General features: G+C 38.1%; 2 protein-coding genes across 3 annotated transcripts; both read right to left on the bottom strand.

The window, feature by feature from the left end:
* Nucleotides 1-24500: 24500 nt before the first annotated feature.
* Nucleotides 24501-117145, bottom strand: SEL1L2 (SEL1L2 adaptor subunit of ERAD E3 ligase). 2 transcript variants are annotated; one of them, XM_036009553.1, is made up of 17 exons: nucleotides 117049-117145; nucleotides 113515-113677; nucleotides 88741-88794; nucleotides 88243-88302; nucleotides 88071-88152; nucleotides 86651-86805; nucleotides 85961-86017; nucleotides 74967-75035; nucleotides 73794-73871; nucleotides 51090-51152; nucleotides 50545-50632; nucleotides 48162-48310; nucleotides 46859-47024; nucleotides 46686-46760; nucleotides 42083-42255; nucleotides 26499-26627; nucleotides 24501-26356 (listed from the first exon to the last, which is right to left on the bottom strand). In XM_036009553.1, exons 1-17 carry the CDS (start codon nucleotides 117096-117098, stop codon nucleotides 26237-26239), a joined length of 1731 nt encoding a protein of 576 aa, XP_035865446.1. In that variant the 5' UTR covers nucleotides 117099-117145; the 3' UTR covers nucleotides 24501-26236. The 2 variants fall into 2 exon arrangements, with proteins under 2 accessions (XP_035865446.1, XP_035865447.1); XM_036009554.1 differs by lacking the exons at nucleotides 42083-42255; nucleotides 46859-47024; nucleotides 85961-86017.
* On the bottom strand, nucleotides 72682-73483 carry LOC114506370 (40S ribosomal protein S6-like). The gene has a single exon (XM_036009552.1). The coding sequence runs from the start codon at nucleotides 73436-73438 to the stop codon at nucleotides 72689-72691; it is 750 nt and encodes a 249-aa protein (XP_035865445.1). The 5' UTR covers nucleotides 73439-73483; the 3' UTR covers nucleotides 72682-72688.
* Nucleotides 117146-144179: the final 27034 nt, after the last annotated feature.

Below are 144179 nucleotides of genomic sequence, written 5' to 3'. Positions count from 1 at the left end.
TCACTTGGGGAAAGCCAGCTGCCATCTTGTGAGGGCACCCAAGCAGCACAGTGGAGAGCACCTAGAGGCGAGGCCGGCCACTCCTGTGGGAGTGAGCCATCTGGGGGCAGGTCTTCTAACTCGTCTATCAGATGACTGTGACTCCTGCTGACACCTTGATGGCAACCTCATGAGAGACTCTGAGCCAGAACCACCCAGACAGGCACCCCCAAATTTCTCATCTACAGAAACTGTGAGATAATAAATGTTTGTATTTAAGCCACTGTGTTTGGAGTAATTTGTTAACATGCAATAGATAATTAATTTGCTCTTTTGGAAAAAGTTGGGTGTGAGGGTATACCAAGCTAGTAATTTAGGTATAAAGCAGCTTGCTTATTTGAAATTATGTAGAGTCAATATAAATTGCTATATAGCTATAGCAATATTGCTATATTATTTAGCTATAGTGCTAAATTACTATATTGTTTTCAAGGAAAACTGGACCTTGAGTTGACTCCACAGTATCTCAAAATAGAACTAGCCTCCCAAGGCGCATTCAGTAAGCCTCAAATTTCACTTCCTATAAGAACATCAGATCAGTTTTCTGGAAGTTTGACTGGGGCTAGTCCAGAATGAAACCAGAGAATTTGAGAGCACTCTCACCTTGAGAATTCAGTGAGCCGAACAACTGCATGGTTTCCTCAGTCTCCTCCTGCCTTAGCTGTTGAGGGGCTGACAGCTCGTCATCAGGATGGACTGGTTACCAGACTCTCAGATGTGCTACATGCTGTGGAATAGTTGAGGGCTTTTTATATTTTTAATTTTTATGTATTTCTATATTTATTTATTTTTAGTTGAGGGCTTTTTAAAAGCCAGAGTTGATCCTGTCTTGCTAGCCACAGCTGAAACAAGGCAAAGGTAAAAAGCCTGAACTTTCAAAGTGGCAAATGTAGTTCGTCCAATCTCCACACACCTTGTATAAGAATCTCATGCTTGTGCTCAGGATGCCTGTTCTGGTTCTGTCAGAACCAACCCTGCAGAAGAATAATCAGGACAGTTCCAGTCTAAACTGCTCTCTGCTCAGGTCGAGAACAGGAAATGGGGAAGGAAAATTCCACAGGGTTGCCAGCTTTTGCCTAAACAAACATGAAATAGATGGAAGGGCAGGGACTGTGAGCTGGGTAGTCTGGGTTTATTTAGTCCTGGTGCTGCTGGTCCCTGAGGCCGAGGCAGACTCCCTCTGTCTGACCTCAGCATTTTCATTTGTAAGATTACAGGTTTGCTGCTCGGTCTCAAAGGAGGCCACAGGCCTGCCTTCCAAGTTCCTAAGGGGCTTTTCAAATAAAACGTTTCCACCTTCCTCCTTTTGGTTAAGAATTGTGGCCATAGGGAGCCCCCGTCACTGAGGGAAGCATGGGACATCCATCATGTTATGGTGGGAAAATGGCTGTGGGCCACTGGGCAGGGTAACCTCAGGAGCAGTCAGTCTGATCCCAGGACCTGGATCTCAAGACAGAAGGGATAGGACTCCTCTCCTATCTTACCATGTTTTGAGATTCCACATTGATGTTTTGGGCACTTCTTTTCTGTTCAGAGTTAACTTGAATTTCACCTGAGGATAAGGTTTGAGAAGGTGAACACTGTGTTTTACCTTCGGTCCCCTAATAAAAGTGATCCAGAGGGCATTGTTGCTCTAAGCTTCTGGGCCACAATGAAGGGCTCCAGACCCCACAACATGCAGCATGTACTGCTTCTACATTTTCCATGGAAGGCATTCTCTCACAGGTACCAAGCATTTAGCATTTGGTAAGTGTTCCTCAACTTTCCAGAAAGCTCCCAGTTGGTTGTCTAGGTGACAAGGTCCCAAGTACAAGTCACCTGAAAAGGAAATGCTCAGGCTTCAAGTGGCTGGAGGACCAAGTGAAGAAATATATATGAAGGCACCTTGGGATCTCTGAATCAGGTTGTCTGCATCATGTGTTGAAAGCCAGCTGAACATTCATCCTCCAAGGCAGCTTTGTTCACTCTGTCCCAAGGTGTCATGACAAGAGTTGGCAAACTCTTCCTTAAAAGCTTAATGTGTACTATACTCTTGCCAGGCAGTGTGCTAAGCCTTTGTTATGCACTTTTGTTTCATTCTCACAGCTCCCTCTAAAGTAGATAGATATTAGTACTATTATCCCCATTTTTCATGAGGAAACAGGCTTAAAGAGGTAAGTTCTCCAGGGTCACGTAATGGCAGTTAGCAAGTGATTTCAGTCTTATATGCGACAAAGCTAGTGCAATTGACAATTTTATTATGCTGCCTTCTTTTAGAGGTCAAAGGCTTCTGTGAGCTACCAGTCTAGCCCTCTGTGTTCTCCCTCCTGCCATTGCCTTTGTATACCCCACCCAGTATATGGGAACCAGCCAGATGATTCCATCCCCTGTCTCCTACACAAAGTCAGCCCTGTGCTTGAATCTGTCCCTGTGGAACTGCCCACCCTCTAAATTTGGCTTGGCCTCTCTTACTGTAAGCTCAGTCATTCTTTATATCCAGCTCAAGTTCATCTTGCTTTCTTGTCCCGGACCATCTTGAACTTTTGTTAGTTCCATCTCCTTTAGCACTTTTTGCATTGTTTTTTATCCATGAGTTCTCTTCAGCTAAGTGTTCAGCTCCTTGGGAACTGGCACTGCTGTAACCAGGGTTCCATCAGCAGCAGAAAGGCCCAGGTTGAGTCACTGCCAGGCAGACAGTGGGAGGATCCCCTGCATAGCAAACAGCAGGAGATTGGCCAGACAGGCAAGGCTGTTGGCTTTAGGCACATTCAGCTGCAAATTTCTAGGACAGCCACTGGGTTTGGATTCAAGACTACATTCTTATTTCAGTGAATCTGGGTATCATGCAAAACAGTTGGACCTGGATAACGGACAGGAATACAACTGCTGGTACTGGGAGACAGGAAAGGGCTCGTCCTAGAGAATGAGGATAGAATCTCCATGTGAAGTCAAAGCAGGGCCTGCAGCAGAGCTGACTGGGTGTTACACTGGAATGGTAGGTCTTGAGTCCAGGGTAGATGTCCAGCTGTCATTAGATACCAGGGAGGCCCAGTAGAGTGATTAGTAAAATCAGATTTTCCCATTGAACCCTCTTTCTACCACTGACCAGCTTACCTTGCATAAATTAACTGCTATGCAACAAGTCATTCTTAGAAGCATTAGTACAATGCCTAGCAGAGAATAAGTGTCATACTTATTTTCTTGGCTTAGCCAAAGTCATAAGATGCCTTGCATGCCTGGTGCACTATCTTTTAAAAAAATCCTTAAAAAATATTTTATTTATTTATTTTTAGACAGAGGGGAATGGAGGGAGAAAGAGAGGTAGAGAAACATCAATGTGTGGTTGCTTCTCTCATGCGCTCTACTGGGGACCTGACCCACAACCCAAGCATGTGCCCTGACTGGGGATCTCGAACCAGCAATCCTTTGGTTCACAGGCTGGCAATCAATCCACTGAGCCACACCAGCCAGGGATCTTTAACCAAATATTAATAGGTGTTAAAAGAAGGTAGGGGTTGGAGGAAGGGGACAAGAAGAGTTTCCAGAGGTAAATATGGTTGGAAAAGCTGGGTTAGATAGAATGAAATGTATCTTTCCTTTAAGGTTTCTCAGACCTTTGTTATACTCATGTTGTGTGAATCTGCCACAGGAGCCTGTATTTTATGGCACCTTCCAGACCTAATGACCCAGTATGCTATCAGGATGTACCTTGCAAGACTTAGAACCAGTCTTGGGAAACATTAGCTTTGTACAATGCTAGGCATTGTAGAGATGTTAAATAATTTGAATAGTTTCAGGAAAACTTACATTCAGTTATCAGAATCCATTCACCTGCAAAATTGTTTATGAACTTTCTCAAAGCAGTCCAGTGCAGCAGTTAAGAGAATAGACTCTGGCCCAGGCTGGTGTTGCTCAGTGGATTGAGTGCTGGCCTGATAACTGAGAAGTCACTGGCTCAATTACCAGTCATGGCACCTGCCTGGGTTGTGGGCCAGGTCCCTGGTTGGGTGAATGGGAGAGGCAACTGATCAATGTATCTCTCCTTCTTCCTCCCTCTCTTCCTCCTCTTTCTAAGAAATAAATAAAATCTTTTAAAAAAGAGAGAATGGACTCTGAACCAGGTTGTCCTGGCTGTGTGTCCTTGGAATAGTTAGTTGACCCCAGTTGCCTCTTCTGTTAAAAAGGGAAGATGATATAATATCCTCCTGGGAAGGTAGTTGTGAAGATCAAGTGAATTAATAATCCATTTGGTTAGAACAGTACCTGACACATAATAAGCATGATATGTTAGCTATTCTAGACAGAATGAATTTTGGAGAAGCTGTCAAGAATTATTGACTGCTGTTGTGATGCTAGCTTACCATTTGTCCTATGTAAATTTTGCTCTGCTCACACAAGAAGATTAATTAATCAACATACAGCTTAAAGTCACTGTCCCTTTTTATTTTTTATTGATTTGAGAGTGAGAGATTGATTTGTTGTTCCAGTTATTTATGCATTCATTTGTTGATAATTGTATGTGCCCTGACTGTGGATCAAACCTAGAACTTTGGTGTATTGGGATGATGCTCTAACCAACTGAGCTATCTGGCAAGGGCCTTGTCCTCCCTTTATTAAAAAGAATAAATCAGAAGACCTCATCCAGCTGTTTTACCTCTATGCCAAAATCCAAATCTCAAATATAAGAGATTTATTCTAATGCCTTATTAGGTGAAGGGTGTATAGTCCCCCTTTTTTAAGGCACTTGACCTAGACATTATTTTCTTATTAATAAAATACAAGTTAGGCTAACTCATTTCATATAAGTATACCACAAAAAAAAATTTCCATACCAAAACAGGCACAAATACTAGATGAAATTAATTGGGTGGAAGAAAAAAAAAAGCTAAGAATTAAATGTGAGCCAAAATTATTCTTGCCACACATGAAAAGATTTAGGAAATTTTTTTTTGTTATAGATCTTAATTTTTCACCCGAAAGACTAGATTGGAATTATGAAACTTTTGAGCTATAGAGTAATCTTGTTTTGAGTAATCAGTCCCACAGAGGGACTGATTTGCCTGAGGTCAGTAGCTGGTGATGAAGAGACAGGTCTGGAAGTAGTTCCAAAGACCTGTCCAGAGGCCTGTGGTAGGCTTGATGCCATTAACACAAACCCTGCAGAGCTGGGCCCAGCTGCCCTGCCTCCCCTATGCAGTAAGTAGAGTCCTGAAAGTTACTGCAAATGAAATTAGTTGAGGTCCCTAGGGCAGCTCTGCATTCCAAGGGCCTTTGGCATTGAGTCCTTTGCAAAACCCAGAATCACCCCTTCCACTGAACTTATTTGGAACAAATTTTTGTGTTGCAGATATGGTAGAGCTCAACCTGGGCTGCATGTTGAGAACTGGAAACAAATAGTGCTTCCTGGCTCCCACTCCCAGAAATTCTGGTTTAATTTGGCGTCTGGAGTTTTTTTTTTTTTAATCATTGTTCAAGTACAGTTTTCTCCCCCCTACTCCCATTCCAGCCCACCCACCCAACCCTCCCCCCTTCCCCCCATTACCCCCCACCCCTAGTTTTTGTCCATGTGTCCTCCAAATTTGTTCCTGTAATCCCTACCCATTCCCCCCTGGAATTCCCTCTTCTCTCCCCTCTGGCCACTGTCAGGCTATCCCCTATTTCAGTGTCTTTGGTTATATTTTGCTAGTTTTTGTTTTGTTTTGTTTTGTTGTTTAGATTCCTGTTAAAGGTGATATCATGTGGTATTTGTCTTTCACTGCCTGGCTTGTTTCACTTAGCATAATGCTTTCCAGCTCCATCCATGCTGTTGCAAAGGGTAGGAGCTCCTTCTTTCTTTCTGCTGCATAGAATTCCATTATGTAAATGTACCATAGTTTTTTGATCCATTCATTTACTGATGGGCATCTAGGTTGCTTCCAGCACCTAGCTATTGTAAATTGTGCTGCTATGAACATCGGGGTGCAAAGGTTCTTTTGTATTGGTGTTTTAGTGTTCTTAGGATAGAGTCCCAGCAATGGAATTACTGGGTCATAAGGCAGATCCATTTTTAGTTTTCTGAGGAAGTTCCAAACTGCTTTTCATAGTGGTTGTACCAGTCTGCAGTCCCACCAACAGTGCACTAGGGACCCCCTTTCTCCACATCCTCTCCAACACTTGTTGTTTGTTGCTTTGTTTATGATGGCCATTCTGACTGGTGTGAAGTGGTATCTCATTGTGGTTTTAATCTGCATCTCTCTGATGGCTAGCGATATTGAGCATCGCTTCATGTGTCTTTGGATTTCCTGTATGTCCTCCTTGGAGAAGTGTCTGTTCAAGTCCTTTGCCCATTTTTTAATTGGGTTACTTGTCTTCTTAGAGTAGAGTCGTGTAAATTCTTTATATAATTTGGAGATTAAACCCTTGTCTGAGGTATTCTTGGCAAATATGTTTTCCCATACAGTTGGTTCTCTTTTTATTTTGATACTGTTTTCCTTAGCTGTGCAAAAGCTTTTAATTTTGATGAGGTCCCATTTGTTTATTCTTTCCTTTATGTCCCTTGCTCTAGGAGACAAGTCAGTGAGAAAGTTTCTGCGTAAAATATCTGAGATTTTCCTACCTACGTTCTCTTCTAGGACTTTAATGGTGTCACGTTTTATATTTAAGTCTTTTATCCACCTTGAATCTATTTTTGTATAAGGTGTAAATTGGTGCTCGAGTTTCATTTTTTTTGCACGTAGCTGTCCAGTTCTCCCAACACCATTTGTTGAAGAGGCTATTTTTATTCCATTTTATGTTGCTGCTTCCTTTGTCAAATATTAATTGACCGTAGAGGCTTGGGTTTATTTCTGGGCTCTCTGTTCTGTTCCATTGGTCTATGTGCCTGTTTTTATGCCAGTACCAGGCTGTTTTGATTACAGTGGCCTTGTAGTATAGTTTAGTGTCAGGTATTGTGATTCCTCCTACTTTACTCTTCTTTCTCAAAATTGCAGCAGCTATTCGGGGTCGTTTATGGTTCCATATAAATTGTTGAAGTGTTTGTTCTATGTCTGTGAAATATGCCATTGGTACTTTAATAGGTATTGCATTGAATGTGTAAATTGCTTTTGGTAGTATGGACATTTTAATGATATTAACTCTTCCAATCCATGAACACGGTATACGTTTCCATTTGTTTGTGTCTTCCTTGATTTCTCTCCTCAGTGTTATGTAGTTTTCTGAATACAGGTATTTTACCTCTTTGGTTAGGTTTATTCCTAGGTATTTTATTTTTCTTTTTGCTATTTCAAATGGAATTTTTTTCTTGATTTCTGCTTCTGCTGTTTCATTGTTGGTGTACAGAAATGCCTTTGATTTCTGGATATTGACTTTGTATCCCGCTGTTTTACCAAATTCATTTATTAGGTCAAGCAGTTTTTTGGTGGAGTCTATAGGATTTTCTATGTACACTATCATGTCATCTGCGAACAGTGACAGTTTTGTTTCCTCCTTTCCGATTTGGATTCCTTTTATTTCTTTTTCTTGTCTGATTGCTGTGGCTAGAACTTCCAGTACTATATTGAATAGAAGTGGTGAAAGTGGACATCCTTGTCTTGTTCCTGTTCTTAGTGGAAAAGATTTTAATTTTTGCCCATTGAGTATAATGTTGGCTGTAGGTTTCTCATATATGGCCTTTATTATGTTGAGGAATGCTCCCTCTATTCCCACTTTGCTGAGTGTTTTTATCATAAATGGGTGCGGTACTTTATCAAATGCTTTTTCTGCATCTATTGATATGGTCATGTGGTTTTTGTCTTTGCTTTTGTTTATGTGATGTATTACATTTACTGATTTGCGAATATTGTACCATCCTTGCATCCCTGGAATGAATCCCACTTGGTCATGGTGTATGATCTTCTTAATGTACTGTTGGATGCGGTTTGCCAGTATCTTGTTGAGGATTTTAGCGTCAATGTTCATCAGCGATATTGGCCTGTAGTTTTCTTTCTTTGTTGTGTCTTTATCTGGTTTTGGAATTAAGATGATGTTGGCCTCATAAAAAGCGTTTGGGAGTCTTCCATCTTTTTGGATTTTTTGAAATAGTTTGTGAAGGATAGGTGTTAGTTCTTCCTTAAATGCTTTGTAGAATTCTCCTGTGAAACCATCTGGTCCAGGGCTTTTGTGTGTTGGGAGTTTTTTGATTACTGCTTCAATTTCTTTTGCTGTTATTGGATTGTTCAGGCTTTCTGCTTCCATTTTGTTGAGTTTTGGGAGGTTATATTTTTCTAGAAATTTGTCCATTTCATCTAGGTTTTCAAATTTCTTGGCATACAGCTCTTTGTAGTAATTTCTTACAATCCTTTGTATTTCTGTGGTATCTGTTGTAATCTCTCCTCTTTCATTTCTGATTGTGTTTATTTGGGATTTCTCTCTTTTTTTCTTGATGAGTCTGCTTAAAGGCTTGTCGATTTTGTTTTTCTTTTCAAAGAACCAACTCTTGGATTCATTGATCTTTAGAATTGTGCTTTTAGTCTCTATGTCATTTAATTCTGCTGTGATCTTGGTTATTTCCTTCCTTCTGCTTGCTCTGGGCTGTCTTTGTTGTTGTTCCTCGAGTTCTTGTAGACGTAGGGTTAGGTTGTTTGTTTGAAATGTTTCTAACTTTTTTAGGTGGGCCTGTATCGCTATGATCTTCCCTCTCAGGACTGCCTTGGCTGTGTCCCATAAGTTTTGGGTTGTTGTGAGTTCGTTTTCATTTGTTTCCAAAAACCGTTTGATTTCTTCCCTAATATCATTCTTGACCCATTCATTGTTTAATAGCATGCTGTTTAATCTCCATGAATTTGAGTGTTTTGGGTTTTTTCCTTGGGGTTGGTTTCTAGTTTCAGTCCCTTGTGATCCGAGAAATTGCTTGGTATGATTTCAATTTTTTTGAAATTGTTGAGGCTTGTTTTGTGTCCTATCATGTGGTCAATCTTTGAAAATGTTCCATGTACATTTGAAAAAAATGTGTATTTAGCTTCTTTGGGATGGAGGGTTCTGTAAATATCGGTAAAGCCCAGTTCGTTTAGTGTATTGTTCAATGCCTCAATATCTTTGTTGATATTTTGTTTGGAAGATCTGTCCATTTTTGATAGAGGGGTGTTAAAATCCCCCACAATAATTGTGTTGCTGTCCATATCTTTCTTGAAGTCCTCTAAGATTTTCTTTATGTATTTGGGTGTTCCTATGTTGGGTGCATATATATTTACAATATTTATGTCTTCTTGGTGAATTCTTCCCTTGAGTATTATGAAATGACCTTCTGGGTCTCTCTTTATGGACCTTCTTTGGAAGTCTATTTTGTCAGATATGAGTATTGCTACCCTGGCTTTTTTTTCCTGTCCATTTGCTTGGAAAATTTGTTTCCAGCCCTTCACTTTCAACCTGTGCAGATCTTTTATCCTGAGGTGGGTCTCTTGTAGACAGCATATGTGTGGGTCATGTTTTCTTATCCAATCAGCTATTCTATGTCTTTTGATTGGAGCGTTTAATCCATTTACGTTTAAGGTTATTATTGATAGGTACTTATTCATTGCCCTTTATGTACATGTGATCCTCTCTCACTCTCTCTTTTCCTTTCTTTCCTTAAAGCAGTCCCTTCAGCATCTCTTGCAGAGCTGATTTAGTGGAGGTGTGTTCTTTTAGACTTCTTTTGTCTGAGAAGCTTCTTATTTGGCCTTCTATCTTAATTGAGAGCCTTGCTGGGTAAAGTAGTCGTGGTTGCAGGCCTCTGGTTCTCATTACTTGGATTACTTCTTGCCATTCTCTTCTGGCTTGGAGTGTTTCCATTGAGAAGTCAGCTGTTAGCCTTATTGGGGCCCCCTTGTATGTTACTTCCTTCTTCTCCCTTGCTGCCTTTAAGATTCTCTCTTTGTCCTGAAATTTTGCCATTTTAATTATGATGTGTCTTGAGGTGGGCCTCTTTGGGTTCCTCCTGATTGGGACTCTCTGTGTTTCCTGTATTTGTGTGACTTTTTGTCTCATCAAATTAGGGAAGTTTTCCATCATCACTTGTTCAACTAGGTTTTCTATCCCTTGTTCTTCTTCTTCTCCTTCTGGTATCCCTATTATGCGGATATTATTACGTTTCATATTGTCTTGCATTTCTCTTAATCCCTCTTCATTTTTTCTGAGCCTCTTTTCCTTTTCTTGCTCTTTCTGGGTGTTTTCTTCTATTTTGTCCTCTAGCTCGCTGATCCGATCTTCTGCTTCATCGATCCTGCTTTTCATTCCTTCTACTGTGTTCTTCAGTTCAGAAATTGTATTCTTCATTTCCTCTTGGCCCTTGTTGATTGTTTTTATTTCCTTTTTTATGCTGATGTAGTTTTCGTTGAGTTCATTGTAACTTCCCTGTAGACTCTCGTAGCTCATGTGAGCTCATTGAGCTTCCTGACAATCACTGCTTTGAATTCAATATCTGATAGTTGAATTGCCTCTGTTTCATTCAGCATTCTTTTTGAGGCTTCCTCCTTTCCTTTCATTTGGGGATTATTTCTTTGTCTTCCCATTGTTTGTGGGACTCTTCTTGTTCGCCTCAGCTTCTTATATTGATCTGTTCTGGCTCCCTGGGTTTATGATGTGAACTTCTTTAGTAGAGTAGCAGTGAGTTTCAGTGGTGCTGTTTCCTTGACCCCCCAAGCTCGCTGGTCTTGGGCTGTCGTTTAAGTTGGCTTTGTGTTTGCCTTTGGGTTTTGATTGTTGTTGAGTCTTTCTTTGGTGGTTCCTTCCCGCCAGCTGGTTAAATGTGGGTCACTCTGTCCACCACCTTCTGTATTTTGCTGTGCTGGTGAGGGCAGGTTGTGTTGAAGCTGGATCTTTTGTGTGTACAAGGTTTAAAGAAATCTTGTTCAGTGGTTTGTATTGGGTACTGTCTCTACTGTTTAGTTGTATTTCCAGATAAGTCCTGGATTGAGGTTTGTGTGGTTACTACTCCCTCCTTCACCTTCTTCTGCTGCTATCTGTTAGTGGTTCCTTTGTTGTTGGGTTTCCTATTCCAGTGGGTATCCTGGTGTTCACCTCTTCCACCTATTCTTTTTTGTCATCAGTTGGAGGGGGAAGGCAAAATGGTTTAAGACAGCAACAGAGAATTCTATGCTATTTACAATAGTAGCAAGTACGGAAAATATAGGAGATCCTTTCACTATGTATAGTGTTAACCGTGGTCTTCCACCCAGCTAGCTGATTTTTAGAAAGGATGGAAAGAAGATAAGACTCTTGTTGGGGGAGGAAGGATTGTGAGTTAGATCTATAAAGCAGAGAGGTTGTGGGCGGTTAGATTCTGGGGTAAGGTGAGAGTAAAGGATAGTAAATAGGTGTAGTGTGTGAGAGAATAGAGTTAACCACTACAGTAATAGCGTTCAGGAAACTTTGAAATGGGCTAAGATCTGGGGGGAGGGTGTTGTGAAGTAATTACAATTGTATGGAACAGCAGTTATTTACAATAATATTATGGCAACATTCATATGGCAGAGTCTATGAGATCTAGATAACATGGATAGGGAGTATAGTACATCTAGTAGTGTGCTGATGGGCCACAGGTGAGTTAATGGACAGTAGATTAGTAATACAGTATAGAAAGAGATATCAGCGGAAAGCTGTCAGGTCATACAATAAAACCAGCCTGGCAAAGCAGGCTATACAAAAATAAGAGGGATATACAAATACTGTTAAAAAAAAAAAAGAAAAAGAAAAAAAAAGATGTAGGAACACTGGAAAAATAATAATAATACAAATATGCAATAACTTGCAGGTTCTCTGTAATAGCAGAGTGACATTTATCTCACTGTCCCAGCTGTTGTGATGCCCCTTCTTTGGGTTCAACTTTGGTCTTTTCACCGATCCAGAATTTTGTCACACTTGTAGGTATTTAGGAAAAAATTTAAGAAAGTAAAAAGTAGAAAAGGCAGACGAAGGCAGGAAGAAGAGATAAAATTGGAGGACAGGAAGGAGGAAGGAATAAAACAAGAAATCAGGTAAGAGAGGAAAAAGAAATCAAAAGAGAATAAAAACAATAAAACTTAAAAAATTAAAAATTGTTAAAAAAAATAGAATCAAATTAAAAAGTCTCTTGGTTTCAAAGTGGCCAAACCTGTTTTTCTGCTCTTGCTGGACAAGGCAGACTGAAGGATGATTTGTTTGGCTTTTCTTCCTTGGCCCGTGGAGTTCGCACTGGCTCCTCAGCTTTGGGCCCTGGGTGTGGGAATCAGGTCTTTCCCCAGGGTTACTGCTGTGGGTTGCTGTGTGGGGATGCTCTCCTTGCAGGCACCTCCCCTTTGCCGGTGCTTCCGCGAGCGGGCGCAGCCCGTTGGCCGTGGGCGCGGCTGTCCGCTGTGGGGCCAGAGCCGTCCGCCGCCGGCCGGTGCGACCCGCGCTCTCACAGCTGGGAAGCAGACAGGCTAGAGCCACTAATCACTTTAGGAGAATTCCCCAAACAGTGTCTGTATCTATTCACTCCTTCCTCTTGAGAAATTCCTCCCGATCGAGCCTGCCACTCCCCACAGTGGCCTGGCTTCTCTCACCGCCAAAGCTCCAGTCAGACTGGTGACCGCGGGAGTCCGGGTCCACTGCGAGACTCAGCTCTGGTGTCCACCACCTCTAGGGCGCCGTCTCTGCTGCTCCCCACCCCGGTGTGTTTGCCAGCACCTGGATTCCTCCCAGAGCCGCTCAGACCTTGCTCGGCTGGGGACGGAGCAGTTGATCTGGCTCTCTCCCACTAACCCTATGGTAAACCCAGCCGCGGCCCCCGGGCCTGGGGCTGCAGCCCCTTGGAGCACACGCTTGTCCTGGGACCTTACCTTGTTGTAGCACTCCCCTTAGGATCTGTTCTTTGTTCTTTCAGTTCTGCCACAATCCTTGGTCCTCTGTTTTCAAAAATGCTGAAATATGTTGGTTGCTTGCCTTTCTACTCCATAGATTGGTCAGGATTTTGTCCCCTGAGAAGAGGAAAGCCAAATCTGCTCCTTCCTACTCCCACGCCATCTTAGATCCCCCGCATCTGGAGTTTTAAAAGTTATAGACCCTGCTCCAGAGCACAGCTTTCCTGAGGAGAGAAAACTGTATGAATCACAGACCCCATTTGAATCTTCTGTTGTAGTTGTGAATTGTGAAGGATTTCCGCTGCTGTGTTGGTTATAAAACATAATTTGTGAATTTTTGTGATGGGCTTGTGCTGGAGACGAAAGCTGTGTAAGACTGGGATGTGGTGAAGGAAGGACAAGTTCATTGATCTGTACTCACTGAGCACCTTCTATATACGAGGCTCTGGACACCTAGAGGTGAGAAGGACCTAACTGCTGCCATCAAAGTACTCACAGCGGGGCTGACTGGGGACCACAATGAAGCTGACATTGTACATTTTCTTGCAACTAAAAGTATTTTTCTTAGTGCAGGCACTGTGTGAACTAGGGCATGCCGATCCTCAGATAAATAGGGCAGGGCACCAGCCTTTATTTCAGTGGTATAGGCTAACACAGGCCCTCAACTGCAGTTCAAGGTACAATATGAGAGATGTCAGAAAAGAGGTCTGGCCAGAGCATCTCAGGAGTTCAGAGGAGAAAGATGGCATGCAGTCTTTGCGTGGTGGGGTGAGTGCCCTTGGGGAAGGCTTTTTTCCTTTTTGCAATCATTCCACCAATTCACTGGGCACCTACGAGGGCTCAACCATGGTGCCAGGGGCTGGGGTGTAGAAATGAAAGAGCCTCTGCCATCCAGGGGCCTCCCATCAAGTGGAACAGAACAAATAATGGAACAGGATTTCTTCATATCTAAGTGCTATTCATTTTCAGTGCTATTCATATCCTAATTTTAGAAATGTTAAAATTTGGAAAGAAATTTTAGAATTAATGAATTAAGGTAGTAACAGATAAACCAGCATGCTACTATGGACCAGACACTGTCCTGAGTGCTTACACATAGCAAGTTTTGCTTAATAAAAGACAATTATATGAGTGACTAGGGCCTTGCACTGGTTAGGGTTGTGAATGAATGAATGAATGAACGAATAGTAGAAAGATAAATTCTCTGTCCCTCACCCTTCGATCATCTGGTGAAGAGAGTGCTTTATCTAAGAACACAGATCTTTACAAATGTTTATTTTAAAACTTTAGTGTTATCAAGGAAATAGCCACTAAGAGATAAATGTCTCAGCAATGATCCCATTTCTTATTTCCTTTTCCGGAATTATCCTTGCTGTATTTTTATGAACTTTGGAAGTAACTTGACTATTTTAAACAGCATTCTGTTGGTATTTATATTTAATATTAAGAATGTATTATACTTAAAGATTCATTTAGGGAAAATTAACATCTCTATATTTGGCATCTTTCTATTTAAACACAAGATATATTTTTGCATTTATTCAAATCTTATATATGATCATTTAAGTCATTACATTATTTCACATTTCTTTTTTATAATTCCAGTCCTTTCTTTGGCATTAATTAGGATAACTTGTCATCTTAAAATTTGAAGAACCTTAGGGGAGAGATCTAGGTCCTCATGAATTAATTAATTCACCCATTTCAAAAATATTTGAGGCCAATTATGTGCAGGGACAGTGATAGTTGTTACAGATACAATGTTGAATAAAAAATGATCCCTGCTCCCAGAGTGTATAATCTATAAATAGGTATATATTTTATTCCCAGCTTGTTTATTATGCATCTCTGTATCTTTTGGTGTATTTAATGTGATTTTTTCTTTAGACTCTTTCCTGGTTTAGATTTTTCCAAAAGCACACCCTGAGACAAGAATTTGAGTACAGGTAGTTTGTTTGGAGAGGGAGTGGGAAGGTGAAGGTAAAGGAGTGGGAAAGTAGAAAGGAGGAAAGCCAATGAAGAAAACATGCTAATGAACAGGTCCCTACAGTGGACAACTGGGGCTCAATCCTGCTGGGCACCTTTTGAGAGACTCTACAGAAAGTCCTCTGAATCAGCCCACCAAGGGGCAAGGAAACTGGGGAATTCCTGTTTCTTATGGGGACATTAACTTCCAGGCACAACTGGCCTGCTCTATGTGGCCAAGACTGGTCTTGCAGCCAGAGATTCTCCTCAGCCAGAGGAATGCAGGTGCTTGAGGTAGGAAGCCATAAATAGCAGGGGACTGTTCGTGGAAGTTGCAGGTGGTCTCAGAACAGGGCTGAGGGGACATTGGTGGGGCACTGATGGTGTCCACTACACACACTGTCCATCTGGAACTGGGAGCAATCTTTGGGAAGTGTATTTACACAGAGTGGGAGAGGGGCGATAATGGGAGAGAAAATCAGATGGTGTGGAAAGTTGGTGTAGCTCAGAACAATCATAATAGTGTTGACCAATATTATTGATTTCTCACAATCAATATTTCACATTCCATTTTGAGTCGTCAGTGAATCACATGGCAAGGTTAGTGATGCCCTTTGGATTTCTGTGAGTTGGCAAGGTTTCCTCTGCAATGCTTTTGCAACATAATAGAAAAAGGATTTTTCCAAAAAAGCTTACATAAATGTTTAACTTTGATCTACTTTAATATTTTAAGTGGGAAAATAAAAAATAATAATGGATATGACTTTGAAAGCTCTATTTGACAATAAGTGAACATGAGGAGGGGGACAGAATGGAAGAAAGAACACTGGCTTCAGGGCTGGCTCTGAGTTTGATCCTAAATCTTTCCACTAACTGGTGGTGTGACCTTGGGCAGGATGCTGATCTGCTCTGGGAGCCAGGAAGTCCTTATCTGTAAAATGTGACAATACTTTCTATACAATGTCTCATTTGGGTTTTCCCCGAAGCAGACCCTGAGGACAGAAGCTTTTGGAGTTGAGGAGATGGGGGAATTTGTAAGCTTTAGCTATATTGTGCCTCTGGAAATGCATGATCAGTACATGGCTATTTTCACTCATTAGTTCCAGTGGAATGCTATTTTTAGTTTTATGATTTTTTTCTTGTTAACAAGCTATTGTTAGAGTTGCACATTTATTGTTGCTATGGGTTGTTACCTTTTCTTATCAATAGGATGAGTCTTAGGGAAGGTGAATAGTTTTTATTTGTTAAGCATATACAATCAAAATACTTGATGGGAAAAAAGAATTTGTTCTGGCAGAATAAGGAACGAGGGAAGGACAGGAGTGGTGGGGAAACCTGTAGCCTCACATGATGGAAAGTTTAATGTGAAACCCAAGGCTCATGTCTCTACCCTGCCCTACTTTTCTTTCATTCCTGTTTTTATTTTTTATTTTTTGGTAATGGCTCTAAATAAAAAAAAAATAAATGCTTTTCCTGATGTCTCAGGTGTTTTTGATGTCTCTGTGGCTGTGGTAGAGAGTTGGCAAACATTATTTTTGTGAATCTGTTACAAACTTACACTGTAGACCTTTAGCTAGGGCACAAACATCAGTTCATGGCTGAAGGAGCCATTTCTCTCTAACCTACCACAGGTAGAGGCCCCTGTCCGAGATCCAAAGTTGTACCTGTGCACACCACTGACTGTTTTGTGACTTTGGAATTCTACTAGTTTCCAACTCTCTCATTTTCCTGAGAAGGACACTGATGAAGCCAGAGATGAAGTGACCTGATTAAGGCCATGGCACTAGTTCTTGTCACATCTAGGGCTGGAATCGTTCATGTCTTCCCAGCCTGGAGCACACTGCTCCATAATGAGATTGTCAGGGCTTTGTGGGTGATGAAACAAGACTCTGTGCCTTGACTTGTGTAGATGCCAAAGGTTGAGAATTAACAGAAGGAGCCAGTTTTCTAAACTGAGGGGCTGGATGTCCTGAGTTAACTAGCAAAGGGGTGGAGGGTGGAGCCTGGGATCATTATGGGTTGAAGTAGAACAGTGGAGGCAAAATTTTTTTACAGGGCATTTTCTGATTGCTGTTGCATTTCCTATGGAGGAGGGAAAGAGGGAGCGCTCCCCTCAACTTAAACCAGAGAAGGGCTCTAAGGTATCTAATTGGAGAACTTGATCTGTGGCCCCTTGAGTTTGGGATATGTAGAGGAGGGAGAGAGAGAGAGAGAGTGAGAGTGAGAGCAAGAGACAGTGGAACTGGCTTCACGTCCACCAAGAGAGGCAAGAATGTGTTTTTTTCAAGGACAAGATAAAGAACACAAGGGAAGGCACCTGCTTAGAGCTGCTGACAGAGAGGGCACTATATCAATTTTCTAGGACTACTGTTCAAAATTACCACCAAACTGATGGCTTAAAACCACAGGTATTTATTCCCTCAGAGTTCTTGAGGCCACATGTGTGAAATCAAGGTGGCCAATGCCAGATCACACTCAGTTTGTAGGCCCTTGAGGAGAATCCATTCCTTGCCTCTTCCAGTTTCTGGTGGTTGCTGGCATTCCTTGGCTTGTGTCCGAATCACTTCAGTGTCTGTCTCCATGATCACATTGCTGCCTCTTCTTCTGTGTCATATCTCCCTCTGCCTTTCTCTTAACATTTATGATTGCATTTAAGGCCCACCTGGCTAATCCGAGATAATCTCCCCATCTCAAGATCCTTAATCACTTCTGCAAAGTCCTGTGTTGATATATAAAGTTAATATTCACATGTTTCAGGGATTAGGACATGGATCTCTTTTAGGCAGCATTATTCAGCCTACTAGAGATAGCGTGTTCCATCAGAGAGAGTGTGGTAGATGGACTGATGATGACAAGGGCCTTGGGACTCAGGAGGCCTTGCTCATGTAGCAAATACTCTCATGCTCACCTGATTTCAGCTGCAGCTGTGGAGGGCCCTTCTCTACTACCTCAGACTCCTGCTAACTGTGCCCAACATTAAGGGAAGACACGAGTGTTTTTTCCTGCCTCAGAGACTTCCCCAAAGCCTCTGAAATACAGCCTAGAAAGGGTTGGGGGGTAGTAGTTTATGTACTCTGATGGATAAGGGAGCTTGTGGGTTGGTGTCTAGCCTCAAGTCTTTCAGACAGACAATTCTGGAAGGTATTTTATAAATTTTTCAGAGTTTGGTAAAACAGAATCCCCCTTGCCTACAAAAGTGACCTCCATAATGCACTTTATTTTGGCTTTTCATTCTTCCCCACTCCTTCACTTCTGAGTCCTGGGATCACCTCTCAAATAAACTACATATACCCAAATTCTTATCTCTGGCTTTGCTTTCAGCAGACTCCAAACAAAGACAGAAGGTTCCCCGCCAGGGAATCCCTAAGAAATTACAAAAATGCTCCAGGGGAGTCAACATTGTGAACTTCTGTGCTCAGCAGGCACCTTTGCTGGATTACTGTGCTGGTTTAATGCAATCTTTTCTATTCCCTGAACTACACATTTTGCCACCCACTCCTCCCTTCAACCATGGAGGAGCCAAAGGCAGGTAGGGTCGGGAAAGGGTGGAAACTAGAAAGTGACCATTTTGCACACTCCCTCCCCTCTTCATCCCCGCCAGGGTCCCCTGGCTGAATCAGACCAGTTACAGCTTATTTACTGCATTCAGTTCTTTCAACATCCTGCTTGCTTTTGTCAATCCACTTACTCTGCTAGCATCTGCATTTCTTTTAGAGACAAACTGTTTATCAGCTAGAAGTATAACACTATGATTCTGCTTTTAAATATCCTCTGTTAACAGTTATATGATTCTGAAGAAGTAATCATATCATTGCAAAGCATATCTATAAAATGGAAGGAAAATTCCAACTCACAGAGTGCTTGGGAGGATAGAGTGAGCTAACTCTAGGAAAACACCTGCACGTGGGGTCTTCTCTCTGCTACACTACTTGTTGCAAGTATCCCAAGAGCAGGGACCATGTAGGACTCCTTTTTATAAGCCAGGTTCTTGGCAGAGTGCTTGGGACTCTAAGTTCTCAGTACCTTGCTGAATGGAAGGGTAGGAGGTTTTCCTAAAAGCAGCACTTAATCATTGCAGCAGGTGCTATTGGTCCTCTGCCCACTTCCCCACAGCCCTACCAGTGTTGTTGGCAGGCAAGGCTGCTAACTGCCAGCACCTGCATCTGTCTGCCCAGGGCTTCCTCTGCTGGCTCCACCTGCCTCTGTGGTGGGTTGGAAGTATAGAGAGTTAACACCCCTCCTCCACCTTGAAGCACCCCTCAACCAATAACTTCTTGGAGTTGTGGATAAATACCTCAGCTCCCTTGTCTCTTGGGTGAGAGAACTATGAAGTGTACACAAGAGCTCCCCAGTGGGAATGAATTCCGGGTGCTTGATACACAACCTGCACTGGCTTCCCTAACTTCCTTGTCTCACTTCCTCACTTCTCCACTTATGTTTCCTGAAATTCCTTACCAAATAAACTACTCCCATTCAAATTCTTGTCTCATTGGCAGTTTATGGGGGAACCTAAACTGGAACAGTCAATCACTTATATTTGATTGAGCTAATCAGCTATGTATGTGGGGCTTTGTGAAGCTAGGCCCTTTCAATCCCATAACATCCAGCCCCTTTCTTGCTTGGTTTCAGACCTTTGGATAATGTGTAAATTACTTGGCCCAACTCGAACTCATCCTGTGGCCTGTGTGCTTGCCAAGTCAGAGCTGCCTCTAGGCTGGCTGGGGCAGTCAACTAAATCAGTTGGCTGGTTTGCTGGGGCCTGGCCCCATGGTGGCCCCACAGCTGTTTCAAGAACACAGATCTTCCTGTTTTCTTAATGTGAAAAAGAACTCAGATTGCTCAGGAGGCATTGTCATGGTCTAACTTGTCTTTCATTGTGAAGAAGTGGATATAATATTGTCACACCTCTGTTTTCCCTTACGTTTCTCTCTGGTCCTGTTAGGAGTTAATCTCTTAGGAGGGTCTCAGTGCATTTGCTGTAGGTCAATGTGTTCTCTGTGCTAAGTGATGTATGGAAGCAGTCCAAGGTGATGGGAGAACCTGGAAGAACTTGGAAGACTTTTCAGGTAAAGCTCATTGAGGTTATGGAGCATGGAACAAAGACAGTATTCACGTCCAGATAACTTGTGAATATTTATGGTAAAATAGGACCTCTCGGTTTTCTAATTATATACTTTAAAGTAAGATAGAGGAATGTAATATAACATTAAAAAAATGTAAAGCCATTAATCTAGACTATAAGTCTCCAATTTTTAACTCTTGGAGCCTTCCCTGAATGGTAGAATGGTTTCGAAGAGTTTTCCCACACTTAATTACCAGGGCCTAGTACCTCCCAATGCTTAAGTATTAGGAGGGTGACTCTGATATTAGGTCTAGGAAGGAGCAGATATTCTTTTTTAATAATTAGGTTTAGGAGGTATCGTAATAGGACACTAACTGTCTCACTGCAAAAGAGATGTCTGATTTTTTTTCATACATCCCAGTCTAGAGGCTAGTCTACCATGAAGGCAGCTTTCCTCACTCCCCAATTCAAAGGTGTGACGTTTCCTGTTTTCCCCAGAACTAGAGGTCAGATGATTCTGATAACCACCCATGCTGAAGACCACATCTCAACAGCAGGACTTTGTTCTGGATGAGGCAGAGGAGATGGGTTTATAGGGACTTGAATTTGGGGAGGGAAGATGCCTGAGGATGGGTAGGAGTGGAGAGGGTCAGGGGTAGGTCTCCTACCAGCTGAGTGCATGTGAGGTGTGAGTCCTGAGGCACAGGGTGGAGCCTGCATTTAGGGTACTCCAGAGAGAGTCCCTATCATCCAGGGACACTGCATGTCTTAGCACATGTCACTTGAACTCAGAGCAGAGAAAGAATTGAGCATTTTTCAGCTGTGCATGTGTATACACACATGTGTGTGTGTGTCTTCCAGGCTGAGGAAGAGTGGAGGAGGACTTCTTTTCCTCCCTCCAGACAGACATCTAAAAGTTTCTTCAATCTGAAAGATGGGAAGATAAAGAGAGCCAGGCATGAATCCAACTAGTCTGTCCAAACCTTGTCTTCCAAGATAAGCAGCTCAATATCTGATCTGCATCTTTTCTTCTGCCAATTTTTGTATGGAAATTTATATAACATTTGGTAGAGTATTTTTAAAAATTTCTATTATTGATTAGAGAGAGAGATCAATTTGTTGTTCTACTTATTTATGCATTTGTTTGTTGATTCTTGTGTGTGTCCCAATCAGGGATTGAACCTGCAACCTTGGCATATTGGGATGACTCTCTAACTAACTGAACTATGCAGGCAGGGGCCCTTAAGCAGTATATTTCTAGTTGGTTAAATATGGCTGCGAATTCTTTGCTGTTCCTCCCACTGAGAGGTAGAAACTAATGCTTGACCAATAGAATGTGCCAGAAGCAGTGTTTAGAATTTCTGAGGCTAAGTCTTAGGAAGCCTTTGCCTTTGCCTGGGTCTCTGTGAGCACTGTCTTGGAGTGAATCTTGAGTGGTAAAAATTACCACTATTCTATCTACTCGTTGAAGAGGTCACATGTGACATCTAGGTATTCTGGTCAACACTCACAGCTGAGCCTGGCCTGCCAGCTAAGGTGCCAGGGGCATAAATAAAACTGTTTTTGCACTCTCTAGAACACCCCGCCTACCAGGTGAACACCTCTGTTGATGTCCTGTGGGACAGAAGAATTACACAGCCATGCCATGCCCAAATTCCTGAGATATAATAAAATGATTATTGTTTTAAGCCACTAAGTTTTGGAGTAGTTGGTTAGTTGATTAGGCAGCAAGAGATAATTGGAATAGTAATATAGAGAAAAGAACATATTTTGGAGTCAGTTCTGGACTCAAATTCTAGCTTCATTGTTTATTATTATGTAATCACATTAGTATGTGATATTAACAAGTTATATAGTTTCCTCCTGTGTGCAAGAGGTAGTTATATCTACCTCCCAGCCTTGTCATGAAGATGGAAGGAGAGAACTGAGTCTGGCACATGGCCGGTGTTTCTTAGTGTTCCTTTCTCCTCTTTTGAGCCTCATCATACCCTCCTTTGGTTGCTTTTTGGGATTCCCAGAAAGGGGACTGCAGCTCTCGCCACCCTCTACCCCAGCTTCTCTCAGGGCTTTATTCTCTTTAATCTCTTCCCCAGCCACCCATGGCCATACCTGTTAAAAACCACGATAGGAGTAAAGGACAGAAAACTGTACTCGAACAATGATTAAAATAAACATTAAACAACAACAACACCACCCTACCATTTAAGACACAGGGTAAAAGCACAGAATTCCAAAAGTGTGTCCTCATAAAATGACCATGGATTCTTGTTCTAGAAAAAAGATTATTTACTTGACTTTTTAATACTGTACTTGAATAGCTTCTCTACTTTTAATAAAGAATGAGGGGACTTCTGGCTAAGATGGAGGCATAGGTGGACGCACCGTACCTCCACCCACAACCAAGATTGGAACAACAACAATTTAGATGCAGAATAACACCCAGAACTGACAAAGAATTTATCTGAATGGAAGTCGGACAGCCAAGAAGTTGAAGTAGCCCTGTTCATCCACACTGGTAAGAGGGACGAAGACCAGCAGCAAGGTGCGGGTCGCGGCGAGGAGAACAGGGAGAATTGGGCGCATAAGGCAACTGGAGGTACGTAAGGTATCTGGGGCATGCAAGATCGTGGCAGGTGGACCCTGACTATGAAAGCAGCAGCTGGCAGACCCAGTGAGGTGGTGATTGTGGGGCAGGGCAGAGTGCACAACCCAGGATCCCAGGGAAAGGACTGAGGTCTCACGAGAATGGAGCTACCGCCATTGTTCCCTCTTGACTCCGAGCTCACATACAATGTCACACTCTAGCGACTGGGGTGCCCAGCCCTGGTGAACACCTAAGGCTCTGCCCCTCACCATAACAGCAGCGACCAGACCAAAAAAAAAAAAAAAAGGAGAGAGACAGAGAGAAAGAGAGAGATGGCTCAAACAGAAGAACAAATCAGGGCCCCAGAACTCATCCTTTTGAATGACCAAGAGATAGCTAACCTATCAGATGCACAGTTCAAAACGCTGGTGATCAGGAAGCTCACAGAATTGGTTGATTTTGGTTGCAAATTAGATGAACCAATGCAGGTTACCATAAAAGAAATGAAGGAAAATACACAGGGAACCAATGGTGATGGGAAGGAAAGTGGGGCTCAAAACAATAGAGTGGACCAGAAGGAAGAAAGAAACAACCAAACAGGAAAGAATGCAGAAATAAGAATCCAAAAAAAAACGAGAAGCTTAGGAACCTCCAGGACATCTTTAAATGTTCCAACATCCGAATTTTGGGGGTACCAGAAGAGGAAGAGGTAGAGCAACAGATTGAAAACGTATTTGAACAAATAATAAAGGAGAACTTCCCCATTCTGGCAAAGGGAATAGACTTCCAGGAAGTCCAGGAAGCTCAGAGAGTCCCAGAGAAGTTGGACCCAAGAAGAAACACACCAAGGCACATCATAATTACATTAGCCGAGGTAAAAATGAAGGAGAGAATCCTAGAAGCAGCAAGAGGTAAGGGGACAGTCACCTACAAAGGAGTTCCCATGAAACTGTCAGCTGATTTCTCAGAAGAGATCTTACAGGCAAGAAGGGGCTGGAAAGAAGTATTCCAAGTCCTGAAAGACAAGGACCTATATCCCAGATTACTCTATCCAGCAAAGCTATCATTTAGAATGGAAGGGCAGATAAAGTGCTTCTCAGATAAGGTCAAGTTCAAGGAGTTCATTATCACTAAGCCCTTATTTTATGAAATGTTAAAGGGACTTATCTAAGAAACGAAGATTGAAAAAAAGCATGCATAGTAAAAGGACAGCAAACTCACAATTATTAACAACCACATTTAAAGCCAAACCAAAAGAAACTAAGCAAACAACTAGAACAGGAACAGAACCACAGAAAGGGAGATCACATGGAGGGTTAGCAACAGGGGAGTGGGATGAGGAGAGGGGGGAAAAAGGTACAGAGAATAAGTAGCATAGATGATAGGCAGAAAATAGACAGGGGTAGGGTAAGAACAGTATGGGAAATGTAGAAGCTAAAGAACTTATAAGTATGACACATGGACATGAACTAAAGGGGGGGAAGTGGGTGGGAGAGGGTATATGGGTGGAGGGGAGTGAAGGGGGGAAATGGGACAACCGTAATAGCATAGTCTATAAAATATATATTAAAAAAGAATGAGGGAAGGAAATATAGAGGAAATAAGTAGTTACAAAGAGAATTAGGTTTTTTTGTTTTTTTTGTTTTTTTTTTGAGAAGCTTCCTTGTAGTTCACAGGCTACCTGTTTTTTATTTGAATCTAACAGAAGCAGGAAAGAGAATAGGGGGTGGGACTAGCAAAACCAGGATGTGGGAGTGGCTTACAGGTGGAGGCTTTCTCCCTCTGTCAGTCATCATGAAGCTGCCCAGGTGTCAGGACGTACCCATTCAGGCTCTGTGGTAATGGGAGCTATCACATCAGTGGCTCCAGAGAACAGGCCCAGAATGGATATCTGAATGATTCAAATGCTGTAAACCGCTGTGTTTTCAAAGCCTTTTTTCCTATTTATTTGGAACAATGAGCTGAAATAAAAAATCTGTGAGTCACACTGCTCTTGCTCCTACGTTCCAGGCAGTGTTCTGCCCTATGCAACAAGCCACAAAAAGGTCCTCCCTTTCACCCCTGCCCACAGGTGTTTTCACATATTTTACCTGCAAGAAGCCTATTTATTATCCAGGCTTGGAGCCAGGTCTCACCCACTCTGCCTTCCACACTCTCCTCTTTGCTCTTATTCTTAACTATGTCCTGCTCACATTCCAGACACCCGTGAAATATTTTGTAATGGCATGGCTGGCCCGCAATTGGGCCCTGACTGAGGTTTGGGTACCTGCTCATTCCTTGTACATTTGTATAAATTAGTGTAGGCCCTTTGAAACTTACTGGTAACTTGGGTAGTGTTCAGAAAATCCTAAATACCTGGACCTCAGATAGGCCAGGATTAGTTCATAGCAAATAAATGCATTTTTAATGTTTATAAAGAATTTTTGTAGTTAGGGTTATTTAAGCTTTACAATTCTCCAGTGAAGTAGAAATTCATCCATTTTATGGAGGAAAAAACTGAGGTTTGTAGAAATTATGCCCAGAATTCATAGAGCTCCTAAGGGACAAAACCAGACCTTAGGTCCATGTTGCTTTGTTCCAAACCCAGGGCCAACCCACTATTTCGTTCTCCTTCCTCATTTTGATCAGCATAAGTAATGACACCTTTCTTATTTCTAGGTTGGATTTTCAAGTAGGCAAGCAGGATCTTTTCCTGCCAAAACAACTGGCATTTTGGCTGCAAAATTGACTGTATGGCCCCAAAACCATCCAGATTGGTATCAAATCATCTGACACCATATTCCAACCAATTTGCCTTGAGCTTTTAAAGAGCATTAAAAGTCACAGTTTATGGAGCTCATTCAAAATGCCCTAGGATAGTCCCTTTACATATCTTATCTCATTTAATCTCATACCAGCCCTTTAAGATAGGTATTATTCTTCCCATTTTGCAGATCAGGAAACTGAGGCTCAAAGAGGTCAAATAGCTAAAGAATTATGGAGCTGAGATTCAAGCCTGACTTTTGACATGAATCATGTGCCTTTTGCACTCTCCGTGTCCACCCTGCCCTCAGCCCTGGGACCTTGCTTTGCCTGTCATGGAGAGAACTGGAGCATTTAGCTTCCATCCCAGGAGGCTGATACCTTCTCTCTCTCTGTGTTCTTCAAAGGTGATGCCACCAAATAGAACAGGGTTCCAAAGGAAGATGGAAGAGAGGCATGCAATGCTGGATAGACCCCAAATGATGATGTTTACTACACAGTTACTAATGGTGCTTTGATAGGAGGCCCTTGGTGAGGAGCCTGAGTCACAGCATGCCACAAGGAGCTTTTGCACATTAGGTTTATGATATAGTTCACAAGATCAGTTCCACAAGATCAAGGGTCTATGTGTAATTTTTGTATGTATCAGATGCTGAAGGATCTGTGTTCCTGCCCTCCCAGAACTTGCCCTTCTCCCAGCCTCAGTAGTCTGTAGGAGCCAAGGCACCCATTTGTCCTCTTGAAAGGTTGCTATAAGAACATAAAAAAATTGGTAGTCTTTATTCCTGATTCAGAACTAAATCACTAAGATGACAAGTTTGCAATCAGGTCTTGGGTGACTAGTCCCTAGTACCCCTCAAGTGGTCACTTCAACTAAGCAGGAAGTGAAATATTTTCTCAGAGAACAGGTCCCAAGTTTTGTCCATTTTTCATCCCAGGCCTGTGTAGGAAATCTGCAGTAGACTCTTGAGTTTGACGAGGAAATTCTTTATTTAGTGAAGATAACATGGCATGAACCAGTTCCCACAAGCAGGTTTTCCTAGGATCCAGATCCTATCTGTACCGATTTCTAAGCAAGAACATCAGTGCAGCAACAATTAGGCCAATCACGAATAAATCCCAGTATGATCCAAGGTTATTGTCCAATTGTATCCATTTCCATCTCATTGTAAACTGCTGGGAAGAGATATTCTGTTAAAAAAAATCCAAGCCTCCCACTTTATTCAGAACCATCATCTCCCTTCATCCCACTACCTAAGAATTGCTTACTGGACTTTTTTTTCATAAATTTGAGACCTGTTCAAGACAAACTTACATTAAAAAACCAGATATCTTGGAGCAAATGCACAGTTTCCAGTTTCATGAGGGCAAGGAATACAGGTATCTGAGCGTCAGGACTTGTTTCAGCAGCCATGTCATATAATCTCCTGGCCAAGTGAATGTCCTAGAAGTAGAAGAATAGGCCCATGCTCATTAGGTACAGATTCTTTAGGGGTAAATAACCAGAAGCCATTGTAATTTATCTTTGGTAAGCAAATGTTTATGTCCTATTCCTCGGAGCCTGTGAATATGTTATGTTACATGGCAAAGGGGACATTGCAAATATAATAAAAATTATAGAACTTAAGACAGAGAGATCCTGGGTTATCCAGGTGGACTCATTATAATCACATGGGCCCTGAACCACAGAGTTTTCTCAGGGCTGAGGACAGAACAAAAAGTCAGACAAATGTAGTGGAAGGAGACATCAGGAGTTCTAGGCATGTGAAGGAGTGAAGGATTCATCCCTCCATTGCTGGATGGCCACATGGAAAGAATGAGAAGGAATGTGGACAGCCAGCAAGGAAATGGGGAGCTCAGTCCTACAAATGCAACAAATTGAATTTGGCCAACAACCTGAATGAGCTGGGAAGTGGATGCTTCCCCAGTGTGGAGAGCAGGACCAATAAAATGGCATTGTTCCAATCAAGATAGCATCAAGTATATAAAACAAAGTGGAGTCACTCATGTTAACCAAAATGGCTGGCAGTCAGCCATGACACTTTGGTTCAAGAGGGAAACTACTTAAGTCAGAGCAGAGACATCTGGCAGGAAAACACACCTAAGATATCTGCAGATATGATCAGAATAGCCATGTTTGCAGAGCAGGACCACCCATAGATAGGCTCCTGGGAAAATTCCCCACTTGTCATCAGGGGTGCCAAGATTTATTAAAATACCCAGAAGGGTGGAGTACTCCACTTTCGAGGTATAACTGGGGCAGGCTCCAGACCACTGCCGAGACAGTGAGCTCCACACACCAGAGTGCTGCTCCATGCCACACTGATCTCCCTTGGCATCAGCCACAGGAGGCTCTGCCCTGTGGGACTGAGGACTTTGCCTGCCCTGCTGCCCACCTGGCTCTGGAGATCCTTCCTTGCAAGATGCTGACAACTCCCTTGCCCACCATGCTGTTTCCTGGACCTGCAGATTGAGACTCTGGGACTCGGGTTCATTATCTCCCATTGATTGCTGTGTGTGTGTGTGTGTGTGTGTGTGTGTGTGTGATATTTCTCTTAGATTGTTAGAGTGTGAGTAGGATGTTAATGTATGTTGATGTTCTACTTTGAGTGAACTTGCATTCAATAAAAGCTGAGTGAACAGTATAGTTACCATGTGTGACTCTTGTCCTGTCCTTGGTGCCAGGCTGCTCAGCAGGCAGCTAGCTACCAGTTGCCTGGCTGGGCTGACTTATTGGAAAGACTATCATGAACATATGCTCGTGACACCCAGAGGCCCCTGGAAGGAACAAGACCTATGCAGAGAATGCAGTTAAGCTCACCCAGACTTCTGATCTATAGAAACCATGAGATAATAAATGTGTGTTGCTTTCAGCTGCTAAATTTGTGGTAACTTGTTACAGAAGCCATAGGAAACTAACACAATCTTCAAAAACATTTTTGGATACCCCTGGACCTGATACTAGGTATGATTCCAAAGAGAATGCTTGATATTAACAGTGCAGTTCCCTAAAATAAATCACAATACAAATAATAAGTATTTAAAATCCTAGTTTCCTTCATAGTACTTATCATAGCTGAAGTTACAGAATTTGTTTATTCATTTGTTGAAGACAAGGAGTTGGACTACCTGTTTACCTCTGAATTCCCAGTGCTTTATGAAGTGCTGAGTACATAAAAAACTTTGATATTACAGTACTTGTGGAATGAATAAATAAACTATTTTTGTTCTCAGGCTGGAATTTGATTCCTCAGAGGACATACTATAATTTTAGGGAGTTTTTTTTAAAAACCATAACATATACCATGGCACATAAACATTTTTTTTCTTTAACTTTCACCTACTATGACTTGTTCTTATTTGCTTTATTTTTGCTTTGTTTTCCAAAATGAAGTAATGAAAAGGCTAAGCAGAGTTGCTTTTAAAGATTGAAGTGCCCTGGGCCAGTCCCAGAATTTTGCTTGGGTGCCTGTGGATTATTTTCAAAGAAGAGGAAGAAGAGAGATTTTTGCCCCCCACAAATTGTGGTCATTCAGTATCTCTGTTGTTCCTCTCCATTTCCCAGAACTTTATTATACAGAGTTCAGTAGTTATGAATCCTTGAGACCTCTGCTAAACCATTTTTTGGGTTGTGTCCTCTTTCAGCTATGTTTTGCTTGCTATTTTTTAAGTTTTCCCAAAGCTTTGTGTCTAGTAAATTGATTTGTTGGAGAAAGAGGAATGATTTTGATTAAAATACTTAAAATTAAGGAGACTGAGCAAGTCTTCCTGGGAACAGAGAAAGTGGATGTTGGGGGGGAGCCACAAAAATAAAAACACCCCCCACTCTAATTTGTGTCTCTAATTCCAACAAATTGAGTGTTCATTTGAAAGCACCCTGCAGATGAGAATGGCTGTGTCACCACCCTTTCCCTGCCCTTCCTCACACCCCCCCCTCCTCCACACACGTTAAAGGCATATTGACTTGAATAGCTGAGGGAAAGGGGGCCTTTGTCATTATCTTAGGTATTCATTCATATTGGAGGCAGGCAATAGTTATTACTTCTTCAGACACAAACATCACAATTCAATCACTAGGTTTATAATGAAAAGTAGTGAGAAGTACCTTTAATGCCCAATCAGTCTCACAATTTGCATTGGGGGTGGGGTGGTATAGAAATCTTTTCTTTAAAATTCCCAGAGAAAGAAATTCCTGAACACCTGTGGTTATTTTGGGTAATCCATACAAAAGAAATAGTATTACTAGACTCTAGAACAGAGTCCTGTTCTTTATCCTGTTTAGTAAAAAATCCAAAGAGTTCAAATAAAAAATTTCCTCGCAGTAGTTTTGATGATGACCAGAGTTCATTAAATAAGTTCATTATATACCTAATCAACTTACATTTAACTTTTCTGTGGTACAGTGAGTTTATTGGCTTTAACTTGTGATTTAAGAGATTATGTAAAGCAATCTACTGATTCTTCTTTCTTTTTCCCTTTTAAATATTTTGTTGTTTATGCTATTATATTTGTCCCAATTTTTTCCCCTTTGCCCCCTCCACCAGCCCACGCTCTTCTCCAACAGTCATTCCCTACACTGTTGTCCATATCCATGGGTCATGCATATATGTTCTTTGACTAATCCCATCATTTTCCTTCAACCAGTCACCACCTCACCCCTCCCTTCATAGCTGTCAGTCTGTTCCATGTTTCTATGCTTCTTATTCTATTTTGCTCATTAGTTAATTTTGCTCACTAGAATCCACTTGTAAATGAAATCATACAGTATTTGTCTTTTACTGACTGGCTCATTTCACATAGCATAATAGTTTCTAGTACCATCCCTGCTGTCACAAAAGATAAGAATTCCTTCTTTTTTACTGCTGCGTAGCATTCTGCTGTGTAAATGTACCACAGCTTTTTTATCCACTTATCTACTCATAGACACTTATGCTATTTCCAAATCTTGGCTATTGTGAATAACATTGCTATGAACATAGGGGTGCATTATATTATTTTTTAAATATATTTTTTTAAGATTTTATTTATTTATTTTTAGAGACAGGGGGAGGGAGGGAGAAAGAGAGGGAAACATCAGTGTGTGGTTGTCTCTCACACTCCCCTTACTGGAGACCTGGCCTGCAACTCAGACATGTGCCTTAACTGGGAATTGAACCAGCAACCCTTTGGTTCACAGGTCAGCATTCAATTCATTGAACCACACCAGCCTAGCAGGATTCTTAGGATATATTTCCAGAACTGGAATAGCTGGGTCAAAAGGCAGTTCTGTTTTTAATTTTTCTATGGAAACTCCATACTATTTTACAGAGCGGTTGTGCCAGTATGCATTTCCACCAACAGTGCACTAGGGTTCTTTTTTCTCCACATCCTCATCAGCTATTGTTGTATGCTGATTTTTTTATGATAGCCATTTTGGTAGGCGTGAGGTGGTATCTCATCGTGGTCTTAATTTGCATCTCTCTGATGGCTAGTGATGTTGAGCATCTTTCCATATGTCTATGGGCCATCTGTATGTTCTATTTGGAGAAGTATCTATTTAGGTTCTTTGCCCATTTTTTAATTGGATTGTTTACCTTCCTGGTGTGGAGTCATATGAGTTCTTTATATATTTTGGAGATTAAACCTCTGATGTATCATTGGCAAATATGTTCTCCCATTCAGTGGGTTTCCTTTTCATTTTGATGATGGTTTTTTTTTTAGTTGTGCAGCAGCTTTTTAGTTTGATGTCGTCCCATTTGTTTATATTTTCCTTTGTTTCCCTTGGCCTAGGAAATGTATCAGCAAAAATATTGCTACATGAGGTATCTGAAATTTTACCCCCTATGTTTTTTTCTAGGATTTTTATTGTATTGTGACCTTTATTGAAGTTTTATATATCTTTTGTTCTTTTGAGTTTATTCTGGTATATGGTGTAAGCTGGTGGTCTAGCTTCATTTTTTTTGCAATAGGTAGTCCATTTTTCATAATATCATTTATTGAAGATACTGTCTTTACTCCATTGTATGATCTTGCCTTCTTTGTCATGTATTAATTGATCATAAAGATGTGGGTTTATTTTTGAGCTCTTTGTTGTGGTCTATTGATCTATGTGTCTGTTCTTATACCAGTACCAGACTGTCTTCATTACAGTGGCCTTGTAGTATAGTTTAGTACCAGGTATTGTGATCCCTCCAACTTCATTTTTTCTCAAGATTATTGTGGCTATTTGGGGTCTTTTTGGTTCCATATAAATTTTTGGAGTATTTGTTCTAGATCTGTGAAATATGCCATTGGTATTTTAATAGAAATTGTGTTAAATCTACATATTGTTTTGGGTAGTATGGATATTTTAATGATGCTAATTGTTCCAATCCATGAACATAGTATATGCTTCCACTTATTTGTACCTTCCTCAATTTTTTTCTTCAGTGTCCTACAGTTTTCAGAGTACAGGTCTTCTTACCTCCTTGGCTAAATTTATTCCTTGGTACTTAATTTTTTCTGTTGCAATAATAAATGATATTATTTTATTGGTTTCTTTTTCTGATAGTTCATTGTTGGTGTATAAAACTGCCGTCAATTTCTAAGAATCAATTTTGTATCCTGCTACTTTGCCGAATTAATTTATTAGGTCTAGTAGACTTTTGGTGGAATCTATATGGTTTTCAATGTACAATATCATGTTGTCTACATATAACAACAGTTTTACTTCCTCTTTTCTTATTTGGATACTTTTATTTCTTTTTCTTGTATGATTGCTCTGGCTAGAACTTCCAGTACTATGTTAAATAAGAGTGGTGAAAACAGATATCCCTGTCTTGTTCTTGATCTTAAAACTTAACAATTTCAGATTTTTCCTATTGAGTATAATAGCTGTGTATTTTTCATATATGGCCTTTATTAGGTTGAGGTATGATCCTTCCATTCCCACTTTGCTGAGAGTTTTTATCATTAATGGGTGCTGGATTTTATCAAATGCTTTTTCTGCATCTATTGATGTAATCATGTGATTTTTTCTTTCATTTTTGTTTATGTGAGATATCACAATTACAGATTTGTGAATATTGTACCAACCTTGCATTTCCAGGATAAATCATACTTGATTATAGTGTATGATCTTTTTAATGTAGTTTTGGTCTAATTTGCGAATGTTCATCAGGGATATTGGCCTATAGTTTTCTTTCTTTGTTGTGTGTTTACTTGGTTTGGAATTAGGATATTACTGGCCTGATAAAAAGAGTTTGGAAATCTTCCCTCATCTGGAATTTTTTGGAAATAGTTTGAGAAGGATAGATGTTAGTTTTTCTTTGAATGATTGGTGAAATTTGCCTGTGAAGCCATTTGGTCCAGGACTTTTGTTTTTTGGGAGTTTCTGATTACTGCTTCAATTTCATAAGTTGTAATTGGTCTATAGATTCTTCTTAAATAAACTTTTTTCTAATTAAAACATCAGGTGTGCCAATGATCACATGTTCAGAATAGGTTCTTATAATTCAAAGTACAGGATTCTTCAGCAATAAAGTATTTTGTTTATGAAAATTATTCAGTTACATCATGCGGGAATTTTCTATCTCCAAATATTCGAGTGAATATAAAAATAATAATTTTTTTTGTATTGTGACAGGTAGTTTTTTGAATAATTTATTCTTATTTTCTTATACTATATGCTAATTCTAGAAAATTTTGAAAATATGAAAGTGAATAAACTTAAAAATCACCTATGATTTCACTGTACAGAGATAAGTTCTGCACAGTGAATATATCATATTTTACATCATCCTTCCAGCATTCCAGTGTGTGTGTGTGTGTGTGTGTGTGTGTGTGTATTTTTAATTTAGAAATTTTTCACTTTGGGTAATATTATGTCTTCTTCTTTCAATATACTTCAACATATATGTATCCTAAAATATTCCTCTAGTCTACAATATTTTATTTTTAATGGTTGTATAGTGTCTCATAATAGGCTAATACTTATTAAATACTTTTACTGCTTGCCAGTCATTGCTGTCATTTAGTTAAACCTCATGACAGTTATATAGGGTAGATGATATTATTAACTCCATTTTAAAGATGAAGAAACTAAGGCACAGAGAAGCTAAATCACTTACTTAATTTCATGTGACTTGTAAGTAAGTGGCAGAGCTGAGATTCAAATCTGGATAGTATGCTTCTAACCTGCTCACTTAACAACTAGGCCCTAAAATATCTAACGGAATCATAATGTACCACACAAGAGTTTAAACAACATGTTTTTTATTTTGGAGCATTTTGGTTGTTTGTAGGTTTTTTTTCCCCATGATTAATAAAGTTTTACACACTCAATTTTTCTCCCACATTTCTGATTATTTCATTAGGTAGCTGATATTTATTTCAAGAATGGTTGTGACCATTTCTAGGAGCTGTATATTATTTCCTGTCATATTTACAAGAGGGCCATTTTATATATCTAACTTAAGCTTTTTTTTTCAGAAAGTAATTCTATTCTAGTATTTAAAATTATAGTTATAACACTCCATAGGTGTGTTAAGACCAGACAAATGAGAAATTAAAACACTTTGTGCCATAATTACTTTTCTTTTTAACAGGACTATTTATACCTTATTCAGTATATGCAATTTTTGTTTTCCCTGCAGGATCCAAAAATGTGTTATTTACTAGGTTGCAATATTGTGATTTGTAAGAAAATATATATTTGGTCAATCAGATGACCAAAATATATTTCTCATATATTTAGTTTTCATCTACAGGTCCTGGCTCACAGCTCTGAAAACTCTTGGAATTTCCAAGTGCTTAGAATAGTGATTTTCAGCTGGTATGCTGTGGCACACTGGTGTGCTGGAAGAATTTTTAAAACATGTGATACCTGACTATTATTTTTAAAACATGCAATACCTGATTATTTAGTCAGGGGCACTGACTGCTTTTCCCTTAGATAGTCAAAGAAGAAAATGACAACAGCCAACACAATAGCTGTCCTGCGTAATGAATCAAAATTATACCTATTTTTTGTCAGATTGGCAAAAAATATATTTTTGATATGCCACAGGATTTTAGTAGTTAGCTCATGTGTGCCATGAGATAAAAAAAGTTGAAAATTGCTGGTTTAGAGTGATAAACGTGCTTTTGAATGAGGTGAATTTTGGATGCACCTAAGTTTGTGGTTGTTAGGGAGTTGGAACCTTCATTTCCATCCCAGACCTTGCGGGTGGAGAGAAAAGTTGGAGGCTGAATCAATGGCCAATGACCATGGATTTAATCAACCATGCCCTTGTAATTAAGCCTTGTAAAACCCAAAGGGCTCGGAGAGCTTCCAGGTTGGTAAACCCATGGAGATACTGGGAGAGTGATGCACCAGAGAAGGCATGTAAGCTTTGTATCCCTTTCTCATATACCTTGCCCTGTGCATCTCTTCTATTTGTTCCTGAGTTATATCCCTTTATAATCAACCAGTATTCTAGTAATTAAAATGTTTCTCTGATTTGCTGTTCTAGCAAATTAACCATACCTGAGTAGGGAGTTATGGGAATATCTGATTTACAGCTTTGGGTCAGAAGCACAGAACAGCCTGGGCTTATGACTAGTGTCTAAAGTTGAGGGTGGGGGCAGTCTTGTCAGCTTTAACCTGTGGAATCTTATGCTATCTCTGGGTAGATAGTATCAAAATTGAGTTGAATATTTGGACACCCTGCTGGTGTCTGAGAATTATTTGTTGGTATGGGAACACCCCCGACCCATTTTAGAAATTGGGTCTCAGAGCATCTTAATTGATAAATCTAACTATGTATATTTGAAATTCATTTCCAAGGATAATTCCCAAAACACATTTTGTCTTAATTTAGCATAGATTTCCTAGTTATTATCTTAAAATATATACATGCTTTCTTTCATTTAAAAAGATTGTCATTTGTTTCTTATACTCCATGTTACAAAAATATTTTAGAACTGGATCTGACAGTACTTATCCCTCCACCTGAATTAATTGTTCTCCATTCACATATTTATAGTACTTGTGTGAACATGCACTCATACCATTTTGGGCTTTCACTAGAGCTATGGACATGTTTATTTCATAGTAATCTGTGATCTCCTTGAAGGCTGTCTTGTTCCTCTTGTATGCTCAAAACCAAGCTCAGTGCTTCTTGACACAAAACAATTACTTGATAAATATTTGAGTGAATAAAAAAAGAAAAGCAAGGCATAGTGCTACAGTAATTTTGAAGAAGATATCTTTTTAATTTGAGTGTTCATTGCAGGGCTCAGAGAGGGGGTGATATCGAAACTACTCTTTGAAAAATGGATTGGTCTTCAATGGGCAAAACTGTGGGAGAAGGTGAGTCTAGCAAATGGAATGATATGACCAAAGGTCAGGAGGGTTTAGTTCAAACTCTTTTGGTGGGGAGAAAAAGTAGTTTAGAAGATTTACAGGGAATGAACTACCAGGATAGGAAGTTTGGACTTCATTAGGCAATTGAAAGTAAATAAGTTTTCTTTATTTTTATGGTTGCTTGCTTATATTTTTGTTGTGTGTGTGTGCATGTTTGGAGGGGGGTTAAGATAGAAAGATAATAGTGCCAGAGTTATCAAGAATAATCTGATAGTGCTTTGTTAGATGGATTATACATGGATTAACTAAAGTAATGCTATATCTGTTACAAATAACTCCCCTCCCCAAATTGCAGTGGCTTAATACATTCAACATTTCAAGTGGTGTTTGTAGGGGAACTTACTGAGATGCAATATGGCTCCAGCAGCAAAGGCATCTAGGAAATGTTGGACACTTAACTCTCTGTAGCCTCAGTTTTGGCTGACTCCCCAGAAAACAGAAATTTCATGCCCCAGAAAGGTTAATGAATGTGTAGAGTATAATAAATTCCTGATGTTATCTATGACTACCCACCATATGATTTATTACTAACCCTCTATCAAAAAGAGACCCTGTCCTGGCCTGCCGCCACTGGGAGCAGATGCCTTGCTCATATATGTAAGTTTCTTCTGTTAAAGCTCTTTTGAATTTGAATAAGGCTACATGTCCATTCTTCAGAATTGATCCTGAATTTAGACTTTTGGGGCTCTCCCCCAGCAGTGTTCCAGGTTGGTGAAGAATTTTATTCATGTGAAAACTGAGGGGCCCAAGCTCCTTCTAGCATGTGGTTCTGCCATTCCTAAAGCTTCTGTGTCTTCTGCATTCAGTATTAGGCCAGAAACAACACCTTCACTTTTACTTCCATTCCTTTGGTAAGAACTACAAACATGGATGTGAAGGGAACCTGGAAATGCAGGTTCTGACTAGGAGACACATCCCAGCAGCAAGACCTCCCTGTGGATTGGGCATTACAAGTAATTAGTGGACAGAGCTACCCCTGCCTTATATTTAAAAAGGAAAATGTGGATGGGAGACCCCTGAAAGGCCTTTACAATAAACCTATGTGAATATAAATTTGGACCTAAACCAGTATATGGACAGAAGGAATGGGCAGGAAGGCATAGGCAATAGGTTTTGTTCTTGGTCGTATTTCTGAAGTACTTCTCGACTTCTGGCCAAGACAGAGGTGTAGGTAGATACACTTTGCCTCCTTGCACAACCAAAAGAAGGACAACAACAAATTTAAAACAAAAGTAACCAGAACTGCCAGAAAATTAAACTGTATGGAAGTCTGACTGGTAGGAGGGGCAGAGACCAGCAACCAGGGCAGGGAGGATATGCAGCATGGTGGTGGCTAGAAGACCAGGGTGGGTGAGGTGGCAGCTGGTGGACCAAGTAGTCCCACATTTGAATGGAGATAAACTGGAAGGAACAACTGGAGAGTGAGACAGGCCATGCAACCCAGGGTTCCAGCCTGGGAAAAAAAGCCTCAAAACCTCTGACTGTAAAAATCTATGGGGGTTGTAGCAGTGGGAGAAACTCTCAGCCTTGCAAGAGTTTGTTGGAGAGACCCATACGGTCCTAGAAGGTACACAAAACCACCCACCTGGGAATCAGCACCTGAAGGACCCAATTTGCTTGCTGGTAGCATGGGAAGTGACTAAAAGCCTGCTGAGAGCTGAGCAAATGGTATTGTACCCTCTTGGACCCCTCCCACACATAGAGTGCCACAACACAGCAACACAGGTTGCTCCGACCTGGCCAATACATAAGGCTCTGCGCCTTACTACTGAACAGGTGTGCCAAGACAAATAAATATGGTCCAAATGAAAGAACAGATCAAAGATCCAGAAAAAATACAACTAAACGGTGAAGAGATAGCCAACCTATCAGATGCATAGTTCCAAACACTAGTAATCAGGATGCTCACAGAAATGGTTAAGTATGGTTGCAAAATAGAGGAAGTAGTGAAGGCTCTACAAAGTGAAATAAAGGAAAATGTACAGGGAAGCAACAGTGAAGGGAAGGAAACCGGGACTCAAATCAAAGGTTTGGGCCTGAAGGAAGAAATAAACATTCAGCCAGAACAAAATGAAGAAACAAGAATTAAAAAAAAATGAGGAGAGGATTAGGAACCTCTGGGACAACTTAAAACATTCCAACATCTGAATCATAGGGGTGCCTGAAGGAGAAGAGAATGAGCAAGAAGTTGAAAACTTATTTAAAAAAATAATGGAGAACTTCCCTAATCTGGCAAAGGAAATAGACTTCCAGAAAGTCCAGGAAGCTCAGAGAGTCCCAAAGACGTAGGACCCAAGGAATCACACACCAAGGCACACCATAATTCCATTACACAAAATTAAAGATGAGAGAATCTGAAAAGCTGCAAGAGAAAAGGAGAGTTACCTACAAAGGAGTTCCTGTAAGACTGTCAGCTGATTTCTTAAAAGAAATCTTGCGGCCAAGAAGGGGCTGGAAAAAAGTATTCCAAGTCATGAAAGGCAAGGACCTACATCCAAGATTACTCTATCCAGCAAAGCTATCATTTAGAATGGAAGGGCAGATAAAGTGCTTCCCAGATGAGGTCAGGTTAAAGGAGTTCATTATCACCAAGCCCTTAGCATATGAAAAGCTAAAGGAATTTATCTAAGAAATAGAAGAAGATCAAAACTATGAACAGTAAAATGACAACAAAGTCACAGCTATCAACAACTGAACATAAAAAGCAAAAACAAAAGCAAACTAAGCAAACAACTGTAACAGGAACAGAATCACAGAAATTTAGATCGCATGGAGGGTTATCAGAAGGGAGGCAGGGAGAATGGAGAATGGAGGAAAAGGTACAGGGAACAGGAAGAATAAATGGTAGGTACAAAATAGACATGGGGAAGTTAAGAATAGTATGGGAAATGGAGAAGCCAAAGAACTTATATGTATTATGCATGGACATGAACTAAGAGGTGGGGGGGAATGATGGAGGGAGTGGGGGTGGAGGGGAATAAAGGGGGTAAAAAAATAGGACCACTCTGATAACATAATCAATAAAATGTATCTTAAAAAATAAATAGAAAAATATGAAACCTCCAAACCTCTCTCATGCATCCTCTGAAACTCTACTTGATTTCACCTTTCTAGATATGAACACTTCTGACATTTAACATCACAGATTGATTTTGGCTATCTTTTTGCTTTATCTAAATGGAATCATAGTGTGTTCTCAGTTGTGTCTAATTTCTTTCACTTGATATTAACTTTGTGAACTTATTCATGTTGTTAAATAGGTCTTTTTTTTTGCTGTGTTTTCTGGTAAATTCTAATACTGAATTTCTAAGAAGTAAATATTCAAGTGTAAGCATCACCACAGAATCCTCTATTGTGCCCCCTATTAATCTAAAAATAAAAGGCCAAAGTGAAAAAGCATTTTAAAAATATTTCTGAAGTACTTCTGAATCAAGTATTAATTGAGAGTTTCATAACAACTTGTGCAATGAATATAGAATTATTTATAGATATAGAATTCAGAATTTCTAAATTTAGAACTGGGAGGTCATCTCCCAATTTTTTCCCAGGTAGTTATTTTTTGTTCTCAGAACAATGGTAGAGTCAGTTCTGGGTCACAGTTTAAGTCAAAAACTTATTGAGCTTAATCAGAATTCAGAAATTGAGGAGTGACATGTTCTCAGTGAAGCTATAAGGATAACTTTCCTACATCTCCCCAGTCCCAATGTTCTCTCTAAAAGTAGAGCATTAACAATGACCTGTATTTTTACATTGACAATGAGTTGTTTTATATTTCACTTTCTTCTCCTAGACGGCTTAAATACAGAGTTTATAAAACCTGATTCTACTCTATGTACTTTTTGATGCTCAGAGAAATCCTTGTAATAATATTACACTCATCTTTCCCACTGGTTGCACAAGGATCAAGTAATAAAGAGGATTGTGAGGTGCCTTGCTGAAGAAATGCTTAATTGCTGGATGATTTAAGTGCCGGGAAAACCTGTTCTAATTGTTTTTGCTTTCATTAACCATCACTAGGAACAAAGTTTGGGCTTGTTCATTTTAAGATATTCATTTAAAAATATTCATTTAAGAATTAGAAAATGTGGAATCTCCTTGTTAACCTGACTGTGATAACAAAATTAATACACTTGGCACCTGAGTACTTGGTTATTATTTTATAATTGCTAAACAGAACTTAATAAAGATAAAGAGCAATGGCCCCTCATTAACTAAATATAAAATTCCCATATCCAGGTCTGAGGTTAAGTGCAGGCTGTGTGTGTGTGCGCACCTGTGTGCATGCACACATGTGTGTTATTTATTTTTTTTTACATGTGGAGACTTTCTGTAGAAAATATGTATATCTGTGTCTGATTGATCAGAATGAACTAACTACCCATGATAAAACAGAAACCCTGACAGAAAAGAACAGAAATGTGGTAAGAAAGAAACTTCAGAAGTTTTTCTAAAGGTATGAAATGTATGTCTTGACAACTGCTATCAGACATTGTGAAGAAAGTGCCTAGGAGAGCCATCAGCGGTGACTCCAGAGAAGAAAAGCAGACCCTCTGACACAGCTGGCCAGATGGCGCCAGCAGGGAGTGTCCTCTCTGGCATAGCTGAATGTCCTGAGTCCTTCTGGAATCACAGGGGGGTTGGAGGGTTCATTTGATTTTCACCTACAGAGTGGGGTCACTTTTATCTTTTATACAGACAATGATCCTCTTACCCTTGTTATGCTTTGCGTGGAGAATGATGAACAAAAGCTTTAATCTTTTTGAAGCCTTACAGTAGCAGTCAGTCACATTCTCTTCTGATCTAAATACCAGTCATTTCACACACACACTAGCTATAAAGTCCTTTTAAAAAGGCTTATTCATTTTATCCTTAGAGCCTGGGGCAGGACAGGTATCACTATCCTGTTTACAGATGTGATGACAGTTAGAAGGGAACTGGGTGTGGCTAAATTATATCTCAAGAATCATCTAATATAGGTATACATCCAAACCCATTATCTTCTACTTCCGGAATTTTATAAACACAGGAAGCTTGCAGCTGCTAGGAATGGGGAAAACACACTGGATTTGAAGTTGACATTGTTTTCCATTATTTAGGTGCTGGGGCTGATGAAAAGTGATCAGCCAAAAACAGACAAACAGGCCACAGTGGAGTACAGGAAGGCAGGGATCTTCACCACTGGATTTTCAGGACCTGAATAAGACACCCTTGATTGCAATGTGAACCATTAGCAGTTATCAGGTAGGAAATTCCCTACCACTAATTCTCAAATACTAGCACAACTGGAAGAAAAAAGACAGCATTAAAAAAAAGCATAGAAAATTTGATAACCCCTCTTTATTTGGATCTAGAAATGCAGCCCAGAATATAAACACTGAAGTGAAACATGTTCTTTAGCACTAAGAATGACAATGCAAGGCCAACTCTTTTCTCCCAAAACATGGGGTCTGACAGTCTTGGGTTCAAATTCTGACACCGCTACTGGTAAGTTCTGCAAACTTGGCCATGTGACTTAACCTTTCTGTACTTCAGTTTCTTGATGCATACATTGAGGACAATTATAGAGCTTATCTCATTGGTGATTGTGTGATTTAAATGATATAGTATATATAATAAACCAATACCTGACTATTCTCATTATTGATATTTAATACATTTCTCATTCTATCAGATCCAAAGCCATTTTCTACCTTAATTACACTTACTGTCTAAGAGATTTATTTACCCAATAGTTCCTTGTTTTGTGAACTCATTTTCTTTTTTTTTTTTTAAGAGTTTATTTATTTTTAGATAGAGGGAAACACTTCTATCTAAAAATAAGGGAGGGAGGGAGAAAGAGAGGGAGAAAAACATCAATATGTAGTTGCATCTCATGCACCCCCTACTGGGGGCCCTGGCCTGCAACCCTTGTGCCCTGACTAGGAATCAAACTGGTGACCCTTTGGTTCCCAGCCAGTGCTCAGTCCACTGAGCCATAACAATCAGGGCTGTGAACTTGTTTTCTTAATGAATATCGCTCATCTCCTCAAGTTACAGGTAATCTTTGAAGGGAGATCTATTTTGGGGGGCCTTTTTAGAGTGCTCAGCACTCTGTCATGAACACAGTGGGTGTTTCATAAGACATTTCCAGATTAATGTCACTTCAGTATCCATCTCTAACCTCATTCCCACTTTCTCCTTGTTAGTGAGAGCTTTAGAGTCAATGGAAAAGGCCCAGAGGTAGAAGGGAGTTGTGGCAGAGTCCACTAGTATTTCTGGAAAAACCATGAATTTATAAATCAAATTGGCCTAGACTAGATTTATTCTACTCATTAGTTATGTCCTTGGGTATAAGTGGAGAAAATAACTTCTACCTCATAGGGTTCTTATTAGGGTAAGTAATATGTGTTGGCATGTAGGATGGACTTAGCAAGTGTTAAATCTTTTTCTTCTTTCCTCCATATTTTGATGACATCCATGAAATGCAAGACAATTATAAATTTTCCCTTCCAATAGAGCTGCCATTACTAGGTTTGGACTATTACCAACACAATTACCTTTGCGACACCTAATCCGTGTTCATACATGTAAGCCAGATTGAACATGGCTTGTGCGTTGTGGTATTTGTGAGCTGCAATGCTGTAATGTGTGGCTGCTGTTTGATAGTCCTCCTTAGTCCCGTAGCCATAGTAATGGTAATCTCCAACTTTTATTCTAGCAAACGCATTGCCTGATAGAAATATTAGAAAGAGAAGATCTCAAATGATTCATATACATTTCCTAGTAACTTGACCTAATGAATATACTGTATTTTTCAGACTATAAGACACACTCCCCCCGCCCCCCAAATTTGGGAGGAATAATGGTTGTTAATGTTGCTATTGAGTTCTGTTTACATTTACATTGGTGAAATATTATGTTATTTATGTTATTAAATATTTTACCACATTTTTTGCTTCAAAATTTTTTTTCGTATTTCCCTACTCTAAAACCTAGGTGTATCTTATGGTCCGAAGAATACAGTGTGTGTGTGTGTGTGTGTGTGTGTGTGTGTGTGACCATATTCATATATATATATGTGTATATATATACATATATATATATGAAAAAATTTATACTCAGAATCCAAGAATCAGGATTAGATATAATTTATGGAATACAAAACATAATAACACTCACTGCTAGTCATCTTCTCTGTGGGGTAACTCTCTTGGTATGGTATAAATGTTCTTAAAACATAAAAAATGGTGAATCTTACCTTCTAATTTTGTGTTTTGAAGGTAGGTCAACTCTGGGGAAACTGGATCCCACCCCTCCCATTCTCAGATTTCACTTATAATCTTTACTCTCCTGAATCATGTGTTTCTCCTTTTCCTAGATCAATCCAATCAGTCATTCAAACATACTTGGTATTTTCCATGAGGCAAAACCCTTTTATCTATCCCACAGTGTCTTCTAACTACTCCCATTTCCTATTCCTTTTACACTAACCATCTCCAAAGCTTCACTTCGCACAGACTCTTCAACCCACTCCAATTTAGCAACTGCCCCCCTCCTGCGTTAAACTACTACTTTCAAGGTCATCAATAACCTCCATGCAGCCAAATCCATTGGCCACTTCCCTGTCCTTGGCCCACTGGACCTCTAAGCAGCACTGCAGCCATTGGATCTACCTTCCCAAGCACTTTTCTCTCTTTACATCAATGACATTGCTGCTTCTTGATTCCCTCCTGCCTCAGAAGCCTCCCTTTTCTAATCCTTGCCTGACTTCTCCTCTACCCAAGTTCTAAATTATGAAATATCAAAGGCTTGCTATTTGACTCATTTTTTCCCTTTCTTCCCTCCCTTCTTTTATCTCCTCCCCCACCCCCTTCTCTTCCCACTACTCTCCTGTATCTCAACTCTTTCTCTAGGTTATCTCATCTAGTTCTGTGGCTATCTTTATGTTTACTATTACTGAAAGTATACCTGTAGTTCTGTCTCTCCCCAAGCCCCAGACTCTTATAACTGTCATATTGACTTCTCTACTTGGATCTAAATCATAAAACATTCAACAGAGATTCTTAACACCCTGCTATCCCCTCCCCCAAACAAAATCAGTTTCCTCCCTAACTCAGAGCCAGTACCACCAATGTTCAGGGCATAAATCTAGGAAAATTATTTCTAATTCTTTTCCCCAATTTCCATCACCAAATCTATCCAGAAGTTGGTTCTACTTCTAAAACACACCTGTTTCTTGCATTCTCTTCCACATCTAGTCCAAGCTTGGAATACTATAATAGCCTCCAAACTGTTCTTGTATCTTATCAACATTTTTTCTGCACAACAGCCAAGATGATCTTTAAAAATGTAAAATTTAATCATGTTATTCCCATGTCAAATCCTCCATGTGCTTTAGTTTGCACTTGCAATTATATCCAGACTCCTTACCTAACCTAGTCATGCTTCATCTACCTTCTGCCTCCCTGACTAGCTTTATCTCATGTCACTTTCTTGATATGCTCTAGCCTTTTTAACATTTTTTAATATTCCTTCAACACACTTAGCTTATTTTTGCCTTAAGATCTCTGCAGTAAGATTCTTCAAGTCCCTCTGCCTGGCATGTTTGGTATTTCTCTGACTCTTCATGTGGCTGGTTTCTCATAATTCAGGCCTCATCACAAATGTCACTTCCCCCTAGACACCTTCTCTGATTACCTTGTCTCAGGGATCTGTTCAGCTCTCATCACAGTAGTTATCTATATCATCTCCATGTTTTATTTTATTCACAGCCCATATGACAGTTATTTTATTTGTTTACTAGTTTAGTTTCTCTCTTTCTCATGAGGGCAAGAACTTGTAAGCTCTGGATCACTAAGATAGTCCCAGAACTAGAATGGTACTTGGTAAGTATTTGTGAAATGAATGCATAGACATGGTAGGAAAATTTTAGAAAATGCTTTCCCCAGATGTTAAGTATTTTAGAATCTTACTTTCCAATAAGCATGGATAAATTCAAGAGTAGAAAAATTCATATGACATTTTATGTTACAAGACTTCAGTTTTTTTTTGAAGATCTCTTAGGGATGACATCTAAGGGTCTCTTTGGGGTACATGGTTCCATCCACTAGGACAATGCTGATTGGAAAGATGAGGGAATGCTCATCTAGGGCATTCATCTCAGCTGTGGCCAATCCCTCTAGCACAGTCTAGGCTTGCTTGGAAAAGGAAGAACTCTCCTGTGTGGTATGATTTGAGGTATATCATGAAGGGCTATAGGATTCCTTCCAAATTCCATTTGGTCTAGTGCAATGCCTAAAAATTTGTGGAATTGATTATCCTGGGCACTGACATTCTTTTAATCTGCTAGAATCCTCTATTAAAATGTAGTACCATGAGCCATCTTTAGCTCTTTCTGAGCATAAAATCCTTAAGCTGCCAAGATATTATTTATCAGGGTTTGCTTCCCAGGTGCTTCAGATGTACAGGTAGCTGGCAGTATGGTCTTATGGAAATGATGCCCAAGAGAGGGGTCTGCAGGGACCTGGAGAGGCAAGAAGTTCCAGAAGCCCTGAGGAGAAACCCACTCTATCTCTAATTTTGCCAAAGGTACCTTCTTTTGACCCTAAGATTCCTTCTGTGCCATAACCACAAAAGGATAGGGCTTCTGTACGTTTTTGAGCTGTGTGAGCAGTAAGCAGAACCCCTGAAGCCTCTGAGAATGGAAAGCAGTGAACAAGTAGGGTCACCAGAGGATTCAGATCCACCCTAATTAGGGAACTAACTGGGGGCATGTGGGGATCCTGACAGGCTACCAGGAGTCACTTGACAATGATAGGGATTTCCCCTTCAATTATACAGTCATAGGACAGTGACTGAGTCTTGATGGTTCAGCACCCTCCTCACATACAGTAACTGCTGAAAGAAGCACCACCAGTGACTGATTAGAACTTTCATTACTAGATTTTCTAACCTCAAGTGAGCTACATCTTTGGGGACATTCATGCTGACCTCTCTTGTGACATGTAATTATTTTTAGCAGTCTGACATTATTATATTGGTGAATTCTGTTTAATATTAATGTTTCCTCATTATCAATGGCTCTTTTCTTTGGTGAAATTCCCACACCATTTCCTGGCTTGGAATAAACTAGTATTTGCTGCAATTGGGCTAATTTGGCATACATGGGAGGTTGCTGGTATCATTTCTCACTCCAAACAAGGTCTTTATTGCATTTAGAAAGCATAGAATTTTCTTTTTTAGGGAATTCCTCACTAAAATTGCATGGTTGGCTTGCTGCCGTGTTACCAGCTCACCTGGGTATGAGAAGCACTACTGTGACTTCTTCCTCTGCCTCATATTAGTATCAGCTGAGAAATACTTTTTTATCCCACTCACTTATTGTAGAAAGGATGATTTGGCCTCAGCATGGGAAAATTTTAAGAAACTTAATTGGAAGTAAAATTACTCTCTTACTGCAGGAGAGTTCCTCATGTATACAAATGCCAAGTGACAGTTTTGCAGTATCTCTCTGCTCTTAGTAATATAGTTTTAAGGAAAGAATGGAATGAGACATAATAATGCAAAGCTTCCCCACTAAATGCTATGTTAACATTCCTTATCACATGTGATCCCTTCAAGTGGGGCATGAGAACTCCAGGAAAGGAAAGAGGATCTGGCCAGTTAACTCTTTTTTTTTTTGATGGTAGTATGCTAATGGTTATAATAGAGATCTAAAGTTTGTAGTAATCATCAATGTGCTATTTTAAAAGAAATCCAATTAAGTCTTAGAGCCATGTGCATTTTTACCTATAAACTCATTGAGACAAAGACCAATCTCTAATTAAATTCAGAAAAAGCTCAGCAAATGACTGAAGCCAGACCAAGAAAATTGGTTTCTTGAATAAAACTGTCATGTTTCAAACAACTGTTCTGCTTCCATAGAGACAGAGCCACAGAACAATTCATATGGCTTGCTAAAGCGAGGACCTTGAGAATACCAAAGAAAAGAAAGATTTAGAAATGGCATGCAACCAAAGGCTAACCCTAACATCAGTACAATGTGAAATACCACCTACTTGATATTCTGTAACTCTCTGCCTCTGTACCCAAGCACTCAGCAGAAGCAAATGAGATGAATAATAGTGGACAGGGAACAGATAATTTGTCTAGGTTCTATACCTTGAATAGCAGCTCGATTCCACAGGAGAAGTGCCATTGGATACATCTTCTCTTTTTCAATAATTTTAGCCTTTTCTAAAATAAAGGAGACATTCCATTAGGAAGACTTAAAATGCCTCTGTAGTAAAGTCACATATGAATATGTATGATTAAGGAATTTTAGTTTATCTTACTAGATTCCAAAATGAATGCTGAATTGCTTTGAGCTACTTCATAGCCCATTTCTGCAAGTAGTGCATACTGAGCAAGAGAAGAATCTATATCACCATCCTTATAGGCAAAGTATGCTGTCAGGAATTTCTCAGCCCAGTGGCCTAGTTCACAGACACCTTTATAGAGCTGTATATGGGAAGAGAAATCAAATAGATTAGTTAGCCAATATACTTCATTCCAGGTAAAAGATAAATGACATCATTCTTCAGCTCCTGCTGGCCAGTCAGACAAGGATTTCTGGTCTAAAGCATGGCTTTTGCAAATGATTTAGGGTTAAGAGTTAGTACCTTTCATGGAGACAAAGATTATAAGTGGTCTTTTCTTTTTTGTATTGAGCTGAAACTTTCTTAGGCTTATTTTATGTTTTATAATAAACTTTCCTGAGTTGGAGGCTGTTTGGCAGGACAAGACTCTATCGACCTCTGTTTTTAAACAAAAGGCCTTCCTGGGCACTGCTGCTCTGAGAAGGGGAGTTATAAGGCTGAAGCTGATGTGGAAAAGAGAGAATGAAAGGAAGACAGTGCCTGCGGGTGTAGGTGACATAATCATGAGGGAGCTGTGTAGAGTTCTATGGGGACAAACGTCAACTTAGCTGAATAGCCCTTATGTAACCAAAAGAGGTTAGCCATACATAATTCATTAGGAGTTGGCAAAGGAGCAAATCTAAAGATAGATTATTATCTGGCAGCTTTTGAAATGAGTTTCAGACAGGCCAGATAGCAACATGGAGGCATTTATATTGGTGCAGTGGAAGTGTTTAATAAATCAAAGAAAGACATTAAGATCCTAAAAGCATTCTTTTGAAAAGTACATTCCTGGCTCAGGCTGAAATACTTCACTTTTTCAGTTGTCAACCAAATCATAACATACCTAAGGACCCAGCTTTTGGGGAAGAAGTGAACTACATTTTCTAGGCTAGATCAAGCCTTTCATTTCCTAAGCTGCATTGCCCAGTTCCACTGGAAGTGCCAAATTGCCCTGGTGATTCGATTGAAGACTGAAACAGAGCTTCTTAACTGAATTCTGAGGGAGCTCTGAACTGATGAAAAGCCAAATGCAAGAGCAGAGGGATCATTTCTCTTCCTCCGTTTCCCAGCCTGAGTTACTTCAGTGCTTTTCTCCCCTGACAACTGTCAGAGTACACATTGTCAACTGGAAGAACAGAGGTAATATCTATAAAATCAAAGACACCAACAATTTCAGGGCAGTATCACTTCTTCTGAATGATAAATTAAAAGTACTTAAAAACATCTCATCATTTACCTCCACAGCAGTTCTGCATGATCTCAACACTCCTGTTCCTGTTGAGTACATCTCAGCCAGATAATAAATGGCAAGGGGCTGCCCACTCTGAGATGCTGAGTAAAAGTATCTGAAGGCAAGTTTATAATCCTTCCATACTCCAGAGCCAGCTGAAAATGGAAATCATTCTGAGTCACTGCTTATTTCTATTTTTCATATTATAATCTTTGTATAGAATGGTCATAGTGATGCCTACTCTTTTAAATGGATGGAAAAAGCCAACCAAAAATTAAGCTGTTCTAGGGCCACCGTTTTGGGCGTGGGAGGTTGAGTTTGATCATAAGTATGAATATGGAAACTTTTGTTTATGAAAATATTCAGAAAAGTGAAGCACTGTTTAGTCTCATGAAAATATCTTCTCAATATAGTATAATAAAAGTTAATAAATAGGAGAGCAAATGGTGGTCTCTGAGGACCAGAAGCCTCACCGTGATGTGTCTCTCCATCCTTGTCATACCTTTATGCCAGGAAAGCAAATAGCTCCTCCCAGCTATAACTATGGAGTTTGAGGCAGGCAAATCCCAGCTCCTGAAGGCCCTGCTGGTATTCAACTTGGGCTTGGAGCTAGGGACAGTGAATTAACATACACCCAGCAGCTGGGACTCTGATCCTGGCTCTTCTTTGTGAGTTGGGCACCTCCAGGGACTTCATTTGTAAAAGGAGGGACTTTCAGTAGTTGGTCCTTAAATTCCCCTCCAGTACTAATGTTTCATAGCCTTTAGAAGCATGCCATGTAATGGATATGAGCAAATGCTCTAGGGGCAGATTGCTTGGATTTGAATCCCAGCTTCACTGTGATCTTGGCTAAGAAGTTTAACTACAGTAAAGCTCAGTTTGCTTATCTATAAACTATGGAAAACCCCCTAGACATTTTGAGATAACTAAATGAGTTAATACATATAAAGACTAATAAGCATTAGTTATTATTATTACTTTTATTCTAGAAACTTAAAGGATAGATCCTGAGCCTGTGATTTGGAATAAACTAGAGAAATAAGGCCATCTTAGGTAACTCCCCAAGACAGTACAGAACAAGCCCTTTCTTGGGCTACTGTGGAAAATGCCAGCTGACTTTTTGGCCAGCTCTAACCTCTTGGATGATGCAGCCTACTGTTACACTAGCCCAACCTCTGACAGGAAGGACTTAGTTCAGTGACTCAAGTATGTTCAGATTTCCTGATACCTGCCTTGACCATGCCCCATCTCAGTCCCCACAGAGATTATTACAAATCTTCATGGCTTTCTAAGACCTCCTACACCAATCACTCTACCTTTGCTCTTGGAAGCAATTTTTAAACTGATAGCTCACTGAGGAAATCCTTACCTGCCTCTTTACCCTGTCCCTCAGATATACATATGTATTATCTTTTTCCCCCTGCCTTCATCTTTGGGTATGAGAAATCCCTCCTCTATATCAAGCATATAGATCCTAAAGCCACCCAACTTTTTCCAGAACCCCTTTTCATCAATTATTTCATCTCTCCCATGATTCATTAACCACCTTCATTGATTGGTTTTCTTTCCTCTGGAAAAAATTATACTCATATCTCTCATCATCTTAAAATCAACTCCCTCTTGGTTCTTGGTTCCCATCATGCTACCATTACATCTCTTTCCTTCCATTTAAATGTGCAGTACTTCAAAAAATAATTTTTACTCACCTACTTCCTCACTTTCCACTCACATTTCAACATGCTGCATCTGGCTTCTACACCAAGCACTCCAATGACCTCACTAACATCCTCAATATTGACAAGCCCATGAATATTCAACCCTTCCCTCCCTCCCTTCCTTCCTTCCTTCCTTCCTTCCTTCCTTCCTTCCTTCCTTCCTTCCTTCCTTCCTTTGAAAATTGAGAACCAGGGGTGCTCATTCATTTACTCTTTCTTGAAAGTTCTATATTTGAGTTCCTTAAAATCACTTCCCCCTTACTCCTTTGACCATATGCCTTTTCAGCCTTCTTTTGATATCTGCCCATCTTTTTAATATGACACCAAAGATCACCAGATTTCTAATCATGGCTCTCTGCTTCTCCTTCTCACACTCTCCCTTGGAAACCTCAGCTGTTCTTAACAAACACCTACAAGTTTGACCTTTCTTGTGAGTTTCATAACTTGCTTCTGGGTATGTGTATTGGATATCACAAAAGTACCTCAAACTTAACCTTTTCAAAAGTGCACTTCCTGACTCTGTACCTCCTCTCCCAATTGGCATCCTTTCCTTCTGTCTTCTTTACATTCCTTTTCAAATTGCTATCTGAGTGTTCTATCTAAACCACACACACAATCCCTTGATTTTTGGTAAAAAAAAGAGTAGATTTAAAGATCATATTCATAGCACTTACAGTAGTACATGAAGCCTAATTGAAACTGTGCATTGGGCCATCCTTTCTCTGCAGCTTTCTGAAAGTATTTAAGTGCTTCAGCATAATTCTGCAAGATAATTACACTATATTACTCAGAGGTGTATGTATAACTCCATGGTACAATTATCTTCCATTTTTTAAGAGTATAGATAGTACTTTATGTGATTTAGGCTAATTAAAATAGTACTAGAAGTATTATACATTTTAGTTATTAAATTATGCTGGGAAATAATTATCTCATTTTTGATATAAACTGTGTCTTTTCTTACACTGACAGAAAGTTTATTCAGATACTGGGGAAGGTCACTCAAAGACAGAGGTTATGCTAAGAAGATAAATTATCAAAAAAATTCTCAGGGTTAGATGATTTCTAAAGTTACCATTACATTAGGTTATTATTCCTTAGGTAATGATTAGGGTTGCTATTCTTGTCTCAAGGTTGTTCTATGTCTCTTTGGCAAATATTTCACTAGATCATTTTATTCCCTATTATGTTGAAATGATAAAGAAATTATTTAACTTACCACAGGAACACCTTTTCCATAAAAATAAAGGAGACCAAGCCCATGAAGACCAATTGCATTGCCCTAGAACAGTTTTAAAAGTCCAAGTAAAATTCGAGAATAATTAATGGTAAGGACAATTACTGAAAAAATCATTCAAACTACTTGACATTACACAGTAGGTAATTAATCAAGGCAGTTTAATCAGGCAGTTGGCAAGTTATTCTGACCCTCTCTAGTTTCTATTTCATACCTTCATAACTCTTTTCTTAAAGATTTAAAAATATTTTATTTATTTATTTATTTATAGAAGGAGGGGAAGGAAGGGAGAATGAGAGGGAGAGAAACATCAATGTGTGGTGGCCTCTCGTGTGCCCCATACTGGGGACATGGCCTGTAACCCAGGCATGTGCCCTGACTGGAAATCCAACTGGCAACCCTTTGGGCTGCAGGTATGGTGCTGAATCTACTGAGCCACACCAGCCAGGCTCATAACTCCTTCTGACTAAAAAAAAGGTAAATTAAAGTCAAATCTTTCCTCCATTCTTTCATTCAGCTTTTAGTGCTTGCTTTGTGTGTGAGTCCATAAAAGGCATAGGGCAGAGTTAGGAGGTAAAGGTTAGAAGATGAATACAATGATCCTTGCCTAGTGGCATGACTCACTAGGTAGGCCCTCTTAAAGTGATCATGTCAAATGTGGTAAGTCCTATAGTAGAAATAGATCAAGTGCATTGCGGGTACCTAGAAGAGGAACACCCAAAGGCCTGGATGAGACTAGAGTCTGTGGGGATTGAGTAGTCAGAAATAGTTACACTTGACCTAGGTTTTGAAGGGTATATAGGAGTTTTCCAGAAGGGAGAAGTCTATGCAGACACTTGTTACCTGCTTTGGTCAAAGGAAATTACCACAAATGCCCAATAACATTTTAGGGAGTGGGACTTTTAATGAGTCATTATGCATAATTAAGCATTGTTGGAATATGTTTCTTTATTCAAATTTGACCCCTTATAATATCAACAATGTTTTCTTTTCCATTTGATGGTTAATTACAATTTCTTTTTCTGATTTGTATTCTGAATAGTCTAGGGAATGGAGTATTCAGCACTTTAGCATTTAGCACATGTTCAAATATATTCATATTTAGCATATTAATCCTTAAAGAATGTAAACCTTGCAAGTAATTTCCCCATCAGAAAATTGACTTTTTCTTTCTTTAAAAATTGTTTTAAAGATTTTAATTTATTTATTTTTAGAGAGAAGGGAAGGGAGGGAGAAAAAGAGGGAGAGAAACATTGGTGTGAGAGAGAAACATCCATTGGTTGCCTCTCACACACACACTGACTGGAGACTAGGCCCACAACCCAGGCATGTGCACTGACTGGGAATCAACCGGTGACCTTTCTGTTTGTGGAATAACGTCCAGCCAACTGAGCTACATCAGTCAGGGCATCACTTTTTCTTTCTATTTTCCATCATGCATTTCACCCTGTGGTGACTTAGTGATGAGTCACATTTGGCCATTTAGCTTTCATTCAGCAGATCTACAGGTTTGTTTTACTTATTTATAGTATTTCCTTAGGAACTTTAGTTCTAATAGAAAATTCTTGACTTCCGGCCAAGATGGAGGCATAGGTGGATGCACCGTACCTCCACCCACAACCAAGATTGGAACAACAACAATTTAGAGGCAGATTAACACCTAGAACCAACAGAAAATTTACCTGAATGGAAGTCGGACAGCCAAGAAGTTGAAATAGACCCATTCATCCAGACCGGTAGGAGGGGCGGAGATGCGGTGCTGAGAGCAGAGAGAATCGGATGCATAAGGCAACCGGGAGCACGTAAGGCATCTGGGGTGCACAAAATCGCAGTGGGTGTACCCTGAGTATGCAAGTGGCTGCTGGCAGACCCAGTGAGGCGGCAATTGTGGAGCAAGTCAGAGCACACAACCCAGGATCCCAGGGAAGGGACTAAGGTCCCATGAAAAATGGAGCTACTGCCATTGTTCCCTCTTGACTATGCCCTCACATACAATGTCACAATGTAGCGATTGGGGTGCCCAGCCCTGGTGAACACCTAAGGCTCCGCCTCTCACCATAACAGCAGCAACAAGACCAGAGAGAGAGAGAGAGAGAGAGAGAGAGAGAGAGAGAGAGAGAGAGAGATGGCTCAAACAGAAGAACAAATCAGGGCCCCAGAACTCATCCATTTGAGCGACCAAGAGATAGCTAACCTATCAGATGCACAGTTCAAAACACTGGTGTTCAGGAAGCTCACAGAATTGGTTGATTTTGGTCGTAAGTTAGATGAACAAATGCAGGTTACCATAAAAGAAATGAAGGAAAATGCACAGGGAAACAATAGTGATGGGAAGGAAAGTGGGACTCAAAACAATAGAGTGGACCAGAAGGAAGAAAGAAACAACCAAACAGGAAAAAATGCAGAAATAAGAATTCAAAAAAATGAGGAGAAGCTTAGGAATCTCCAGGGCATCTTTAAACGTTCCAACATCCGAATTTTGGGGGTACCAGAAGGGGAAGAGGTAGAGCAACAGATTGAAAATGTATTTGAACAAATAATAAAGGAGAGATTCCCCATTCTGGCAAAGGAAATAGACTTCCAGGAAGTCCTGGAAGCTCAGAGAGTCCCAGAGAAGTTGGACCCAAGAAGAAACACACCAAGGCACATCATAATTACATTAGCCAAGGTAAAAATGAAGGAGAGAATCCTAGAAGCAGCAAGAGGTAAGGGGATAGTCACCTACAAAGGAGTTCCCATCAGACTGTCAGCTGACTTCTCAAAAGAGATCTTACAGGCAAGAAGGGGCTGGAAAGAAGTATTCCAAGTCATGAAAGACAAGGACCTATATCCCAGATTACTCTATCCAGCAAAGCTTTCATTTAGAATGGAAGGGCAGACAAAGTGCTTCTCAGATAAGGTCAAGTTCAAGGAGTTCGTCATCACCAAGCCCTTATTTTATGAAATGTTAAAGGGACTTATCTAAGAAAAGAAGATAAAAAAACATGTATAGTAAAAGGACAGCAAACTCACAATTATTAACAACCATACCTAAAGCAAAACCAAAAGAAACTAGGCAAACAACTAGAACAGGAACAGAACCACAAAAATGGAGATTACATGGAGGGTTAGCAACAGGGGAGTGGGAGGATGAGAGAAGGGGAAAAGGTACAGAGAATAAGTAGCAAAGATTGTAGGTAGAAAATAGACAGGGGGAGGGTAAAAATAGTATGTATGAGAAATGTAGAAACTAAAGAGCTTATAAGTATGACACATGGACATGAATTAAAGGGGGGGAAGTGGTTGGGAGAGGGTATACAGGGTGGAGGGGAGTGAAGGGGGGAAATGGACAACTGTAATAACATAATCAATAAAATATATTAAAAAAAGAAAATTCTCCATATTTCTTGTTACCACCTAAATGTAACTGTGGATGGAGTCAGAGTACCCCTCAGTGACACAGGAATAGCACAAAACTAGAGAAGGTGTAGTTTAAAGACTATTTTAAGACTCCAAACTTTGGGCCTGTTCATATTAAAAGGCCAGCTATTGTAAGAATTCTTAAGGATAGTGCACCTGAATTTAAAGCAGGTGGTATATGTATGTCTGCTCTTTTCTTCCTTCTTCTCCTCAAGAATATCTACTTGTGGTCCTAGGACTATTAGGATAGTATGGTTTAATGATAATAAGTCCTGATGTGATGGATGTGATAAAATCTACTGAATCTGTCTTCTAACTATCCTTATTTAGGGGTTGAGAAAAAAGGAAAGGAAGAGAAATGAGAGGAGGGAAGTAAAAAAGAGAGAAGGAGAAAGGTTAGTATAGTGTGGACAAATTACTTTTCTTCTCTAAGAGAGTCCCTGGGAAACCAGGGGCTTATTTGATGACTGCCCAACTGATTAAGGCCCATAATACCTTTTATAACACTCAGGTAAGTAGTGGCCATGCAGGTAATGTAAGAAGTGCATTAAACCAGTTTATGAAATGGTGGAGCCCAAGGCAAGCCAGAGAGTACCGCCCTGTCTAAAGGTAGTGGCAGGTCCTCATTATCTGCTCTAAGCAGTTACATTTTAAAAATAAATGTATATTTCAAGGGAACCAACCATATGGGAAAATATATTTGCCAATGATACCTTGGGCAAGGGTTTGATCTCCAAAATATATAAAGAACTCACACAACTCCACACTAGGAAGACAAACAATTCAATTAAAAAGTGGCAAAGGAACTGAACAGACACTTCTCCAAGGAGGGCTACAGAAGGCCCAGAGACATATAAAAGGATGCTCAGCATCACTAGCCCTCAGAGAGATGCAAATTAAAACCACAATTAGATACCACCTCACATTGGTCTGAATGGCCAGCATAAACAAATCAACAAAGAAGAAGTGCTGGAGAGGTTGTGGAGAAAAAGGAATCCTAGTACACTGTTGATGGGAATGAAGACTGGTGCAGCTACTGTGGCAAACACTATGGAATTTCCCCCAAAAAACTGAAAATGGAACTGCCTTTTGACCTGGCAATTCCACTTCTGAGATTATACCCTAAGGATCCTGAAACACCAATTCAAAAGAACCTATACACCTCAATGTTCATAGCCATGCAATTTACAATAGCTAAGTGCTGGAAACAGCTTAAATGCCCATCAGTAAAAGAGTGGATCAAAAAACTGTGGTGCATTTACACAATGGAATACTATACAGCAGAAAGAAAGAAGGAACTTTTACCCTTTGAGGCAACATGGATGGAACTGAAGAGTATTAATGCTAAGTGAAGTAGGCCAGGTGGCAAAAGACAGATACCATATGATCTCACCTGTAAGTGGGACCTAATCTATAAAATAAACAAGCAAGCAAAATATAACCAGAGACACTGAAATAAAGAACAAACTGATAATGATAAGAAGGGAGGGGGGAGGGAGATAACAAGTGAAAGAAGGGGAAGGGTCAAGTCAAGGAACACATAAAAGACCCATGGACAAGGACAATGGAAGGGGAAGACTGAATGTGGAAGAGGTGGGGGTAGGCAGAACAGGGGAGAATAATGGGGAAAAAGGGGGACAATTGTAATCAAATAACAATAAAAAATAAAATAAATTGAAAAAATATATTTTATTGGAAAACTCTGGGAAAATATACATCAAATCATTATGATGAAATTATGATAAATTTCACTTTCTAGCTATCTGAATTTTTTTTGTTTTCACCTTATTTTTTAATTAAAATGTTTTTCAGTTACAGTTTACATTCAGTATGTTTATTAGTTTAAAGTGTTCAGGGGGGCTAAGATGGTGTCGGAGTAGGAAGGAGCAGATTTGGCTTCCTCTGCTCAGGGGAGAAAATCCTGACCAATCTATGGAGCAGAGAAGCAAGCAACCAGCATACTTCAGCATATGTGAAAATAGGGGACAAAGGATTGTGGCAGAACCGAAAAACTGGACCCTAAGAAGAGTGCTGCAACAAGAATAGGTGGAGGCAGTGAACACCAGGATACCCACTGGAAGAGTAAACCCAACAACAAAGGAACCACTAACAGATAACAACAGAAGAAGGTGAAGGAGGGACTGGTAACCACACAAACCTCAATCCAGAACCTATTTGGAAATACAACTAAACAGTAGAGACAATACCCCATACAAACAACTGAACAAGAGCAAGAGAGAATTCTTTAAATCTTATACACACAGAAGAACCAGCTTCAACACAACCTGCCCTCACCAGCACAACAAAATACAGGAGGTGGTGGACAGAGTGACCTTCAATTAACCAGCTGGTGGGAAGGAACCACCAAAGAAAGACTCAACAATCAAAACCCAAAGGCAAACACAAAGACAACTTAAATGACAGCCCAAGACCAGTGAGCTTGGGAGATAAAGGAAACAGCACTCACTGCTATTCTACTAAAGAAGTTCACACCACAAACACAGGGAGCCAGAATAGATCAATTTAAGAAGCTGAGGCTAACAAGAACAGTCTCACAAACAATGGGAAGACAAAGAAACAATCCCCAAATGAAAGGAAAGGAGGAAGCCTCAGAAAGAATGCTAAATGAAATAGAGGCAATTCAGCTATCAGATATTGAGTTCAAAGTAATGATTGTCAGGAAGCTCAATGAGCTCACAATGAGCTACCAGAAACTATAGGGAAGCTACAATGAACTCACTGAAAACTACATCAACATGAAAAAGGAAATAGAAACTCTCAACAAGGGCCAAGAGGAAATGAAGAATACAATTTCTGAACTGAAGAACACAGTAGAAGGAATCAAAAGCAGGATCGATGAAGCAGATGATCAGATCAGTGAGCTAGAGGTCAAAGTAGAAGAAAACACCCAGAAAGAGCAAGAGAAGGAAAAGAGGCTCAGAAAGAATGAAGAGGGATTAAGAGAAATGCAAGACAATATGAAATGTAATAATATCCATATAATAGGGATACCAGAAGGAGAAGAAGAACAGCAAGGGATAGAAAACCTATTTGAAAAAGTAATAATGGAAAATTTCCCTAATTTGATGAGAGAAAAAGTCACACAAATCCAGGAAACACAGAGAGTCCCAATCAATAGGAACCCAAAGAGGCCCACCTCAAGACACATCATAATTAAAATGGCAAAATTTCAACATGAAGTGAGAATATTAAAGGCAGTAAGGCAAAAACAGGAAGTAACGTACAAGGGAGCACCAATAAGGCTAGCAGCTGACTTTTCAATGGAAACGCTCTAAGCCAGAAGAGACTGGCAAGAAATATCCCAAGTAATGAGAACCAGAAATCTGCAACCAACACTACTTTACCCAGCAAAGCTCTCAATCAAGATAGAAGGCCAAATAAGAAGCTTCTCAGACAAAAGAAGTCTAAAAGAATACACCTCCAGTAAACCAGCTCTGCAAGAGATGCTAAAGGGACTGCTTTAAGGAAAGAAAGGAAGAGAGAGAGAGAGAGGAACACACATACATAAAAGGCAATGAATAAGTACCTATCAATAATAACCTTAAATGTAAATGGATTAAATGCTCTAATCAAAAGACAGAATAGCTGATTGGATAAGAAAACATGACCCACACATATGCTGTCTACAAGAGACCCACCTCAGGATTAAAGACCTGCACAGGCTGAAAGTGAAGGGTTGGAAACAAATTTTCCAAGCAAATGGACAGGGAAAAAAAACTGGGGTAGCAATACTCATATCTGACAAAATAGGCTTCAAAAAAAGGACCATAAAGAGAGACCCAGAAGGTCATTTCATAATACTCAAAGGAAGAATCCACCAAGAAGACATAAATATTGTAAATATATAGGCACCCAACATAGGAGCACACAAATACATAAAGAAAATCTTAGAGGACTTCAAGAAAGATATGGACAGCAACACAATTATAGTGGGGGATTTTAACACCCCACTATCAAAAATGGACAGATCTTCTAAACAAAATATCAACAAAGATATTATGGCATTGAACAATGCCCTAGATGAAATGGGCTTTACTGATATATACAGAGCCCTCCATCCAAAAGAAGCTAAATACACATTCTTTTCCAATGTACATGGAACATTTTCAAAGATAGACCACATGATAGGACACAAAACAAGCCTCAACAATTTCAAGAAAATTGAAATCATACCAAGCATTTTCTTGGATCACAAGGGACTGAAGCTAGAAACCAACCCCAAGGAAAAAAACCCAAAGCACTCAAAATCATGAAGATTAAATAGCATGCTATTAAACAATGAAGGGGTCAAGAATGATATTAGGGAAGAAATCAAAAGGTTTCTGGAAACAAATGAAAATGAACTCAGAACAACCCAAAACTAATGGGACACAGCCAAGGCAGTCCTGAGAGGGAAGTTCATAATGATACAGGCCCACCTAAAAAAGTTAGAAACATTTCAAACAAACAACCTAACCCTACATCTACAAGAACTCGAGGAACAACAACAAAGGCAGCCAAGAGCAAGCAGAAGGAAGGAAATAACCAAGATCAGAGCAGAATTAAATGACATAGAGAGTAAAAGCACAATTGTAAGAATCAATGAATCTAAGAGCTGGTTCTTTGGAAAGATAAACAAAATCAACAAGCCTTTAAGCAGACTCATCAAGAAAAAAAGAGAGAAGACCCAAATAAACACAATCAGAAATGAAAGAGGAGAGATTACAACAGATACCACAGAAGTACAAAGGATTGTAAGAAATTACTACGAAGAACTGTATGCCAAGAAATTTGAAAACCCAGATGAAATGGACAAATTTCTAGAAAAATATAATCTTCCAAAACTCAATGAAAAAGAAGCAGAAAGCCTGAACAAACCAATAACAGTAAAGAAATTGAAGCAGTAATAAAAAAAACTCCCAACACACAAAAGCCCTGAACCAGATGGTTTCACAGGAGAATTTCTACAAAGCATTTAAGGAAGAGCTAACCCCTATCCTTCACAGACTATTTCAAAAAATCTAAAAAGATGGAAGATCCCCAAACTCTTTTTATGAGGCCAACATCATCCTAATTCCAAAACCAGATAAAGACACAACAAAGAAAGAAAACTTCAGGCCAATATCACTGATGAACATTGACGCTAAAATCCTCAACAAAATACTGGCAAACCACATCCAACAGTACATTAAAAAGGTCATACACCATGACCAAGTGGGATTCATTCCAGGGATGCAAGGATAGTACAATATTCGCAAATCAGTAAATGTAATACATCACATAAACAAAAGCAAAGACAAAAACCACATGACCATATCAATAGATGCAGAAAAAGCATTTGATAAAGTACAGCACCCATTTATGATAAAAACACTCAGCAAAGTGGGAATAGAGGGAGCATTCCTCAATATAATATAGGCCATATATGAGAGACCTACAGCCAACATCATACTCAATGGGCAAAAATTAAAATCTTTTCCACTAAGATCAGGAACAAGACAAGGCTGTCCACTTTCACCACTTCTATTCAATATAGTACTGGAAGTCTTAGCCACAGCAATCAGACAAGAAAAAGAAATCAAAGGCATCCAAATTGGAAAGGAGGAAACAAAACTGTCACTGTTTGCAGATGACATGATAGTGTACATAGAAAATCCTATAGACTCCACCAAAAATCTGCTTGACCTAATAAATGAATTTGGCAAAACAGTGGGATACAAAGTCAATATCCAGAAATCAAAGGCATTTCTGTACACCAACAATGAAACAGCAGAAGCAGAAATCAAGAAAAATATCCCATTTGAAATAGCAAAAAGAAAACTAAAATACCTAGGAATAAACCTAACCAAAGAGATAAAAGACCTCTATTCAGAAAACTACTTAACACTCAGGAAAGAAATGAAGGAAGACACAAACAAATGGAAACATATACCGTGTTCATGGATTGGAAGAATTAATATCATTAAAATGTCCATACTACCCAAAGCAATTTACACATTCAATGCACTACCTATTAAAGTACCAATGGCATATTTCACAGACATAGAACAAACACTTCAAAAATTTATATGGAACCATAAATGATCCTGAATAGCTGCTGCAATTTTGAGAAAGAAGAGTAAAGTAGGAGGGATCACAATACCTGACACTAAACTATACTACAAGTCCACTGTAATCAAAACAGCCTGGTACTGGCATAAAATCAGGGACATGGACCAGTGGAACAGAATAGAGAGCCCAGAAATAAACCTGAGTCACTATGGTCAATTAATATTTGACAAAGGATGCAGCAATATAAAATGGAATAAAAATAGCTTCTTCAACAAATGGTGTTGGGAGAACTGGACAGCTACGTGCAAAAAAAATGAAACTCGAGCACCAACTTACACCATATACAAAAATAAATTCACGGTGGATAAAAGACTTAAATATAAAATGTGACACCATTAAAGTCCTAGAAGAGAACGTAGGTAGCAAAATCTCAGATATTTCACGCAGAAACTTTTACTGACATGTCTCCTAGAGCTAGGGACATAAAGGAAAGAATAAACACATGGGACCTCATCAAAATAAGAAGCTTCTGCACAGCTAAAGAAAACAGTATCAAAATAAAAAGAGGACCAACTGTATGGGAAAACATATTTGCCAATGATACCTCAGACAAGGCTTTTATCTCCAAAATATATAAAGAACTTACATGACTCCACTCTAAGAAATCAAGCAGCCCAATTAAAAAATGGGCAAAGTACTTAAACAGACACTTCTGCAAGGAGGACATATAGAAGATCCAAAGACACATGAAACAATGTTCAATATCACTAGCTATCAGAGAGATGCAAATTAAAACCACAATGAGATACCACTTCACACAAGACAGAATGGCCATCATAAACAAAGCAACAAACAACAAGTGTTGGAGAGGTTGTGGAGAAAAGGGGACCCTAGTGCACTGTTGGTGGGACTGCAGACTGGTACAACCACTATGGAAAGCAGTATGGAACTCTCTCAGAAAACTAAAAATGGATCTGCCTTTTGACCCTGCAATTCCACTGCTGGGACTATATCCTAAGAACACTAAAACACCAATACAGAAGAACCTTTGCACCTCGATGTTCATAGCAGCAGAATTTACAATAGCTAGGTGCTGGAAGCAACCAAGATGTCCATCAGTAAATGAATGGATCAAAAAACTATGGTACATTTACACAATGGAATTCTATGCAGCAGAAAGAAAGAAGGACCTCCTACTCTTTGCAACAGCATGGATGGAGCTGGAAAGCACTATGCTAAGCGAAACAAGCCAGGCAGTGAAAGGCAAATACCATATGATCTCACCTTTAACAGGAACGTAAACAACAAAACAAAGAAACAAGCAAAATATAACCAAAGACACTGAAATAGAGGACAGACTGACAATGACCAGAGGGGAGAGAAGAGGGAATTTCAGGGGAGAATGGGAAGGGTTTACAGGAACAAATTTAAAGGACACATGGACAAAAACTAGGGGGAGGGTGGTAATGGGAGGGAAGTGGGGAGGGTTGGGTGGGTGGGCTAGAATGGGAGTAAAAGGGAGAAAACTGTACTTGAACAATGATTAAAATAAAATAAAAAATATAAAGTGTTCAGCATAGTGTTTAGACAGTCATATATTTTACAAAGTGTTCTTCCCCAATATTTCCATTACCCACCTGGCATCATAGGCAGTTATTGCAGTGTTATAGATTATATTTCTTATGCTGTAATTTACATTCCCATGCTTATTTTGTAACTAAAAATCTGTACTTCTCAGTTCCTTTACTTTTTCTCCCAGTTCCCAAACCCCTCTCCCTTCTGGCAACCATTAGTCTATTTTTTATATCTATGAGTCTGTTTCTGTTTGTTCATTTATACTGTTCCTTACATTCTGCATATAAGTTATATCATATGGCATCTATCTTTGTCTGACTGACTTATTTTACTTAGCATAATACCATCTAGGTCCAACTGTGCTGTCACAAATGGTAAGATTTCATTCATTTTTGTGGCTGAGTAATATTCCATTGTATGTAAGTACTAGCAGTCTTTTATCTACTGTTTATTGATGTGCACGTGGGTTGCTTACATATCTTGGCTATTATTAGTAACTGCTGCAATGAACAAAGGAATGCATATGTTCTTTTGAATTAGTGTTTTGGGTTTCTTTGGGTATATACCCAGAAGTGGAATTGCTGGGTTATATAAAGAGTTTCATTTAAATTTTCTAAGGAAACTCCATACTGTTTTTGATACTGTTTGCACCAATCTTCATCCCCACCAACAACACACAAGCTTTCTTCTCTTCACATCCTTGCCATCACTTGTTTGTTGATTTATTGATGACAGCCATTGACAGGTGTGAGATGATATCTCATTATGGTTTTAATTTGAATTTCTTGATGATTAGTGATGTTGAGCATCTTTTTCATATGCCTATTGGAAATCTGTATGTCATCTGGAAAAGTGTTTATTCAGGTCCTCTGCCTGTTTTTAATTGGTTTGTTTTTGTTTGTGTGTGTGTATGTGTGTGTGTGTGTGTTTTATGAGTTCTTTATAAATTTTGGATATTAACCTTTTATCAAATATATCATTAGCAAATATCTTCTCCCACTCAGTAGGTTGTCTTTTTGTTTTGTTGATGGTTTCTTTTTCTGTGCAAAACCTTTTAGTTTGAAGTAGTTCCATTTGTTTACTTTTTCTTTAGTGTTCTTTGCCCAAGGAGATATATCAGAAAAAAATATTGCTAAGAGAAATGTCAGAGGTTTTGCTGCCTGTGTTTTCTTCTAGGAGTTTTATAGTTTCAAGTATTACATTAGAGTCTTCAATCCATTTTGAATTTTTTCTTATATATGGTGTAAAAAGGTGGTCTAGTATCATTTATTTGCATGCATCTGTCCAATTTTCCTACCACCATTTATTTAATTGACTCTTTTTACCCCATTGTATGTTATTGCCTACTTTTTCATATATTAATTGACCATATAGGTGTGTCATTTCTTAGTTCTCTATTCTTTTGCATTGTCTATATGTTGGTTTTTATGCCAATAACATGCTGTTTTGATTATTATGGCCTTGTAGTATAGTTTGATATCAGGTAGCATGACACCTTCCACTTTACTCTTCTATCTCAAGATAGCTGTGGCTATTTAGGTCTTTTGTGCTTCCACATAATTTTTTGGAATACTTGTTCCAGTTCTGTGAAAAAAAAAATGCCATTTTTATTTTGATAGGGATTGCATTGAATTTATAGGTTGCTTTGGGTAGTGTGGACATTTTAATGATATTAATTCTTCCTATCATTGATAATGGTATATGCTTCCATTTATTTGTATCTTCTTCAATTTCTTTCTTTAATGTCAGAATTTTTTTTAGTACAAATATATACCTCCTTTGTTAAATTTATTCCAAGATATTTTATTTTTGATGTAATTGTAAATGGGATTGTTTTCTTAGTTTCTCTTTTTGATAATCATTACTGTTGTATAAAATTACAATCAATTTCTGAATAATTATGTTGTATCCTTCTTTACTGAATGCATTTATTAGTTTTGTGGGGTTTTGCATACATGTGTGCAATCTTTAGGGTTCTCAATATACAGTATCATGTCACTACAAATATTGACAGTTTTACTTAACTTCTTCCTTTCCAATTTGGATGCCTATTTCTTCTTGTCTAATTGCTGTGGCTAGAAATTCCAGTACTATGTTGAATAAGAGTGGTGAAAGTGGACATCTCTTTTGTGTTCCTGATTTTAAAGAAAACACATTTAGCTTTTCTCCATTATGATATTAGCTCTGGGTTTGTCATATATGGAGTTTATTATGTTGAGATATGTTCCCTTTGTTCCCACTTAGCTGAGATTTTTTTTATCATATAAGGGTGCTGGATTTTGTCAAGTGCTTTTACTAAATCTATTAATATTATCATATAGTTTTTATTTTTTATTTTGTTCGTGTGGTGTATAAATTTAATTGATGTTCGACTATTGTACCAACCTTGCATTCCAGGAATAAATCCCATTTGACCACTGTGTATGATTTTTTAATGTGTTGGTGGATTCAGTTAACTAGTATTTTTTTTCAGGATTTTTGCATCCATGTTCATCAGGGACATTGGCCTATAATTTTTTTCTTTGTACTGTCTTTATCTGTTTTTGGAACTCAAATAATGCTGACCTTGCAAAATGAGATTGAAAGTCTTTCCTCCTCTAGAATTCTTTGAAATAACTTGAGGATAGGTATCAGGTTTTTTTTGAATATATGGTAAAATTCAAATATGAAGCCATCTGTTCCAGAACGATTGTTTTTTGGATGTTTTTGGTTACTGCTTCAATTTCATTAGTTGTAATTAGTCTGTTCAGATTTTCTATTTCTTCTTGATTTTGTTTTGGGAGATTGTATGTTTCTAGGAATTTATCAATTTCTTCCAGATTTTCCAGTTTATTGACATACAGTTGCTTGTAATATTTTGTATAATCCTTTGCATGTGTGTGGTATCAGTTGTTACTTCTCTTTCATTAAAATTCTTTTTAAAAATTTTAATCATCACCCAAGGATATGTTTATTGATTTCAAAGAGAGAGAGAGAAACATTGATGTAAAAGAAAAATTGATTGGTTGCCTCCCATACATGTCATGACTGGGGGTTGAACCCACAACCAAGGTATGTGCCCTGACTGGGAATCAACCAGTGACATTTCTCTTTGTGGATGAATGCCAAACCAACTGAGCTACACTGGTCAAGGCATCACTTTTTCTTTCTATCTTGCATTTGGATCAAATCCTCAACCTTTTGATGTATAGGATGATGCTCCAACCAGCTGAGCCACCCAGGCAGGACTCCTCTTTTATTTTTTATTTGATTTATATAGGATCTCTCTTTCTTTCTTTTTTTTTCTTGATGACTGTGGTTAAGGTTTTATCAGTCTCATTAATTTTTTTCAAAGAAACAGATTTTGGTTTCACTGATCTTTTGTATTGTCTTTTTTAGACTATTTCATTTGTTTCTGCTGTAATCTTTATTATTTCTTTTTTTCTACTCACTCTGGGCTTTGATTTTTATTCTTTTTCTAGTTCCTTTAGGTGTAAGTTTTGATTATTTAAATTTTTCTTGTTTCTTGAGGTAGGCTTGTAATACTATACTATAGTATAGAAATACTATACTAATTTCTCTCTTATTACTGCTTTTCTGTGTCCCATAGATTTTGAGTTATTGTGTTCCCATTTTCATTTATCTCAAGGTATCTTTTGATTTCTTCCTTGATTTCATTGTTAACCCACTCATTGTTTAGTAAGCTATTATTTAGCTTCCTTGTGTTTGTGCATTTTTCAGTTTTTTCTTGTAACTGACTTTTAGTTTCATACCACTGTGGTCAGAGAAGATGCTTGATATAATTTAAATCTTCTTACATTTGTAAAAACTTGTGTCCTAACATGTGGCTTATCCTAGAAAATGTTCTGCACATTAAAAGAATGTATATTTTGCTACTTTGTAATGAAATGCTCTGAAAATATCAATTGAACCCATCTTACCTAGTGTGTCATTTAAGGCCACCATTTTCTGGTTAATTTTCTGTCTGGAAGATCTGTCCATTGATGTCAATGGGGGTGTAAAAATCCCCTGCTATGACTGTATAACTGTCAAACTCTCCTTTTACATCCACCAAAATTTGCTTTATATACTGAAGTGCTCCTATGTTGGGTGTATAGATGTTTACAAGGGTTATACCCTCTTGTTGAATTGTTTCCCTTTTTGTTATGTAGTGTCCTTCCTTGTCTCTTATTATACACTTTGTTTTAAAGTCTATTTTTATCAGTATAAGTATTGCTTATATCAGTAATTAAGTATTACTGATATAATCAGTATTACTTATATTGCTTATATAAGTAATACTTATATCAGTATAAGTATTGCTACCACAGCCTTCTTTTTCATTTCCGTTTTCTTGAAATACTTCTTTCTATCCCTTTATTTCAGTTTGTGTGTGTTTTCCATTCTGAGGTGTGTCTCTTATAGACAGGAAATATATGGGCCTTGTTTTCTTATCCATTCTGCTGCCTTATGTCTTTTGATTGGAGTATTTAGGCATTTATATGTAAAGTGAGTATTAATAGGTACATATTTATTGCTATTTTATTTTTTATAACCATATTTTCTTTTTCTCTCTTTCTCCTTCTTAAGGAAGTCCCTTTAATACTTTTTTTTTTACAATACTGGTTAGGTGGCCATAAACTCCTTTAGCTTTTGTTGTCCAAGAAGCTCTTTATTTCTCATTTAATAACAAATGGTGGCCTTGCTGGGTAGAGTAGTTTTGGTTGCAGGTCCTTGCTTTTTATCACTTTGCATGTTTTGTGCCAATCCTTTCTGGCCTGAAATGTTTCTGATGAAAAATTAGCTGACAGTCTTATGGGAGCTCCCTCGTAGGTAAGTAACTGTCTTCCTCTTGCTGCTTTTAAGATTCTCTTTGTCTTTAACCTTTTCCATGTTAATTGCGAAGAGTCTTAGTATTGGCCTCTTTGGGTTCATCGCATTTGGGACTCTGCATTTTTGGATTTGTGTGGCTTTGTCCTTCACCACAATAGGGAAGTTTTCAGGCACTCTTTTTTCAAATAGGTTTTCAGTCCCTTGCTCTCTCTCTTCTCCTTCTGGTACACCTAGGATGCAGATATTCTTATCCTTCATGTTGTTCCAAAGGTCCCCTAAACTATTCTCATTTAATTTCTTTTTCATTTTGCTGTTCTGATTGGGTGTTTTCTGCTACATTGTCTTCCAAATCACTGATTCTATTCTCTGCTTCATCTACTCTGCTGTTGCTTCCTCCTACTGCAGCAATTTTGAACTGTTGTGCTGTGGCTTATGGGTATGCTGCAAGGCATTTTAAAACATGTAATATCTGACTATTTAATCAGGGCACTGACCTCTTTTCTCTTAGATTGTTCAGTAAAAAAAGTGGCAACAGCCAATACAACAATAGCACCAACACATCCAGTGTGAATGAATCAAAATTGTATCTTTTTTGTCATATCAGCCAAAAATATAACATTATTTGGTGTGCTGCAGAATTTTAGTAGTTTGAGTGTCATGAGATAGAAAAGGTTGAAAATTGCTGATCTAGTGTATTATTCATTTCAGATAGTGTACTCTTTATTTCTGATTGGTACTTTCTTATGGTTTACATGTCCTTTTTTATGTTGGTGAAGATATTCATTCCTAAGTTCCTTGAGCATCTGTATAACCATCATGAGCTCTGTATCTGGTTTATTGCTTGCTTCTGTTTCCTTTAGTTATTTTTCTGAAGATTTTTTATTTTCTTTCTTTTGTGGCATGTTTCTTTGTCTCTCCATTTTGGTTGCCTCTCTGTGTTTGTTTCTGTGTATTATGTAGATCTGCTATGTCTTCCAGTCTTTGCAAGATGGTCTTATATATTAGGTGTCTTATGGGTCCCAGTGGTGCAGTCTCCAGGAATGTACTATGTGTGCATTCTTATTGTAGGTGAGTTTTGATTGCTGTTTGCCCCTCTGTGTGTAGGGCTGGCTGACTCTGAGGACTGACCCCAACTAGTTTATGAGATACTCTGTGGGCGCTGACCACACAAAGTGAAATTATCAACAGCAGGGTCTGGTGCCTGCTGAGATCTCCTATTGGTTGTGCCACTTGTGGAGCTAATTGGGCCCTGCTCTGATATTGTCTGAATTCTGCTACTGGATGTGTTGATTTGGGGGCTTCTTGAGAGGTAATTCAGTGCAGATCAATGTCAGAGACTTCCTGTAACTGCACCTGAGAAAATTGCTCAGATTATAATGTATCCAGAGTTTATGGCTGCCATTTCTGGGCCTGTGTGTGCAGTGGAAGAGCCAAGCTGTGCACCACAGCTGGCTGCTTCCTGCACCAAGTTGGGGGGGCAGATCAGCAAAAGGCCCAAGGCATCCTGAGATCTTCCTCTGACTTCCTCCACTAGCTACCCATTTGGCTCAGTCACTGAAAGAGCCTCTGGCAGCACTTGAGTTGTATGAGGTAGATTCTCAGTAAGTTACCAGCTAGGGGTGAGTGGTGTTCACTAGACTGATACAGACTCAAACTCTGTGCCAGTGCTAGGTCTGAGACCACTCAGAATAAGTCCCAAAGTATACCAGCACCAGCTGCCACCTTCCAGGTGCCTGCAGACCTTTGTGTTGAGGAAGGGTCTTGGGTAGTCATCAGAGTGAGGCATTCAGAGCTTATCAGGCCCAAATAGACCAATTTGGCCATATAAAGGGAGGACTCTACACAGGAGTAGTTTGAGGGAAAAATGGCCCTCACCTTAGTCACAAGACTCAGTCTGTCTTGGATTCTGCTGATACCTACTCAAGAGCCTGAGTCCAGCAGAGTGAGGTGGCAAGGAGTTGGGATGGTGGAGCTAGTTAATCTCTCATGGGGTATCAGCTCCAGTCAGGCTCTCAGGAAGAAGAGGAGTGGCCTGTGTCTCAGAGCCACACAGCTCAGTCTCTGATATGACCTAAGTCTACCTAGACCTCTACACCACAAGTCCAGGAACCTGACTCCTCTGCAGTGTGTGAGCTCAGCAGGGTTGGGTGACAGCAAATCAAGAGGGTGGGGCTATTGCATTCTTCCAGGCTGATGCCCTATGGAGGGGAGTGTTCAACCCAAGAAAGATGGCAGCTGTGGGCAGTGTGGGAGAGGGACTCAGCACAGGGATCCTGGTAGTTTTCCCTTCAGCTCTGTTTCCTGAGCCACACAATCTAGTTTATTCCCACACAACAGTCTGTTATGAGCTGCCCTCCCTCTGCCAGAGCCAAGAGTGGTGGCTACAAACAGGGTATTATATGTTGGCCCTTTAAGAGGGTGCCTGGGTTTCTAGCAGACTCTCATCTCTCCTTGGCAGACAGAATCCCTGCTGATTTTCACATCCAGCTAGTGTGTGGGCTCCTCTTCCTGGCTCTTGTACTCTGGGCTGGGGAGCCTGCCTTGGGGTTGAGACTCCATGCTTCTCAGGGGAAACTTTACAGCCAAGATATACCTCTGGAGTTTTAGCCACTGAACATGGGTGTGGGGCTAGCCCTTTTCATGGCTCTGCCCTTCCTGCCAGTCTTGATGTGGCTTCTTCTGTAAATTCTTGGTTATAAGACTTCTGTTTAGCTAGTCTTTAGTTGGTTGTTCAGGATGATTGTTCTATATACTAGTGATAGTTCCAGTTTGGCCCTGGGAGGATGTGAGTGTAACATCCACTTACCATGCCACCATCTTGGATCCTCTTCAGGCAGTTGTTACATGGAATGGCATCCTTATATGGTCAGTTTTTCCCATTTTCCAAGACAATTTTGATATCCAGATTTTGATATGAAATTTCCTTAATTTTAAAAACACTTTCTGGGTCAAACTTAATGTTTATGTAAGCAATCACCCCAAATATAACTTCCACATTAGAGTCCTTGCTTAGGTTAATTGACATGAACTTAGGGAGGATAGGATCATTTATTTGGCAAATATTTAATGAACTCCTACTATGTACCCAAGACTGTAGCCCTTCTCTAGTTGAGGAAATATGGTCTTCAGAAAGTAGGGGAGAATCCCTAAGGTAGAAGAAATAAAGTTCTAGCAGTATGTAGCATGAGTGCAGGGCAAGTTCAGAAGAGAGAAAAGATTACATGAGCCAAGAAGGGTAAGGGTGGCTTTGTAGAGGGAGAGAGGATTAAATTCTGCTCTGGGGGATGAATAGATTCAGAATATGAGACTCTGGGAAGGGAGAAGGAAGGACAAAAGTATGGAGATGAGAATGGACCTGATATGTTCATAGATTTGAGAGAGAAAACAAGAATAATATAGCCCAATTTGGGCTCAGTATCATAGGATAAATGTTCATGTTTCTGAGTAAAAAAAAGACAAAAGAGTTATAAAGTCTGTATCTTTGCATCCTGGTACTGATATGACTCAAAATCAAATTGAAAAGCAATTAAAAAATTACTAAAAGAAGAGTATGCAAAGAAGAGTGTGCAAAGAGTGGAAGACAGAAACCTTTTACTTTAATAGTGACCTCAAGTGAGAAATCTCATAAATTGTCTAGGTCATGATAAAGGAATATGTGACCATGTCCACCTGATGCCATTCAGAGCAATTACCTTAAATACAATGTCAGATTTCCTCTGTAAAAGAAGGTAGCTCAGGTTTAGAACATGAGTAACTTAGATCACTGCTGATTACACAACCCTGAATAGCTTGGGACCTGGGTTAATTTACACACTCAACTTCCTAGCATTATTCCTTTGGGCTGACAAATCAGCATTATTTTCCAGATTCAAGACATCTCCCTATTATATTACCCCCTTTTTGGTTGACTCTTTCTTGTCACCCTCATCTAATGCTACATCAGATAGCTGTCTCGCTGAGCAACAATTTCATATAACTTACAAGGGAGAGAAGTTGAGTACCAGTCTTCTCAGTAATTTATGCCACAATAGCAGCAGCATGAAAGTGCTAGTTGTTTATAAATAAGCTCTAAGAGCAGCATGTGGGTTTCAAAAAAAAAAAGAACAGTTGATAATATTCACTGATTTGAGCATATCTTTACGGCTAGTATTGCAGTATGACATAATAAAATAAAATGTTTCCTGTTGTGCAGGAGTAGAAAGTTTTCACCTATGTTAAATTGATGAATGTTGTGATTAGGAGCTCTTTATGTACTGAAGAGATTCAGGGTAGTCTACTATGTTCTGTCTGAGAGATACCAGCCTCACTGAACCTAGCAACCAAGCAAAAACTTCAGTATAACACCATTTATATATTCCCTCATATACCAAATCCATTTTTCCTTGGATAGGCTTTGAATTTTACTCTTTCTAACTCACCCCAGGCTGCCAAATATAATAACTGATGCATAGAACTTACTATGTGCCAGGCAGTGCTTTAACTACTTTACAATAGGAAGCAAAGAAATGTTAACTCAATCAATCTTGACAACAAAAATACAAGGCAAATCTTTCTATTCCCATTTTATAACTGGGGAAGTTGAGGCCCAAAAAGATTAAGTAACTTGTCCCTAGTTGTTGGAAACTGCCCTTGCTGGTTTCAGAAGCTGTAACCCCTCCATGGCTAAGGCTGAGTAAAAAGACCTTAGGACCTAAGGAGATAAAACTTATCCTCCTGGCAGGGGCACAGCCCCTACTCCCTTTACTTCACCCTGCTTGGTCCCTGGAGGATGACTGGATAGTCAATGACAAGTAAGATTTCTCAAGGGAGGAACAACCTAAGACAGGCACAGTCACAAAGGAGCCATTAGGTAAGGGTTTAGGGGATTATGGAGAAGGGACAAAAGACCTTCACCCCTCAGCTTTGTTATAGCCTGAGTCCTCATTCTATCTGTAAAAAGTCCCCTAATCTCTTGGTTGCCTTACTTCCCCTGCCTGACTTAAACCTAAAACAATGCTGGAGGCAGTGTGGCCCTGTGCTGGAACAGAAGGTTCGTGGGGCGATCAGGCCTAAAAAAGAATGAATAAAATCCTGTGAAACCTGCTTTGCTAAGAATCCCCTCAATTTAAATGTTAAGGGTCCCAGCATAAAATGTTTTTTTCCCAAAGTTTTATGCCCTTTTGGTGTCACTCTATCTATCTGACCCTGACTCAGAATAAGCCCTTATACTTCTTTGAATGTTATCTGTTCCTTGATTATTACTGCCTGACAATGATTGATGAGCTTTACGTATATGCCCTGTATTCCTGTGCAAACTGAACCCAATACAAGTGCACTGAAAAAGAGGCTCAAGGCCTTTCTCCTCTGAGAGACTGGTCAGCCTTTCCTCCCCAAGCAGATCATGTCTTGGTAGACTTATTCTCATCCTGGTTGCCGGGGGAGCTTCATGGGATGGAGCTCCCCCCACCTAGTCACACAGCTAGTAAGTAGCAGGGCTAGCATTCAAATCAAATGTCTGTAGAGCCTTGCTCTTAATCATCTTGTCCTGCCTGCCTCTCTGACAACTTTCTTCTTGGGCCAGAGGCATTTCCAGCTTTTGGGCAAGGTCCAGTGGGAGAAAACTGGGCATTTCTTGGTTGTTATTGTCCTGAAGTTACTGCTTTATTGATTGAGTTTTTCCTTCCTCTGTCCTTATCTATTGTATTTTATTTCTTTTCTTTTTTTTTTAATGTTTAACCTTATTTATTTGTTACTCTTAGAAAACCTCATTTTTGGCTGGACTCAGACTTAGAGGTAGAAGCTCTCAGAGAGGACAGCCTACGTATCTTGGCAATTTGTTCCTGGTGTTTTTCTTTGGCCTCCTTCACCCTCTTAGCCAAAAGTTTAGCATACTCTGCAGCCTCTTCCTTATTTTTCTTAGTACGTTGTTTCTTCAGAGCAATATGCCGACGTTTGTGTTGTAGGACACGTGGAGTAACAAGACGCTGAATCTTAGGTGCTTTGGTTCTAGGTTTCTTACCTTCCTTGTTTAGGGGCTTTCTCACAACATATTGATGGACATCATCTTCTTTAGAGAGGTTGAAAAGTTTTCGGATTCTGCTAGATCTTTTGGGCCCCAGGCGACGAGGCGCAGTAGTATCAGTGAGACCAGGAATATCTTTCTCCCCTTTTTTTACAATGACCAAGTTGATAACACTGAGATTGGCATCCACAATGCAACCCCGAACTGATTTGCACTTTCGCTCTCCAGTCCTCCTTGGTCTGTAACAGGAGTGCCCCTTGCTCAGCAGCAGGCAGATGCAGCCATGGGTCAGGACACCCTGCTTCATGGGGAAACCTTGCTTGTCGTTCCCACCACTGATTCGAACAACATAACCCTTCCACTCTTCACCCAGAGCGTCAGCAGCAACTTCTGTGGCCATACGCTTCTCATAAAACGTACGAAGTTTGTGTTCATCGTCCACTTCAATGAGTTTCTGACAGCCAGTGGCTGGGAAAGAGATGTTCAGCTTCATCTTGAAGCAGCTGACCACCTCCCAGGTGCCACGGAAAAGAGCTGTATTTTATTTCTTGTTTTCTGAGTTAGATGGCCTCATCTATGTATGGAAGAGGGGAGAGCTGAACTTATCTCTGGTCTTTTGCTAGGATAGCACAAGTCATTAGCATTTCTGTTTACCAAGAAGACATGTCTCCCCTGTGATCTGAATCCCATATTTTATAGTTAACAATATTCTCCTTCTCTTGGACACAAAAGTCCTCCTAGGCCTGTTAGCCAGGCATGAGGCTTTGGAGTCAACTTTTCAGCACAAGTCTATATGTAATAGAAGCCAAGTATTTTCATGTGTTTGCAGAAATGGGCTAAGTACATACCTTATTGGCTGCCATGGAAAAGTATTTGAAAGCAGTAGCATTATTTTGTGGTGCTGCATCATTACCTTCTAAATACATCTAGAAAAAAAATTAAAAGAGGATGTAAAAAACTAAGAAATTTGAGGGTGATGAAAATGTTTTAGAACTACATAAAGGTGAAGGTTGCACAACACTGTCAGTGTAGTAAATACCACTGAAATATACACTTTTAAATGACTAATTTATGTCATATGGATTGTACTTCAATTTTTTTTTTAAGGGAAAACTAAAGAAACAATCTACTACATGCATTCTGGAGAGACATTGCCCAAGGACCAAAACATGAGATCTACTTGTGTTTTTTCACATTTCCTAGCATCTAAATTTACTGTATGTAGCACTTCTGGAAACAGGGCATTTATCCCCATGGTTGCTAATAAATATAAGCTTGCTGCAGGGAGCCAAAGGCAGTACTTGGCAGAGGGAGTGATCTTTGAAGAAAAAAGAACATGCATTTCTAGAGGAACACAAGGGTGGACTTTGGTCAGCCTGGAGCTGGGTTTCCTTCTGGGAGTTAAGGAAGGAGACACCTCACTGAATTGAAGAATGTACCAGTCTTCAATTCACTAGCCCTGTGAATTCACTAGCTAGTTATGTACAACTAGCCCTGATCTCCTGTTACATGCCAGGGGGAAAGATTGTGGGAGAGAACCTGAGCTATACTCAGTCAGAAACCCTGGGACAGGTGTACTTCAAGGTTGCTTTTGGTGTCTCAGGTGAAAGTTGCTGATTTCTGGGGCCTTTTAAAAACTATCATCTTGCGCCCTGGCTGGCGTAGCTCAGTGGATTGAGTGCAGGCTGTGAACTAAAGTGTCGCAGGTTCAATTCCCAGTGAGGGTACATGTCTGGGTTGCAGGCCATGACCCCCAGCAACCGCACATTGATCTCTCTCTCTCTCCCCCTCCCTACCCTCTCTAAAAATAAATAAATAAAATCTTAAAAAATGAAAACCAAAAAAACAAAAAACTATCATCTCAGGAATACTACCCTCATTTTGTAGCCAAATGCTCCTCTCAGCTGCTTTCATGAAAGAGGCCTGCATCCTTATAGCCTACATTGGCTTCTATCAACTAATACCATTAATTTCTTAGGTTTTTAAAAAATGAAAGTTATTGATCAAGATGAAGCATGTACCTTTCCTATAAATGCCATGGCATTTGCACTTCCAGCCTTTGCTGCCTTTAAAAAGTAGTATAGTGCTTTCTGGAGAGAAATGGAACAGAATTATTGACAGTTATAAACATATTATACAAAATGGATTTTCAAAGAAAACTGTATTTCATTTAACATGCATTAAAAAAAATCTATTAAATTTCCTCTTTCTTCAAGGCAGTATTTCAAATGCTATTTGAGCCATAAACTGAACAGTGGAAGAATGAATATATAAATATATACACACTATATATACATGTATATATATAAACACCTTTGCACACAAACACACATATTGTATATATGTGTATGTGTGGATCTACGAGGTATGTCCAGAAAAAGTCCAGCCATTATTCATATAATGAGAACGGTGTGTGCAACATTGATGTAACCTGGCTGCCAAGGAAAGTGGACTGGAATGCACATGTGTGAACAATGGTGACTTCCCTGTAATAATCCGTTGGGGAAGTAGATGCCACTGAGTGAGCATGTGAACTGTGTGGTCATCACATTCAAAATGACTTAGTAAATAGAGCACGAATCTGCATCAAATTGTGTGTTAAGCTTGAACCTTCTTCTGTGGAAAGTATTTGGGTGATTCAGAAGGCCTCAGCTATGGACAATTGGTGACTGGAAGTTTCATCACAACAATATGCCCATCACGTCTCAGGCAGAGTTTTTTTTGTGAAACATCTAATCACCCAGGTGACTCAGTCCCACTACAGCCCAGATCTGGTGCCCTGAAACTTGACTTTTCCCCAAACTAAAATCACCTTTGACAGGGAAGAGATTTCAGACCATTGATGAGATTCAAGAAAATATGTTGGGGGTTCTGATGGCAATTGGGAGAACTGTGGGAGGTCCCAATGTGCTTACTTTGAAGGGAACTGAGGCATCATTGTCCTATGTACAATGTTTCTTGTATCTTCTTCAGTAAATATATCTAATTTTCATATTACATGTCTGGATACCTTCTAGCCAGACCTCAGTATATATGTGCATGTGTGTGTGTGTGTGTGTATACCTCTGTGTGTGTGTATGTGTATGTATAATACATATAACCTAGAGACCACACACACACACATATATATAGTCCAGCACAAATAACTCCCCTTTTTATTACAAAATCTTTTATTACAAAATCATAAGCATTTAATTCTGTAACATAACAATATAACACTTAAACATACCATATGACATTTTAGGTAAAATGTTCAAGTTGCTATCCATCTCATGCGAGACAGTCACAAACCCTACCAACCATACTCAAGCAAGCTTTACTTCTACTGGATCCTGTGTGTGTGTGTGTGTGTGTGTATTTATATTATATTTAGAATGTGAGGACTTTTCACATTTGGAAAGGCATGATGGGTGTATGACTTAATGAGAACAGACAAATCTCAGCTGCACACCTAACAGTCCATTGTTTTGAAAAAGTACACATCTATGTTGACACTATGTACTGATAAGACAGTTTATACAACTGGCATAATTAGGTATGTAGCATCTTAATGTTTATAAGGCAGAGTGAATAGAACCAGACACAACTGTCTGCCTGCTGAGACCAGATATTTCTGTAGAGGTGAACTTGAGGCCAATTCTTTCTAAATCAAATTGAAGGATGCCAGTAAACCTTCTGATTCTCTCTAGGTCATAACATTAGATGAAACTCTCAGTCTAGAATACATAAGGTCTGCCCTGCCCCTTGCTGCTTCATTCCATAGGCCTCATCCTGAATTCCCAGAAGCTCTCCTCAGACACAATATGGAGTAATAAAAAACGTTAGCCCCAGGAATGAGAAATGAAGACACTCTCCAAAGTATCTTATTAGGACACAACTCTTCTGCACTTTAAAGAGCGTTAACTAGGCTGATGTGCAAGGGTCTGCTGCTTCCCAAAAAGAAGAAATTGTCTACGGAAGAAATGTGGGTAGTTCTTTTATCTGTAAATTCGCTCTAGAAATATTACCAAATTATTTGACAACCACAGGCTTATTAGTTAAGTAGGTCTGTCTTGTAGACATAAGTACAAATGTCACCAGTGCTGGACCTCATCATATCATGCATACATTTGTCCATCCATCTCCTCTCTTCTTTTTTAAAAAAATATTTTACCTTTTAGAAAAAGGTAGGGAGGAAGAGAGGGAGAGAAATATCAATGTATAGTTGCCTCTCTCACCCCCTCCCAACTGGGGACCCGGTCTGCAACCCAAGCATGTGCCCTGACTGGAAATCAAACCTGCAATGCTTTGGTTCACAGGCTGGCACTCAATCTGCTGAGCCAAACCAGCTAGGGCTCTTCTGTTTTTCATTTATCTTTTCAAAGCTTCATTGAAACCTGATGTATACATGGTAGTATGCTAGGTAATATAGGTGATTCATAGGTAAAAAACACTGTGTCCACAAAAGAATGTATATAAATGGCAACAAGGCAATAGGTGATAGGTGGGATAAAAGGAACATCAAACAAGAATTAGAGGGGTATAAATAATACATATTGTAATCAGTTCTGTGATAAGTATTTTACAAGTTTTTTCTTAACTAATATTCACAATGACACTATAAGGAAGGTATTGTTAATATCTAAGCCCTTTTAGTGACACTTAAGGGTACTGGAGTCCCACAAAAAGCCTGAACCCAATTCCCATGTACTTGGCACTCAGCCTTCTCAGTTAAAGAAAGAGGGCTTAAGTGATAAGGGTTTCATGAAAGATGGAGAAAATTTACCAGTATAGAGGTTATCATAGGCTGGGAGAATAACATGAGTAAAGAAGGGAGATGGGAATGTCCAAGGTGTGTCCAGGAAATAGTAATTTCTTCAGTATGACTTAAGTAGAATATCTAAAACCTAAGACTTGAAAAAATATGATGGGTCCATATAATAGAAATCTTGAATACCAGGCTAATGACTTTTATTTTATTTGGTTGAATATAGAAGCCACTTAAGATTTATAAACATGAGTAAATAAATTAAATGTATGGTCAAATGTATGATTTACAAATTACATTTATCAGAGCCAATATAAAAAATAAAGTTATTTCTTATGAATGTCTCTATTGAGCCAAGATCCAAATATACTCTTAGATTACTATAATTTGTGCACATCACAGTATCTCCAGGCCTTGCTTTCCTCATTTATGTTTTCTTCTGTGTGGTCCTAGAGTATTCTGTCCTTCCTTATAATGCCATCCATTCATTGATTTAATTGTCTGCTTAACTGTTTGTCTTCTCCAATGTTGAATCCTCTATACTTAGTACAGTGTCTACTATATGTTAGGCACTCAGAAAATATTTCTGGAATGAATAAATAAATTGTGAATTTAATAATAAATGTATAAATCTTTAAAACAAGAGGACTGCATTTTAATCTTTATGATCCATTTTAGCTCTAGTATTATGATTCTATGAAATCATTTTCAAAGTCCAGTTTCAGAATTTGGCTCTCAAATATGGCCATAGTGAGTTATAGAAAAAAAATTTCACTCTAGAAAACTAGATTTGAACTGTTAAAAGATAATAATCTATTCACCAGAAGCAAACAAATATCTTGGCGCTTTCCCCATTGTTCAATATAACCATTCAATAAAGACCAAAGGAATTGAGGTTTTCTGAAATTCCCTGTTCCATACTCGTCTACATTCATGGCTTACTTGGCATTTCCATTCTCTTTTCTTTCTATTTAAATTAACCTGCCCATAAAGCTATCACTTCAATACTTTATTAAACACTAAATAAAAATAACATGCAAGTAGTTTTGATGGATATGCAAGAGCCAACCTGAGTGCTTGCTTTCAAAAAGTTAAGATCAAGTATTCATTCATCTGTCATGGCCTGCATATTTGTGTTCCCCCCAAATTCATAGTTCATATACTGAAAACCTAATACCCAAAGTGATAAGAGGGGAGGCCTTTGAAAGGTAATTGGCAGAGCTCTCATCAATGGGATTGGTGCCTTTATAAAAGAGGCCCCAGAGATTTAGCTCATCCCTTCTGCTATTGGAGGAAACAATGAGAAGTCTGAAAACTGAAAGAGTCTTAACCCAACTATGCTGGTGTAGGAGACCATTCTATGTGGTGTGGGCCCAGATCCCACTTGGAGATGCACAGGACCCATGCCCACAGACAGGTTTTTTTTCATGGGGAATCAGGCCTGCATTGTGCTTAGGCCACTTTGAGTCTTGCTCTTGCTAAAAAACTCCCTCACCCTGAATTGAGGACATTTACTGCAAAATAACTTCCTAAAATCCATGCTAAACCTTCCAAGGATGAGTGTAACCAGTTCAACCACTTTTGCCTTTTCACTTGCAAATATTCCTCTTCTGTGATGTGATTAGTGGCATTGGCTCCTTTGTTTTCTGTAAAAGGTAACTACCTAAAGTGAACCTGTGCATAGTAAATGAGGACCATCAGGTAATGTGCTGAGAAACCCAATAAAGGCAGGTTACGGCAAGGGCCAAGGCTTTTGCTCCCCTTGAGAGAAAAACCATGCTGTCCCTTTTCCTCCACCAGACTCGGTAGTTCTTGTGAATGTGTCATTTTATCCATAATGACGTGAACACTGTGGGCCAGTGTCTGCATCATGCTGGCACTCTGATCTCAGATGTCCAGGCACCAAAACTGTGAGAAGTAAATTTCTATTGTTTTAACTCTCCCATTCTATGGTATTGTTGTTACAGCAGCTCAGACAGACTAAGACTCCATCCATCTATCCATCCTTCATAGATTTACTGTGTACCTACCATTATATTTTACTGATTCTAAGATGCATATCCCCCTTTAATAAAGACATTTCTTATCATCAATGGCATCATACAATTTATGTTTGCAGTGTTTTTTCTTTCTCAGTTGAACATAAAATAATGTATCTTATATTGGTGATGTCTTGTTATAAAATATAGTATGTCTTAGGTATTATGCTAAATGAAGTTTTATTATTTGATTACACATCTTTTTTTTAAAAAAATGAGCATCATTTTTTGTTTGTTCTAAGAAAACTCCTAGTTTAATCAGTTTGTAACATTTCCTCTAGAATAAAATGCCAGAAATATATTGATCTAAAAACATTTATGAAAACTTCTTTTGTCTTAGGCTCTATAAATCATCTTGGGAAAAGACAATATTAGCTCTTTTTACTGGGTGGCAAGGTAGACAAAGCAGTTGACCTTACATGTTTATATTATTTTTCTGTTAAGTTTAATCTAATTATGCCTTATCCATTTTAGTAATATACACCAAAACACCCATATTTTCTAATCCAATTCATTCTGATCTGTATATATTTAGAAATGCAAATTACATTAAAATGTATTTGTAGAAATGAAAGATAATATAATCAAAAGTATTGTGTATACAATACTTTTCAATAATTAAGAATTTTGTGGTGGAAAGAGGGCTGAAAATATTTCTTGAGGTGACAACTCATGACAGATTAATTAAATCAACAGTGAGAAGAAAAAACAAACAAACTAGTTATTTCCAGGTATTTTGATATTTAATTTGCTAGGCAGCAAAATGGGTTTCACTTTATTTATAAAGAACCTTACACTAAAGTGGCCCACTCCAAGACAAATTACAATGAAAATGGCAAAATTTAAAGACACAGAGAGAATCTTAAAGGCAGCAAGGAAGAAACAGCTAGTAACATACAAAGGAGCTCTGATAAGGCCATCAGCTGATTTCTCAACAGAAACACTACAAGCCAGAAGGGATTGGCATGAAATGTTTCAAGTGATGAAAAGTGAGGACCTACAGCCAAGACTACTCTATTCAACAAGGCTCGTATTTAAAATGAAAGGTGAAATAAAGAGCTTCCCTGACAAAGGAAGGCTAAAAGAGTACATCTCCACCAAACCAGCACTGCAAGAGATGCTAAAGGGACTGCTTTAAAAAAAAGAAGAAAGAGAGAGAGAGAGAGAGAGAGAGAGAGAGAGAGGGAGGGAGGGAGAGAGGGAGGAACACAGGAACAGAATAAAAAATGGCAATGAATAAGTACCTATGAATAATAACCTTAAATGTAAATGGATTAAATATTCCAATCAAAAGATGTAGGGTAGCTGAATAGATAAGAAAAGAAGACCCACATATATGCAGTCTACAAGGGACCTACCAAAGAACAAAAGATATACATAGACTGAAACTGAAGGGATGGAAAAAATACTCTGTGCAAATGTTCATTAAAAAACTGGGGTAGAAATACTTATATAAGACAAACTAGTCTTCAAAACAAAGGCCATAACAAGAGATAAAGAAGGTCACCACATAATACTTAAGGGAGTGGTTAAACAAGAGGATAAAACTCTTATAAACATATATGCACCCAATAGAGGTACACTTACTGTAAGTATATAAAGAAAATATGGGAGAATGTTAAACAAGAGAGTCAGCAATACAGTTATTGTGGGGGATTTTAACATCACACTGTCAACAATGGCTAGATCTTCCAAACAAAAAGTCAACAAAAATATTGCATAATTGAATGACACTCTAGGTCAAATGGGCTAAATTGATATTTATAGATCACTTCACTCAAAAGAAGAAAAATACACATTCTTCTCAAATGCACACGGATCATTCTCAATGATAGACCACATGGTAGGATGCAAACCAAGCTTGAACAAATTCAGAAAAATTGAAATCATATCAAGCATCTACTTGGATCACAATGGCTTAAAACTAGATACCAACCTCAAGGAAAAAACCCCTCAAAAACATTCAAATACATGGAGGCTGAATAATATGTTATTAAATAATGAGTGGTCGACAATGAGATCAATGAAGAAATCACAAAATGTCTGGAAACAAATAAAAATAAACATAAAACAGACTAAAACCTATGGGACGCAGCAAAGGCAGTCCTGAGAGGGAAGTTCATAACAATACACAACTACTTAAAGGTGAGAGAAAACTCTAAAATAAACAACCTAACCTTACACCTATAAGACTAGAGGAAAAACAACAAACAAATCCCAGAGCTAGAAGAAGAAATGAAATAAACAAGATCAGACCAGAATTAAATGGCATAGAGACTCAAAAAACAATTCAAAGGATCAATGAATCCATGAGCTGGTTCTTTGAAATGATAAACAAAATTGACAAACCATTAAACAGACACATCAAGAAAAAAAGAGAGATAACCTAAATAAACAAAATCAGAAACCAAAGAGGAAAGTAACAACTGATAACACAGAAATACAAAGGATTAGGTCTTCCTGCCAAGATGGAGGTGTAAGTAGATACACTTTGCCTCCTTGCACAACCAAAAGAAGAACAACAAATTTAAAAACAAAACAATAACCAGAACTGCTGGAAAATTGAAATGTATGAAAGTCTGACAACAAGAAGTTAAAGAAGAAACATTCATCCAGACCAGTAGGAGGAGCAGAGAGAGGTAGCTGGGATGGATAGGACTCACAGTAAGGTGGTAGCTGGAGGACCCAGGCAGGCGAGGTGGTAGCAGGTGGACTGGGAAGTCCAACATTTGCATGTGGATAAACCTGAAGAAACAATTGGGGAGTGAGACAGACCATGCAACCCAGGGTTCATGCCCAGGGAAATAAATCCTCAAAATCTCTGACTGAAAACACATGTGGGGGTTGAGGCAGCAGGAGAAACTCCCAGCCTCACAGGAGAGTTAATTGGAGAGACCCACAGGGTCCTAGAATGTACACAAAACTACCCACCTGGGAATCAGCACCACAAGGGCCCAATTTGCTGGTAGGAAGCAGAGGAAGTGACTGAAAGCGAAAAGCCGAGCAAGCAGCATTGTTCTCTCTTGGACCCCAATCCCACATACATGCCACAGTGTAGCGACTTGAATTGCCCCATTCTGGCAAATACCTAAGGCTCTCCCACTTGCTACATAACAGGCATGCCAAGACAAAAAAATATATGGCCCAAATGAAAGAACAGATCAAAGCTTCAGAAAAAATACAACTAAGTGATGAAGAGATAGCCAACCTATCAGATAGGGAGTTCAAAACACTGGTAATCAGGATGCTCACAGAAATGGTTGAGTATGGTTACAAAATAGAGGAAGTAGTGAAGGCTCTACAAAGTGAAATAAAGGAAAATATACAGGAAACCAATAGTGAAGGGAAGGAAACTGGGGCTCAAATCAATAATTTGGTACAGAAGAAGAAATAAACATTCGACCAGAACAGAATGAAGAAACGAGAATTCAAGAAAATGAAGAGAGGCTTAGGAACCTCTGGGACAACTTTAAATATTTCAATATCTGAATCACAGGGGTGCCAGAAAGAGAAAAGGAAGAGCAAAAAGTTTAAAACTTATTTGAAAACATAATGAAAGAGAACTTTTCTAATCTGGCAAAGGAAATGGACTTCCAGGAAGTCCGGGAAGCTCAGAGTCCCAAAAAAGTTGGACCCAAGGAAGCACACAACAAAGCACATCATGATTAAATTATCCAAGATTAAAGATAAGGAGAGAATCTGAAAAGTGGTAAGAGAAAAGGAGTTTCCTAGAAAGGAATTCCCATAAGACTACCAGCTGATTTCTCAAAAGAAACCCTACAGGCAAGAAGGGGCTGGAAAGAAGTATTTGAAGTCACGAAAGGCAAGGATTACCTACATCCAAGATGACTCTGTCCAGCAAAGCTATCATTTAAAATAGAAGGGCAGATAAAGTGCTTCCCAGATAAGGTCAACTTAAAGGAGTTCATCATCACCAAGCCCTTATATGAAATGTTAAAGGGACTTATCTAAGAAAAAGATCTCAAAAACTATGAACAGTAAAATAACAACAAACTCATAACTATCAACAACCAAACCTAAAAAACAAAACAAAACAAAAACAAAAAAAACACTAAGCAAACAACTCTAATAGGAACATATTCACAGATATGGAGAACATGTGGAGGGTGATCAGTGGGAAGGTGGGGGGGCGAAATTTGGGAGAAGGTACAGGGAATAAGAAGCATAAAAGTTGGTACAAAATAGACAGGGGGAGGTTAAGAATGGTATGGGAAATAGAACAGCCAAAGAACTTATATATATATGATCCATGGACATGAACTAAGGTAGGGGAATGATGGTGGAAGGGAGAGTACAGGGTGGAGGGGAATAAAGGGGAGACAAAAATGGGATAACTGTAATAGCATAATCATTAAAACGTATTTAAAAACAAAAATAAAAAAGACAAAATCACAATATCATATCAATTGATGCAGAAAAAGCACTTGATAAAATCCAGCACCCATTTATTATAAAAACCACTCAGCAAAGTGGGAATAGAGGGAGCATAAGTCAACATAATAAAGGCCATATACAAAATAACTACTGCCGACATCATATTCAATAAGCAAAAACTAAAAGTGTTTCCTTTAAGATCAGGAACAAGACAAGGGTGTCCACATTCTCCACTCTTACTCAACATAGTACCATAAACAAATCAACAAACAATAAGTGCTGGTGAGGTTGTGGAGAAAAGGGAACCCTAGTACATTTTTGGTTGGAATGCAGACTGGTACAGACAATATGGAAAACAGTATGGAATTTCCTCAAAAAACTAAAAATGGAACTGCCTTTTGACTCAGCAATTCCACAGCTGGGATTATACCCTAAGAATCCTGAAACACTAATTCAAAAGAACCTATGAACCCCAATGTTCATAGCAGCACAATTTACAATAGCCAAGTGGTGGAAGCAACCTAGGTGCTCATCAGTAAATGAGTGGATCAAAAAACTGTTGTACATTTACACAATGGAATACTACACAACAGAACGAAAGAAGAAACTCCTACCCTTTGTGGCAGCATGGATGGAACTGGAGAGCATTATGCTAAGTGAAATAAGTCAGGTGGTGAAAGACAAATACCATATGATCTCACCTTTAAGTGGAACCTAATCAACAAAACAAACAAGCGAGCAATAAGAACCAGAGACATTAAAATAAAGAGCAAACTGACAATGACAAGAAGCGGGGTCCGGGATAACAAGAGAAAGAACGGGAAGGGTCAAGTCAGGGAACATGTATGTATAAGGAACCCATGGACCTAGGCAATGGGTAGGAATGTGGGAGGTTGGGGTGAGTATGGCAGAGGAGACTAATGGGGGGATATGGGGACAACCGTAATTGAACAAGAATAAAAAAGAAAAATAAATAAATAAAGTGAGATGGAAAGTAACAATAGATAACTCTTTTATGTAACTGCCTAATGAAGTAATTTCTACTGTTAGCTTTTGGGAACACATTGAAATACAGTATGTTTCTTTGTGACTATGAGCACATGGGTACTATAAAATGACAAGGGCTGCAAAACCCTTTAAAAAAGAATCTTAGTTACTTTCCCAGATCCATGGGGTTCTACAGTCAGGATCTAGAAAAGATATCTCATCCCAGGACTCCGGTATCTAACTGAGGAGGATCCTGTGTAGTCAACTTTATTTGCTTTTTGTTCACTAAATTTGAATTGTTAATTAATCATCTAACCTCATTGGGATAAGGTAAGGTTAAGCAAAATAATTGAAGAAACTATACTAATTTATCAATATGCTTAATAATACTTCTACTAATTACATTGAAAACTGTTTGTCCTCTGATCTAACCAGATGGGGTTGAGGCTGGTCCACAGGCTTGTTAGTAGGAAACTCCCAGGTGGACTTTTCACCACTGACCTTTGGGGAATGTCCAAGGCCAGCAGGTGGAGGTATCCTCTTCCCTCACCTCAGTCTAAAAGTGTGTTTGGGTGGAAAGAGGCAAAGTTCAGAGTATGGAAACTGCCCTGCCTCAACTGCTCTTTCTGAAGCTTCTATACCTTTGTACTGGGAAACAGGTAGGAAAAGTGTTGCCTCTGGTGAACTTTGTTTTTCCTCAAAAGCTGGAAAGCTAATCTGACTAAGGAAGCAGCAGCGAGCTTTCCCCAGCAACTCGTCTACTACCCCTTCCTTTTTCACTGGCCCATCATCCTACCTCACTACTACCCTTCCCACTCCACATGATGGAATCTTGAGATTGACTTACGTAGTAATCTTGATCTAGACCTTTCCCCCCAATCAGATGTAATTGTCCAAGAGAAACCTGGGAAAGAGGATTTTTGAAAATTATCTTAGCAGTGCTATTAATTTAAATAAAGGAAAGAAAAATTTTACTTGGTGATTTTACTATAGTATATTGATTCACTTTGATGCAGTTGATATGTCTTTAAAAAAGAAGCAGGGAAATATTCCAGGCTATATCTTTGATTGGGTAATTTGTTGATGCTGAGCATATAACTTCTTTAATGAGTGGCCTGCTATATACAGTACTACCTGGGCACATAACCCTAGAGGCCTTAACTCTTGACTCTAAAAGGTGATACACACACCATCCCATTCTCATTCCCAAAGACAGAACATGTCTAGATCCTGGTAAGAAAGATCCTGGTAAGTTCATTTATATTAAAACCAACATTGGATGGTGCTTTCTTCTATAATTAAAATCTAGGCTTTTTAAAAATGCATTTTTAGGAGTGAATGTAAAAAAATTGCCATTACTGGCTTTCCTATAAACCATAGGAACTGCAAATGGCAGGGGACATAAAAGGAGAAAGAGGAAAGACTGCGTCTTCCCTTTCTCACTTAAGATGGAGAATTTTTAACTCTAGTTCTCAGAACAAACCAAGCACTTGGTAATATGCATGTTCTTAAAATTAAACTTGTCTGTATACATTACTTGTATTTGAACATCTCCTCTTTCTGCCAAAAATTTATAGTATTGGTATATGTCCCAATCCAGAATTCCACTGTTGGAATGCAGATTTTCAGGTATCTCAGTTAGTCTCACTTTTTCCACTGGGATACCTTCACTTCTTTCCAATTTTTCAGCAACTGTGAATAAAACAAGCAAGAGAATAGTCGGAACACACAGGTTGCAAGAGGTAACAGTCAACTTAGAGAAAACTGTTAGTCAGTCCTATTCTCTTTAAATTGTGCAGAGATCTAGTCTATTAACAGAAGGGAAATATCTTCAGGTGATATAAATTTGCTGAATGTATTTAGTTCTGAGAAAAGTGCAAGAAAGCTTTGCAACCCATACAAATATTGTATCAACATGTTTCAGACCCTACTAAAGATCTTGGTCAAGCAGTTTCAAGAAAAAGACAGCTTTTACAGATTTTAGAAGGCAACTGACCCCTTCCACTATTGACTTCCAGAGACTGAAACTACAATATAAGAGTAATAACTGCTCCTTAATTACTTCCTATGGATAATCTGAAAATAAATATAAAGATAACTATGCTTGAATAAACCTAATAAAGCATGCAATTTGAACTATATATATATATATAGTTATGTACAGCATCTTAAATTCAAAAGTAGTTATTTTCCTTTCTTTTCTCAGATCCTAATAATGCAAAAACATATATTTACATGTTGTTCTGACTATAGAAACTAATCAAATGGACTTCTCCTTATTCACTTCTTGGCAGACTTTTATTTAATATTCTAGTATGTAGTCTGGTTCAGTGATGTTGCAAGACGAAATGTTACATACAGCCTTGATAATTATTCTAGGACTATACCATATTTTGTTGTGTATAATGCACAATTGTGTTCAAATTTTTGAGGGAAAAATAAGGATGTGCATTATACATGTGCTGTAGTAAACCATGGGTTTAGTACTAAACGTTATATATAGTAAAATATGGTATGTTAATCTCATGCTGTTTTTTGTAGACAAAGGATACTTGAATTGTTCTCAAGTGTAGGAATAGAGATCACCAATGTATGCATGTTACATCCACTTCCACAGGCATTTTAAACAAGTCATCTCATATTCTAAATGTTAATATTTATTGATACTACATTCAAATTCTTAGTAGAAGTGAAGAACAAAACAAGAACAAGTAAAGCATAATTGTCTGGGGACATGTAATAACAAAAATAAAAGATGAGCACAATCATGTAAAACTTTTGGAAAAATAACTACAAGAAATCAGAAAACTCTACACTGTATTAAAAGAATTGTATTATAACAGGTGTTAAAAGCATACACTTTTAATACTTTCATAAATCTGTCAATTGGCATTGATTTAGTTTTTAATTGCTTGGAAAGTATGTTTATCTTAAAATAAATTATGTGGATTACTCACTATATTCTGCCACTTTCTTGTAATGATATAGGGCAACTTCACAATTCTGTAGAACATTGATTCCTGACAAATATCTGTACCCCTAAAACACAGGCATATATATTCTTAATATTCTGATAGTACTATAATAATAATACAAATATTTGGATCCAAGAATATTTAATTTACAAACCAGTATCATCTGGGACATCATGCTTCCTCCAGCACTTCCAAAGGTGTAATATATTAGTGCCTAAAGTTAAAAAACACACATGTATATAAAATCTAAATTTGAAACTCAAACTAATCATTGCCCTTTTATTCCTAGCACAGAAATGAACCTTTAAGAGCTCCAAAATAAATTCCATATTTCATTCTCTTCTTCTGTAAAGACAGCTGACATTTTGTGGGCTGTCTTACTGAGCTCTGCAGCCTACAAAAAGGAATTGTACATGAAATTTATTTAATTGTCACAAAATCCCTATGAAGTAGGGTTATCTACCTTTAATGAAGAAATTGGAATATGGGACATTAAGAAAGTTACAGTATTTTAATCCTAAACTTCTCTGACTATTTAGCTGGTGCTTTTAATCTCTGTGCTACAGTGAGCCCTTTTATCTAAAGAGTAGAATCTCTATTCAATGTCTCTTTAAAAAATCAGTTTTGTTCAGAAAAAGTAGAATGACCTTACCTTGGCTTGATTATATTCCATTCCTATTCCATAAGAAGACAAAAATCCTAATGCCTAAAGCCCAAAAGAAAAAGTTAATCAATCAATTTATTTATTTCACAATTATTCTTATCTACATTGGTAAGGGGTATTTTAAATATTTGCTTCATTATAATTAGCATTATCTTATTTCTTATACCACAACAAAGTGCCTATAATATATAAATGGCCAAGAAGCACATGAAAAGATACTCAACATAACTATTAGGGAAATACAAATGAAAAATGTAATCAGATATCATTTCATATCCATTAGGATGGCTACTTTCAAAGCAAACAAACAAGCAAAGCCAGAAAATAGGAAGTGTTGACAACGGTATGAAGAAATTTTGTGGGAATGTAAAACAGTGCAGCAATTGTGGAAAACAACCTGATGATTCCTCAAAAAGTTAAATAGAATTACAATATGATCCTGCAATTCTACTTTTAGGTATATATGCAAAATAATTGAAAAGAGGATCTCAAAGAGATAGTTGTATGCCCATCTTTATAGAGCATTATTCACAATAGCTAAGGTTGTAAACAACCCAAGTGTCCATCATCAGTGATGAATGAACACAATGTGGCATGCAATTATGTTGATCATTGTAGCTTAAAGTATATCTTAAAATATATATATATATATATATATATATATATGTTAGAGAGAGAAAGAAACATTGATGTGAGAGAGAAACATTGATTGGTTGTCTTCCATGCAGCCTGATCAGGGGATCAAACCCATAAGCTAGGTATGTTCTCTGACCCGGAATCAAACCCACAGCCTTTTGGTGTATGGCTGACACTCCAACTGAGCCACACTGGCTAGGTCTAAAGTATATCTTGATATCTCATAGAGCAAATCTCCCCTCATTATTATACCCTCCAATTTGTTTACTACTCTTAACCATTGTAGACAAATTTTAATGTATGTGTTCCATGTATCACCAAACTTTCATAAATTAATTTTTTTCACTTTCTGATATATTTTGGAGATTGTCTTCTGCCCATACATACTTATGGGTGGACATGACATAATTTCATAGCATAGTCATTCCCCTAATGTTAGACGTTTAGATTTTTCATCTCTTACTAAATACATTGCAAATCTTGTACATTCACAGGTATATATATATTTTTGGAACAAATAACTGAAAATGGAATTGCTGAGTCAAAGTGTATATGCAGTGAAAATGTAAATAGTTACTGACAAATTGCCTACCAATGTATTATGCAAATTTATGCTCTTACCAAAAGTATGTGAATTATCCATTCCCCCATATTCTCACCAATGCTAGATATCTTTGATTTTCAATTTTTTAGTTTTACTAGTCTAATAAATAAAAAAATCTTGTTTATATTAGGATTTTTCCAAATTATTGGTGAAATTAAGCATCTTATTAACTAGCCATTTAATTTCTTCTGTCACTTGAATATTCATATCCTTTGATCATTACTACTATGTTTATTTATCTTTCTTTGTGGTGGTTTAGGATCTCTATATAAACTGTATGTATTAGTCATTCATTTGTTATATATTTCGGTGAATATTTCCTCCTAGTTTATCTTACCATTTGTCTTTCATCACTGATTATGCTGCTATTTCATTATACAGAAGCTTTAGAATTTTAAAAGATTTCTCAAGTTTTCCTTAAAGAATGCAGCAGATATCAATAATAAATCCTCAGAGTGACTTTTCTGTATTCTACACATGCCATTTATTCTATATTTTATATCAATGAAACTGAATATAACATGTCTTTATGTTGCCTCCCCAGATTATGTGTTTCTATGCCACTGTTATACATTAGGATAAAAATAATGCTTACTTGCATGTTAGGTGCCAAGATTAGCATTTTAGCTTGATTAGTCATTGGTGGGAGATAAAGGAGTGGGAAGTGGAGAAAAAATACCTTACTGTATCAAAAATGAAATTAAATGGCCCAAATCCAGGGCAATAGCAAATGCTGGTGAGGTTGTGGAGCAACAGGAACTCTTATTCATTGCTGGTGAGGATGCAAAATGGTATAGTCACTTGGGAAGACAGTTTGGACGTTTCTCACAAAACTAAATATACTCTTACCATATGATCTATCAATCACACTCTTTGGTGTTTACCTAAATGAGACAGAACTCATGTCTACACAAAAACCTGCACATGGATGTTCATGACAGCTTTATTCATAATTGTCAAAACTTGGAAGCAACCAAGATGTTTTCAGTAGCTGAATGAGTAAATAAACTGATATAGCTAGAGAATGGAATATTGTTCAGTGCTGAAGAGAAATGAGCTATTGAGACACAAAAATTCATGGAGGAAATTTAAATGAATAGTACCAAGCAGAAGAAGCCAGTCTGAAAAGGCTACATTCTTGATAATTTCAACTACATGACATTCTGGAAAAAGTAAACCTTCAGACAGTAAAAAGGTCAGTCAGTGGTTGCCAGTGGATGGGGGGAGAAGAATGAATAGGTGCAGTACAGAGGATTTTGAAGGGTAGTGAAAATACTCCGTATGATACTATAATGGTGGGACACATGGCATTATATGTTTGTACAAACCCATAAAATGCACACCATCAAGAATAAACTCTTAAAAATTAAATTAAATTCCTTTTATTGAGAAAATGTGGCAGAGATTGCTGGTTGTACCTTGGAATCCCTCTCCTTCTAGGGTAAAAAAGCCTCTTAATTTATAGCTGAGGATGTGGTAACCAAAAAAGACTGTAAGGATGAACCATAAGGATGTAAAAGTGTTGTAGGTCAAATAATAGCAGTGTCATGTGTGTTCTTTAGCCTCCTTAGCAGTCAGATGTGGTCATGTGACTAAGTTGTGACCAACAGACATTTATGACAGTGATGTGAGCAACTTCCAGGTCATGATATTGAAGGTATGCCTTGCCTTTCCCCTCTTTCCCACTAGCTGGAATGCTGACATGATGCTGAACCAACCTGGGCGATGCAGAAAAGGGCAACCCCCCAAAGATGGCAAAGCCACAAAATAGAAAGAGTTCCTGATGATTTTACTGAGCAGAGCTACCTTCTTCACTCAAATTTAACAGCAGTGAAAACGACGATTCTGTTTTGTGTATGACAGTTTATTCTGGGTCTTGGTCATACCCAGCTAAACCTTTATCCTAACTCTGTGGTTATCAGAGTATAGGTTGTGGTTTACTTGGATCATCAAGACCTTTCAAAAGGTCTTCAAGGTTAATACTATTTTTATAATACTTCAAAGATATTATTTAAGTTTTTCATCAATGACATTATCACTGATGATGAAGAGCAATGGTAAGTAAAACTGCTGGCATGTTATCATGAATCAAGGAAGTGCTCCAAATCACCATTTACATGGTTTTGTATTCTTCATATGCTGTATCATAGGAAAAGTAAATATGCTAGTTTCATTTAAGTCATGGATTTTGTCCTGGATGGGTGGCTCAGTTAGTTGGAGCATTGTCCTAACACCAATAGGTTATAAGTTCGACTTCCAGTCAGGGCATGTACAGGAGGTAACTGAGTGATGTTTCTCTCTCACATTGATGTTTCTCTCTCTCCCTCTCTCTAAAAATCAATAAAAATGTCCTCAGGTGAGGATTAAAAACAACACATGGATTTTTATCTTGTCAGTCTTTGGTTACATGAAAAGGTACATATAAGCTAAGTAAATTAAGGTTTTTCCTAAATTCTCATTCAGAGTCTGACTGAATCAGTTTTAAATTTAGAAAACCTAGTAACTGTCTTTGTTCAACCTGATATCATTGTGCCATTAAGAATATCAGCAGTCCAACATTTCTTAAGGGAGTGTTTCTTGATTACCTCTAATGTTTCTTCCAAACTACTGACTCATTCTTCAACTATTAATGTTGATGGGATGTTGATTAAGTTAATTGTGCTGCTTTAGTACTTAGTTGCCTTAAATGCATAGTAACTTGGTACTCAATAAATCAATTTTTTTTTTTGCAACACTCTGTCTTTTAAACACCTGAGGGTACTGGAAATATCAGAGGAATATTTTGTAAAGTATATGATTATCTAATCACTATGATGTACACCTGAAACTAATGCAAAAAAATTGAATGTAAATGGTAATTGAAAAAATATACTAAAAAATGTGCAAAAAAATATCACTGATCAATCAGTCTGATTGGATGAACCTATGTCATGTGACCCTGATGCTAGATTCAGAAAGGAGAAGCCCCTTAGTTCATTGTACCAAATGAACTAAGAATGCGAGGAAGGACATTTCACAGAGAGAATTGAGGGAGACAAAAAAAAGAACACACTGACTATGTATAAATACAAAATTAAATCTATATGGGAAAGTATCCTAACAAAATTAAAAAGCTAAAATTTTGAAAAATAATTTTCAAAAAATAATCACACCAAGAAAAATGTCAATTTATTTAAAAAATATAATTGATACCTCATTTTTAACTAGAAGCAATAAAACAAAAAATATTAACAAGAAGATAGCTTAAAATTTAGCTGATTAATTCCAAGTCTCTTAATTTTTAGAAAAAGGCAAAGATAAAATAGAAACTGAAATCACTTATTAAGAAGTCAATGATGATGATAACACTACATGTAAAAGTTATAGAATACAGGTAAAGCCAGATGCAGAGGAAAATATATAGCTTTAAATGTTTTAATAACAAGTAACTTAAGCTTATATAGCCAAAAGGTAAAAGAAAAAACTACAAAATAAAATAACAGTAGAAAACAGTATTTTAATAGGTTTTCAGCTAATTTTTTAAAGCATTTTTATTGATTATGCTATTACAGTTTTTCCAATTTTCCTCCCTTTATCCTCCTCTTCTCTGTTCTCCAACCTTCCAGCATCCCCCTTCTTTAGTTCATGTCCATGGGTTGTACATATAAGTTCTTTGAGTCCTCTGTTTCCTATACGATTTTTTATCTTGCCCCATCTATTTTATGTCTACTAATTATGCTTCTTCTTCCCTGTATTTTCTCCCCATCCCTCCCTTCCCCCTCCCCACTGAAATCCCTCCATGTAATGTCCATTTCTCTGATTCTGTTCCTGTTCTGGTTGTTTGCTTAGTTTTTGTTTTCATTGCTTTTCTTTTCTTTTTGGTTTATTTGTTGATAGTTGTGAGTTCATTTGTTGTTATTTTACTGTTCATATTTTTTATTTTCTTTTTCTTAGATAAGTCCCTTTAAAGTTTCATGTAATAATAATGGCTTGGTGATGATGAACTCCTTTAAGTTGACCTTATCTGGGAAGCACTTTATCTGCCCTTCCGTTTTAAACAAAAGCTTTGCTGGATAGAGTAATCTTGGAGGTAGGTCCTTGCCTTTCATGACTTCAAATGCTTCTTTCCATCCCCTTCTTGCCTGCAGAGCTTCTTTTGAGAAATCAGCTGATATCCTAATGGGCACCCCTTTGTAGGTAACTGTCTCCTTTCCTCTCGTTGCTTTTAGGATTCTCTCTTTATCTTTAATCTTGAGTAACTTAATGATGATGTGCCTTGGTGTGTGCTTCCTTGGGTCCAACTTCCTTGGGACTCTCTGAGCTTCCTGGACTTCCTGAAAGTCTATTTCCTTTGCCAGATTGGGGAAGTTTTCCTTCATTTGTTCAAACAAGCTTTCAATTTCTTGCTGTTGTTCTTCTCCTTCTGGCACCCCTATAATTTGTTGATATCTGCCCTGCCTGGTTTCAGGAGCTGCAACGCCCTCCCCCCCCATAGCTAAGGCTGAGTGAGAGACACTAAGGAAACAAGCCTGTCTCCCTGGCATGAGTGCTGTCTGCTCCATGTCTGCCCCCACCATTGCTTGGTCAGTTAGCCAACGATGGGTAACATTCCTCAGAGGAGGATGGATCTTAGACAGGTACAATCACATGAGAAGGCTCTCAGGGAAGAGACTCAGAGGGCTGTGGAAATGAGAGGTTGATTGACCCCTGCCCCCTTGGCTTTGACAAAGCCTGAGCCCTTATTCTATCTGTGAGAAATCCAAATCTTCTGGCTGCCTTTGTCTCCTCTGCCCAACTCAGGTCTGCAGAAATAACAGGGGCAGTGCAGTCCAGACCAGAGTCAGCGGACCCCCAGAGTGATTAGACCTGAGACAGGGAGTATGCAAGATCCTGTGAAACCTGCTTGCTGAGGATGCTCTTGAATTAGAATATGAAGGCACTAGTAAGAAATGAACCTAGTCTTTTAGGTCCTGTAGTTTTTAGGTGATAAAACCCCAAACTCAGTGGAAGCCCTTTCAGCTCTTTGAAAGTTACCTACTTGTTTGATCTTCCCTGCCAGACTGTAATCAACAAATTGTATCTGTATTCTTAATAAAAGCCTGCTCAGGAGGGAAGGTTTCGTGCTCTCCCCTTGAGAGAGTGGCCGTTCCATTCCTATTCCTCCACAGGACTCAGTAGTCTGTGTGTATTTTTCTCGTATCTCGAGCATCAGCAGTGCTTGCGGTTACTGCCGGCTGGTGACTGCCTCAATAATTCAGATATTGGAACGTTTCAAGTTGTCCCAGAGGTTCCTAAGACTTTCCTCATTTCTTTGCATTCTTGTTTCTTCCTTTTCTTCTGGATGGATGTTTATTTCTTTCTTTTGTTCCAAATCATTGCTTTGAGTCCTGGTTTCCTTCCTGTCACTGTTGGTTCCCTGAATATTTTGTTGTATTTCACTTTGGGCATCCTTCATTTGTTTTTTCATTTTTTGACCAAGCTCAATCAGATCTGTGAGCATTTTGATTACCAGGGCTTTAAATTCTCCATCAGATAGGTTAGTGATCTCCTCCTTGCTTAGTTCTCTTTCTGAGGCTTTGCTCTGTTCTTTCATTTGGGCTGTACTTCTTTGTCTCAGCAGCTGATCAGTGTGTAAGGGGGCGGGACCATAAGAATTCACCAGGGCAGGGCGACCCTCCTTGCGGCACTGCAGCACTGTATGTGGTGGAGGCGCCAGAGAGGGAACAGTGTGGCTTGCCTGCTCATCTCTATCGCACTTTTCAATGAACTTAAAACTCTCATGTGAGACTGGGAGTATCTTCCACTGTGGCAACCCCAGCCATAGCCCACAGTCAGCTCTGGGTCTCAGTTTTCCCCTTAAGTCAGCCCTGCCTGCACAGCCCACTGAACTCGGCAGCCAGCCCCACCCCCATGGTCTGCCCAGTTGCTGTGGTTTTTCTGAGTTGGCCTGTGCTGTCCATGCCTTACCAGTCTGGTTGTTATGGTTCATTTTTTCTTTAATTCCTTGGTTGTCAGAGTTCCATGCTGTTTGATTTTGTGGTGCTTTTGGTTATTTATTGATTTTAGATTGGTTGTTATCCACATTTTGGTTGTGCGAGGAAGCGAAGGGATTCTACCTATACCTCCATCTTGGCCAGAACCTATACTTTCAGCTAATTATGTATTCTCTTCTTTGGCTCCATGCCAAAACTCAACAGTAATTGATAACTTTGTAAAGATTAGTTACAATGTGGAATTTGAAATCATATCAATGAACTTTTCCTATTCTCTTACATTGAAATCAATTGGTCTATCTTGCATTTTGAATGGCGTTTTTTTACCCATACATGATTTTATATCATGTATTGATCATTTAGAAAACATTAGTTCACTGAGTTATGCAAATCTTGAGAAAGTGATCTAGATGAGTTAAATCAGTATCTATAGATAAGCTGCGAAATATATAAATAAACATCAAACAGTAGCAGATTCTCCAGAGTCATAACAGTGGTAATTATCAGAAAAGAACAACTGAGTTACCAGACAGCTGTCCTTAAATAGCACTGTTAATAGGAATAAAACAAAAATTATAATAAGAAAACACTGGCTTATAGTTTAATTGACAGCATTTATATGATATAATTATATAACTTTCATTTTAAAATTATATAACTTATAGTCAATAGGGTCTTACAATGGATAAAATATGAAGCTATCATCTCTACCACAATTTTCCCATCTCTTTTTTTTTAAAGATTTTATTTACTTATTTTTAGAGAGGGAAGGGAGGGAGAAAGAGAGAGAGAGAGAGACAGAGAGAGAGAGAGAGAGAGAGAGAGAGAAAGAGAGAGAGAAACATCAATGTGCGGTAGCTGGGGGCCCGTGGCCTGCAACACAGGCATGTGGCCTGACTGGGAATTGAACCTGCCATGCTTTGTTTTGCAGCCCGTGCTCAATCCTCTGAGCTACACCAGCCAAGGCTAATTTTCCCATTTCTTAGTTTAGCAACCCTGTAAAACAGCTGTCTTAATACAAGTTGTTTTTAAGGAACTCATGCTGCTTGACAAATAGTACAGTTTCATTTTATGGGATTTTCTACTTTTTCATCTAGGACATGAGAACATCATGCAGGACTTTGTTAACTGCATCCCTAAAATCAAGATCCAACAACATCTGATAATTCAATCAAAACAGAACATGAATAAGTTTGCAAACTTTTATTACAATGTGAAGGACAAAGAACTATGTTACTTTTTTTAAAAAGATTTTATTTATTTATTTTTAGAGAGGGAAGGGAGGGAGATAGAGAGAGAAACATCAATGTGCAGTTGCTGGGGGCCATGGCCTGCAACCCAGGCATGTACCCTGACTGGGAATTGAACCTGCAACACTTTGGTTTGCAGCCCGCACTCAATCCACTGAGCTACGCCAGCCAGGGATGAACTATGTTACTTTTTAAACTAGGGAACTGACTACACAGTTCAGTTTCCCAAAGCATTATAGCTGTAATATGTAGTTTATAAGTATAATTTGTATAATCTACTTCCTCCATAAACTTAAAATTTTTTTTCTATGATTCAGCCAATTTGTTTCTAGTCTCCAAGATTATCTTTTTAGGAAAGTTGACCATAGAGGCTGTTACTAGTAATGGAAGGCATCTGGAATCCTGGTACTCCTCTAACCCTGGTAAGTTTGTATTTGAAATGGTTAAGTTGGTTCCTTTTAATAATCTCTCTAGCCAATATTTGATTTCTATTTTTCTTGCAATGCTTAGCAATTTCTGATTCTGCTCAATTTAGAATCTATTTTATTTATGTAGAAACTTTGATAGTAAACAAATATATTATATATAAGAAAATGAAGATACCATGCTATTCAATTGAGCTTGCTTTTAAAAATATGCTTTCACCAATGGTGTATCATTTTTGTGCAGAGCCTACCATACTTTTTTCCTGACCCTTCTGAGAAATCTGCAAGGTCATGAAATTGTGGAGTGAATTGTATGGGAGTTAAATTTCTATCCTGTGACTGCAGAGAAGAGCTTTCCTCTGTATAAAGCTCACTCAAGAAAGTAAAAACTAAAATCATAATTTTACCAGCTGCAAAGAAGCATCCCAGAGATATGCTCCCTGTCTCTTTAGCAGAAAAATAATAATGGATGATTTTGAATTAATTTCCTGGAGGGATATATATATGTGCATGTGTGTGTGTGTGTGTATATAAACATATATATAATAAGATATGTATGATATATGTGTTATATATCATACATATATCTATATATCATATATAGCACGATACATATTTGATATGTATCAAATATATATGATACAAGATATAATAGAAGAATACATATACGAAACATTGTACATAGGACAATGATGCCTTATTCCCTTTCAAAGTAGGGACCTTGGACTTCACACAGTTCTCCCAATTGCCATCAGCTGCCCCGTCATATTTTCCTGAATCTTATCGATAGTCTGAAATCTCTTCCCTTTCAAAGGTGATTTTAGTTTGGGGAAAAGCCAGAAGTCACACAGTACCAAATCTGGGCTGTAGTGGGGCTGAGTCACCTAGGTGATTTGATGTTTGATGAAAATCTCTGCCGAGACATGATGCATGAGTGGGCACATTGTCATGATGAAGCTGCCAGTCGCCAGTTGTCCCTAGTTGCAGGCTTCTGAATCATCCAAATAGTTTCCATGGAGGAATGTTCAAGCTCAATGCAAAATCTGATGCAGATTTGTTGCCTTATTTGCTCAGTCATTTTGAATGCAATGGACACACAGTACACATACTCATTCAATGGTGTCTACTGCACCCACTGACTACTACAGTGGAGTCATCATTGTTCACGCGTGTGCATTCCAGTCCACTCTCCTTGGCTGCCCGGTTACATCAATGTTGTGCAAACTGTTCTCATTATATTAACAATGGTTTGACTTTTCCTGGACAGAATACACACACACACACACACACACACACACACTCCTTAAATCATGGCCAGCACTAGAGGAAGACAAAAGAAGTTATGGGCTTTCATGTAGTAAATATGCTGATTACAGTCAGGGCTGTCCTATTTCTTTATACTTGGGCATTGTTGCGTAACAGCTTTACAGTAATTAGGTTTTGTATTTGATCTTTTTCTGAGATAAGAGCTAAGATGAAAGGAGATGGATTATACAATGATTAAATTTTAATCCAGAAAAGAAATGCTGTGAGTCAAAAGAGAATCTATATCATAGTGATGACATCAATGACATTTGCAGTGGTTTTTAAACATCAAGTTCTGCAAATTAAATTTGTTTATAAGGCTTGATTCTAATCTCAGTCATTGTGCCATGTTTTTTAAAGGAACTGTTACAGTAGCTGGGATTTGAAGAGAAAGAGTTAAGCATAGAGAATATTTAATTATATTTAAAAATAATTACTCAAGTTCCATAATAAAAATTTAAAAATTAAATATTCCTCCTTTTACTTGTTATATTAGACATTATTGTTAAAAGAGAAAAAAGATAGCAAGTTTTCATTCATTGTTGTACAAGGTTTGAAAGTGTCTGAGATCATTACTTTTAGCTCAAATTGCATACCACACAAAAGTGTGAAGCAACCCTGACGAACAACTTAGTTCCTGTCTGCACTCTCTACGAAAAGAGCATTAAGATGCTCTTAATGAAATGCTCTCTCTATACAGGTCAAGATGAAATGCCCTATACAGGTAATCCTAGAGTTATCAAAGTGAGTATCAGATCAATACTATTTTTTTCTTAGTAATAGCACATAACTATAGTCCCTCCTCTATGAAACACTTCTATAATTCAAATCTGAAATAAAGAAAGAATATGTGGCATCTGCCATTGTGATAGAATTATTCTAGAATCACAAAGCATGGTAAAATCTTTCTCATTATATATCAGTTATAGTTATTTTTACACAATAAAATGGATTATCTCATAATTCATTAGTTGAATTATGGAATATCTCAGAATTCATAGTTGAATTATGAGATACACAGTGAGATACATAGTGAATTATGAGATACATAGTGATACATTATGAGATACATTATGAGTTACATAGTACTTTGTGCTGTGTAACCAAGAGAGTACATTTATCTAAGTTAAATAACTTTTTTTGGTATCCCAGTAATATATATCCATGAATAGGAAATTTAGGAAAAAAAGTAGAAGTATTTCTATGTCAGTGCCATGATTACTGGGTGGTAGGGGGGATGCGGGTGGGTGGAGGTGGAAGAAGGTATATGGGGGATATATGGTAGTAGAAGAACTACAATTTTTAAAAGATTACATCACTAAAAATAAATAAATAATAGATATATAAATAAGTAGAGGGAGGTATAATAAAATATATAAATAAATACAAAGAAAAGAACCATAAATAATACCATTACTTAGAGATTACAGTGATTAATTTAAGTTTTAAGGTGGTACAATGTGGATGATCCATTTCTTGATTCTTCTTTTTTCTTTTTTTATTGTTCTCCATGTACAGTTGTCTCCATTTTGCCTCCAATCATTTCTTGGTTCTTAAAGCCCATGATGTTTAACCCTACTTTCTTTTTTGGCAAATTAACAAATTTCCTATTAAAATAGATCATCAAGAAAAGTTAGTTGTTCTAATTCTGAATTTTTGCTTCCTCAGTGAGAATCAGAGAAATAAAAAATAAATAATTTATCTACCTCCAGTGAGAATATTACACATCTTATAGGTCATCCTCTAGGGTATGACTCCTTTTTGTCTGCTATTTCCTCAATTTCTACCATTGTCAAGAAGACTACACAATTAATAGTTCTCATTATTTGAATGGTACAGATTCTTTGAAAATTAATTAAATGGGCTCTGTTCATAACTTTAAATGTTTTTATTGCTTTTATTGTGATTTCTTTTAGTTGATTTGGAATTTTGTGAGGTAAAGCATTCAATGTGCATGAAAAGAAATAATTACACCTTTTCCTCCATCCAGCTTCCTTCTATACATAGCCTGAAATTGCATTTTCTCCAACCCCCTCAATACCATTTTATAATATGAATACATATATTATTTTTCTTTGTTAACTCAGGTCTCTGCCAGATCTCTGGCACTCCATGCCTCTCCCATCTATACATTTTAGTATTTCTGATTGTTTTTCCTCTTCCCTGACAGAGGTAGGTGTCTTCATTCTTTTTTCTCTCCTCTCTCTCTCAATCTCTCTCCCTCTCTCCCTCTCTCTCTCTCTCTCTCTCTCTCTCTCTCTCCCTCCCTCTCTCTCCCTTTCATTATCATTTTGGTGTACATTTATAGCTTCTATAGCCATATTTCTGTTGTTACATTGTCCTCACAGTTCCTAGCAATATTAAGTATGAGTGTAGGCAGTATTCCTGTACCAGACTAGCACAAACAGTTTGAGAAAGTCACCTGGCCAGCCCTATTAGACAGCTGTGATCAATGTGGCATGTGCCCAGCCCGGTCCCAGCAACCTGCCACCAAATTAAGCATTGTTTGTAGCATAGAACCTCTTTAACTAGTTGTACAAGGAGAAAAATAAACTACAATAGGGCTCTTTACTGGAAACAGATTTTCCTATAGTGATGACAGTGATGACAGTCAAAATTTCAGAATAGACTCTGATTGTAGCATTGGAGCAGGGTCCTGTAGGCTCTCTGCTAATTCAGATGTTAACAGTTTGGCCACTAGATTATGGGGAGTTCAGGGGAAGAGGGAGATTCTGAAGTGAGGAATAAGGGTGTCCAGGATGTCGGGCATAAGGGGAGCTTGGAACTGGAACATTTTGCTAAGTAGTATTGTACCATTTCAATAAACAGTGTGGTTGCATTTTGCATATCAGGTCAAGGTCAGCCTTTCAGGTGATAAATTTGTTCTCACCCACATTCTGTCTTCTTGTTCTCATGAGACAAACACACATATATATCAGACAAATATTATCCTCATTTTACAGATGAGGAAATTGAGACTCAGAGAGGGCAGGTCGAAAGGGTCAGTGTTAGAGCTGAGATGTAAAGCCAGGACTAACTTAACTCAAAGGCAAAGAAGTTGGAATTAAAATTGTTACATGACATCATTTTTAAATGTTCTTTAATATTTGCTAAACATTCTTGAAGATATTTAGTTCTTGTAGCAACCTTTTGGAATAGTGTGGACCTTATTAATAATACCCTTTTCATGTGTGGGAAAACAGGTTTAGAGAAGTAACTTTCAAGAATACTGGAAGACTGAACAAAAGAATGGACATCATTAGGTTGTACAATCTGGATTCACACACTGTCAGACTGATTCTGGAACCCATGCTCTGCTACTACACCACGCTTCTACCCCAAATGCCTGTTCTTCTCTACAAAGATGGCTTTGATAACACATGGCCAATAGTCATACACTTAGAGTTGTTTTTTCTGGTATTGATTTAGCACTAAACCAATTCCATTTTCCTACCTGGTTCTCCTTAAAAAACAATGGCTAAAGATTGAAGGTCAATTAACTGGAATTAGAAAGTGTTCTGTGACTGTGTAACAGAACCACACTCACTGGGGTTTGTGGAGTGAAACTTGGGGTTCAGATCTAAAATCCAAGTGTTTAATGTATCATTTAGGTTAATTTGAAGTTTCTTTTCTGGGAGAAGAACTTTGACATTTTATCAAACAGAAAAAAATAAATTTTATATTACCTACATCCAATATTCTAGACTGGGTTCAAATGTGACTTCTTCCTCGAAGCCTTCTCTACCTGATCTAAGGAGAGCTAGTCAGACCCTTTTCTGTGTCAAAAGCACTTTTCTTTAGGGGAAAAAAAACTAGACTTTTAAAAAAATTTTGCTTTCTTCTAAGCTGAAAACACTTTTTGTTATTTTGGATGCTTCTAGTAAATTCATTAGAGAAAAACCAATTTTGTAATGTGTCTCCCACAACATCTTTCTTCTGGTTATGTTTTTTAAAATATATTTCATTGATAATACTATTACAGTTGTCCAATTTCTCCCCCTTTTACCCCCTTGACCACTAGCCCTCATTTTCTCCATCAATCCCCCCACCCGACTTAGTTAATGTCCATGGGTCGTGCATATAAGTTCTTTGGCTACTCCATTTCCTATATTGTTCTTAACATCCCCCTGTCTATTCTGTATCTAACAATTTGTACCTTTCAATCCCTGTGTCATTCCTCCCATTTTCCCCTCCCAACTGATAACCCTCCAAATGAACTCCATATCTATATGTTTCTGTTCTGCTTGTTTTCTTAGTTTGTCTTTTAGATTCAATTTTAGATAGTTGTGAATTTATTGCCATTTTAATGTTCATAGTTTTTACCTTCTTTTTCTTAAATAAGTTCCTTTAACATTTCATATAATAATGACTTGGTGATGTTAAACTACTTCAGCTTTACCTTGTCTGGGAAGCACTTTATATGCCTTTTGATTCTAAATGATAGCTTTGCTGGATAGAGTAATCTAGGTTGTAGGTCCTTGCTTTTCATCACTTAGAATACTTCTTGCCAGTCCCTTCTAGCCAGCAGGGACAGCAAAGTTTCTTTTGAGAAATCAGCTGACAGTCTTTGTAGGTAACTATCTGCTTTTCTCTTGCTACTTTTAAGATTTTCACTTTATTTTTAACCTTTGTAATTTTAATTATGATGTGTCTTGTGGTCTTTTTGGGGTCCATTGTATTTGGGATTCTTTGTGCTTCTTGGAATTGTATGTCTATTTCTTTCACCAAATTAGAGAAGTTTTCTTTCATTATTTTCTCAAATAATTTTCAATTTCTTGCTCTTCCTCCTCTCCTTCTGGTACTTCCATGATTGGAATGTTGGTATGTTTGAAGTTGTCCCAGATGGTCCTCACCCTAGCCTTGTATTTTTTAATTATTTTTTTCTTGTTTTATTTAAACATCTATGTTATTACAGTTGTCCAATTTTTTTCTCCCCTTTATCCTCCTTTGCCATGAACCCCCCTCCCAACCCTCTAGCATTGTCCCCTACCTTAGTCCATGTCCATGTGTTGTACATATAATTTCTTTGGCTTCTCCATTTCCTATACTACTCTTAACCTCCCTCTATTTTGTGCCTACCAGTTATGCTTATTCCCTGTACCTTCTTCCTCCATTCTTCCCCTCCCCCACCCCACTGATATTTGCTAAAAGTGATTTATGTGATCTCTATTTCTGTGGTTCTGTTCCTGTTCTAGTTGTTTGCTTAGTTTTCGATTTTATTTTTAGGTTCAGTTGTTGATAGTTATGAGTTTGTTGTCATTTTACTGTTCATAGTTTTTGGGATCTTCTTTTTCTTAGATAAATCCCTTTAACATTTCATATAATAAGGACTTGGTGATGACAAACCCCTTTAACTTGACCTTATATGGGAAGTACTTTATCTGCCCTTCCATTTTAAATGATAGCTTTGCTGGACAGAGTAGTCTTGGATGCACGTCCTTGCCTTTCATGACTTTGAATACTTCTTTTCAGTCCCTTCTTGCCTGTAACGTTTCTTTTGAGAAATCAGCTGATAGTCTTATGGGAACTCCTTTGTAGGTAACTCTCGACTTTTCTCTTGCTGCTTTTAAGATTCTCTCCTTATCTTTAATCTTGAGTAACTTATGACATGTCTTGGTGTGTTTCTTCTTGGATCCAACTTCTTTGGGACACTGAGTGTCCTGGACTTACATGTCTAGTTCCTTCACCAGATTGGGGAAGTTTTCCTTCATTATTTGTTCAAATAAGTTTTCAATTTCTTACTCTTCTTTTTCTCCTTCTGACACCCCTATGATTTGGATATTGGAATGTTTAAAGTAGTCCCAGAGTTTTTCTCATCCTCTCCTCATGTTTTTGAATTCTTGTTTCTTCATTCTGTTCCTGTTGGATATTTATTTTTCCCTTTTGTTCCAAATCATTGATTTGAGTCATGGTTTCCTTTCCTTCACAGTTGTTTCTCTGTATATTTTCCTTTATTTTACTTTGTATAGCCTTCATTTCTTTCCTCATTTTGTGACCAAACTCAATTATTTCTGTGAGCATCCTGATTACCAGTGTTTTGAACTCTGTATCATACAGGTTGTCTGTCTCCTAGTTGCTTTGTTCTTTTTCTGGAGTTCTGATCTGTTCTTTCATTTGGGCCATATTTCTTTGTCTCAGCCAACCTGTTATGTTGTACAAGGGAGAGTCTTAGGTATTCATCAAAGTGGGCAACCCACTTTGCTGCATTGTGGCACTATATGTGGGGAAAGGGTCAGAGAAGGAATAATGCTGCTTGATTGCTTGGCTCTCACCCCACTTTCTGTTACTTCCCTCACTTTCCACAAGCAAATTGGGCCTTTCTGGTGCAGATTCATGGATGTGTGGGCTTGTGTATGTTCTAGGATCTTGTGAACCTCTACAACAGACTCTCATGGAAATGAACACAGGGAGGCTGCCAAAATGAGACAAAGAAATATGACTCAAATGAAAGAATAGAACAAAACTCCAGGAAAAGAACTAAGGAAAATGGAGATAAGCAATCTATCAGATACACAGTTCAAAACACTGGTTATTAGGATGCTCAAGGAACTCATTGTGTACTTCAACAGCATAAAAAAAGACCCAGGCAGAAATGAAGGTTACATGAAGTAAAATAAAGAAAAAATTATAGGTAATCAACCATGGAGTAGATGGGACCAAGAATCAAATCAATTATCTGGAACATAAAGAAGAAAAAACATTCAGTCTCTTAGATTGTACCTAATAATAGAGCTGCTTTGACTCCCTGTTATAGCATGGCCTATAGTAGAAAAGCACACCCATAAGGTGGATGGGGCAGAACCTTAGGTAATTGCCAGGGCAGGGCAACCCTTATGAACCAGATCAATAGAATCTCTGATATGTTGTTGCTGTGTTATGGCTCTGTGTGGAGGAGGGCTCAGAAAATGGTCAAAGGCTGCTGCCTGGCCTCTAGCTTTTTGTCTGGAAGGATCCTGTCCCCCAACATTCTTCTTGATGCCAGACACTTCAGTTTCTCCCCATATGCCAGTGGTGCCCTTCCAGCTGCTGCTCTGGTGCTGAAGCCCAGATAGAGTGAGTCTGCATAAGTACTAAGTCTACTGCGGGCCCTTTAAGAGGAGGTGTCTGAGAATCGCACAGTTTCTTCCATTGGCCCAATCCCCACTGGTTTTTACAGCCAGAAGTTATAGGGACTTATCTTTCTGGCACTGGAATGCTGGGATCCCTTGCTCCTGAGATATCCCTTCCAATTTTTAACCACCACACATACATGTGGGATTGCCCATTCTGTATCTCCATGCTGTGGGTCTCTCGCCCTTGCAACTGTATGGATGAATGTAACTTCTTCAATTCCTTTGTTGTTAGACTTCCATACAGCTTGATTTTCTGATGATTCTGGGTGATAGTTGTTTTGTAATTTAGTTGTAATTTTTACTGTGGTTGTGCAAGGAGGTGAGCTGTGTTTACCTATGCCTTCATTTTGACTGGAAGTCTCTTTTCTGGCCAGGAGCCTGGTGGTGTGGGCAGCACAGGGAGAGGTCCGGGGTTGTGAGGCTGGGCTGCTTGGTCCTCTAGTGGAGACTGTTTGCTGCCATCCACCCAACTTCAGCACCCAGTGGACAAGGAGAGAGCTAAAGCACTTTATACACATATTAACTGGAGTCCACATGGATTGTGCTGAAATTATTTGTTTATATTTCAGATTGACTAATAATCACTTTGACCTATTAATCTTTTTGTCTCTATTAGCTAGATTATGTTTACCACATAATCAATGTCCAAGAAATAATTGTTGACTTAATTAATTAATATACCCCTTGAAAAGTAAAATACATGTTCACTAGTTTTGAAAGAAATTAGGTTGTTCCTTTTTAAAAATTTTAAATAATTTTTAATTTTTAATTAGTTGATGTATAATATTGTATTAGTTTCAGGTGTACAACCCAGTGATTAGACATCATGTAACTTACTAAGTGATCATCCCCAAAAATCTAATTTCCATCTAACACTATACAGTTATTACAATATTATTGACTATATTCCCTATGCTGTACATTACATCCCCTTGACTATTCTGCAACCACCAATTTCTATTTCTTAATCCCTTCACCTTTTTCACCCATCTTCCATCCCCCTCTCCCATCTGGCAGCCATCAAAATGTTCTCTGTATCTATGAGTGTATTTCTGTTCTGGTTGTTTATTTTGTTGTTTAGATCTATTTTGTCCAGTATAAGTATTATTACCCCAACTATTTTTGTTTGTTTCCATTTTCATGAAATATCTTTTTCTATCTATTTACTTTTAGACTGTCTGTCTTTCAATCTAAAGTGAATCTCTTGTAGACAGCACATGTAAAGGTCTTGTTTTGTTATCCATTCAGCCTTCATATGTCTTTTGATTGTAAGATTTAATCCATTTGCATTTAAAGCAATTGTTGATAGATATGTATTCATTGCCATTTAATTATTCATATTTTTGTTTTTTTTCCCTTCTTTTTAAGTAAGTTCCTTCAACATTTCTTATAATACTGATTTGGTGGTGATAAACTCCTTGAGCTTTTTCTTGTCTGGGAAGCTCTATCTATCCTTGAATTCTCAAAGATAGATTTGCCAGGTGGAGTAATCTTGCTTGTATGTCCTTGCTTTTCATTATTTTCAGTATTTCTTGCCAACCCTTCTGGATTGCAACATTTCTGTTCAGTAATCAGCTGACAGTCTTATGGAAGGTCCCTTGAAGACATCTGCTTTTCTCTTGCTGCTTTTAAGATCCTTTCCTTGTTTTTCACTTTTGTCATTTTATTTATGATGTCTTGGTGTGGACTTCTTTGGGTTCATATTGTTTGGGTCTCTGTACTTCCTGAACTTGTATGTGTATTTCTATTACCAGGTTAGGAAAGTTTTTCATCATGTTTTACATAGGTTTTCTTTTCTTTTCCATTTTTCTCCAATTTACTAATTACTGTTCTTTTACATTTTTTATTATATTTTCCCACTACCATTTATCACCATTATACCCCCTACAATCACCACACTGTTGTTTATGTCCATAAGTCCTTTTTCCTTTTTATTCAATCCCTCCAGCCCCTAACCTCCACTCTTTCCTCCCACCCCAAAGCTGTCATTCTGCTTTCTATCTATGAGTCTGTCTCTCTTTTGCTTGGTAGTTTAGTGTCTTCATTAGATTCCACATATGAGAGAAACCATATGGTATTTGTCTTTCTCTGACTGGCTTATTTCACTTAGCATAATGTTCTCTAGGTTCATCCATGTTGTCACAAAGAGTAAAATTTTCTTTTTTATGGCCAAGTAGTCTTCCATTGTGTAAATGTCCCATAGTTGCTTTATCCGCTCACCTACTGATGGACACTTGGGCTGCTTCCATATCTTGGCAATTGTAATTAACACTGCAATGAACATAGGGTAACACAGTGGAATTACTGGGTCTAAAGGGAGATACATTTTTAATTTTTTGAGGTATCTCCATACTGCTTTCCACAGTGGCTGCACCAACCTGCATTTTCACCAATAGCACAAAAGTGTTCTCCTTTCTCCACATCCTCAACAGGACTTGTTTGTTGATTTATTGATAATAGCCATTCTGACTAGTGTGAGGTGATATCTCATTTTGGTTTTAATTTGCATTTCTTTGATGACTAGTGATGGTGAGCATCTTTTTGTATGTCTATTGGTCTTCCATATGTCCTCTTTGGAGACGTTTTCAGTTTATTGCTCTCTCTCTTTTCTTTTTGGCTTCCTCATGGTGTGAATATTGGTATGCTTGAAGTTGTTCTAGAGGTTTTTACACTATTCTCATTGTTTTTGTATTCTTTTTTCATTGTGCTGTTCTGATTGGGTGGTTTCTGCTTCCTTATCTTCCAAATCTCTACTTTGATTTTCTGCTTTTTTAAAAAATGTTTTATTTATTTTTTAGAGAGAGGGGAAGACAGGGAGAGAAACATTGATGTGTGAGAGAAAGATCAATTAGTTGCCTCTCATCTGCACCCCAACTAGGAACTGGCTTGCAACCCAGGCATGTGCCCTGACAAGGAATTCAACCGGTGACCTTTAGCTTTGCAGCACAATGCTCATCCAACTGAGCCATACCAGTAAGGGCTCTACTTGTCATCTCAGCCAGTGCATTCTTCATTTTTGACTGTTTCTTTTTTATGTCTTCTATTTCCATTTTGGTGTTTCCTATTTCTTTGTTGAAGTTCTCATTAAGTTCATCTACTCTTCTCCTGAATTCACTGAGAATTGTTATAACCAGTGTTTTGAATACTGCATCTAGTAGATTGCTTGTCTCCATTTTGTTTAGTTCTTGGGACATGTTTCTTTGTCTCCTCATTTTAGAAGCCTCCCTGTGTTTGTTTCTATGTATTAGGTCGAGCTACTACAACTCTTAGGCTTGGCACAGTGGCTTTATGTAGCAAGTGTCCTATAGGGCCCAGTGGCACAGCCTCCCCAGTCACCCAAGCCAGACACTCAAGGTGTGCCCCCCATGTGGGCTGTGTAAACGCCCCTGTTGTAGTTGAGCCTTGATTGTTGTTGGCACCTCAGTAGGAAGGATTTACCCCTAGGCCAATTGGTTGTGAGGGCTGGCTGTGACTATTATGGAGGATCAGTTGTACAAGGGCTCACTTCTTTGGTGCTCTGGTGCCCGCCAAGTCTGCCCCTTGAGTGTGTCCCTGTGGAAGAAGTTGCATGGTACTTCTATGTGGCCTGAAGCTGTCCACCAGGTGGGCTGGCTCTGGGGCCTCCCTGGAGATGAAACCAAGGTCAGCCGTTACCTATGCCTTGCATGGAGCCACCCAGCATTGTTGCAAAGTGATCTGTAGATGATTGCCTCTTATGCTGGGCCTAGAGGTGCCCAGGAGAGGACAAGCTGTGAACTAAGGCCAGCTGCTGCCAATGCCAGGCCTGGGACCACTTAGCAAGAGTTATGGGACATGCTGAGGTTAGATGCTCTTGTTTGAAAGATTTTAGGAATGTCTGAAGCATGAGCTAAGATAGGCTGCTGTATGGAAAAGCCACGGGAAATGGCTTGGGGTGGGTCCACAAGTTGGTGTGGAGGGATCTCAGGGAATCACCAGGGTGGGGCAAACTGTATTAGCCAGGTTGATGGAACCTCAGACATGGTACCCACCTGCTGGCTCTGTTCCAGAAAAGGAACGATGGCCTCTGCTTACACTTCTGTTTGGGAGAAAGCTGCCCCTCCAGTTCTTGCCCCGATACTGGACAACTCAGTTCCACCCTGTGTGTCCCAGCACTGGAACTCAGAGCAAGTGAATTGGAGTAAGTCCATGTGCAAGCTTGTAAGAGGAATTCTTGGGCCTCCATAAGCCATCCAGCTCACTCAGCTATAATCTCTGCTGGTTTTTACAGCCAGAAGTTATGGAAACTCCATTTCTCAGCACTTGAACCATGGACTGGGGGCCCTGGTGTGGGGCTGTGATGTTTCACTCCTCTGGGAGGGGGCTCCGCATCCAAGATATCCCCCCTAATTTTTATCCAACACATGTGGGTGTGGGACCAGTCAATTCTGTGTCTTGCCCCTCCTACCAGTCTCAATGTGGCTTTTTATCCTTAGTTGTACAACTTCTGTTCAGCTAGATTTCAGGCAGTCCTGAATGATGGTTGTTCTGTAGTTTCATAGTAATTTTGAGGTGGTTGTGGGAGGATTGAATACCGCATTTACCTATTCCACCATCTTACTGTAAGGGCTTGTTGGTACCAGTTTAGTGTTGTACATGATAACATTTGGTCTTTCTTGGAACTCGACTTTTTACATTTGATTATCCAAATATGAAGAATGAAGGTATACTAACTCTATAGTATTTATAAATTTGTAAATTTTTAAATTTGTAATTTATAAATTTTTGTAAATATAATTATTTTATATTTAACTGCAAAAATTTGCTTGGTGTAAAAATAATATTCAACAGCTTAATTGCAATTATATGGCTATTTAAAATGGTGATGTTGATCTGTATGTGTTTACATGGGAAGATGTCTATAATGTATTGTTAAGTGAATAAAGAGCAGATTAGGAAACAGCAATTAATGTGTGATCTCATTTTAAAAAATAAATTCTACATAGTTATAGCAAAAATTGTAGAAGAATAATAGTGGGGGCAATATTTATATTCTTCTTTATAATGAATGATTACAAAGTTCTAGGTGTGGAATTAATTATTTTAATCCTCACAATTATTTTATTATTGTAATTCCCACAGTAACTCCATTAATCATTTTACTGTTAATCATTATGTAATAATAATTATTATACAATTAATTAATTGCACATATATTTAATTATATGTAAATATATGATTCATTATATTTCTTGTCCCAGGCACTGCGTTATTGTAGAGCTACAACTAAAGACCAGATAGACACAGTACCCAGTGTTTTTTTAAATTACAGTTTACATTCAGTATTACCAGTATTTTGTATTAGTTTCAGGTGTATAGCATAGTGGTTAGACAACCATGTACTTGAAAATGTATTCCCCCCAAAGTTTCCAGTACTAACCTGGCACCATAGTTAGTAACTACAATCTTATTGACTATATTCCCCATGCTGTACTTTATATTCCCATGACTATTTGTTCTATTCTCAATTTTTTATTGTTGTTCTATTACAGTTGTCCCAATTTTCCCTCACTGCCCCACCCACCCACTGCTCCCCCAGTCATTCCCCACCCTGTCGTCCATGTCCATGGGTCATTTATACTTGTCCTTTAACTAGACTATTCCCCTTCTTTCCTCCATTTGTTTGTTTTGTTCATTATGTTCCTATTATATGTGAGATTATATAGTAGTTGTCTTTTGCCACCTGACTTATGTCACTTAGCATACTACTCTCCAGTTCCATCCATATGTACAATGGAATATTACTTGGCCATAAAAACGAATGAAATCTTACCATTTGTAATAGCATGTATGGACCTAGAGACGGTATTATGGCTAAGTGAAATGTCAGTCAGAGAAAGACAAATAACATGTTTTAATTTATATGTGTAATCTAAAGAACAATATAAATGAACAAACAAAACAGAAACAGACCCATGGATACATAGAACAGACTGATGGTTCCCAGTGTTTTGTCAGTATCCTAACTCTACAAATAGAAATTAGAGAGATTGTCCTACCATCATTGAACTTGTGGTACAATTTCTGGTTCAAGTAAACATACAGATTCACAAGGCTCCCACAAACTACATTTATCAACAGTCTATTCAGGTGGACATAGCACAGGAACCACAGTTTGCCAGAAGGCAGCATCAGGCCCTCCTTCCTGTGGGAGTCTTTGCAGCAATTTGCACAATCTTATAACAGCCATCATCTTTGGTCCCTCAGATGATGACTCAGACCCAAGGAGTGAGATCCACACTGGGTAGGTGTGGGAGCCAATCTGACATAAAAATGTCATTTCCCATGTAACAACTCCACAAATACAGGGTTCAGGGTCTCTGTAGGAATCACTACCACCATCACCACCATCAGGTATTTATAGTTCATTTCTCCCAGTCTAAAGAAGGAAGTCTGCCAATCAGAGGTCATTTCAAATACAATCAATGCTACCTAGAACACAATTAATGTTTAATTCCGATCGAATTACCAGGGCAACAGAACTAGAAAGTGGACAAAAGGTCAAATTCTTATAAGGAAGAAGGGGAAAGGGTTTTGTTAAGTAGCTTCACAATAAGCAAGTGGCAGAGTAGATTCAAACTTGTGTTTCTGATTTTAAAGCCTAGCTTCTGCAGTTTATTAGATGGTTAAAAAATAAATTTCTTGGAGGAAAGCTTATAGACAACATTTACTTTCTTCTTCAGACTTCCTGAATTCTTAGATTTCTTTTTGTAATAAGCATGAATTTCTTTGTAACTAGAAAGAAATATTTTCATTAAAAAGACTAGCAACATGAAAACAGGCTTTTGCTCTAGCATTAAGTGAAAGTAGCCAGAAACAAAATGATATATACACTTGCATTGTGATTAGGATTATGTGAAAAGAAAGATGCAGACAGAGAGGGAGAAGCTGAGGGCAAATATAATTCAGTCAGGATAGTTGACTTATGAAGGGGTTTTCTTCTGTTTTCCAGATTTTCTATGAAAGACTTAATGTTATTCTTAGAACAAAGTGAAATGCATTTCTTAAAATATAAAAGGAAATATATTTATCTTATAAAATATTTCAAATGTAAAAACCCAGAAAACATCATCCTAAGTAATAGATTTAGTTCTGTATTTCTTTGTATAGGTGAATATACTTTACATAACATTTATGTTAGAAATTTGGAGTTTTTTATCTCAAAACATATACATGGACATGAAAGATGGGAAGGTAGATTAGAAAGTAGTTCTGTTCCATTCATGAAGGCTACCTATGCAATTGTAAGAATTTTCCCAGGGCTACATCTGTGTCCCTGTCCTGATTTTATACTATTTTAGTGTGTTACAGTAACTTCCCTAGGTTTGGGCTCACACAATAGAATGAAAATACTATTGTCCAACCCCTTTTATAGGTTACTTGCCTATATTTATCTCAGAATGTAGCTAATTAATATTTCATTTTTCTTCCAAAACTCACATTTTGGGCTTTATGTGATCCTTCTTTAGCCAAAGACTCATATAATTGTATAGCTGCTGTTATGTTTTGCATGCCAAAATTTCCAAATAGCAAAGCATCAGCCATTTTCTCCATAGCTTTCAAGTTTCCCATGTCAGCTGCTTTGGCAAAGAGTATGTAGGCTCTGTTTCAAGAATATAAAGTTAGAAGTTTGATTATCAAAAATGCAATTTTACGTCCCCTCCTTCATACTGCTTGTCTCTAGGACTCTGTTATGATTGTTCTTAACAATACAGTTTAGCTGAGGTCCATTACATCCCTAGATGAGTAGATTTTTTTTACTCCTAGATTATTCTATGATTATAATTGCATTATATCTGACAAATAGTGAAGCTGATAAAAACAGTAGAAATATATAGGATACATTATGTTTCAAGCTTATATACCAAGTGAAGTGAAGTGAAAAATTGAGGTACTTATCCTAAGATAGCAAACTGCAAGTTCACCGTGAGTACTTGTTTTATAAAATGAACTCAAATATATTATAGAAATCAATTAAAATAGTAAAAAATGGTATGTCACATCAAGGATGTTACTAGTTTGAGAACAAGAGTCCATTAATATTCTAAGATAATTTTAAAAAATGCAACATATTCTTCAGCAGATCAAAGCCTGGCTGTGTAAAAAAACAATAACCTAACAAAAACTGATGGTTATAAGAGATCTAGAGTTTGACAGCCTGGGTTCAAACCCTAGCTCCACCACTTACTAGTTTGAGAGTTTTGGGCAGTTTACTTACTTCCCTGTGCCTCCCTCATCTATGGAATGGGGATAATAATAGTGCCTATTTCATGGGGTTGCTGGAAAAATTCGGTCAGATAATCCATATGTAGTGTTAGGTACAGCAACTGGTACAGAGAAAATACACAATAAATTTAGTTACTACTACTACTGCATAGGTTCTAAAATTTTATAGTATTGTAATTTTTGTCCTATAATTAGTGGGTAGATGGTATGAAAGCTTAGTGATTGCAAATTTAGATGCCATAGGATTGCCTTACATTGCATTTTCTGAGGGGTCAGAAGTCACTTGAACCTGATCTGTATAATAGAAATGATAGAGAGACTTGCAAGGCCAAAACTTGTGTCAGAGACACAGAGTACTTTTGGGATTAATTTTTACTACTATAACTTACTTTTTTGTAGTGGTAAGACAAGAAAGCACTAACCCCTACCTGTGACCTTGAATCAAATGCAGGAACAAGCACATATCTACCATTGCTACCAACTCAGAAGGATTAGGAGACTCAGCTTTATACACCATCTTTCCAGATGGATACTAAAATAACCTGCTCTTTGTAAAAGACTGGAGCAGAATAGAATGGACAAAAAGAGATGGTACTGAGTGATATATAGACAGACATTAGGGTTCTGGATGGCAAAAATATTGTCAGAGCTTGCTGGGATTCTGGGGGAACAGAAAACAAATAAGATAGAAGGTCTCAAAGGTCAATGAATGCAAACGTCTAGCATCTAGGGATACATTTGACATCAGGATACAGACTCCTAAAGCCCTTTTGTCACATGGCTTGTTGTTGCAACTGCATAGCCTTTTGAGATGCTCAGACTTGAAGGGCATCAACATGGACCACTGCAGAGAAAACTTGGACTGAAGGAGCCAGCAGTAAGATATATCCATTCACTGGTCCTGGTGGCAGCAATAGGTTGCAAAGCCAACCCTACTATGTGTCTTTGATTCCAAGGGAGAGGTGGGTATATAGATCCCCTGCCAGGAAAGTCAAGGTGATATAACGGATACTAGAAGCAGGACCCAAGGCTGGAGAAAGTTGTTGGTAAATTAGGTAGGATTAAAATCTGGGCTGCCATTCTCAAAAGGAAAAAAAGTAGGTAAAACTGGGCAGCAGGAACATATCCCAGAAAGAAAGTTCAGTTAGGTATCTTGATTATCTCTAAAGGATTTGGCATTAGACACTAAGGTGGGTGCTGGGGAAGGGGGAGGCTAAATACCTCTCTAGAACACATCAGAAAATTGGTGTGGGGTAGCAGTATGGCTCCCAAAATTTCTTTGCTGATGGAGAGTAATTTTTAATGGTAGTTAACCCTGGTTGTCACTGAGGCTTCTTAACTCTTTCAGACAAGTTTGTGTTTCCCTGACATGCTTGCTTAACATCTGTCTATATGTCCAATAACGCTGACTAATTCAGTGATTTTCCTCTCATACGTACAAAGAGGCTGAATGAATGAGTGAGAGAACCAATGCCCTTCTTTCTTTTTTGACTTTGGCAGAATTACAAAGTCCTTTTGATGTTTCTTTTCCTCCTCTGTAATTTGGGGATAATAATCTATGTCTAATCATATAATAATAAGCAATGAATAATATCACACACATAAATGCCTAGAACATTAACTAGCCCAGGACAGATACTTTTAAATGGCAGTTGCTGATGTTGTTATAACCAGGTTCATAGTGGACTGCCTGCCCCCATCCTCTGTACTCTTACACTTGCTTTGAGTTTTAAGAAAGAATTCATGGATTCTGCTGTTGGCCTCTCTAGGGCTGGCTAATACAGCATTGGGACGCTTCCTCCAGGGCTAATAAGTTTGCTTAATTTGCCTGAAAACAAAAGATGCCTCCTTGGGAGTGCAGAGCCTGGCCTTTCTACTATTGGTTCAAGACACATTTGCTTTTTTTTATACCACATCTTCCACTTACTGGTTAGAGGACTAGAGATAAAAATAAATGCTTATCTCCTGGTTACTGTGTGTCAGGCATTATTCTAAGAACTTGACTATATTATTTAGGGCAATGGGAGGTTAAGTAACTTGCCCAGGATCACATAGCCAGTAAATGGTAGAGCTAGGATTTGATGCAGGAGTTTTAACTAGAGACTTGAGGGGTGACCTCATACTGTGCCCCTCTACGGAGGGGAGAAGATATTTCTGACCCCCTTGAAGACAAGTAGACAAGGGAAAAAATGGACACACACAGCTTAGTCACTTCCCTGCTTTGTATTTGTGATCATCTCAATTTAACATCCTTGATTCCCTGTTTTCAACTTTTTAATGGGGAAGAGTGAAGCTCTTAACTCATTAGTCTGTTTTGGGGATAAAATGGGATCATATACATGAAAGTGCTTTAAAACCAGAAGTGCTGAACAAATGTTTAGTTAGGTAGAATAAGCCATTTTAAAACAACTACTGTAATTTAAACAACACATATTTATTATAATTTCATTTGGAATATCTAATAAAAAGCCAAAAGAGAATATTTTTACCTGAATGCTCAGGTAAGTGCCTTAATTCTTCATTTAACTTAATGTGGAGAAACCACAATCTCACATATAGTTCTATTTATTTAGGCTGATAATTTGTAGGATTTTTAAAATACTATTTGGTCATTTAAAAAAGAAAAGCTATGGGCAAATACACTTATTTGTTATTTCAATAAAATTTTAATGACAACCTAGATTTTGGAGTCTTCTTTTTCTCAAGCTGGAAATTTAACTTGGTTTATGTAACTGGGTAAAGACTTACTCTGCTTTTTGTTTTTGGCTTTTAGACTGCTGGAGAATCTTGATGCCCATCTTAAATAGCTGCTCACCTTCACCTCTGAAATTTTTCTTTGCTTGCTTTCTTACTGTATATGGACAAACAAGGAAAAGTAACATTATTTTTGTGCTTTATATTTTAAAAATAATGTGCTAGTATGTTAGTTTGAGTTTTATGTTCCCTATTTTTTAATCTTCACTTCAAGAAAAATCACTTTACTTTTGGTCAGAAGGTGGAAACTGCTTACAAAAGCACCCTCTTCCTGTCTTTTGTGAAAGGGTCTGAAGGGTGGAGGAGACAGAGATGCCTCTGATGGTAGAAGAGAAAGAGATATTCCAGTGTGGAAAAGGGATACAAAGTCCTGCAAACTGAAGGCAGGAAGCAAGGACTCCAAGAGAAGAGTTTGCTGGGTATACTCTAGTGGCTGGATCTTAGACCCCAGCCTCTCAGCTCTCAGACTCCCTTATTTGAGCATGGGCCATAAACCTCAGGGCTATAATATCCCAGGAGAACATGAGGAAGGACATAGACAATGGGCATCTCCAAGATGACAGATGTGCGCCCAAAATTGGAGGTGAAAATTTTGCTCTGCCTAAGACCTCTTCCTCCTCCCCTGGAAACTTCCTAAGACCTTTTTAGACTGTCTGAGAACTGTTGGGGATGACTATCAGGAATAAAAGAGGGAAAAGTAAGTGCGCCACGCGTAGAACCTTAGGGAAGACACACAGAAAGAGTATCAATGATAACTTGCCTTGTGGGATGGGAGCTCAGAGTAAATTTTATAGGACTTAATAAAAATAAAGAAATAGAATTTTACCTGCTACAATCATGGTATTTCTCAAACATTTATATAACACCTCACAATTTTCAAAACATTATCACCAATTTACAGATGGGGAAAGCTGGTTAGCATTATAGTCCTCCACCCCACTCCGACACACACACACACCCTTCTGCAAACTCACAGTGCTTCTTGAAGTCCATTACAACACTCCATGAAACCTCTGATTAGATGAACCCCTTGTGAAATCATTTTAAATGAAAGGCATTCCGGGATTTGATGCCTCATTAAAAAGACCACAAAGAACTTTAAGTGCTTCTTGTTTTTCTTCTACCTGATAATCTCTCTGAGTTGTTCAGTTTGTTATTCAATCAACCTACTAATACCAGACATGTTAGCATCTAATTTCTGCTTTGAGTTATATGAGTGTTATTTATACTCATGATTAAGGAGGAAAGATAATGGGAAAAAGTCTACTAATCTGTGTATGGAATAGCAATTGTTCCTATTACCATGCTTTCAAAGATCAAGAATACATTTTTAAAGGTTGACTGCATGCATATACATAAGAATAATGATTTACCACTATCTACCCATGGCTTCTACTTTTTATTTGTAATCCATGTTGTGATGACCAAATATATTAAAATTTGAGTTTTCTTTACTATAAAAGTCTCAATTATCAGATAAAGTTATCTGACAATACTTTAATTTTCTTTTTATTGTTCCCAAATTTGGAAAAAGCAGTAAGGAAATGATTTGAGACCACTCTGAACTTAATGTAAAGTATCTTCATGAGTCTGAAGTCCTCTGAATGGCCAACTAAGGACTCTGTTGTTCTGTCCTTATAGTGGCTGTAAGCTGACTGAAGTGTTGGGATGGACAGTAAGAATAAATGGGGACAGAGTAGGTGTGCCATAGAACTATTTAAGACAGCAGCAAGGGTGGAATGTGCTCCAACTAGATGATCTTATATTTTAGTGTTTGTCGGAGACATAAGTTATAGACAGTTCTTGACATTTTATTACTTCTGCAGTCTTATCATGATACCATATCTAACCTAGATACTATGACAGGCCCAATTGTGTCCCCCCAAATTTATATGTTGAAGTTTCAATCCCCAATAATTCAGAATATACTTTTATTTGGAAAAAATAAGGTCTTTGAAGAAGTGATTACATTAAAATGAGGCCAGTGGGGAAGGGCCCTAATCCAATATGACTGGTGTTCCTATGAGAGGAGGAAGAAACACCATGGGCATGCAGGCATGGAGAAAAGACTATGTAAGGATACAGTGAGAAGGTGGCCATCTATAAGCCAAGGAGAGAAGCTATAGAATGAAACCAACTCTGCTAATCATAGACTTTTAGCCTTCAGAACTGAATAAACAAATTTCTGTTGTTCAAACTACCCTCTTTGTGCTATTTTGTTATGGCAGCCCCACCAAACTAATAGAGATGCCAACTCCCCATCACATGGAAAACAAGCTGCCCTTCTCCGCATTAGAATGAATGCATCCAAACCTCAACTTTCTATCAGATCAGTGGCTACATTTCAAATGTAGGAGGGACTGCAGTTTCCCATGGGCCCCTAAGGTCTTTAGACGCTAGACATCTGACTTTTCCAGGCAGTCAGATGCCCAAGTAGCTTACCTCTGAGAAGGCTATTTTGTTTTTATGATTATACTCTAAGTAGGCAATGTAGCAGACAGACTGCCCATGTATGCAGCAAACCCTGGATCCAATTCACCTTTCTGTGGGATGATGGGAGAACTGGGAACCTATGCCTTCTCATGCTGACCCTTCAACTATAAATTTCCCTAATCAAATCTATGCCTCAATCCCTATCACTTGTCCTTGTGGAATTCATACAGACTCTTGTTTATGATGACAAAAAGCAAATCTTTGGAACAAAAGGGCCCACTTTCTTGTTTCAGATATTAATAAGAAAGAGGACAGCTGGAGACAACTTATTCTCTGTCATTCATACATTTACATTTATATATTCATTTAGTTGGTATGAATTGAACACTCATCATGTGTTAGAAACAGTGCTAGATATTGTATTCACATATATGATCAAGACACTGCCTTACCTGGTCATAGAGACAGACATGTTTACCAAAAACTACAATGCCATGTGGTAGACACTATGTAATAAGGCACTGTGGGAGTGCAGGAGCCTTCTTTGTAAGTAACACAAACCTAATCTGATTGACGTAAGCAAAAGGAACTTATTGAGGGGGTGTTGAAGGCTCATAGAATCAGTGAGGTTGGTCAGGAATCAAAAGCATCCCTGGAAGCAGAAAGGCAGATGCTGCTATGGAATAGACTAGAATCCAATCCTTTTAGGACTTTTTTCCTCTCTGCTCTGGACTTCATGGAGGGCAAATCTGATGAATCGAGTTAGGGAAGACAGGCTTATTATATTCCTAACAATCTATCCACTGCGGAAGACTTAATTCCTTAAAAGGAACTTGGGATGGTGAGAAAAGTGAAATGGTTGATGGAAGGCTCCCAAATAGCAAATGCCCACTCCAGGCATCTTTCCTTGGCTAAGCAAAAAAAATCTTCACAGGTGAAGTGACATTTTAGAGAGTTCTTGAAAGGTGTGTAGGAGTTTGTCAGGCCAGGAAGATGAAACTGGAATTTCATTTGGAGGCAATAGTCTATGTAAATGAACCATGGGTATGAAATGATTGTGGGGGCAGGTGTCAGTGTGGCTTGAATTGCAGGCTGGCTGTGGAAGGAAACCATACTGACAGAGTCCTCAGAGGAGTAAAGAGGGAGCGAGAGGAGGGACTTGAGGTAATTGTGAAGGTGAAGGCACGTTGGTTGGAGAAAGAGAGAAGTGGCAGGAAGGGGACGTTGATCAGAGGTTATTTTGAAGTCTGAAGTCATATTGGTGAAATAGCTCTACAAGTGGCTGGTAAAAGGCTGAGGAGAAATAGAGACAAAGATGACTGGAATTGAGGAGGTTTAGGAGATAAGGCAAGGTCTTTAATGTGGATATTTAACCCTTCAGGTGCTGGTGGCTGATAGTTATTGACTAATGTGGGGTAAAACAGCCCAAACCCCTTGCATATGGGCAGGGGCAATCCTTTAGGGCAATTCACTCTTCAAAGTTCTAAACTTCTGAAAGCCTATCTTTACTTAGCTCCTTCCCTTGCCTTATCTTTCATTCCTCACTTTTTCAGAAGTTGTACCACAAAATCTAAAACTTTAATATTTCAATAAACACCATCTAAGTCATCTAGAAAAATAAAAGGAAAAAGAATAATTTATTATTTTAAATCTCAAGTTACAACTAACATCCTGAACCACATAAAGAATGACTGAGTGCTCTTCCGGCTAAGATGGAGGCGTAGGTAGACACACTGTGCCTCCTCACACAACCACAAGAAGGACAACAATTAAAAAAGCAAAAAACAACCAGAACTGACAGAAAATTCAACTGCATGGAAATCCGACAACCAAGAAGTTAAAGAAGACACATTCATCCAGACCGGTAGGAGGGGCACAGTTGGGCAGCCTGGGCAGAGAGGGCTCACAGCAAAGTGGTGGCTGGTGGACCCAGCAAGGCAGTGGATTGTGGAATGAGGTGCAGCGTGAAAGGCAGCTGGTGGACTGTGTGGTCCCACATTTGCACACAGATAAACCAGGTGAAACTAGAGGGAGAGATAGACCACTCAACCCAGGGACCCAGTGCTGGGAAATCAAGCCTCGAATCATTGATTGAAAACACCTGTGGGGGGTTGCAGTGATGTGAGAAACTCCCAGCCTTGAAGCAGAGTTCGTTGGAGAGACCCACAGGGTCCTAGAATGTACACAAACCCACCCACATGGGACTCAGCACCAGAAGGGCCCAATTTGCTTGTGGGAAGTAAGGGAAGTAACTGAAATCCTGCTGACAGCAGAGCAAGCACCATTGTTCCCTCTCAGAACCCTGCCCCACATACAACATCACAACCCAGCGACATGGGTAGCCCCAGCCTCGTGAACACCTAACACTCCACCCCTTACTACATAACAGGTGCATCAAGACCAAAAAAAAAATGGTCCAAACAAAAGAACAGATCCAAGCTCCGGAAAAAATACAACTAAGCGATGAGGAGGTAGCCAACTTATCAGATGCACAGTTTAAAACACGGGTGATCAGGATGCTCACAGAATTGATTGAATTTGGTTGCAAATTAGATTAAAAAATGAAGGCTATGCTAAGTGAGTGAAATAAAGGAAGATGTACAGGGAGCCAATAGTGATGGGAAGGAAACTGGGACTCAAATCAGTGGAGTGGACCAGAAGGAAGAAAGAAACATCCAATTAGAACAGAATGAAGAAATAAGAATTCAAAAAAAAAAAACACAAAAAACGAGGAGAGGCTTAGGAACTTCCAGGAGGACATCTTTAAATGTTTCAACATCTGAATTATAGGGGTACCAGAAGGAGAAGAGGAAGAGCAACAAGTGGAAAAGTTAGTTGAACAAATAATAAAGGAGAACTTCCCCAATCTAGCAAAGGAAATAGACTTCCAGGAAGTCCAGGAAGCTCAGACAGTCCCAGAGAAGTTGGACCCAAGGAGGAACACACCAAAGCACATTATAATTACATTACCCCAGATGAAAGATAAGGAGAGAATCTTAAAAGCACCAAGACAAAAGGAGAAAGTTGCCTACAAAGGAGTGCCCATAAGGCTGTCAGCTGATTTCACAAAAGAAACGTTACAGGCAAAAAGGGGCTAGAAAGAAGTATTCAAAGTCATGAAAGGCAAGGACCTATATCCAAGATTGCTCTATCCAGTAAAGCTTTCATTTAGAATGGAAGGGCAGATAAAGTGCTTCCCAGACAAGGTCAAGTTATAGGAGTTCATCATCACCAAGCCCTTATTATAGGAAATGTTAAAGGGATTTATCTAAGAAAAAGAAGAAAAAAAAACATGTATAGTAAAATGACAGCAAACTCACAATTATTAACAACCACACCTAAAACAAAAACAAAAACAAACTAAGCAAAGAACTAGAACAGGAACAGAACCACAGAAATGGAGAACACATGGAGGGTTATCAACAGGGAACTGGGAGGGGGAGAAAGGGGGAAAAGGTACAGAGAATAAGTAGCATAAATGGTAGGTAGAAAATAGACCGGGGGAGGGTAAGAATAGTATGGGAAATGTAGAAGCCAAAGAACTTATAAGTATGACACCTGGACATGAACTAAAGGAGGGGAATGTGGGTGGGAGGGCGTGTGCAGGGTGGAGGGGAGTGAAGGGGGGAAAGTGGGACAACTGTAATAGTATAATCAATAAAATATATTAAAAATGAGTAAGAAATTAACAATTGAACTGTCTTTTAATCTGACTAAAATCAGGTGCTTTCATCATAAAATGATACAAAGTGATAAAAAGGGGAAAGTCTTTACCCTGTGGAAAATCTTGTCTATATAGACACTACACCCTTCTTATCTAAATTCAATTGTATTTAATATAAATCAACTTCAGCTTCTGATTTTCTAAATAGTACATTAGAAGAGATCTTCACATTTGCCTTTAATGTGTAACAATCCCAGATAAGGAGGAAAAATAATGATCCATTACTAAAAATAACATCCTAGAAAGAATGACTCAAAAAAGAATTAGACATAGATGCAATCAACTCAAATGCACCTGAATAAGATCACAGATATTTACAAAAATCAGATTTATTTATACTGCTTCCAGATCATTGTTGTCAAACATAAATATCTCCACTTGTATTGTTAGGACACCTATAGATACTTATAGATAATACTTATAGATAAACTGTATTATGAGTAAAATAAAATTTTCCTCTTTAAATATCTGCTAAGCAAAACTTGAAATAACAAGATTCTGACTTAGATTTAATTCGATATTAAATCTAATATTGAAACTCTTAATTCAGCAGAAAGAAGTGTGGTTTATAAAACTAGTGAAGAATCAAAACCAATGTATATTATGTTATAGTAGGAGCTAATATTTGTAAAGCACTTAGGCACCAGGCAGTTTTCTCATTGATTGTAAAAGGAAGCAGCTATTATCATTTTAAGTTTATAAATGAGGAGATGTAGGTACAGAGAGGTTAAGTAGCCTGCCCAAGGCCATATAGTTGGTACCTGGCAAATGAGGATTTAAAGCTAGGCACTCTGACTCAAGGGTCTGTGCTCATAATGCTGCTTCTCAGAGTCACATAATATGCAGAACCATATGATAAGTGAAAGAAACTATCAACTGGTGAAAACTTTGCAAAGTGGGTCCAAAATATATTTTAAAAATAAATTTATTGTAATTTGTTCTAAGTATTTTAGACAATGTGTTGTTTATTTATATAGTAATACTTTATCTGATATTGAGAAATGTTTCATATACATCATTTTTCACATTAGATGATTCATATCTCTTTTTATCTTGACTCTTTTCTGATGTAAATCTGTGTAAGAAATACAAGATATAAATCTACTTTTCCCAGAAGAATTCAATAGGTATGATTTAACCTGGTTTTGATTCAGAGCATCATTATACACAATGGATAGTATCTGGTTTGGAAATGATTATGTAAGACGCCAGTGCCTGTTGGGAGGCCTTGGATAATGGTAGGCTCTTTGGTAATGAAAGGGAACAGAGGGCCAACAGAAAGATGGGGACATGCTGTATTCATGGCTCTCTGGGGGGCAAGAGTGTCTGCTGAAAGTGGCTGAGTTGACACTTAGCTGCTTATTTGTACCACCTTAGGTTACTGTTTTCCAAAGGGTACATAAGATAATTTTAAGTGGTACACATACAAACTAAAATTTTGATAGTTAATATATTTAATACATTCATATGTAGATACTATTTGAGGCAAGTGGTACTAAGCTCCATTTTTTTCTTTAAAAAATTATCATGAAATATTTCAATCACACAAAAAAATCCAGAAAGTATATTAACTTTTACTTTTACATATATAATTTAGCATTTTGCCTTGTTTGTTTTAGGTATCCCTGTATGGACACACCCAAAACCTCTTCTGAAAATTCTTTTTTTTAAAGATTTTTTATTGTTAGTCTATTACAGTTGTCCCAATTTTTCTCCCTCTGCCCTCCTCTGCCCATGTCCCCCTACTCCCACAGTCAATTCCCACACTGTTGTCCATGTCCATGGGTCATTCTTATACGTTCTTTAATCCTTTCCCTGTCTTTCAACCATTATCCCCCTCCCACCTCCCCTTTCGTCATTGTCAGTCTGTTCCATGTTTCCGTGCCTTGGTTCTATTTTGTTCATTAGTTAATTTTGTTCATTAGATTCCTCTTATACATGAGATCATATGGTATTTTTCTTTCACCAACTGGCTTATTTCACTTAGCATAATAGTCTCTAGTTCCATCCACGCTGTCCCAAGAGGTAAGAATTCCTTCTTTTTTACTGTTGTGTAGTATTCTGTTGTGTAAATGTACCACAGCTTTTTTTTATCCACTCATCTACTGATGGGCACTTAGGCTGTTTCCAAACATTGGCTATTGTAAATAACATTGCTATGAACATAACAGTGCATTATATTCTTTTGAACTGGTGATTTGGGATTCTTAGGGTACATTCTCAGCAGCAGAATTGCTGGGTCAAATGGCAGTTTTGCATTTTTAGTGCTTTGAGGAAATTCCATACTGTTTTCCACAGTGGCTGCAACAGTCTGCATTCCCACCAACAATGTACTAGGGTCCCCTTTTCTCCATATCCTCACCAGCACTCGTTGTTTGTAGATTTGTTTATGATGGCCATTCTGACCAGTGTGAGATGATATCTCATTATGGTTTTATTTGCATCTCTCTGAAGGCTAGTGATTTTGAGCATCTTTTCATACGTTTATGGGCCATCTGTATGTCCTCCTTGGAGAATGTCTATTTAGATCCTTTGTCCATTTTTTAATTGGATCTTTTGTCTTCCTGGTGTTGAGTTGTATGAGTTCTTTATATGTTTTGGAGATAAAACCCTTGTCCAATGTATCACTGGCAAATATGTTCTTCCATACAGTTGGCTCCATTTTCATTTTGATGATGATTTCTTTAGCTGTGCAGAAGCTTTTTAATTTGATGTAGTCCCATTTGTTTATTTTTTCCTTTATTTCCTTTGCTCTAGGAGATATATTGGCAAAAATATTGCTATGTGGTATATGTGAAATTTTACTGCCTATGTTGTCCTCTAGGACTTTCATGGTGTCACAACTTTAAGTTTTTTATCCATTTTGAGTTTATTGTGGTGTATGGTGTAAGTTGGTTGTCTAGTTTCATATTTTTTTCATGTACCAGTCCTATTCTCCCAACACCATTTGTTGAAGAGGCTGTTTTTACTCCATTTTATGCTGTTGCTCCCTTTGTTGAATATTAATTGACCATAGAGACTTGGGTTTACTTCTGGGCTCTCTATTCAAAATTCTTTTTCCTTGCTCTTGCTTAGGAGGTAGCCATCTTCCTGAAGTTGCTATGTAGCTCTTTTATTACATATATGTAACCAAAATATTTCTATACTTTATATGAATAGCATCATACTCTATATACCTTTGCAACTTGATTTTTCACTTTTTGAGATTTATACAACTAGATACAAGTAGGCTTCATTCATTTATTTTAACTACTGCCAACTGTCTGGTCAAAAGTCTTTGTTTTAATAGACCCATTTATTAATTCATTCCTCTATTATTTATCCTACCCATTCCAGAGACAGAAATTTTTTTTCCACTTCTCTGCTACCAAAACCAATTCTGTAATGGAAATTTTTGCACACACTTTCTTATAGAGATGTGTGAGAATTTCTATAGGATATACTTGTAAAAATACATGTTCTTAGTGTGGGATATATGCATTTTAAATGCCATGAGATATTATAAATTGGTCTTCAAAGACGTGTACCAAATATATACTGTCATTAGGAATGTATAAGGCTTCCAATTTATCATATTCTGGGTCACTCATGAGGTTATCTGACATATTTTTGCCAATCTGTGAAAAATGATAAATATTTGCTATCAAACTTGCATTTCTAAGTATCTTTATTGGCCATTGGTTGTTTTCTTCTAAGAATTGTCTATATGTATTGTTTTCTCATTTTTAAATTTGGTTTTCCTATTGCTTTGTAGGTGTTATTTATGTAACCAATACTTACTCATTGTTGACTATGTTTGTTTCAATACTTTCTAGTCTGTGGGATATTTTTCCATTTTATAAAATAACTTATTTTTTTGTAATGATATAAAAACTATGAATTTTGCCATTACAGTTTTATTTTTTCTTTTCTAAGAACTTCTTTCTTATGCCAACATATTTTTAAATAAAACAATTAAGCTCTGATATTCACTTGGTTGGGTCTTTAATCCACCCTACCTGGAATTTACTTTTGTATATGAGGATGAGATCTGATCTTAATCTTCTTCCAAATGAGAACCAATTGCATATGTACAGCTGGTTATCATTTCCAGTTAATTTATAATTTCACCTCTTTTATATACCAAGTTTTCCTGTATATATGGGATTCTAGACTCTTTAACCCATGTGCCAATGCCACACTGCTTATATTATAAATATTTTTATAGGAATAATCTAGTAGTGCAAATTCTTCTTATCAATAGTTTGTCAAATTCCATGAAAACTCCTTTGGGCAATTTTATAATTAATTTGGCAAGAAATGATTTCTTAGAATTTTGAGTCTTCTCATTCAAAAACATAATTACTCTTCATTTATTCAGGTATTTTTGTTCTTCAATAAAGTTGTACACTTTCCCTCTTTTTCTCAAATACCTTATGTATCTTTTGTTAGGCTTCTTCTTAGATAATGTTTAGTTTTTATTGCTATTTAAAATAATTTTTTGTAATTTCATTTTAATTTTTTATCTCATATACAATAATGTTTTAATTTTTATATACTAATTTTTAAATCTGCTAACTTTGCCAAACTGTATTGATCTCATGGATTAACCAGTTTTCCTGAAATTTTTAACACAGATATCATATCATTGTGATGAATTGTTCCTTTGAACACTATGTGATGATGCTCTTTCTCTCTATAAATGCCTTTATCCTGATATTAGTATTAGCTTTCTTTTGCATAGTATTGCCTCGGATATCATTTCCAAACATTTACTTTCAGTCTTTTTGTGTCATGTTTTAAAAATAGCTGTTGCAAACAGTATGTATCTGAGTTATAATGTTTTTATTTTAACCTAAGAGTCTCTGTCCTTACCCATAGTTTCTTCCTAGACTGCATTCAGGGCAATTTCTTCTAATATTTCTTTGGTTCATTAAAATTTTCTTCCACAGTGTTTAATCTTATGTTTTACCTATACACTCGCTTAATTTTAATGAACATTTCATATTTCTAAGTTCCACTTGTTTTTTGTACATATATGTCTATTCTTATTTTTCATGATGCTTTGTCCTTTTCTTATACTTTTTAAACCATTTTTAAATATATTATATTTAGTCCATAGACTTTTTTCACATTATTGTTCTACTATGTCAAGACTTGGGGTGTATGGTTTACATACGGTGTGTGTGCATGTGTGAGGTGCATGTAATGTATGTGCAAACTGACTTTCACTGAGTAGTTTTTTAACTGGTGAATTTTATAAAATTTTCTTGCTAGTTCATCTCTAACAAGGTTTTTTTAAATGGAAGAACTGTGGAAATGTTTTTCCGGGCTGGTTTTGTGTTGCTTCTGTCAGGTTTCCAGACTCAATATCTCACTGATTGAAAAAGAATTATATATGTTAACACATTGGCTTGAAAATGTTCACCAAAAACATCAGGTAGCATAAATTCAAATCTGTAAAAGGTGTAGGGCTGTGCTGTTGGCTTTTCCAGGAAGTTGATTTTCCTGGGGAGAGCCTAAGTGGAGGAAGAGATCCCTTGGTGTTTGCCTATAATGATGGGTGCGTGGATGGTTGTTTTTCCTAATTTTCCCTTTCACTGAACTTACAGCTCTATGAGACTCCTACCTTTATTCATAACTTTTCACTCTGATTCCATTCTCAAAAATCCTGACATCTTTTTGACATTCCCAGCCTAGGATTTAAAATTCAAGGCTCTATTACCAGTTCTGATCATAGCTTGCCAAAACATCAACTCACATGTTTATTTTCATCATTTCTAGCACCTGAGGATTTCAGTTTCTTATGAGCCCAACTCTGCATTAAAAAAATAATAAAAGTTTGTTATGCTTTAAGTATCATTTTTAGATATTTGTAGAAGCAGAATTCTTATACTGGAATAACTGACCATTTTCCTAGAATGAGATATCTTGAGTAATTTTCTTTAAAATCAACTCATTTACATAAAATTTGTGTAAAACTTTTAGTAATAGGAAAGGTAGTAAATGGTATGCAGGTTGTGTTTCCTGATAAGCAGACTCTAAAGAGTTCATGGTGTTACTGAGAAGTGCCCTTGTGTAACAGGGGGGGTCTGGCCAGACTGCTGGGCAGAGGGGAGGGACTCTCAAGAGGGATTGGGAAGTGCTAAAGGCGGCAGGATTGAAATTGCAACTGAAACTGTGTGACAGATTTCCATACCCTCCACGTCTACCCACAGTGTAACTCAACATCACTTTGAGTGTTCCCCCCAAGTATTCACTCTTACAAGGCATTTATGAGGAATGTATATTTTTACCAAAGATTTTATAGAGCAGAATCAGAAGATCATTAATTCCAATAACAAAAACCACTCTGATGGTTATCGTAGGCATCAGTGAATTAAAATATCAGTTGGGCCCTGGCCAAAGTGGCTCAGTTGGTTGGAGCATGGTCCTGTAACTGAAGGGTTACAGCTTCCATTCCTCGTCAGGACACATACCTAGGTTGCAGGTTCACTCCTGGTTTGGGAATGTAAATGGGGCAACCAATTGGTGCTTCTTTCTTGTATCAATGTTTTTCTCTCTCCCTTCCTCTCTCTCTTAAAGCAATGAAAGAAAAAGTCCTAGGATGAATATTAAATAAATAAATAAATAAATAAAGGTCCCCAACTTTGAAATTTTATTGGTTTCTCAAATTAGCACAGCCAATAACCATCTTTCTGGCTTTTTTTCCCCCTCCATGCCCTCCATATTTCTTCTTCTATTCTCCTCTATTCTCACCCTTGCAAAAATAAAATGACATGATTTCTCTTTCTGCTTCTGCAGTGCAATTTCTTTCCATCCCTGAATTCTTGGGAACAGCTGACAACAGGCTTCTGTGTGGGGTTGGAGGTAGGGATTAGAAAGGGATGTTTGTCTGCCTTCTATCCACAAATGCGTATTAAACCATTTTTCCAAACAAGGTCAATGATCACTGTACAAAGCATTCTGGTAAATAATATTCTATTTTCTTAACCTGATTACAAGCAGATTTGTACCTGGTTGGTCAGTGAATAAATATAATTCTAGAAATATAAATCTAGGAGTATTGTGGGTTCTAGGCTCTAAACTTGGCCCTGCTTTGCTAACTTCTCTAATAAGAACTTGAGCAAAAGATTGGAAGTCATGCTTGTCAATATTTTGAATGACAAAACTGGAATAGATGATAAATTGACTAATGTAATCAATGACTTAGAATAACACTATAAAATGAACACAATAAAATTTAGTAGACATGAATATAAAATCTTATGCTTAGATTTAAAAATTTAGGTGAACATATAAGAATAGGAAGATAACTGGCTGTACTGATCAATTTTATGTGTCCACTTGACTAGGCTACAGTTCCCAGGTATTAAATGAAACACTACTTGTTGCTGTGAAGGTATTTTATAGATGTTTGTAAAACCCATAAGCAGGTGATATTAAGCAAGGGAGATTATACTAGATAATCTCAGATAGCCTGATGTAATCAGTTGAGAAAGGCTTTAAGAATGGAACTGGGGTTTCCCTGAGGAAGAAAAATTCTACCTGTAAACAGTGGCTTCAGCTCCCGATCTGAGAGATCTGGCCTGCTTTTTCTGATAGCTACACAATCATGTAAGCCACTGCCTTGCAATAAATCCTTTAACTCAAGTCTTATTGGTTATTTTTCTCTGGTTGAGCCCTGACTGATACGCTGGTTTAGTACTTTAGGTGAGCAAATATTTCAATGTGTTGTAAGTTCATTATACATCATAACTGTAAGTGATGCCAAGAACAAGTAACAATATGCACAAACACAATATTCCGTGAGGTAGGGTAACAGTGCCACTGTACTCTGCATGGAGCAGTCAATAGCAGGATTATTTTGCCCAGCTCTAACTGCCATTATATAATACAAACAAAGACTAATATTTAAGACCACTGTTGGCAAGTGATTTTGGTTTAATCTAAGTTAAGCACTTCATATGAAAGATGAATTAAATAATGCTAGAAGCTGCTTTGTACAAAATAGTGAGCTTAGTCACAAGTATTTAAGTAGGAGTTTGTTGTCATATGCCAGGAATGCCTGATGAAAGATGATATTAGATTAGATGACATCTAAAGTTCTCTAATTCTAAAATTCTGAAATTTTACTTTTAATAACTGTACTACTAAAAGCCATTCTTTTAGTTTATGCCATCTAATTTCTTTGTCTGGAAAACCTGGTATGTTGAATGTCTTCTGATTGCCTTCCCAGATCCACTCCACCCTGTTCTGTGCCCTGGTACACTAACCCACATGGATTGTACCCCTCCATGTGGGGTACACACGTGGAGGGGTACATGTATGTACCCCCTTCCCCTCCAGCTTCTGGTCAGGTTGGGCTGAAAGGCACCAGCAGGAGGGATGGAGGGAAGGAAGAGCCTGAGGTAGGAGTATTTTATTCCGTGGCTTTCCATTCTGGGTTACTGCAGGTAGACTTTGTCCCTAGACCTAAGGTCACAGTTCTGTCACAGATGCCTCTCCACATTTCTTTTTGCTTTCCTTCTCAGCATTCCAGTAGCCACCACTCTCCTGTGACTCTTCAGGCCTAGGGTGGTAATGCCATTACTGTTCTAATCTTTGTGGTTTCCCTATATATTGTCTGCACTTTTGGAAATAGTCCCTTTATTAAACTTTCCTTAAATGATTCAGTTTAAATGTGCCATTGATTCCCTGTCAAAAACCTGATACTTTGAGTGACACACATGTCAACATTCTTATGTCATATCTAGAGCACTCTTCAACTGAGCATCAAGTTAGTCTTTTGAGGTAAATAAGGAAAAAAGCACTCTTAAAATATTGAGATTTAAAAATTTTAAAAATATTTGTTGAAGCAAGACTCTCATAATACAAACAAACAGTAATACTTTTCTCTATTTACTTCTATCAGAAGGACACATTTTCTAATTTTTTTTATTCTTACTCTAGGACTTGCTTGTTGATTTTTAGAGAGAGGGGAACAGAGGGAGAGAAATATCGATGTGAGAGGGCAACATTGATCAGTTCCCTCTTGTACACACCCCCACTGTGGATAAATCTGTAGCCTAGGTATGTGCCCTGACCTGGAATCAAACTGGTGACCTTTCAGTTTACTGGATGATGCTCCAACCAAATGAGCCACGCTGGCCAAAGCAACACATATTCTAATTTACATAAAGCTTGATGAAAGAATATTATAACTTGTAAGGCAGGGCTTCTCAAATGTCCTTGAACATTTAGATATGCAGGAATGAATGCATGTACATTATCTAGGTGTCAGGAGGACAGGAAGACATTTTTTTAAAGTCTTGGGTTTAATAACTCAATTGTGCATTTTGAAATATATTACATACATTATTAGCTGTTAGTTCTAAAATAGAAAAATTTCAATTATTTACCATTTTTTATAAATTTCCACAAAAACCTTCAAGTAAATTTAGTGCTCAGGAAATTGAAGCATCTTTACCATGTAAGTTCAATATTTTCCCCAAACTGTTTTGAGATGTATAGGATTAAAATCTCTTTATATTTTCAGCGGACTTTTGTGAAAGGCATAATGGCTAAGAGCTGGAGGATTTAGGCACCAGACCATCTAAGTTCAAATCTCGGTTTCCCTATTAAATATTAGTGTTATGATACTAAGCAAATTATTGTATTTCTCTGTGCTGCAGGTTTCACATTTTATAAAGTGGAGGCAATAGTAACTTATTGTCTTAAATTAGATGAAGAACTTAATATAGAAAATGCTCAGTTACAGTTTGCTTGTTATTTACTATTACTAGTCATAATATAACCCCTTGCATATAAAGGAAAGGAATCTCATTTGAAGGGTGACATTATTTACTCTTTTAAACTGTAGAAGCTCTCTTAAACAACCTCTACTTACCTTATTTGCCAAATTAATCAACGCTTTTTATTTCTTCTATCCAGCTTACACAAGTCCACAGCATACCGAATGCTTACAGCTAGTAGGATTCTCTAGTACCTGTGTGAATTTCTGTTCCCACTTCTTGCTTACCAAAAATCAGGAGTGCTTGTTCCTAAACCTGTTTATACCAGTTATACTTTTATCATAATGATGGAATTTAATAAAACAATATGTAAACTGATTGAATATAAATGCAGAATGAATATGTGTTTATGTAAAGTAACTGAAATACTATGAAAAAACTTGACAAAGGAGAGCCATGAAAAATTATCCAATTTAAGTGTAGGTAAAGCAACTATAAGTGAGTGGGGGAAGAGTCTGAAAACTGCTGGAAGGATTCTACCTCGTTTACTCCATAAATGTCTTTAGTTTTTCATTTCATTTAAAAGTCTGAAATCATTAGATGGTGCAGTTTGAGTGTGGTTTATACTAGAAATGCCAGTCAGTAGACATATGTTAAATAAAGACTGGCCATGTTTCTAAGTCGAAAATGGTCTGGTCAAATGAAATGTTACAATGTATATGATGATTTAGATTTAAAATAAATTAAAGATATGTATACATAATTTTTATACTGCCATTAAAAATGGATCTTAATTTTTTCAGTCAATAATGTTTTCCTCTCTTAAGTAAGATGTTCATAAAATAAAATCCATACATATCTGTTAGAAAGCAAAAAGCTTCTATGCATCAGACTTAAATAAAATGTTGAAATTGACTCAAATTTTATATTTGAACACTCGGTAACTCCTACACACAGAATCTATGCAGACATTGTTTGTATTGTCTACACCATTCCTGCATCTAGAGAAATTTATGCATTATTCAGGTATGTCTTTGCTAGGGAGAGTTTTAGATAGACTAGGGAAAAAAAGGGCATTACATTAGTTTCAATTTTCTTCAAAGTATACGGGTTTCTATTAGCAGAATAGCTGATACATGTTTTAGCCACATAATTTTGGAGAATTTTCCCCGTGAGCCCTAATTATCAACACTGCTTATTATCATCAGTACAAATTCTGAATCTAAACAAGGGACAGAAATGTCCAGATTTAAGACTTTTGAGTATGTAAATATTACTAAATGTAAGACTTTTCAAAAAAGTAGCTTTAAAATTCTAGATTACACAGTTATTTTAAATTTACATGTGACAGGGAATTCAACTTACAATAATTTTGATATGTCTTTGAGAGATCTTTACTTTGAACTCCTTTTATTCTTAATTTACGTTGATTCTTCTTTTTTTCTATGAGATTTTCTTTATTATTGATTATTTTGACCAATTTTCTTCGTTCCAAAATATGTGATAAAAATTGTTTTATTTCATTCGCTGATATCTACAAAGAAAAAGATTTTCTCATTTTGTTGTGTAACTTTAAAAACAATAAGATAAGAAAGTGAAAAATGTATTTATTCATGGGAATAGTTTAATGTAATCACTCTGGTTCCTGCTTTTTTAAAATAAAAAATGACTTACTTTACTTCAACAATTTATATTTTATGAATAAACCTTTAAACCTAATAATGCATTGTCATTTGAAATGGAGAGACAAGCATTAAAATTTCAGTGTTATAAATAAAATAGTAAGAGAGAATTTAAGCAGTTTTACTATTCTGCTGTGAGTTGTCATGGCAATATCAACTGCATGAGCTTAAAAAAAGCTAAAATGCTGGTACTTACTGCCTTACACATTACAACAAATTTATAATGGATAGAAAGGAAGAAAAAGGAAGAAGAGTTTTGAAGGCATAATTTTGAGTAATAGAAAATAATGCAGATTTTAAGAGAGAAAATTAAACAGCTTTACAGAGATACATATTCGTGGCTTACATATATACTTTTAGGGAAAATTATACTGGAATATTAAAAAACATTCTTAGTAAAGTACTACTTCCAAAAAGAGCCAAGGTAATTACTTGCTTTTTAATTTTTTTTTTTCAGTATCACAATTTAAACTCCTTGTTTCCAAGGCCACTTTCTGGACTGTTTAACACCTTCCCAAGTGGTAGCAGAGATGTCAGAGCAGTGGCCCAGAGGTTGGAGCATGTAGGGACATGAAGCTCTGTAAGTACTTTTTTTTAAACAGCTTTATTGAGATATAATTTCCATACTATAATTATAAATGTATGATTGTACATATAAAGTGAATTTTACATTTAAAGAATAAAATGCAATGGTTTTTTGAATATTGGCAGATATGTGCAAACATCACCACAGTCGATTTTTGAACATTTTTATCACCGCTAGAAGAAACCATGGGTCCTTTAGGTATTATGCTCTGTATTCTCCCATTCCCCTTACTCCTAGTCCCAAGCGACCACCAATGTATGTTCTACCTCATAGATTCCCATATTTTGGAATTTAGATAGTATGTGGGCTTTAGTATCTACTTTTTTTCACTTAGCATAATATTTTCAAGGTTGATCCATGTTGCAGCACATGTCAGCACTTCATTCCTTTTTGTGGCCAAATCACATTCCTTCTAAGGGTCTACTACATTTTGCTCATCCATTCATCTGCTCATGGATATTTGGGATGTTTTTGTATTTTGGCCATTATGAAGAATGCTGCTATAAATATTCATGTACAAGTTTCTGTGTGGATATGTAAGCACTTGGAGTGTGATTCTTATTGTGGGGTAGCAGATTCAGCAAATAAAAATACAAGATGCTCAGTTAAATTTGAATTGCACACAAGCAATAGATTTTTAAAAGTATAAGTTTGTGCCAAATATTGCATGTTAAAAAATAAATCCGCATTGTATAATGGCTCAAAATCAAGAGGCCAGTGCTCAAGTCAGTAGCAGCTCTGCTCCATGCTTTCATTCAGGGACCCAGGCAGAGAGAGGCTGTGCCAGCCTCAGCATGTGAATTCTAAGGTTTCCCTAAGCACTGATATCTAGCAGGCAGAAAGGGAGAGAGCATAGAAAATCATGTGCAGAAAGTGATTTTCCCCTCCCCTCCCCTCCTCTCTCCTCTCTTCTTTTCTTTTCTTAATAGGCCACACCTAGAAGTGGTATACAGTGCTTTCAGCCACTTTCCACTGAATGAAACTGTTTCATAGCTCTACCCAAATGTATGGGGAGCTGGGAACATGCTACCTGGGTACCATGAAGAAGAGAACATGGATGATGATGAGTGCCCAGCATTCCCTGGTACAGTGGGATTATCATATATTATCACCTTTGAAAGAAAAACACTTTCAATTCAAAAAATAGCCAGTAGCTAAGTAAGCAGTACAAGCTTGTCAAATTCCTCTGATATTCTAGTGTTTCTTTCTCCATCTACAGTGGCCATTGTTTCCTGATATTGATTCCTTTTTCACCCAGTAGGAGTGGGCTGAACACAGCTAGCTGCAGCAAGTATGATGAAGCCCCAGCAAACAGAGAGCCTTTCTCTAACTGTCAAAAGCATCCAAAGATTCTATAATTCAATGACAATTACTTATTGAGTGTCTATCTCAGGCCCTTTTCTAAGAGCTAGGGAGACAGCCATGCACAAAAAATGTCTTTGCCCTCATGAAGCCCATGTTCTGGTGGGAAATATAATAGTCAACTGATAAAAAGAGGTTTTTTTTTTTTTAAAGAGTAAGGGGATGAAAGTGATAAAAGTTGGTGTTATTTGGTATAGGGTGGTTAGGTACAAGTTCTCATATTACATTTGAGTAGACCCTTATGTTAGGAAGGAGGAAAGTAGTAATAAAATTACCTCAGGAAAAAGAGATCCGGCAGGGGAAACATCAAATGCAAAGGCCCTGAAGTAGGAGCCCATGGAGCAGAATGATTGGTGGTGTTAGATAGGACAAGGGTCTCAGGGTCTGGGTAGTTCTTACTAAATGCTCTTCTGCTAAAGCTAAAATGTAGCACAGTATTTTGTAAATAGAGCTGTAAACAGGAAGTGCTTGACAGGTACCCAGGAACACTGATAAGTGTAGCCAATTGCAAGGAGGAAATCAATGTGTGATTAACCAAATAGTGTACATAAGCAATGTGTAAGCCTCCTTTTTGGGGAGACAGCTTTGGATGTACCCCATTTTCTTTATTTGCTGCAAGTAAATAAAATTACTTTACAACAATCATGTCTTGTTCTCAAAGAGAACATCCCAAGTGGCAAACCCCTTGATTTCAGTAAGAATGGGTGGAGAGTATCAAATGCTGACATAGAGAGGCAGCTCTGAGGAGTGTGAATCATGTTTTTTTGTGAAGGAGAGACCCTTAGAGAGTTCTGACTGGAAAAGTGGTATTGGCTGATTTAAATTTCAAAAGGATTACCCTGGCTGCTGTGTGGAGAATATTATGTGCAGAGAAAGAGTAAGGGAAAAGGAGGTCACTAAAATAAGCCAGGTTAGAGATGATGGAGGCAGTGGAGTAAAAAGATGGTAGGGATTAAGTGGTGATACTAATTAGTTTTTGGATATATTCCAGAGGTATTATTGGCAGGAATTTCTATTGAAGAGCTTTTAATATGTCTTTTAGTTTTTAAACAGCAAACCCAATGAAAGTATGCTTTTAAAATCCAAGTTTAAAGTACATGTTTTACAAGTATGTTTTTAAATTCCCAAATCCCATTTATAGACTAACTATAGCTTTTAACAGAAGTGACCCTGCTTCTTCACTGCCCGGTATCCTGAAGATTTATGTTGGATGAGTTTTTCTCAAGCATCCTTATGTTGGGAACTGCCCTGCCTGGTACCAGAAGCTGTAAACCCCACCAAGGCTAAGGCTGAGGGAGTGACCTTGGACCGTAAGCCAGCAAGGAGACAAAAGTTTACCTCCCTGGCAGGAGTGCTGCTTCTGCTGCTTCATTCATAACTGAACCCCAAAGCTTGGTCGGTTAGCCAATGACAGGTAAGATTCCCCAAGGGGGGAATGATCTAAGGCAGGCACGATCACGTGGGAGGCCCCCAAGGAAGGACTTTGGGGGGTACAGCAAAAGGGGGTGATGGACCCTCACTCCTTGGCTTTGACACAGCCTGAGTCCTCATTGTCTGGGAGAAAATCTCCTTATCTCTTGGCTGCCTTACTTCCCTTGCTCCACCTAAGCCTGAAACAACAACAGGATGGTGCGGCTCTGTGCTGAAAAGGGCGGGTTCCCCGGGTGATCAGGCCTAAGAAAGAATATGTAAAATCCCGTGAAACCTGCTTTGTTTAGAATGCTCTCAGTTGAATGATAAGGGTCCAAGGAAGAAGTAAGTTTGTTCCTTAAAGTTTTACAGCTCTTTGACCCTGACTCAAAATAGGCCCTCAGACTTCCTTGTTATCTATTGTTTGATCCTTACTTCCTAGCAATGAGTAATGAGCTTTACCTGAATTCTTATGCAAATGAAACCAATAAAAAGCCTCTCCAGAGGGGGAACGGGGAACTCTCCCCACCAGAGAGAGTGGCCATTCCATTCCTACTTCCCCACAGGACTTGGTTGTCTCTGTGTATGTTTTTCTCACGTATTGACAAGCCTTCCACAGCGTTCTGTGGTCACTGCCGGATGGTGATCGCTTCATCCTTATGAACATATCACTGCCCAACTCAGCAGCCCTCAGTCCTCAGTGACAACAGAATATAAGATTCTTTATAGTCTGTCCTAAAAATGTCATAGTAACCCTATTTTTTACTACTCCCACACCTACACAAATATAATGATAGCTAAACTCTTCTCCCTGTTCCCCAAATAGAATAGGTTCTTCCCCACTTATTTTCTTGCCCTTGCTTCATAATTTTCATTGCCCTGTCTTTCCTATTATTCCAAATATCACTCCTGCTCCCAGGCCCAAGTCAAGTTCCTCTCTCCAAGCCTCCCATGTATCACTCTGACCCACAGGATCTCCCTTTCCTCTGATGTTGTGGTATCAGCCCTTTTGGTTAGCAGTAGCTCACTGCTCTACATTATTAAAGCTGAGGTCATTCCACATTATATATTTCATGTTTTATCTACTCAGTTACAGAAGCATTAAAACATTTTAGTGTAGTTCTGATTTTGAGTAGAGTGTCTTGAGTAGAGAGGAGCCTAATGCATGTGTGGATTTCTTCATTTTGGGGAAATCCCTTATTTTCTTTAGGAAAGATAAGAGCATCCTCTCAAAAAAAGAAACTGAAATGATCTGTGGGTTTGGAGGAAAAAAGATTTCAACTTATCTCACTGTACCTTTAATCCTAATTTATGTGTGGCTATGTTATGTTTCTAGTGCCAGGAGAGAAGGAGACATTTCTCAAGTTGGACCCAGTCCTATGGCACTTTGCTTGAAGACACGGAAACACACACACCTGCACACACACGTATGGGGTACTGGGAAGCAGAACCTATCTTAAATAGCTTTTTGTTTAAAAGAATAAGTCAGCCTGCTAAGGCTAGATGTTCGACTCTGGGTCTTTACATTGTTTTATTTGGATAGTAATTAGTTTTACTCTTGAAAGAATGCACTATATTACTTCTTAAACATAAGAAAATTTGATAACTTGTTAACATATAAACAGATAACTTATTCAAAATCATCCATCCTAATTGTTTATACCCCCAAATAAATGTTATAGATATTTAAAACTTCATTTACATTCCCTTCATAATATTTTCTGTTCACCAATAATTAGTTCTATCTAATTGTGGGCAAGTTCATTAATCTCTCTGTAGCTCAGTTTAAAGTAAATGTAAATGTAAGATGGAGGTAATAATATTGCCTATCTCATTGGGCTGTTGTGAAAAATCAAATACATTGGTACATGTGAGAAGCCTTGTATATAGTAAGCACTCAGTAAATATTAGCTATTATTTTTATTATTATATTGGCTATATATGTTTTCTCTGTAAATTAATATTTCTGTTTCTGTGTTTCAGATTCTAAACTATCAGGACCTAGATTATCTGGCTATTTAATTTGCTCTGTTATTTAGTGAACTATGATATTTTCAGCCTGGGAAATCAGTAAATATTCTTTGTTGTTTTGAAATACTGTTTTTTATCTCTTGAGCAGAATATCTAAAAACATTTTTACTGGTAAGAAATACTTTATGATATACATTTTTTTCATACTAATTCACCTCTAAACACAGTGAAGAACAATTTTATCATATCCTAGGCCCCCATTGCTGCCTAGGAAGTATTTGATACCAAATATAGGTTAGCCCCCAAATCCCATGCTTATTCTTTAATAGAATTTCAATAACAGCACATGACTAATGTTAATGAGCCTCCCCAGAAAATTATTGGGAGGCAGCAAGTGTGGAAATAATCAACTAACGAACCAACCTTGTTCTTTAAGAGCTACACAAATCAGTGACTCATTCATTCAACAAATCCAGGCTGGGCATGCACTAGGAATTGAAGATAGGCAAATAAGACAGAAGACTTTTCTGATCTTATGGAGTTTCCTTTTATCTGGGAGAAGACAGACAATAACTAGTAAATAATAAATGAACACGTTAGTATCAGATTCAATACATGCTATGATGAGAATAAAACAAGAAGATGTAAAAAAAGAGTGAAATGCAGAGTGAAGCAGGGTTTGTGCATAGCTAATTTAGATCAGATGCCCAAGAAAATCTTTACTGAAGAAGTGACTTGGGAACCAAGAATTTAATGACAAGAAAGCAGTCCTGCAGAGATATGGGGGAATAACATCTCAGGCAGAGGGAAGTTCAAGTGCCAATGATCTAAAGTGCGAACAAATTTGTATGTTCTGGGAATGAAAATAAGGTCCAGTGGGTGACAGACTATGAGCTAAGTGGAGAACTGTAAAAAAGAAAGACACAGAGAGAAGCAGTGGTCATATCAAACAGGGACATGGTAAGGAGCTGGCATTTTATTTGAAAGATAAGAGGAAGACATTGAGGGTTTTAAGTGACAAGCTCTGATTTACATTTTAAAAAGAAAGAACATTCTGGCTGATGTGTGAGGAAGGGATTGTACAGGATTAAGAGTGGGGTCAAGAAGAACAGTTCAGAGACTATTTTAGTCAACCATGTAAGGCATGATGTGACTCAGGTGAGTGCAGAAGAAATGGAGGTAAACTATATGAGCATATTTAGAATGTTTTGGAAGTAGTGCTGAGAGGAATTAGATATGCACTGGATATAAGGGTAAAAGCAAAGACAAAGACAAAGATAACCTTGTTTCTTTGGCTAGCCCATCTGAGTGGTTGGAGATTCCAGTTATAGAGGTGAACAAAAGTGGGGGGCAAGTGAGAGTTTTGGAGGAGGGCATCAGTCTCACCCCACCTATTCACATACCTGTGTATGTGGTAATGTCTCTGAATTGTGTGACTATACATATATAGAAAACAATTTTTTTTTTGGACTAAGAGGGAGTGAGTGGTATTCCCTATGGAATGGGAAGTTTAAGAACTGGAAGGTAAGGATTCTTAGCCTGTCAGTGACTTACTTTCCTTGGGGTTCAACAATCAAAGTCATTTATTGGTTTCTTTAAATATCTGTGTCCTTTCTTCTTTCCTGGCTCAGATGCCTCAAAATAGTCATTATTTTTTGGCAAGGGGTTATATCCTAAATTCTTCTGAAAAACTTCTCTGGAAATAGAGCACATGAATAGTAAGAACTTATTGAAGCACCATCAGTGAGCACAACAGTGACAAACTAAGATTAGCTCAGCACCTCCTCATTAGTGGCTCTTGTCTAGTTAGATGAATGAGTTGCTACAGGGCTGTGGCAGAGAGAGAGATTCAGGCTGCTGTTATTGTTTTGGTGAGAGAAAGAAACTGAATTTCCACCTTCCCATCTATGTATACATGTGGATCCCATGTTTAGGCCACTACATTTCCAAAGAGCATGAATATTAGTGCCCCAGGCACCATCAGAGGAAGCCAGGTTAGGGAGAAAGACAGGAGACAGTGGAAAAAAAAGAAAATGAGTTTGCCTATAAGAAAATCAGGTTTCCCTCAGTCATTGGTTTTCAAAGTGTGGTACCTAGAAGAGCAGCATCAGCATTTTGTGGGAATCTGTTAGAAATGTAAATTCTAAGCTCCACCCTCATGTCTATAGGATCAGAAACTCTGGGGGTGAAGTCCAGCAATCCAGGTTTTAACAAGCTATCCAGGTAATTGTGATGCATGCTAAAGTTTGGAAACTCACACCCTGGGTTAAAGTAAGGAAGGTAGTCAGCAAATTAATGTACAATTAAAGTACACAAAAAAGAGTACACATATAGCCAAGGCTCACATTGAAGCAGATGTTGTTTGAATTATGGTTTAATCAGGAATTTAAGATATATCAGATTTTTCAAGCTTTCTAGGCCTTAAATTATGTATGTATGTATGTATGTATGTATATACATATGAAAGAAAAAAGGACTAGAACTTTTTAACTTGGAAATCCCACTTTAGTAGCTTTAGTAGTGATTCTCCCTTAAAATAAGATTTTATTTATGAGATGCTTAAATTTAGGCAAAAGTGGTTTGGGTAATGGTATTAGTGTTTTTCATTGTTCCTAGATTATTTTCAGGTAAGAATTAAAACAATTAGAATACTTTTTCCTAACATGCCTAAGATATTTTAAAAACAAAGCAAGTATGGAAATAGCCACCCCTAACTTAAAAGAATAGCTACATCTTACAAAGAAGAAATAACTCATTCATCATTAAAAAAACATCTTTCTCTTGGCAAAGACAATACTAGTCATTGTATTGTATATTTGTGCATCTACCTTCTAAAGTCACCAAATAATAACAGGATTCAAGGATAACTTCTTAAAAGTGTGAAAATGGTGAAGTAGAAACTAAAATAAAATAGCATGAGTGACACTATTAACATGGTGATAATATAACATTCCTATTAGTTGCTAAATGCATTATAAAGGTAGCTTTCTAAAATTGAGAGAACATTACATACTGGAGTATTTATATTCTGCATTTTTACATACAAGAAGCAGAAATCATAGGAAACATATAGCCATATTAATTATTCATGGTACTGTGGATAGATGGATTATTAAAATCAAAAGGTAACCTAAGAAACCTGGTTTTGGTATTCATTTTGGCAAATTTCCCCCATAACTTTTATTAGAGCTACTGGCAGATAGTTTATGTTTTGTCCCTTATACAAACATTGCTGAACAATTACATTATGTCACTTATAAATGTTTATTAATCACATACTAAATTTTTGAAAAAGGCTCTGTGATACAGAAGTGAACAAAAACAACAACAACAAAAACTAAAGAGCCTGTATTTGTGGAGCTCAATTTCCAGTGTGGGAATCAAAGATGAACAATTACATAGATATATAATGATACATGGTGAACAAAACATATGAAAATCCAAACTGGATAAGGAATTAGAAAGTGATGGAGTATGCTATTTAGACAGGTGATCAATAAAAGTTTTTTTTTAAAAATATTTCTCTTTTTTTACTTTTTAAATTCATGTTTGAATGCAGGTGTTTCCATTTTGCCACCACCACTTTATCCCGGTTTACCCACACCCACCTCCTATCCTCAATCTCACCCCCTCACACCTTGGCTCCGTCCATGGTCCCTCATTCAAGTTCATTTACAACCCTTTCCCTTCTTTCCCACGTTATTTTCCCCTCCCCTCTGATTACTGTCAAATTGTTCTTAATTTCAATGTCCCTGGCTATATTTTGCTTGCCGGTTTGTTTTGTTAATTAGGTTCCACTTATAGATGAGATCATGTGGTATTTGTCTTTCACTGCCTAGCTTATTTCACTTAGCATACTTTCCAGTTCCATTCACGTTGTCTTGAAGGGTAGGAGCTTGTTCTTTCTTTCTGCTACCTAATGTTCATTGTGTAAATGTACCATAATTTATTGAGTCCCTCATTTACTGATGGACACCTAGGCTGCTTCCAGCACTTGGCTATTGTAAATTGTGCAGCTATGAGTATTGGGGTGCATAGGGTCTTGTGAATCAGTGTTTCAGGATTCTTAGGGTATAAACCCAGCAGTGGAATTCCTGGGTCAAAAGGCAATTCCATTTTTAGTTTTCTGAGGAAATTCTATACTGTTTCCCACACAGCCTGCATCAGTGTGCATTCCCACCAACAGTGTACTAGGGTTCCCTTTTCTCCACATCCTCTCCAGCACTCATAGTTTGTTGATTTGT

The sequence above is a fragment of the Phyllostomus discolor genome, chromosome 9, assembly GCF_004126475.2.
Source record: "Phyllostomus discolor isolate MPI-MPIP mPhyDis1 chromosome 9, mPhyDis1.pri.v3, whole genome shotgun sequence".
Lineage (NCBI taxonomy): Eukaryota > Metazoa > Chordata > Mammalia > Chiroptera > Phyllostomidae > Phyllostomus > Phyllostomus discolor.
This window is presented reverse-complemented; position numbering and strand designations above follow the sequence as displayed.

What these genes read in the sequence shown, in the direction of transcription:
- LOC114506370 (XM_036009552.1), bottom strand. Translation starts at nt 73,438, where the DNA reads ATGAAGCTGAACATCTCTTTCCCAGCCACTGGCTGTCAGAAACTCATT.
- SEL1L2 (XM_036009553.1), bottom strand. Translation starts at nt 117,098, where the DNA reads ATGGGCATCAAGATTCTCCAGCAGTCTAAAAGCCAAAAACAAAAAGCA. An exon ending in TTTCCATGGCAGCCAATAAG is followed by an intron (nt 51,153 to 73,793) that starts GTATGTACTTAG and finishes AAACTGTTCTAG; the next exon opens with GGCAATGCAATTGGTCTTCA. An exon ending in CATGCAGAACTGCTGTGGAG is followed by an intron (nt 47,025 to 48,161) that starts GTAAATGATGAG and finishes TCCCATATACAG; the next exon opens with CTCTATAAAGGTGTCTGTGA.